General features: G+C 38.4%; 5 protein-coding genes across 7 annotated transcripts; 3 read left to right on the forward strand and 2 right to left on the reverse strand.

The window, feature by feature from the left end:
- Nucleotides 1–30,899: 30,899 nt before the first annotated feature.
- fgf8a (fibroblast growth factor 8a) lies at nt 30,900–35,307 on the forward strand. Its single transcript, XM_067385280.1, has 5 exons — nt 30,900–30,931; nt 31,023–31,059; nt 31,701–31,881; nt 33,524–33,630; nt 34,982–35,307. The coding sequence occupies exons 1-5, from the start codon at nt 30,900–30,902 to the stop codon at nt 35,255–35,257; spliced, it is 633 nt and encodes a 210-aa protein (XP_067241381.1). The 3' UTR covers nt 35,258–35,307.
- A 7,970-nt stretch (nt 35,308–43,277) lies between these two features.
- On the forward strand, nt 43,278–71,757 carry fbxw4 (F-box and WD repeat domain containing 4). The gene is made up of 9 exons (XM_067386359.1): nt 43,278–43,715; nt 44,849–44,944; nt 45,399–45,584; nt 46,156–46,288; nt 47,239–47,333; nt 60,271–60,336; nt 68,164–68,304; nt 71,022–71,163; nt 71,249–71,757. Exons 1-9 carry the CDS (start codon nt 43,531–43,533, stop codon nt 71,381–71,383), a joined length of 1,179 nt encoding a protein of 392 aa, XP_067242460.1. The 5' UTR covers nt 43,278–43,530; the 3' UTR covers nt 71,384–71,757.
- Nucleotides 71,758–78,802: 7,045 nt separating this feature from the next.
- wbp1la (WW domain binding protein 1-like a) lies at nt 78,803–90,660 on the forward strand. 3 transcript variants are annotated; one of them, XM_067386360.1, is made up of 4 exons: nt 78,803–78,999; nt 83,024–83,126; nt 84,614–84,775; nt 87,187–90,660. In XM_067386360.1, the coding sequence occupies exons 1-4, from the start codon at nt 78,850–78,852 to the stop codon at nt 87,921–87,923; spliced, it is 1,152 nt and encodes a 383-aa protein (XP_067242461.1). In that variant the 5' UTR covers nt 78,803–78,849; the 3' UTR covers nt 87,924–90,660. The 3 variants fall into 3 exon arrangements, with proteins under 3 accessions (XP_067242461.1, XP_067242462.1, XP_067242463.1); XM_067386361.1 differs by lacking the exon at nt 78,803–78,999 and adding an exon at nt 81,722–82,565; XM_067386362.1 differs by lacking the exons at nt 78,803–78,999; nt 83,024–83,126 and adding an exon at nt 83,133–84,421.
- Nucleotides 90,661–92,581: 1,921 nt separating this feature from the next.
- On the reverse strand, nt 92,582–97,771 carry cyp17a1 (cytochrome P450, family 17, subfamily A, polypeptide 1). The gene is made up of 8 exons (XM_067385281.1): nt 97,439–97,771; nt 97,221–97,359; nt 96,907–97,136; nt 94,212–94,298; nt 93,769–93,978; nt 93,509–93,678; nt 93,133–93,236; nt 92,582–93,057 (listed from the first exon to the last, which is right to left on the reverse strand). The coding sequence occupies exons 1-8, from the start codon at nt 97,769–97,771 to the stop codon at nt 92,774–92,776; spliced, it is 1,557 nt and encodes a 518-aa protein (XP_067241382.1). The 3' UTR covers nt 92,582–92,773.
- Nucleotides 97,772–108,810: 11,039 nt separating this feature from the next.
- LOC137020081 (steroid 17-alpha-hydroxylase/17,20 lyase-like) lies at nt 108,811–112,704 on the reverse strand. The gene is made up of 8 exons (XM_067385282.1): nt 112,372–112,704; nt 112,154–112,292; nt 111,840–112,069; nt 110,604–110,690; nt 110,161–110,370; nt 109,904–110,070; nt 109,556–109,659; nt 108,811–109,480 (listed from the first exon to the last, which is right to left on the reverse strand). Exons 1-8 carry the CDS (start codon nt 112,702–112,704, stop codon nt 109,197–109,199), a joined length of 1,554 nt encoding a protein of 517 aa, XP_067241383.1. The 3' UTR covers nt 108,811–109,196.
- Nucleotides 112,705–113,064: the final 360 nt, after the last annotated feature.

The raw sequence follows: 113,064 nt of genomic DNA on the forward strand, positions 1-113,064 counted from the left end.
CAGATTAAATAAAATTTACCTTGATATTCTAATTCAAAAGTTTTCACCCCCCGACTCTTAATGCATCGTGTTTCCTTCTGGAGCATCAGTGAATGTTTGAACCTTTTTTAATAGTTGAGTTTGAGTCCCTCAGTTGTCCTCAGAGTGAAAAGACGGATCTCAAAATCATTCAGTCACCGCTGGAAAGGGTTCAAATATGCAGAGGATGCTGGAAAACTGATGAATCTGCAGGAGCTGGAGGAATTTTCTGAAGAACAGAGCTCAGTTTAACTGCTCAGGACAAACAAGGGACTCATGAACAACCATCACAAAACACAAAAACAGTCATAGATCATCCAGGTAACCACACACAGTATTAAGTATCAATGGTTCACAAATTTTTGAATGGGGTTATTTTAATAAATTCAGCTAATTTTGTCTTGTGGATTATATGTAAACATCTTTTATGTAAAATATCTTACTCAGGACAGTACTAAATAAAAAATGACATGCATTTTCTATGATCTCTCTTATTTTATTAAAATTGTTCACTTTCCACAGATTCTGCAAGTGGTTCACTTACTTTTTCTTGCAACTGTATGTATGTATGTGTGTATGTGTATATATATATATATATATATATATATATATATATATATATATATATATATATATATATATATATATATATATATATATATATATATATATATTAGTACAACTGAAACAAAAATTTTATATCCGATTAATCTCTGATATCTGTCTGTCGTTCAATCATCAATCTGTCTATCTGTCTGTCATTCAGTTGTCCATCTGTCGTTCAATTGTCTGTCTATCAGTCTGTCTGTCGTTCAATCATCTGTCTGTCTATCTATCTATCTATCATCTATCTATTTGTCTGTCTGTCGTTCAATCATCTATCATCTATTTGTCAGTCGTTCAATCATCTGTCTGGCTGTCTTTCAATCTATCATCGATCTATTTGTCTGTCTGTCGTTCAATCATCTTTGTCTATCTGTCTGTTGTTCAATCATCTGTCTGTCGTTCTATCTATCTGTCTGTCTGTCAAAGTGGGACAAGCTCATGATTGGGTGGTCTGTGCCCACCATGGCTCTGTTTGTCCAGATCTGTTTTATTTCCCACTAGGCAGAACTTCAATATTTTCTGTGGATAAGACTTTGAAGAACCTGCACCAACAACTGCAGGTAGCGCTGACATTTTGGCTTTTATACACTGATTTTCACTGATTGGAGAGAGGGAACACCGATAATAATGCCCGCTGAATCTAATTTTGTAGAATAAAGTCACTCTTAAATCGTCACCCACCCAGCACAGCTCTAAATACGGCAGCTCATATTTCACTGTGAATTGACTCCCCTGATGGAATGAGTGTCTGTGTCCTGTAGGTCAGCAGGAGGAGAGGATGCTGGTCTAATTAGCAGCAGAGGAATCTACTGTCGGCCCAACACCTGTCACCACAGGCTCAACTCTGCCCCCTGCTGTCCGGAAGAGGAAGACAATCAAGGTGTCTACAGCAAGTGAATGTGAAGGTATGCAGTATTTATAGGCACATGATCCTCTACATATATTAGACATTAAACCATATATTTAGTCGCAAAATGCACCAATATGCATGCGCCGTATGAATCTGTCAAGATGTGATAGCAGAATACCCACTATCGAGCGAGACATTTTGTCATAATGACAATGGCAGGAAGCGGGAGAATATTTCAACACTCCCACTCCCACTGTCACCTCATAAAGAAACAAACACACACAGTACCCTCACACAGAAGACCTGCTGCTCGCTCCAACATTTTAATTAATGACAACAGATTTTCTTCTCATAAGTGCTTTAATGTGGCTTATTGCTGTAGCAGTCCCCTTGGCCGTGGAAATATTATGTTGACGGATGTGCTGTGTCGCTGGGACTCCCTGGATGGAGGCAGCTGTCAAGCCCGAGATGATAACATTAAGGCGAGGGAAAGTGATGACAAATGCCTGTTATCAGCGAACGAGGCCAGTGACAAATCGAATTGCGGCTCCCAAGAACCCCCATTACACCGTAATAAAAAAAGATTGATGGTCCTCTCTGTCAGGACCTCTGTTAATGCGATTTCGACTGGTCTCTCCGGCTTCCAATTAAGATGGCGAGGAGAAGGAGGGAGAGAGAAGCGACTACACACAACCGACTAATTGGATCTGAGAAGCCAAAGGCGTTCTCTCGTTCTTTTACTCTTTCTTTCCTCTCTCTCTCTTCAGCTGCTACGCATTCTTTCTCTCTCACTCGTGGCAGCGCAGTCTGGAGCGAATGCTCTTGCATTCCGTTATTTCAGGATTTATGGCTGGAAGATGGGGATGCAGACTGCGCTGCTGGTGATGGGGAGCGCTGTCTCACTGCCAGCTCCTGCATACAGACGGGCACAGATGGGAGCAGAGACGCAAACCCAGCCAGTGATGAAACGTCCTGACAAACAGTGGGACAGACAGAGAGACAAATAGCTCCATGTGAGCTGCTTGCCATGCAATTAAGTAAATAAGGATTGACTGTGTGTCAGTGGTGGGCTCCGAGTGCGTCATTCTTCACTGATGTCTGTGTGCCCACTGATTTCATTACCACTGAATGCTTGTTATGCTCCTAAAGGACTTTTTGAAGATTAGGTGGTGAACGACACTATAGTGGTTAAGCAAAGAGTTTCACTCACCTTATAAAAAGATGCTCCTGATCGTTTTGCGATCACATTAGATTGACCTCAGAATTGAAAGGCCTATATTTGATTGTGGCTGATTTGAACATTTGTAACTAGGTCACGTTCGCGCCAGTGACAATATCAAATCTGGAAGCCTGTGTGGCTGCATCTGAAAATTGTAGACTGACCTATAAAAGAAGGTACTGTCCATCAACTCATCCTCCAGAGAGGCGTCCATGGCTCCTCTGTGACCTGAGGATTCATTGAATGATATAGGAGGTTTTATTGTGCCAAGCTTGTAGTTTTCGTCTGAGCTGTGCAGCCAGAGGGGAGCCATTTTGTCATTTTGACAGAACCTTCAAATCTTACTGACATGAAAAGCAGGATGTAACCAACCAATATTTTCACCTCCGTTTTACTTGAAGTAGTTGACTTTATTGTATAAAACCGAGCATTTCGTTGTGATTGACGAATGACAGACAAGTGATTGTCTCAAACCTTGTCTTTTTAATGTTTTTTTATTTTTTTTATTTATTGTTTTATACTGTATATATTTTTTATTTAAGAGTAGTGTCAAATTGGAGTTGGGTTATTAAATTAAAATATTTCAGTATATATTTTTACCAAAATAGGACATTTGTGGTTCAAACTATTTTTAACCTTTTTATTTTTTATTTAATTTTTTAAAATTTATTCAGTATTCTTATTATATTGTTTACAACTACTGTCAAATTTGTGCATTTATTAAACCAATTTAATTATTAAATCAAACATATTGGTGATCCAAAAAAGACTTTGGTTGTGATTTAATCAAATTTCGTCTTTTTTTTAAATACAGTACATATAAAATAGTTGCTATTTATTTACTTAAATTAGAGTTTCATTACTACAAAAACAAAAGAAGAAGTTTTGAAGATGATTCATTTAGCATTTTGGTTTGAAAAATTGCTGTAAAGCTGCAATTGGCAACTATTTTAATGTAAAGCAACATACAGTGAATTTACTGTGAATGCATGCACTTTATATACATATATAGTGCATGCATCCCCTGAGAATCAACCCATGACCTTGGCGTTGCAAGCACTTGCTCTACCAGCCATTTAGCAAAGCTACAGGAAACCACTGAAATGCTCTATGTGATCATTGAGCCTCTCTTCTGTATGCTTGAGTATGTTTGTCAAATATTCCTGCACAAGAGTATTTTGCACGCAAATGTTTATCAGGAAATGCTTGTTTGTGATTCATTCTGTGTCGAGAGAATGAATTTCGCTGAGCAACGTGTGCTCGTTTGTTGAATCTGGCCTGTTGAGTTTATGATGATCTAATAAGCTCATTTTGTAGCTTAGCTTTCATCACTTGGGCCCTGCTCAGAGCAGAGCTGTGAATCCAGGGCTAGGGAGGTGTGTGATGGATGGCCACAGTCTGGCCCCTACCTCGCCCCCGTCCGGCTGGAGCTCCCGACAGCCAGGCCGAGGTTAGGGAGACAGAGGAAAGAGATCAATTCTTTGAGCACAGGGAGAAATTAGGCATGAAATTAAAGCGAGCTACTGCTGACCGCCGCCTGATCCTTACTGCAGTTAAGCCTTTATCTCACTCTCTCTATATGATGGCCACAAAAGCAGGGGGCCACTCATGTCCATTTGGCAATGCCCGGGGTAGAGGCTACACCGAGAAATGGAGACAAAAGCAACAGACGAGCCCTGCCTAAGATGGCTGCCAGTTTCAGTGCTGATGACCCACCATTACTTATACTGCTTGAGACCAAGTGCAAGGTCAGTTCAATCTAGCCCCACCATAAATCAATGCACTAGTGGAGAAGCCAAGGTTACAGGCCCTGACAGCCATCACTGAAGAGAGGGTATTTATAGACAAGGAGCGAGAAGGGCTGTGTGTGCGTTTCTTTATCTGTCTGCATGTTTTCTCGAATCGGTGTGTCTAAATGTGTTCGTGTCCCCACACCTGACTTGTGTGTTTGTTGGTTTATCATTCACTTAGGAATAAAAAATGGGAGAAAACTGATTGAAATGTAGAAGGATTTCTTTGTTAGATTTTCTACAAAGTCAATAGTTACTGCTGCCTGAATGTTTCAAAACTAATAAGGAAGTACAATGTGTTGCAAATGTGCATTCATATACATATACACTCTCAGAAGAAAAGGTACAAAGCTGTCACTGGGGCAGGAATGTTTCAAAAGGTACACCTTTGTGCCTAAAGAGTACCTAAAGGCTACTTATTAGTACCTTAATAGTACATATTCGAACCTTTTCGACAGCTTTTTTCTGAGAGTGAGCAAAACAAGAGTACACTTGCAATGCAGCTCTTAATTGCAGTACCAGAAAAAGTGTAGAAATCTTTTGGGGGGGAAACTGAACACAAAGGCTGTCTGGTGTGCCACCTAGAGTCTGCTGTCAATGACAGCACCTAGGTGTTATTACTTTGGTTTCTGCACTAAAGACGACACCTAGAGCTACTGTTTTGTCCTATAGACATGTAGAACAATAAATTAATTTTAAACCGATAACAGCCTTAGAAAACTATAAGTTTTAAAAACTATAAATATATATATATATATAATATTGATGCATCACTAATGACTGTTATTCTCTCATCCCCGGTTTCACGGACAAGGCTTAAGAGAGTCCCAGATTAAAATGCATGTTTGAGCTGTTTTAACTGAAAGTAACTTGCACTGACTTATATGCCAGTTTGTTTCAAAATGCACACCAGTAAGTTTTTTTTTTTTCTGGTGTACATTTATTAAAGCCACTATACCCTAATTGAACTAAGGCCTAATCCTGGCTTAGTCTAAGCCCTGTCTGTGAAACCGTGCCTCAGTACTTTAGGCATGAACTAAAGCAACTTGGGCATTGTTGGTTAAAATTAAGGACAAACCTACTGAATTTCAAACATTATTTTATTTAAGCCTACAAGTTAAATTGGTATTGCATTATTAAACATATGAATGGAAGATAGAAAGAATCATCTTTATTGCCAAGTACCGTGTTTACATGTACAAGGAATTTGTCTTGGTGTACTGGTGCTTAGGAATGACAGTAAAATATGAAAAATAAAATAATAGTTATAAGAAATTACATTGTAGGTAAGATAAGAAAGTGAAAGAGAGAAAGTTATGAAATGAGAAGCATGAATTTAAAGAAACTAAGCTTTGAAAACTATGAGCATTAAAAGTGCCCTAGAACTTTTTTTAAAAAGATGTAATATAAGTCTATGGTGTCCCCTAAATGTGTCTGTGAAGTTTCAGCTCAAAATACCCCATAGATTTTTTTTAAATTAATTTTTTTAACTGCCTATTTTGGGGCATAATTAGAAACGAGCCGATTTCAGGTTGTGGCCCCTTTAAATCGTGCGCTCTCCGCCCCCAGAGCTCGCGCTTGCCTTAAACAGTGCATAAACAAAGTTTACACAGCTAATATAACCCTCAAAATGGATCTTTACAAAGTGTTCGTCATGCACACTGAATGCATGCGTGAGATTATGTGAGTATTGTATTTATTTGGGTGTTTACATTTGATATTGAATGAGTTTGAGGCTATGCTCCGTGGCTAACTGGCTAACACTACACTGTTGGAGAGATTTATAAAGAATGAAGTTGTGTTTATGAATTATACAGACTGCAAGTGTTTAATAATGAAAATAACGACGGCTCTTGTCTCCGTGAATACAGTGAGAAACAATGGTAACTTTAACCACATTTAACAGTACATTAGCAACATGCTAACGAAACATTTAGAAAGACCGTTTACATATATCACTAAAAATATCATGCTATCATTGATCATGTCAGTTATTATCACTCCATCTGCCATTTTTCGCTGTTTTCCTTGCTTGCTTACCTAGTCTGATTATTCAGCTCTGCACATCCAGACGTTCTGCCCTTGTGTAATGCTTTGAACATGGGCTGGCATATGCAAATATTGGGGGCGTACATCCCGACTGTTACTTAACAGTCGGTGTTATGTTGAGATTCACCTGTTTTCCGGTCTTTTAAACAAATGAGATTTATATAAGGAGGAGGAAACAATGGAGTTTGAAACTCAGCGTATGTCTTTTCCATGTACTGAACTCTTGTTATTTAACTATGCCAATATAAATTCAATTTTTAATTCTAGGGCACCTTTAATATAGAAATATATTAACAATTTATGAAAAAATAAAAATAGAGACATTAACTGTACATTAGTGCAAGATGTGCAAAAGTAGGCTAGTACAAAAGCTCAGTTTGAAAAAAAAAAAGAAGAGAAGTTGGAGTATAGCAGTCTAAGTTGTGTGCATTAATGTAATGCATATGAAACAACGAGGGGTGTGTTTTTTTTTTTGTTTTTTTTTTTTGTTAATGTAATGTGTAATGTCCATGGAGGCAGATAAAAGACCATGGTGGGTCCTGAGTATTGCTGACGAGGCCTGTTGCGGATGAAAAGAAGCTGTTTTTGTGGCTTTAGTCTTGATGGGCCGAAGCATCCTGCCGGATGGGAGTGCCTCAAAAAGTTTGTGTCCAGGGTAAGAGGGGTCAGCCACAGTCTTAACTGCCCGCTCAGGGTCCTGGAAGTGTACAGGTCCTGATGAGGTGGCAGATTGCAGCCAATCACCTTCTCAGCAGAGTGAATGACACACTGTAGTCTGCTTTTGTCTTTGGCAGTGGCAGCAGTGTACCAGATGGTGATCGAGGAGGTGGACTTGATGATGGAAGTGTAGAAGTGCAACAACATCGTCTTTGGTAGGTTGAACTTCAGCTGCCACAGGAAGTACATCCCCTGGTGTGAATATTGGGGTGGGTTTTTTTCTCCAAAACGAAGACAAATGGCTGTGATTTGCTCAAACTTTATCTTTTTGAAGTCTTGAGTATTTGCCTTACAAATATACCAGACACAATTGTTTCTTACTTACTTATTTAGAAAACTATAATATTCATAATATTAATTTTTATATCGCTGCAAATTGACTATTAAATATTTGCAATACTTATTGCAAGGACAAACATATCAAAGATCTTAAAGCAAGGACAAACATATCAAAGATCTGATTGTTTCAAATCAAACCTCTTATTTATGATTCGATTTATAACCAACTGTGAATAACAAAAAAACAATTAAATATGAATTCTGCCTGAAAACTGCCTTGCGCATAGCTAGATTTTTACATTTTCTAAAGAAAATGCGACTACTGCTTGTCCTCTTTGTCACAATCATTCCTCCTCCATTGTAAATCTATGTTACACATAAAATTATGCTGTTTTAAAAAGTACAGTTTGCAATGTGATTCATGTCTGTAGCTCAACAAAGCAGAATGAGTTAACCAATGAATTTTAATGCTTAAGATTGGTGTGTTTAAAACACTAAAATCAAGTATGCACAAATAGTAATGGTGATGAATGTGTAACTATTAATGAATGTGTAAAATTACGCTCAAAACTACATGAACATCCACACAGAGACTGTCACGTCTCTCTCATTCATTTGCATGTTTTAAAACTCAATCCTCCACCATTCTTTTTGTCAACGTGCCAGCAGATAGCTGTCAAAAATGACACGTTCCTGCTACTTTGCTGCTAAGTCTCTTACACAACTCACTGACAACTCTCAAATCAGTGTGAGGCACGCCAGGTCTTTAACCCAGACACCAAGATACATCATTTCTTGTTCACCTTTGTGTATTTCTACTAGATTGTTTCAAAGCAGGAATGCATATGCATATGCTTCTTGATGTAAATATACATTTAAGTCTGGTTTCCTGCAGATATGTTCGAAAGATAATTTGAATATACATTTGCGACTGGTTTCAGAGAGATGTTTCTTTCCCCTTTTTTATCTGAGAAAGCTTTGCCTTTGTTTTTTCATCCTGTAGTGATCCAGATCTAAAGATATAAACCGGTTTCTTTGGTGTTTGGTCGTCTGTTGTGTATTGGAACTTATTAGCAATGCAATCAGTCACATTTTAGAAGCATCAACATTTCAACATTCAACATTTAATTTCACAGTTTTCATTTCAAAGGATTTGCAAAGAGGAACATGTCTGTTTTAATTTGCTTTATATGTATGTATATGTAGCGTTATTAGCTTACTGATCACATACTGAGCAAAATCCCACTTGTTGCTTTTAACAAAGAATCTAAATCCAAAGTTAAAAACTGTGAAATGTGTCGCACATTTCAGATTAGGAGAAAAGAGCTTTACACTTCATTCAATCTGTTTGTTTTTTGTGTCTGAGTTTGCTGGTCTATTAATGGATGTGTTAATGTCTCTTTGTGACTAGGGAGACAGTGGTCTGAAATTGCAATAATGCTAGCAGATGCTGCTAAATAGTAACATTTTATTCTTATAGATCTGTCTTATTGTGAATATGACCTTTACTTGTGGTGCCATATCCAGTTGGACACTAGAGGGAGCTGAGGATACACTCTTGAAACTAGGAGGTCAAAGGTCAAATGTTTCTCACTGAAATTCCATGGCTATGTTTGAAATGGAATTCTAATGTACTTAATAATATGCAGTATATGATATATTGTTGTCACATGATCTGATCACATTGTATTGCAGAGTGCTGTGCAGTTATCATTTCAGAAATAATCTTTTATTTTTGGATAATCATTTCCAAAAACAACTATTTTGGATTTTAATCTAACTGTCTAAAACCTTCTTAACTCTTGGTGGTATGAGCAAACAATGAATCAAGGGCAGATATTACTTCCATTCTGTTAATTTGCATTGGAAATGGGAGATCAAGTCAATTGCATTGTATATCACATTATTTCATATATTTTTTCATATACTTTTTGTAGTACTCTGTTGTATTTGTATTCTGGACACTGGCAAATGTAGTAGATAAGAGCGTTTTCTTACTGTAAATTCAGGGCATGTAGGGCAGATTCTGGGTCTTAGTGCTTGTTTATGTTAAACATTTTGTAAGCTTTATTCTAATCGCTCATTATTCAGCCTGAGGGTGGTGCTCTAATATTGATTGACAGGCTTTAAGTAGCTACACGCATAGAATGCTATCTTACGATTACCTCATAATATCATATCATATATCATATCATAATACATGCCTGCCGAAGCCATACATTAAATTTTTTTAAATATCCTGCTCATTTTACGACTTAAAGTAGTATAGAAGATATGAAAAATATTTTTTGCAAAATGCTAAAGCGATTCACAATTGATTATTATTCAGTTTATATAGAGGTCTTTGTTTTGGAAGAATATTTTGGTGGGGCACTGCCCCACTTGCTCTTACAGACGAGCCGTGGCCGGTAGTCAGAATAGCATACTACCATACTAATCTTACTATTTATATTATATTGGCTGCATTTAACGCCACCTTTAGACATATACTCGCGATCTTCCCTAAGCACTTCCCCTCAGGGGAATCCCGTCGCCATTTTGAAATGCGTTCAACTGCGTCAATTGGATGAAATTTATTTGGACAGACCCTCGACCCAGGGGATGGCGATTTAGCGGTAATCAGGGAACCGGCTTTACTGACGAAATGCGCGTGGCAAAAGCATTCAATATATCGCCCAGCCCTAGGTGTCACCAGTAGTGGGCACTCGTGCAACGTAAGCAATGATGTACATATGAGTGAATGAGACAGAGGGAAGTTAACGAGGGACGGGCATAAAAAAGTTGACTTGAACGCAGCCATCTTTGTATGTTAGAATTAGTTGTATGCTAGCATGCTGTTGCTAATTCAGCCACTCATAAAATTTTGCATATTGCATACTATATAGCTTACATATATAAAATAAGTATAGGTATTAAGCTATTCTGAACATAACTTATAGAAAAAATGGGGAAAAAAGCTCAAACTTATCAGTAATTTTTACTCTCTTCTTACAAGTTTAACAACAGTTGTCGAATCTGCTGTTTGCTGTTTTTATTTTTAAGAACTAGACTTCTTGACTTTTCTGGGAAATGTTACAATTACAAAAATTCTCGTGAAGCTTTAGATTTCTCTGAGGGATCATGAAAAAAAAAAAAACAGTGATGCCCAACCTTTATTCATTCACAAATGCCGGAAGACATTTTACTGTCCTAATTTACAACGTCAAAACAATAAGCCAATACACAGCTAGAATACGCAAGGTACAAGTGTCTGAGTACAGTCTTCTCTTTTATACGGCTCTAAAGGGAGTTTACCTAGAAACCTATTTGAAGTCATTGTACTTCCATTCTTTTTGTGTAGTGGGCCTAAATTTCAACAAGTGGTGATAGGTCGCAACTACCTGTAATGGCGGAGAATAGCCAAAGAAAAAAGAGCCTTGAATGTCTGCCCTCTACGAATGACAATAAGCACAATTTCCCAGTTTGCATTGTGGCCTGTAGTCAGCGAGTGTGAGCTGGATTCTTTCTCAATCAGACAGGGAATTTCTTTCACCCCTTAGGTGGCACTTTACAGCTCTTTAAAGTGAAAACAATGAGAAGCTGTAATCAGCCAGGAGTTATTAAGTGTTTTTGAAGGCTAGTGCTTTAACCTTTAACGGTCCGGGTCATCTGCCCAACATCAGCAAAAAAACGCATTTGTGTAAGACTTTCCAACACACCTGAAGAGCCATGTTGGTATTAAAGGGACAGTTTACCCAAAAATGAAAAGCATTTACTCACCCTTCATTCCAAACCTGTATGGCTTTTTTTTCTTCTTTTTTCTTTTTGCCCATACAATGAAAGTCAATGGGGTCCAACACAAAGTTGCATGGACAAAAAACACAGAATGTTGTCTGTTGATTTAATGCATTAATTTAACTTAAAATAACTTGTTAAAATGATTTAACGCATTTAACACACACGCCCTCCCCTAGACCTATTGTAGTTCATCTACATTTAATACAGTTGATTGGTGACAGATATTATGCATGGCAAAAACAGTATGTAGAATGTAGTTAGAATTCCATTAAAATTCAAGAAAATTCAATATTATATCAGGTGACATAGTTAAGTAATATCACACAAGTGCTGTTTTTGTCCCAAATAGGATGAATATAAATTGTGATATTGATTTTATGCAACAGTTCAATAAATAAGTAGTTAATGTTATGTTATTTTAAACATAATAATGTCTGATTTTGCCTAATTTTTGACAACGAAAATATTACCTGTAAAGGAAGAGCATAACTGTGCGTCTGTGTTTCGTTTCTGAATGAATCTGCATTTTGAGCGAATTCATAAAGAGAGCCATTTACTTAATTCCTGAACAAATCAGCCGTTTGAATAAATTGAATGAATGACTCAGTATTTTACTCATCTAAACATTTACTGCCACCGAATGGCCGTTTTAGTTTCTTATTTAGAGTATTAAAAAAATAATTTCATATTTTGGGAATAGTTTGCCCAAAAATAAAAAATTGTTTATTCACATTTACTCACCTTCATGTAGTTTCAAACCTGTAAGACTGTCTTTCCTTTGCGGAACATAAAAGAAGATATTTTTAAGAATGTTGGCAACCAAACTGTTTTGTTCTGTAAATATATACAAAGTTCTAGCATGGAACTCTAGATGGCGCTGGCTGATAGGTCCTTAACTCATTTGGTAGCGATCACATCATTATCTACATAGCACAGCTGATTGGTTGCTGTGGTATCAGCGGCCAATGAGCTTGCTGCTCAATCATTCAAATACTTGGTATTGTTTACTGTTAGCAGTCTGCAGTGCGCTTTCAGAAACCCTCCACCTTCCCTAGCTCCACCTGTATAGATCTGCTACAGGGTTTATTTCATGTCTGTTAAATGTGCAGCAGCAGCATGTCTTACATGCTCACAGCAATGTCTGTGAATGTATTGGTAATAGTACGTCTCTGTACTTGCTTTTCAGCAGCAGTAGCAGCGTAGGAGATCTATTTTGCCAAGAAGACCAAATACATTACATTGCCATATCCATTACAATGCCAATCTCTCAGAGAGTTGTCATGACAGAAATCTAAACACCAATTCAGATGCAGTTTCTGAAAAAAAATCATGCCCATTGTAGCTTAAAAGTTTAAGAGTGGTAATAAATTCAATGTTGAATCAAATCAAATATGTCTTTCTTTCTAAAGCAACTTTTTAAAATGTCTATTTGATGCTTTTCTCATTTAACACAATAATGACTTATTAAAAAAATTATCTTTTGGGGGTAATTTTATGATTATCATGTAATTAATTTGATTAACATATTTTATCGCTTGGCAGTCCTGTGTTCCACATAAAAAATTAATTCACACAGGTTTGGAACAACATGAGGGTGAGTAAATGATGAGAGAATTTTCATTTTAAGACATCATTGTTTTGGGCCAATCGAGAAGTCCACTGCGATTGTTTCCCTCCTGAGGTATTAGATGCATGATCACACGTAAGTGGCAGTGATAAGTGGTTGCGCCATGGTGGTTAGGATTGCATCTCTGAACATGTTCTCAGAGAGGAGCAGTGAAGTCTGGCTGTAATTAACACAGGCAAACTGGCATTCCCACTGCAGCAGGTGCTAAAAAATGCCCTAATTGTGTGACGATGAATGGCTTGTGTCAAAAGGGACATCATCTGCTGGATAAGTATGTGTGTGTTTGTGGGTGTATGTGTCATAGTGAACACTTCTCACTACATAGCACATTATAGGATGACTTTTTTGGGAATTGAGTGGATGGCTGGGAAAGCTGTTGCTGTTCTGTTCACCACCCAGACTGCTTTTTAGTCCCCAGAAAGTGACTGTATTAACAGAAACATACACTTAGCTAGACTTACAAACATCTCTGTAAATCAGTCCCACACATAGAGTAATATGCACCGCAGGGAGCCGTGCCTAAGAAAAAAGTAGTTAAGTATTTGTGAAAAATTCATTTTCACATGCACAACTTCCACCTGGTAAGCTTGGCAGCTGCTCAACTTGTTTAACGTCCCACCATATAGATCTTTATACTTGTAGAGCATAAAAATAATAAAGTGTGTAAAACTTGTTTGATATGAGTGCCGGCTACAGCATGCTGAAGTCACACTTCCGTAAGCCATAAAGGGGTGTGGAGGAAGCATATTTTTGGCCTTGTGTTCCAGATGTTTGTCATCCTCAACATGTCAGAGGAACCTCCGAACAATTTGTCAAATACCTCTTTTTTGGACATTCAACACTTGAAAGGCATGAGGCAGGTTGTTTTTAGGACAGTTGTGACAGTGGCTTTCATGTTGAGATAATATCCACCGTTCTACATCTGGAGCAAGCTGGGAATGCAATCCCACAATAAAAAAAGACCACAGAATTGTCGGTTTTCCTCCTTTCGCTCATCTAAATCATTTTAATCGTTCCAGGTTTGGACACAGCTGACAAAGGCAGATGAACACAGAGAAACAAACCCTCATGTTCTGTTGAGATTGACTGTTTAACTGCTTGGGCTTCCAGTGAGCTATGAATTATGTATAAAAACAATATTGTAATTTAAAAATGAAGCTCTTATTTTTCCTACAAATTCTTTTTAATACATTTTTTTTTTTTCTGACCAAATCAAAACCAAGTATATGCAGATATATATTTTTTAAACTGTACCCTTTGTTTTACCATGGAGTAGACATAAGCTTTTCAGAAATGTAACTGGTATCTATTCTAGTAACGTTGTTTGTCATGTAGCAAAAACATATATACTACCACTCAAAAACTTCATATTGTAGTGTATAGCGGATTAATACAATAAAATAAATCAAGAACATATCTTTATGATGTATACTCCAGTCTTTCTATATATAAAGCATTCATTTTAATCAGAAAATAAGACCCCAAACTTTTAACATGTTTCATGGAGGTTATTTGAAGCATGTTATTAAACTGAAATTTTGTTTAAGATCAGTTCTCGTACATTTAGGATCAACCTGTTACTACTTTTTGAACTATTAAAATGGCCCTTGGGCTCTCTCAGACCCCAAACCGCAAATGAGGGTTGAGTTTCACACTGATTTCTCTGTTCTGCAAGTGAAAACAACCCAGTAGTAGATAGAAAACATTATTTCCCCCATATTTGTACTAAACAATCTACCAAATTATCACTTCTTTCCTCTCCTTAATTTAATGATCTGTCCCCATTGTGTGGCCGAGGACATGTCCCCAATGAATATATAGTCTCATTGTAATACTCCCAGTTGTCTTTTTCAAAGTCAGGCTAATAACATGTCTTTATACCCAGCGGGAGCCTTTTCATGTTGTATTTATGAGCTAGCTGCACTTTACATATTCATTCTGCTGGTGTTAAACAATTGCCGGCGGGCTGCCGGGACTCTCTGTCCCTAAAGCTTTTCCAAAGCCACCTACCATTCTGGTTCACAGCTGTGGGACCGGACCCTCGCATCTTTCACGTAGAGCAAGAGAACCAGCTAGAAATACGCAGTTGGACTTTCTTCATACTTACTCCAATGAATCAAGTGGAATTTGGTTCGTACATACCAATACATCAACATGTCTCACCCCACTTCACAACAGCACTCCACTGGAGAGGCTAAACTTAGTGCAGTGAACCGCCGCGTTGACAGTGCAGACATCAGATGTTTTGCTCAGCCCTACCGAGTCAGAAAGAGACTCTGAAGTGACATGAGAGTGACATACACAAACACGGGAGAGCGGAGGCCAGGACTCGCTCTATTACGCCTTACCCGGCTGCAGAAAGAAGTGTGGGAGCTGGGGAGGGGGTGGCGGGGTTACTGTAACAGCACAACCCTCGACTCTACAGGCCTCGTTCAACACAAACAGGGCATCCCCAGGCTCCGGGAGACAGGCAGGCCAGATAGAAGGCCAGTGATTGATTAGCCTCCCCTGCCAGCACATTGACAGCTCGTGTCGAGGATCCAGTGAGTCCCGTATCAAATGTATCAACTGCTCGCCAAAACAGTTCTTATTTCAGTCGGCCCCCCCTTCCCTCCCAGTTCCCTCCTCCTTCTTGCCACTGCCAATACATCAACTTAAAAGAGTCTCATTCAGTGATGCTTCCAGGTATAATCCACATCAATTTCCTCTCAATCAAGTGTCTTTTTTTATTCATTTTGACCATGTAATTAGAGCCGTTTTAATGGTTTGCTTTAATATTTCACACACTGAAAGCAGCCAAACAACAATGCAAAATTTCATCAACTACTATTGTCTAAATCACAATTATTGATTTTTTTTTTATATATATATATATATATATATATATATATATATATATATATATATATATATATATATATATATATATAATTTGTGGCGACAACACGGTCCTGTTTCTCAGAGGTGGTCACAAAGTAAGTGGCAGCAAAGATTCTCATTGACCCCTGGTGTCTATTTCTGGGGGCTTTGATAAGGAGGTCTCAGAGTGTTTTGGTTGGGGGTGGAGGTGGCAAAGGGGAGAAAGCTTTGAGATCTAGAGACAGGGCAGTGTGAGAGAGAAAAGGAGAGAAGGACATGGAGGTCCTGCACGGGGTTATCAGGACGTCAAAATATCTGGGTCCCTCTGTCAGCAGAGCTGGGTGATTAACACATCGACGGCCACGAACGGGAAAGCAGGCAGGCAGAGGGGTGAGACCAGGGAGATAACAAGGCTGATTGACATATGAAGGGTGAGAGAGAGAGAGGGAATGCTTGAGGAATGCCGTGTTGTTAGCCCTCCTGTCCTTCCAATGTCTTGCATTTTCCCCCTTTCTAGTTGCATTTCTGATGGTAGGCAACTAAATATTGCTGGGTTTACATAGGTTGTATAGTATTTATTTGTATAGAATTTTGCGCAACTAGAATAATGTGGATTTCACATTAATTATAAAAAAAATTCAAGATATATATATATATAATATTATTTTTTTATTATTTATTTTTAATCAAGCTTGTATGTTTAGGTTCAGTAATTCCACTTTAATGTCAATGAAAATGACCTATTATTGGCCATTAAAGTGAAATAACTGAACAAACACACAAGCTTGATAAGCACTTAGAGGCTTTTGAATCTGAAGTCTCATATATATATATATATATCACACACACACACACACACACACACACACACACACACACACACACAGTCAAACCAAAATTTATTCAGACACCTTGAACATTTCATTCATTAATACAGTTTATTCACTATAGTTTAAAAAAATGGTAATAAAATATGACAAGATCTCAGAGTGTCATCTTAAATATATCAGATAACACTTAAGCAAAACATGGTCAGGTCAAAGTGTCTGAATAATTTTGGTTCCAATTTTTTATCAGTTTTACTGGTAGTCCACTGTATGAAGAATTTTTTTATATAATATGTCACAGTTTACTTTATTTTGCTATCCTCACTTACATAAATGAACTATAGAGTCCTGCACCCACTAGTAAAAAATATATCAAAAATGTCTGAATAATTTTTGGTTTGACTGTGTGTGTGTGTGTGTGTGTGGGTGTGTGTGTATAGTGACGCAATAATGTTATACATTTAATAAATGTTTAAAAATAATAATATATATATTTAAAAAAATCCCCATTTACTTTACTGATTGGATAAATGCTGATAAATGATTACATGGATAAATAACAAAATAAAGGTATAATAACATTTTATTTATAAAAAAAATGTCTTTAAAATAAATGTATAAAGAAAAACGTAATTAAAAAAATAAATAAAAGTCTCTTAAAGCCTTTTAAATGAAAAAAAAAAACTATTTTGATGGCATACATAATATTTATTACTTTTTATCATTTATTTGTGTACATGCATGAGCAAACATACAGACCCCTATATGCAATAACTAATCCAGATTAGCAGCCAGATTTAAACAAATACTTCAGTGAAAACAGGACACAAAGGTACTGAAGCATAAAGTAGCCGTTGTCATTCATCTACGGTCATGTTGACACATTTAACAAGTCCTTGTTGAATTTAACAAGCCCTCTGTTCAGTAGGCAATCCAGCAGCACTTGATCTCCGGCCTCCATGAATGAGTTAGTTAGGCATATCACTTAATTGGGCCTAATGGAACACGCATCATATCCAGCTTTATCACACACAGTATGGCTGCTCAGGAGATAAGAGCTCTTTGGTGATCACTGACTATTTAGTGCCTGTAATCTGCTGTTAGAGACCCCTTCCACGCTTTTACTCGTTTATTCAGATCTCATTGTGCTGTATGAACAAGAGTGCAACCAGCTGACTGCTGTAGGGAGTCCACTTAAAGACCATTTGTCACAAAGCACAGCAAATAACAACAACAACAGGCTATAATAATAAGTACAATAACAGTCACAGTAGTCATTATTTGCTGCATTGTTCTAGTTAGACATTCTACAATTTGCATGGGAGTTTGTATGGTCTTATTTAGATATTCTTGAAAGTAGGCAGCTACTCTGTTGAGTCTGTGTTGAGTATATCTCAGCCAGCTCAAAGCAAGATCTCATATTATTTTAGCGCTTAAGGCAGAGTCCAGTGGATTTATTCTGAGCAAAGCCTGCACAGCGTCTAATTGGTTCCCCAGGTTGTCTGTATAGGTAACATCTTGTTTCCATGCTAATGATGCTGTAGTGTGGTTTTACAGCTGCAGAGGGACAGCAGAGGTTACGGGGTCAAGGAAGGCGTGAGGGTGGCAGGGGATCCCCGTGCTTGTGTGAGACTGACCCCAGAACAGTGTATATACACCGGAGGTTTTACAGCCGAAACATTTGGGTTATCTGGTGTTAGTTGCACGTGGTGTTATGTTAACCTGACTTATGACTTGAAATGACATGAGAGAATTTGGCCATTCTCTCATCTGAGCACACTTTTGCAGACCCAAGCGCAGTCGCTTTATGATTATTTCTAGATTTTAGCTCCAGATGCAAAAGCATATATATATATATAATATATATATATATAATATAAATTCTCATGGCTACTAGATGGACATATGTCAGTGGCCACAAATGTGTTCTTTTATACATACTGTGAATTACACTGCATCAAGTGAGCACCAGGCACACTGAATCGCTCACAAACAATTCAAATGTGCATATGGACCTGACATACTTTGTATGGAAAAATAATTACGCCATCCTTTGAAGAGGACTATATAAACACAAGCACTCTCTACATGCCATTTTGTCCTTTCAACTTTGCCTTTCCTTAAAATTCCAGCAAGATTTGCACCTTCTCTGCTTTTTCAATCTGTTCATTCTTTGAGTCTGCCCTCACTATGCTTCCCTCTCTTTCTGTCCTTCTTGCTTATGGCCAAACTCTGCTGGATGCTTTCTTTTAGCTTCTTTCTTTTATTTTAGTGGCCTAATCTGGAGTCCTAATCCCCTTGTCTTTCTTTTCGTTTTTGACAGAAACATCTATGGTGTTGCCTTGTGAATATGTATTCACATTTAAATGTATCCACTGCAAACATGTCTGCATATAATTTGCTATCTTGTCATAAGTATTATTATAAATGTTTAATTTTTGATTTGAATGCTTGTAGACATAGTTAGAATCAGGAAAGTCACCATCTAGCCAAAAACATACTAATTTTCCTAATTTGAATATATGTTTTATTTAAAAAATGATTGATATTAATTATAAAAAACTATTATATATTATAACTATTATAGTTAACTATTTTTAATTATCTTAATAGTGATTACATATATGATTTTGACAATGATTATATCTTTAAATATTCTAAAATTAATAATAATTTTACATTCTAAATTGTGTATAATTGTATCATATATATATATATATATATAATATTTATAAAAAAATATATATATATAAATAAAAATATATATATATAATATAATATGTGTGTGTGTGTGTGTGTGTGTGTGTATCATGCTAAAATGTAACCAAAAACTTGTAAATAATATTTATATTATCTTTGATTAAAAGAAAAAAAAGAAAACAGTCTACACTCTGTAGTGAACATATGTAGAGTAAATGTCATCATTTTGGCTTATTTGCAATTTTAAACAATTTAGTGTTAGAATTTCCCCCGGTGTCCCCTACTGTAGGTGTTTTGGCCTCATAAAGCTTTCAAGAATTTCGAAAAGATCTGACACGGTGAGATCTTGGATCTTTTATCGACCTTGGTGTTTATAGTCTTAAGAAAACACGGCAGTATCTCTTCTTGTATCTTGAGGTTTGTGTATTGTGAACGGTCTGTATTTCTCAGCCTTTATCTGTGCATGTTAGACTTTCCAGATATGAGCTGAAGAGTGTGTCAGACAAGACACTATGAGAAGAGGCCTCCAGCGGAAACATGATCCAGCATAAGGGAATCTCTCTCTCACTCTGTCATCCTGGCTGGAGAAGATTGAGAGACGAGTCAGATTCCCTGTGGGCCACTGAAATCTCTTTCTTCTTTGCCCCTGCCTTTTCCCTCTCTTTCTCAATTCTGCAGTAGTCACCCTCACCCTAACCCTGTCCCCACTTAAAAAGACAAGATTTTTTAATAGCCCAGCAGAACGGCTGTTAAATGCATTGATGTATGACAGGGAGAGAAAAAGAGAAAGAGACGGACAAACAGAGGGATAGAGGAACAGAACAACAGAGAGCAGCTAACTAGGGAGAGATTAAATGGGTGTTTTAAAAAAGATAAAGAATCTAAGATTATTGGATTGTGAGGAGGGAGGGCGAGAAAAGAGTAAAGAGCAAGTGAAATGAGATTGCCTTTTTTTGTGTGTGAGGGAACACATCCAAATAATAAAAATGGTATCCGTGTTGTCTGATTTCAAATTAGACAAAATATTTCATAAACGCAAGAGAGAACTTTGTGAATGACGAACGTTCCGGTTCTGCTAAAATCTGTGGAGGTCGTGTGGGCCCGCTTATGTGTTTACAAGACTGTAAATCACGTTTTGCTCAAGAGATAGTGGCCATGTAACAGTTCAAAGACAAGAGAGCCGAGAGGACAATAAATACCATTCTTCCATGGTCTTGTGTTCAGATGTTCTCAAGGACATGTCATTTTTTTTCAATGCATAGTCTTACCATTTGTTGAAGGTGTATAGAATTATAGAGAAAACGCTGGATTCTTAGAGCCAGAGAAAAGCAGAGTAGTTACATGCCATTGCAACTCATTTTACCCATAAGTCAAACCACAACACAACTTTGGCATCATGTATTACCTCTGATTTTAATTGAAGTATAGCCTACTTATACTGTCTATTTGTGTGGTGTTTGGCAAAAACAAACATAATAATATGTAAGGAATATTTTCCATTTTTGTTAAAATAGTTATCCCAGTAAAACCTTAAACAAATTACCTTCATTTTTTGAAAATGAACCATCCAGGATCACGTGATCATACATGTTAAAAATTACTTACTCGAAGTAACCATCCGAGATATCCATTCACTATTCATGTATGAAAAGCCTTTCTTAAAGTAATTTGATTGCTCATTTGCGTCTGGGATGACCTTTTGAGTTGCATTAATTTCCAACAGTGATCCTAAAGAGCACAGACATAAAGTTCGGATTTTGTGCCAAGTCACCATTGGTGAAAGTCGTTAGAACTTGTCTTTGACAAACGACATTAGATTGTTTTCTGCGACTCAGCCATGAGCCGTGATGTCCAATTTGCCAAACAAATGACTCTTATGAACCGGTTCTTTTTGATTTGGTCAAAAAGATTCACTTAAACTTCCTTTACGAGTTAGTGGTTTGAATTAGACTCAATCGGCAAGTGAATCGTTGAGTTCACAGAGTTCCCAACCGACTCCCTCAGTGAACCGTTTGTCATTTTCAGACCATTTCTAAATGAACTGGAAGCCTTTACTGTTGTTTATTCTTTTTAAAATATTTCACAAATAATGTTATTGGCCATTGTTTATCATAGTGATGTGCAGTTGTGACGTTGAATTGACTGTAAGGTAAACTTTGTAGTAATATTTGAAGTAGGCTATTACAGAAATATTGTTACAAAACAGACTGACATAGAACACACAAATATAATCCAAATCACTAAAACAATCATTGGTAATTTTCCAACTGAAAAAGTAATTTGGCTACTGAATGTTTAATTTTAGGAGTCAATGGTTCCCTAGTCAGTTTTAGTATGGAGCCCTGTTCATTAAATACTGAAGAAAAAGAAGAATGTGTGCAGGAAAAAAAAAGTTACTAAGGTTTGTCCATTTCTCTCTTTCTGCATTCTTTGATGCTGTTTTATTTGTTGGATTTTACCAAGAATCCTGTTCGTGGTCGACAACTGTTTCCTGATCCAACAACACTCTGTAGCTGTCCTCTGGAGTCAAAACCCGGAAAAAGCTACGGAACTAAAAATCCCAAACATCATGACCACATTTCCTTCCGGACATCAGTCCGACAGTCGTCGGTCCCATCGCCGGATCTTTCAGACAAACTTGGCAAACCACACAGGCAGGCCGCATGGTCATTGTGCATTCAAAACTTACACGGTTCCTCTGTTTTATTGTGCTGAACTTTATGCTGTGGTAGGTAGTGGCAGCTTTAACAATACGGCAACAACACTGATTTAGTCTACACTCAAAAGTCAAAAGTCTATAGTCAAAACGTCTGCTCTACACTTTAATGTTAGGGTCCAAACATATTTCTAACCAGGTTTCTAACCAGACATGTAGAAAAGTCACAGAGCAAGTGATTAACTGAAACATTTGTGAATTTAATCAAAGAAATATGCAGCACTACCTCATATTGAAGACCTGTGCTGGCCTAAAATACATTTGGAAAAGTGAAAAACTTCCGTCACTCTGTGGCTTTAAACCCACGCAAGGCTCTGCAATGGCATTTGCCAGCCAGCCAGGAACAATTTCCCACGCTTTTACCCCTCTTCGCCGACAGAAAAAGTGGCCGTCGGCTTTGCCTGAACAGCCTTCCTGAATCCTTGCTCTCCTGCGACAGCGTGTCGTTTTATGTCTAGCTTAAGCCTGCAGTTATGCCGCCGTAAATTTAGCCATTTCAGACATTCAGTCACTTCTCTCAGCTATCGAGCAGCGGTGACCCGCCAGTGCTTTTACAGCCTCTTTGCTGTGTGTGTGTGTGTGTGTGTGTGTGTGTGTGCTGATCATGTATTGTAATAGCAGAACAAAGATGTAAAAAGCAGTCCGTGAGGAGGGCAGGGAGAATAGATGGTAGATGGAGAACATGAATGTGCTGTGAGCGGGGCAATGCTTGGAATGAGGCCAAGGTAACTTTCTCACAAATGGAGGCCAGACACCAGCACAAGGCGTGTGAAAAATAATGAAATGGTAACATGGGAAGCACGGCTTTATTCTGTAAAGCTGCGTTCAAAGTAGCAGAATCAATTAGGTTATGAAAGCAGTAGAGCCTTGTTCGGTAACTATCTTAAACTGTCAAAAACTAATTTTGAGAACAGGTTTGGTTGATGTCTGTTTTATAAACAGAACTGCAGTCGATGTCGTTAACTGTTTCCATCCAAGTTGTGATAATGGAAACGATGAACAGTCAGGCTATTGCAAAACCCATTTGCAATTGGTTTCGATCCCATGTGTTCAAGAGAATGAGCAGAGCAACATTTATGTGATGGTATTGGTCCGATGATATTGTTTTGATGTGCATCTAGGAATTTATTTGGTAAATATAGAAATATATTAGATTTTTTTTTTTTTTTTACCTATATTTCACTTTTGTTCAAATAAATGCAGCCTTGATGACCGTAAGAACCAATAAAATGCTTACTGACCCTAAACTTTTGAACAGTAGTTTTTATAGAACATACTTATGACATGAGTGTGTAATGCAAAAATACCACATACAGCAGAGAATTTAATTCTTGGTAAATCATATCTAAATCATAAAGTCTAAATGTTCAGTATGTGTTCGTCTATTCCTATCCAGGGCGTAAAATGTGTAACAGCTTTTCTACGGTTGTGATCTGGGAGTCCAGTCTGCATGTGTGTGGTGTGCTCAGTGACAACCTAAACCTGGTTTTTGGATGACTGTTGACCTTCACCTCTCTACCAACCCAGGCTCTTAAACAGGGCGTGACGTGGCTCTTTAAGTTACCACCCAGGAACCAATGCTGCCTGCAGCTCAGCCTGGCTGATGGATCTGAGAGCGGCCGCCAACCTCCAATCACCCCAGACACGAGCCCCAGGACCCCACACCACCCCAAGGTACAGCACTGTCTCACACACACACACACACAACATTTAAAGTGACATGCAAAGGAAAAGAAGTAGAAGTCTGTGAAATGCAACTAATAAGATGTTACTGTACTCAGTCCATGCAGCGGATCAGACCTGATGGCCTCAATACAAACAGCTGGCACACGATCAGTATGAGTGGGCAGAGTGCTAGATGTTTATACCATATTGTTCAGCATGTTCATATGGCATATATATTACTAACATATGTTCAATGAGAAAAAAAGTATATCAGGTCAAACCCAATGGGACTGTGAAACAACCACAGGCTGTAAGTATGGAAATAAACTGCTGTAGTATCTGCAGGTAGAGATTTTTCATAAGCAGATGCCAGTAAAATACCTTCCTCCATATGGATATATATTTGTTAAACAAACTCTGTACATGTGGGGGGAAAATACCCCCCAAAAAACCTTGATGAATGCACACGGGGGGTCAAAATGATCATACTGGATTCAGTGTTTTTTTTTTACAAAGAAAATAGAATGATTTCTGAAGAATCATGTGACATTGAAGACTAAAACTTTGCCATGACAGGAATAAATTACATTTTAAATAATATTACAATAGAAAACCATTGTTTTAATTTGTAATAATATCTTACAGTATTATTGTTTTACTGCATTTTGATCAAATAAATGCAGTCTTAAAAGACAAAAACATTTACAGACCATAAACTGTTGAACCGTATAGTGTTTATATTTAATATAACTATAATATCTCTGTTTATGGGCAATTTTTTTAATACGCTGCCGACTATTACACTTTTTTTTTTTTTTTTCTTGCAGACATGTCCAGCAAGTCTCTCACAAAATGTTTTCCCCTTTGTCTTTTTTATTTTTTATTTTTTTTGCTGATTTACCTCACTTCCTTTTGAGAGAATGAGAACAGTACCCGTCAACTTTGGATCTGCTTACGCGTTGTCGTCTTTTGGATCCGAAGAAACAGTTATTCAGGTGTGTCCAAACCTTTGGTTGGTAGTGTATGAAAGAAAAATAGCCTAACAAGTGAAGAAAGCACTCTTTAAACATAGTATAAGAATAAACATAGTAAGGATAATTATATATTTTTTAAAAAAAAAACTATTATTATTGATAAATATATCATTTTGACCCCAATATGAAGACTTGAGGGGTCGTGATGCAATAATGTCATTCAATAAATAATGACATTGCTGAGGTTCAAAAATGAGGAATACATGCAATATCAGGGAATTAAATGCTTTTGTTTAAAGAATATTCCAAAAATCACACCCAGTCGGGTCAGTTTGACCCTTTTCATGCATTTTAGTGGTGGGCAACTTTGGTCGCATTCTCAAAAGCATGCAGTTTTTGGTGCATTCGACAGGTTTGCGATCTCAATAAAATAGTTGCACTAATTTGACATTATTCATGATTTGTTTTTGCATCAATCATAACACATATTGTATACTTCTCCTCCCTTTTCAGCAGGACTGTTTAAAGAGCCTCCATGGTGGTATGATAAGATAATGAGGCATTTATATATGCCGGGGGGGTCGATTGCGTATTTGCGCTTTAACCCACCTTGTGCAGTTCGAGCCCGCCGACACAAATGCAAACATATGTGACGGTCTGTGTCGAATGCGGTCACTTTGACATTAGTCTTTGGAGATCATTAGCTGGTGTTGGGCCAATTACATTCTTTGCATACTGAACTAATCTGTAGCTCTGCTGTCGAGGTTCCTCACCATTAGTGTGTTTGCTTATCCATTTCCTTCCCTCCCTCCAATTAACATGTCCCTCACTCTGGGTTTGTTCTGCCGGTGTGTGTTGCTGTGACGCCTGTCCATCACCCTGAGTCCCTCTGAAAGGACACTTTAAAAGTGAGAACAATGCTGCCACCTCTCAATCACCGCTGAGTGGTATTGGTACTCAAATGAGTGTTCTTCCCTGGGGTGTGTTTTGTCTTGCTGGGTTTCTTAGCCTGCTCTGTGATGAATCTTAACTGTAAGCGGGGCTGTCGCATGTTACCGTGGCGAATGGTAAGGCGAGACAGGCATCCGGCGTCATCGATGACGCGGTTGAAAGCAAGGCAGATTGACAAGTGCTGGGTTCCAGTACGGGGAGTCTCTCATCCACCGCTCTGCCCCTCCTGCGCTCTTCTCTGGACCCTCTGGAAGAGCCATCAGGCCCCAGAGGCTCCCAGCAGGTAGCCCACTCCCTGCAGCCAGGCACAGGGCCTGCCTGCCCTCCTCTTAACCCCAGGAGCATCGACAGCCATCCCAACCACCGCAGGGGTCCTGTGGCCCAGCCCCCTGCTCTTCTCTCTCTCTTCTCTGCTTTTTCTTTTCCTCCTTCTTTGACTTTTTATCATTTTTTCCTTCTGTCTTAACTAAAGCTCTGTCACTTGTTCTTTGACTCTTAGACCCCCAGCGCTCTCATTTTTTTCCCTTTCATTCTCTTCTCCTGTAAAGCCACTTGGGATTCTAGCCACTGTATATTACAAATAAGTTATGGAAAACATAAATGCACTTTTTTTTTTTTTTTTGCAAAAAAACCCAGATCAAGTTGTGTATAATGCAAAAATAAATCTCACCTAAAATGTATTTAATCAAAAGCACTTAATTACAAATCCATAAATATATTTTTTTATTATTATTTTAATTTTACAATGAAAAAAAAATGTAAAATGCTATGTAAAAAAAAATGTTTTTAGCACAACCTTAAAGGATTATTTCACTTCAGAATTAAAATTTTCCTGATAATTTACTTACCCCCATGTCATCCAAGATGTTCATGTCTTTCTTTCTTCAGTCGAAAAGAAATTCATGTTTTTGAGGAAAACATTCCAGGATTTTTCTCCATATAGTGGATTTCACTGGGGTACAATGGTTTGAAGGTCCAAAATGCAGTTTCAGTGCAGCTTCAAAGGACTCTACATGATCCCAGCCGAGGAATACGGGTCTTGTCTAGCGAAACAATCGTTCATTTTCTTTAAAAAAAAATATAAAAATGTATATACTTTTTATCCACAAATGCTTGTCTTGCGATGCACCCCGCATTACGTAATCACATTGGAAAGTTCACACATGACGTAGACGGAAGTACCGCGGTAGGGCAAAAAAGTCCATCTCATTTTCTCCTCCAATTTCAAAATCGCCAACATCTTTGTTGTACCTTTTTTATTTTTTTATAATTTTTTTATTTTTATTTTTTTTATTTTGTTTGACTTTGTCTTTGCACTTTCGCTTTATAGACACTGGATCGGTACTTTCACCTACATCACGCCTGAACTTTCCAACGTGATTACGTAATGTGTGGCGCAGAGCAGTGCAAGACGAGCATTTGTGGTTAAAAAGTATATACACTTTTTTTTTTTTAGAAAATGACCAATCGTTTCGCTAGACAAGACCCTTATTCCTCATCTGGGATCGTGTAGAGCCCTTTGAAGCTGCAATTTGGACCTTCAACCAGTTGATCCCCTTTGAAGTCCACTATATGGAGAAAAATCCTGGAATGTTACCATAATTTCTTTTCGACTGAAAAAAGAAAGACATAAACATCTTGGATGACATGGGGGTGAGTAAATCATCAGGAAATTTTAATTCTGAAGTGAACTAAACGAATAGTTCACCCAAAAAATGCAAATTCTCCAATCATTTACTCACAATAGTTTTTGTGTCCATTGACTTCCATTGTATAGACAAAAAAAAAAAGCTGAAATTTTTCAAAATATCTTCTTTAATATTGCACAGAAGGAATAAAATCATACATGTTTGGAACAATATGAGGGTGAGTAAATTATGACATAGCTCTTTATGCGTGGGCATGAGCGATTTATTTATTTATTTTTTTGACTATCCCTTTAAGCTATATTTGTCTTTTTACCTCTTTTTCTCATTTTTAAAAAAAATACTTTGGAAATGCACAAGTAACAGTGACAAAAAAAATGTACAACTGCCATCAAGTCTAAAAAAAATTTCAGTTATTCCAGTAATTCCACTCTGGCACCTTGCCCACATCAGACATGGTTGTCAACACTTCAGGAGAGCTATGTGCTTTCCAGGAGTGCCATTCAACCCTCCACATATCTCCCTCTCTCTCTTTTCTCTCTGTCTCTCTCTCTTTACAGATCCAACCCATCAAAAGAGATACATTTTTAAGATCCGAATCATTTTTAGAAAGGTTTGGTTATATAACACTAATCAAAAGTGCCATTTTCCAGTGAATATTTAATACAAGAAGATAGCTATCGACCAAATTTGTTGGCAGAGGCCTTGCATTGGGGACATTTAAAATTCAATTTAGAATGAATTAGCATCCTCCTGTGCTGGTTTAATAATGATTACTGCATTGAAAAGTCTCAAATGAAATCCATGCTACTCTTAAGAGGGATATTATGAGATATTTATTATAAATCCTTCTGCAAAAGTGCATCATTTTTCTTTTAGCTCTGTGCTTGTACATTTAGGTGTTTTTAGCAGGTTGACAGCAGCCCATCCTCAGATTAGTCATCCTGCGTTTGATTAGGCAATGAGCAACAGACAGTTAGACACGAAGTTAACCAGGAGCCCAGCTCTGCCTCAGGCCATGCTGAAGTACTCAGCCATGGAATGAGATGGTTGACTTTTCAATGCTCCATTAATATCGGTCCACTTAAACACCAAGCCTAATGTATACAAAAAAGAAAGAAAGACAGAAAGAAAACATGTCATGTCCCAAGACAAGAATGCATGAGGAAGTGTCTCCAGTAACGGCAGATATATGAGTCTTACTGCACAGATCAATTGCTCTCATTTCCACAAATTAGCATGAAAACATAACTACAGAGAAGTGTTGATGCATAACGGACATACACTTATGATATAAGGCTGTTTTCTAACACTTTTCAGCCATTAAAAAGAGACATTATAGAGCTTATCAATAAAATACATCTTTATGGAACAACATTTTGTCTTTGTCTCGATGCATGTGCAAGATTCATATTAGAATCCTTTATGGAACATTATTCATATAGAATAGGGGAGAGCAGGGTGTGTTGTAACATATTTTTGTTTCCATGTCTGTAACACAAACGTTCATATAATATTCCCGTATTTGTCTGCATCAAATGAAAGTAGTTTAGAAATCTACATACCATGCATCTCTAAACTCTGTAAATTACAGTCAGATACAAAGAGTGCTTTTGTTACATCTATTTCACTACTTGTAAAACTGACAGAAAGCATTTTCTGCATTAATTGATTGTGGTAAATAAATTTACTAATTCAAAATAGTTACCACACTGGAAACATTGCATATAATAATAATAATAATAAAACATACCTAAAATACATCAAAAAAAAATAGCATAACAATCCTAAAACGTAACAAAAAGCATGTGTGAATGTTAGTTCACAATTGTTAGTTAATTTATAAAATATAGGCTATATTTAGAATGTTTCTCACACCTGCAACAGTTTTGAGTGGCGCCCTCCTGTGGTACAAAACACTATTGCATGGAATATTTCACAGCTAATATATTCCTCAAATTAGTGCTTAGTTGAGAGTTAAGCATTTAGTATTCACATAGAGTGGTGACAGCGCACACAAAACTAAATATTATGAGCCCTCTAATATCATGCCATTTGTTGGTGACATTTAATTAATCGTTGATTAAGTTTCACTTATAGTTATTCATGCTTTCATCTTCAACGTTCAATTTGACGGGCGTGGGCTATAAAGTAACCCTTTAAAAAACACCCGCGAATAAGGGGGGGACCTCTTTTGAGTGATGGCGGGCCATCAGAATTTACTCAGATGTAGGTTTTTGAAAAGTAACATAATGGAGGGTGGGGTTGACTTATTTTGACGTTTAATTAGTCCAGATTAGAAATAGATTGATCGACTTAATCTGTTTCTTTGCTTGACTAAATGCCCTTTCTGAAGCCTATATGTTCGCACTTCTCAAACTGACAGACATTTTTAAGCATTTTAGGAATAAAATACATTTACATTGCATTTAAACTAAGTATGTGCGTGATTTAGTAGCTACTATAACATAAAATAGCCTAACATATCAGAGGCATACAGACTTTTATGTGAGTTTAAAGAGCGTTGTCAGTGCATGACAAGAAATGGGACACTTCACACCTGTGTTATCCTTCTGATGTTTTAAGGATTTTTCTTTGGAGAAAAAAACCGCTAATCGTCTGTAATCCTTTTAATATGTCTCACACTTTCTTTTTGCAATACACAAGTCAGCAGCAAACCAGTTCTGCAGTCTGCTGCATTGCACAATAGCCTCGGTTTCAGTTTTGAAATCAGAATCAGAACACATTTTAGCTTGATTATTGAAGATTTGGATGTTAGATTATATTTTTATTTGTAATTAGACCTATTATAATTATTTTAAATTATGTCCTGCTCAATGCTGATTATAAATAACCTAATTTGGCTACTCACTAAAATTATGAATGTCCTCTAAACTCCTCAAGAGTGCGTATGGACTCAGGTGAAGCAGGCATATTTAAAAAATGGTTTGGGGTGGGTGTTTGGGTGAGACCCCCCTGCTTTTGTTCTATTGAAAAGGGGGCTTGTTCCTCCAGGACCAACCCTACCATTTTAACCAGGGGTGTCAGCGCGAGCGGGGTTGACATTGGAGACTGACTGGCAATGGTAGAAGAGGAGGGGATAAGAGAGTCCACAGCACTGCTTCTTGAAGAAAGCTCATCAGATGCACTGTCCTGCCTCCTCTGACTGACATTCACTGGATCAAACGTCAAAGGATCTATTTCTGCTGCGCTCCTCACCTTCATGGACAGCACGAGACTTGAGTCTGTATGATTAGGTGCATCACAATCTCTTTCGCTAAAACTTGAAAAGTAAATCGTTTACATGCTGTGAGTTTTGCGTTAAGTGCACTTATTTGTTATTCTCGTTCTTATGAAGGAAATCCAATTAGTGCTTTTACTTGTCAGTGGTCACAGTCTGAAAAAGAAAAAAAAAATATCCTGGACATTTATTTTTTTTTTTTTCCTGCTTCTGAGCAGCAGATCTCGTAATTTGCCAGTTGATCTGTTCATCATATGTTGCGAGTCACAGTTTGGATACTAGCGCAGGACTTTACACATTTTAACTGGAAAACCTGAAAAGAAAAAAAAAAAATTAAAAGCCTGCAAATTACGCAGAATTTTTCCCGAGGCCCTTCCCGTCCATCAACATGAGACTCATTCCATCACGATTGAGTTATCTGTAAGTATATTTGCTTTATTATTTATTTGTTGTCACGCATTAACGGCTTTGCTTTCCCAAGACTAATGTGAGATTTTCTTCTCTTTTGCAGATTCCTTCACCTCTTTGCGTTTTGCTACTATGCTCAGGTATGTGCAACATCTTTAAATATGCTTATTTACTGTCATTTTATTTGATGCTTGAAGCTTTATTATTATTATTTATCGTTAGAGAAACTGTAAAGCATATACTCTCATATATCGATACTTTAATATAGCTAGCTATATAATGCATCCGCACGCGCTCCTAAATTAAGATTTTATATTGTTTAAGCTATATATACAGTTGTTTTGCAAAAACATGCAAGTATAGCCGTTAAATTAAAAGACACTAAAGAGAGGATGTTCTTATCAGATGGGTATCACAGTGGGCGCTGTAACCTGGCAGGTAACACTAACATACTGGCACATGCGCGTGGGCATGAGCGCGTGAAGCAGCCTATGCCAGCCTCGAGACAGTGATGAAACATGTCGTGGGGACATAACAACATAAAGGGCTCAACTTAAGCGTTTAGGGCAATTTGGCTTAAAATGTAATTTATTTTAAGCCACAAATGACACTCAGCGCATTTTAAAATGAAAAGGTTACAGATACATTTTCTCATTGCAAGTGTAGCATATTATTTAAATGATTAGCCTATATGGAGGGGAGTATAATTTATAGGCCCGTATGAACGAATGATGAAGCAATTTGTGCAGGTATTGATTATATGGTATTTAATTTCTGACAGGTAACCATTCAGTCCCCGCCTAATTTTACACAGCATGTGAGTGAGCAAAGTAAGGTGACGGACCGGGTCAGCCGTAGACTAATCCGGACCTACCAGCTTTACAGTCGAACCAGTGGCAAGCACGTGCAAGTTCTGGCTAACAAGAAAATCAACGCCATGGCCGAAGATGGTGACGCGCACGGTAAGAGCATTCTTCTTATTTATCTCACACAAAATCATTAAACTATTTGTGATTCTTTGGAATGATTTTAAATACGTTTTCCGTGTAAATACTTGGCTTATTCAAGAAAAATACGTTGAAGAACACGTTTAATAAGGTTCTTCAGTTGTCCTTTTCAGCTGTATAGGGGGTTAAGTTGACTGTATGGTTCTTTGTAGGTCATAATATTTCATTGTAGGTTTCAAAGCCCCAATATTTAGGATTTCTGAAGAGCTAGAGAATAAAAAGTTCTTTGTGAAACCAGGCTGAAAATGTCCTTTTTGGTTCTAACTGGAACTATATTTGTGTTCCTTTATTTTGTGGATCTTTATGATACACTGCACTTGAATTGTTGGGCATCTGGTCAGTTGGTGAAGTTAAAAAAGCAGTGGAGCGCAAAAAATGTTAAATGGATTCTAGATTGTTGAAGGTGAGTCTCTAGAGAGTCGCACGGGTCTGGAAGAGCCATTAGAACTCATCTTACTTCAACCTTCTGAACATTTCCTGAAGAACGTTCCCCTCCTCTCCCGACCAGCTCAGGATGAAAATATGTCTAGCCGAATTCTGACCCTCGCATTTGCTTTCTACGGTCATTCGGTCCTGTTGACAGATCTAAATAGAGCCTAAATAAAGTATTTCTAGAATCTATAATTAACACGTGTCTTTGGTTTTATAAAATAATACATCAGTGATTACGTCTTATATGAGTTTAATATGACAATTTTTTACAATGATAAGGTTAGTTAAAATAGTCCTCGCAAAAATATCAGATACACTACACACAATTTGTTTCTGTTACATATTTAATTTGTTACTTCACCTAAATCAGATCTCTTTTATTTGTAGCCCTCGTTTATGTGGTTTCGCCACATAAAAACCCAATAATTACCAGCTCTGTTGTGGTATTTTTGGAAGGCTGGCTCTAGCCCTGCATGGTTTTGGTGACATCCATGTCACCTGAGCATGTTGTAGAGACAGCAGGGCTGTTAGTTCGGGCCAGTGCCTGGCTCCGGCTCTGGGCTTGTGGTTAGGCTCTTCACCAGCAGGTTATCTGACCCCCTCCATTTGAACCATAACTCTTTACGATCACTCAGAGTACGGGGGCTGAATCTGAGAATGGCTGCAAGTGCTAATTCTTGGCATGGGGAATATAGATCATGGAAAGACAATGTCCCAGCAAATTGTGATTATGATCTTATAACTGTCATTATACTTTTCATGATTAATAAAAAAAAACCTTTACTTTTTCAAAATGGTGCATTTAACTCAATATTTCACATTTCTTTGTTGTTTATTTGTTGGTACATGGATGACATGATAACAATTCACATATTGTTTATGTACTTGCATAAAAGGTAAAAAGTTGAAAGTCCTGCCAGGAAGTCTTTGGTTCCTTCCAGAAGAATTGAAGTGCACATGTTTTTATCATTCTGCTAGAATTTAAGCTTACATAAATCCTAAAGAGTAGTCCCTTTGGATTTCACATATTTATGCTCGTATGTGTATCTCTATGTGCACGTGTGTTTACTCATGAAGTCTTCCTATTGAAATTTAATTTAGACTTTTTCAAGACACATCATCTAATAAAAAAACCTTTTTTCTTCTTCTTTTTTTTTTTTTACAGCCAAGCTCATAGTGGAGACGGACACATTTGGGAGTCGAGTTCGAATTAAAGGAGCTGAAACAGGCTTTTACATCTGTATGAACAGGAGGGGGAAACTGATTGGCAAGGTATGAGAAAAAGTCATAATAATTATGTCAGTTATGGTCAGTTTACATAATGTATTATAAACTCACACAGCATATGTTTCAGTCATTTTTCTGTTCAGATTGCAAGATTTTGAATGAATGAAAATTAGAAGAACTCATACCTAGGGAGATAAAGACCAGATAAATTCAGAAATTCCACTCATATAGTCATGTAGTAATTTTTAGTGTTCGATTGCTTATAGACATCCCCAAATGTATCATTATCAAGGAGATCGTTTAGAAAATCAAACAAGAGTTTTATATTTTTATTTGTTAGTGGGCACGAGACGTTTCCTGGTTGCAGTAGGTAAAATCGAGTGTGAAGAATGGGATCTTTCTTCCTTTTTTTAGCTGGCTACTCTTGTTCCAATGTGGATTTGTGCCTTCTCCTTGCTGTGAATGGTAATAAAGTGGGATGGAGGTTCGGCCCCCACCTCCCAGCACCCTGCCAGGTGGACCATCTGCTTGGCACCCCTGATCTTATGCTATCTGACATATTGGCCGCCCAACGACAGCCTGCATGAGAGAGGGTTTTTTTCTGTTGTTGTTTTTTATTGGTTGATATGGAAGTGTTTTTTTCTGTTTTGGACTCGACATTTTTAACAGGCCATTTTGTTAAGAGGCTGGGGAAAGGTTTGGACTCCTGGTTTGGCTCCTTACCCCATTTACATTTACTGGCCAGATAATGTTTAAAGGTCCTGATGTTATGAACGTAAAATGATGCGACGCCTATACTAGAAGCCATCTATACCATATACGGTCTTAAAAATAAACATTCTAAAAGGCTTTTTTTTTTTTTTTTGTAGTGATGCCTTAGAAGAACCATTTTGGGTCCCTCAAAGAACCTTTCAATAAACAGTTCTTAAAATAACCATATTGCGAAGAACATTTTAATAACCTTTATCCACTATGAAAGTACCTTTTATGCAGTGGAAGTGTTCTTTATGGAACCACAGATGCCTATAAAGTACATTTACATCTTTTTTTAGAGTGGTTCATCTATTTTTCTAATGTCCTGGAGAAAGTAAAATATTACCGTAACGTTCTGGACTCAACATAATAAGGTTTTATGCCTTTATAATGAACATTAGAAGAACTATTTTTCTCAGAGGATGAATCCGCACTGGTGTTTACTGAAAGGGGAAAGTCATTGGTTTTTGCTGTCATTTCTCTCTCTTGATCTTGGATCGTAATGACTTAAGCATATGCTGTGTGTGCGTATGGGGAAACCCTATGTAAACTGGAGCAGACATTTTCCAAAATACTTTTCGATAAGCTTCATATTTCCCATCAATCAGGAGCTAAAAATTTTGTCTTTGTCTTGTCCTCACAGAAAAACGGTCAGGGGAAAGACTGCATTTTCACAGAGATAGTCCTGGAGAACAACTATACAGCTCTACAGAATGTGAAGTACGAAGGCTGGTACATGGCCTTCACACGCAAAGGCAGACCCCGCAAGGGCTCCAAAACCAGGCAACACCAGCGGGAAGTCCACTTCATGAAGAGGCTGCCCAAGGGACACCAAATCGCAGAGCACAGACCCTTTGATTTCATCAACTACCCTTTCAACAGACGGACTAAACGCACCCGCTACTCAGGAGAGCGTTGAAGAGTGAAGCCGGAGAAAAGGAGAGGACAGAGAGCGAGAGACTTTCTCAAACAATGAACAGACTCCTCTTGTGGACTCCTAAAACATTTTTTTGTACTGAGCAACAATATACCTAACCTTTAGTTTTTTATGAATTTTCTAAAATAACAAAAAATAAGGAAAAAAAAAAACATCTCAAGAAAAAAAAAGAGATCTATTTTTGTACCCCTGACTTTTAGTACTGATGTGTAAGAGTATAGAAAAGCGAAGCACGGGACGAATAAGTGCTGACATTTTAGTAGTGCGTGGACTTCATCCGTCTTTCCGCTCTTGTTCTGCTTTGGTTTCATTTGATTTCGATGGTTTTAGAGTAATTTATAACTCTTCGTATTGCTGCTCAAGGGGACTTGAAGGGCCTGAGAGAATGCACTGACAACACAAGGCTGTATTCGGTTACACAGGCAGCCGGGGCACCTCTCGACCACCCAGCGATAAGATACCCAGCTCATCTCTCAGTAACCTCTCTGGTTCTTGATTCTGGAACTCTCTGGAGATAAACACGGTTAAAGCAAACAGAGCTTTAAATGCATATTTAAATGTGGCAGCTACATTTTGATTATCGCAGGTTTCCAACCGTGGTTTAAACTGTAAATTCCAAGGTGTATAAATGCATTGTATGGACTGTAGGAAAAGCTTTTGTTCTTTGTTGCATTTTGTTTGTCTGTTTTTTTTATACAAATATAAATATATTTTTATTTGAGGATGTGTAAAATAATTTTAATGATGGAAATATTTATTTAAAAACCTGTAATAAATTTACCTTAGGATACTGACGTCTCTTGCATTTTTGTTTTAATGCGCTATTCAAAATTTGTTTGCAAAATTGTCTTTCCCTACCCTTCTTTAGTCTGTGAAACACAAAAGATATTCTGAAAAATGTTTGAACGCTTTTGTTTATACAATGAGAGTCAATGGGGTCCAAAATGCCACTGGACTCCAATGACTTTATTAATATTTAAAAAAAAAAACAGAAAAAAAGACATTTTTCAAATATGTTCTTTTTGTTTTCATACAGAACATGAACAACATGAGGGTAAATAAATTGACAGAATTTTCTTTTTTTTAAGGTGAACTATTCCTTTAAATAACTTGTGAAATATGTGTGTAAAAGGCATCGATTTGAAATCGCCAAAAGGTCTGTTCTCCAAGCGTTCTGGACGTTTCAATGGCCTCATCCAGAATTAGGCCAGTGCGGTCTTTGTATGAAACAACTCGTCATTATGCAATTGCATCATAATAAATACCACCATTGTTTGCATAACCCTTCTGGTTAGAGACCGGTACAGAGTGAGATGGAGATACTGGGTCTCTCCCCCCAGAATGTTTGGAATGGCAGAGCTCAGGTCAACAGCTCAGTAGGACTGTCTCTCCAGGGGGGCTACACTGTTTGGTCTCTCCTCTGGTTGAACCGGACACACTACGGCTCCCTGGCCCCGTCTCCTCACCGTCGCTCAGGTGTTTTTGTTTAATCTCAGGCCTTTAACTCCCTGTAGCTTAATCTGATTGGAGGGTATCTGTTTTGTCCGAGCAGGGGTGCTCTGTGTTTGCAGACGGGGTTCCAAGGAGCCGAAAGCCAAGATCAGAGGGCAGCATATAGTGAGAAAATGAGAACCGGGGATTTGTGGTGTGAGATCACTATCACGATCTTGTCTGTGATGAGGAAGATTATTAATGACTCCTCTCTGCCTCTCTGAGATATGCATTACTGCAGTTATAATGCTATGTAAATTATGACCAGAGAGGAAGAAAAAAACACATTTCCCAATCCCTTTTTAATCAAATTAATTGCATCATAAAATTCTAAACGATTCAGCCAAAAATGGTCCTCTAATTAGTTTTGGCTTGACACATCTCATGCATCACTGAAAAATGTGTAATGCAGGTACATTAGCGAAGGCTGGCATTGTTTTTATGGGGCAATATGCCATGTGTTCTGCCTCATGTTATGCTAGTAGCTCAGCCGGGGTGCAGAGGTCAAACTCCTAGAAAGGCCAGAGCCACAGAACGTTTCTTTGACTTTGTAGTATGCTGGTTTAGTTCCTTTCAGCAACAATGTAATCCAATTCAATGAATGGTAATCAATTAAGGAAAATGCTTCTTGACATTTCTGAATAAACTATATTTAGGAGACAAAACCTACACATTTTAAATCTAAAACTGACAAACTAAGGGCAGACTAAAGATGCAAATCTTCATTTAAATAGATTTATATTTTAGAAAGATAAGTAACCAGTCAAACTTTTTTATATTTTTGTGGTCCAGGTGTGATTTTAATTCAAGATTTTTGAAAAGGGATTTGGAAAACAACAAATCACACAAGCAAGCAACCATTTTAAAATATGTACATACACATTTGCAAATGTTACATGGTGGTTAACATTCTTCAGATTATAAAAATGTTCTTTACATTACAAAAATAATGGTTCTTTTAAGCACTGATCACTGAAAGGTTTTTTGGGGAACCAGAAATGGTTCTTCTGTGGCATCACTGCGAAAAACCCCTTTTGGAACCTTTATTTTTAAGAGGGAAATGTGATTAAAAATGATGAAAAACTAAAAAAAAAAATAAAAATGGTGACCAGTATCTGGATCTAAAATACATTCTTTTCCAGTAGATTTCAAAATCTTTGTTAAATGAAAAAAAAAAAAAAAAAGTTAATGCACATTTTTGTTCCCCAAAATACTACTAATAAAGCACTTAAAAGGGTTTTAGTTGGTGATCAAATAAAAGAACCACCGGAACCACCAATTGACTCCCTGTGTTTTCACATTGATGACGTCTGCTATTGATTAACAGACCTTGATGATTCGCCATGGTTATTCTGCATTATCAGTCCTCAGTTTCCCCTGAAATTTGTCTCCATGACCATAAAGTTGTAAGAAACCCAGGGGATCCAGCAGGTTGTGGGAAAAATCGCACCTTCTGTGCAGCTTGTGATGCCATGCAAATGAAGAGCAATTCCACTGAGAAAGAGGGGACGCAAAACTGCTTTCATCCATTTTATTGAGCTGCAACCGTCATCCTTAACCCCTGATAAACAAACAGGGCTACCTTCTTAATTTGCTTAGGGAGCAATTTAGACTTGTACAAGCCCCCCTGCTGAACTGGCAGAATGGCAGGGGTGAGAGAATGGGATGACCCAGACCTCTAAGCTGCCTTTACTTCACATTCTGCCTAACCCTGGTCATAAAACCCTTCCTGCAAATTGGAGCTCAATGGAGGAAACATGGGTTGAAATGATGGAGATAAGTCCATCTCGAGTGCTCTTTCTAGCACCCATTTGAGATCTGTAGTGTTCACAATGACTAAGCCATTAAAAGTCTAAACTTTTTATGGTAATTATGCTGAGTAATTTACACACTGAAAGAGAGTAACAGATCAGTATGGTTTTACTGAAGCAAATATGCATGACATACAAATTTAGGTTCATGTCAAAAAATAGCAACACTATATTAGCACTATTCCTAAGCGCACAATTCAACAGCCATTCACAAAGTTATAATTAACATGCAAACACTGTTCAAAGAGAAGATGGGACACGACAGTTTGACTGTTTGTATATGAGACATATGGAGGAACTGTTGACTTTTCCAATTGGAGCTGTAATCTTTTGTTTGCCCATGCATTTCTAAGGCTGATTGTCTGAATGATCTGAACAATTACAGGCTAAATGTGTTTGCCAGCCACACAGAGCACCCTGCACCCCTCTAAAAAGATCAAAAGGGAAGATTCCCCCTCCTTCTCCTTTCAGTCATGACAATTCAGCTGGAAAGCCAACCATAAATGATTTTTTTTTTTTTTTAATTTAGAATTTCCAGTATCTGGGGCACAGTTAATCAGAGTACCTGAAATTCAAAGGTTAATTAATTGAGGAACGCCATGTTTCATCTGCAGGAACTGTTCATCCAAATATGAAAATTATGTCATTATTATTCACTTTTATGTGTAGCATTTTTATGTATCAAGTATATGTTACACAAAACAGAATCCTAAAAGAGAGAGAGAAAAAAAAAACATCAATACAGGAGTCCGCCTGACAACTTTACCACATTCCAAATATCCTGAAGTCATATGATAGTTTTGTTTGAGAAAAAGACCGAAATGTAAGTCATTATTAACTGATAATCTTCCCCTCCAGTGAGCTGTTAACTTGAGAAACGCTGTGAGTTGGACTCAAGAACCGGATCGGTCCACGTTGTGAATGACTCACTCAGGATCAGTGATTCATTGAAAAGATCCAACTCAAAAGACTGAATCTCTCTCATGATCTCTGAATGTGCTAAGGAGAGCTTGTCTGTGAATATGACTTAAATCTTGTTCTGTTCTGTTTGTAATATAGCATGTTGAGTGTTAGAATTACATTAGAATGAAAAAATAATGACAGAATTTTAATTTATGGGTGAACTGTCCCTTTAAGGAATGATATGAACTATTTTTAAAAGGATTTGAAAGAAATTAATCTTCTATTTCAAATAAATACTGTTCTTTAGAATTTTTTATTCATTATAGAATCCTAAAAAAAATGTTATCACAGTTTCCACAAAAATATTAATCAGAACAAATGTTAAAATTTATGAAAAATGTTTCTTGATATGCAAATCAGCATATTAGAATCAGAGTTGCCAAGTCTGCGGTTTTCCGGCAGATTTGGGCTCCTTTAACACTTTTGCTGCGAGTTGTTTTTAATGTCCGAGGGTTGAAGCGCCCCCAAATAACATGTATTTGGAATGTAAATTTTACCAGGGGAACCCCGCCAAAAACACGGATTTTACCCCCCGGAATGCCAATACGTGTAACGCGATTGGGCTGGTTTTGGGCTAGTTTTGAGTAGCAATTGGGTGGGTTTTGTTGAATGATTTCTGAAGGATCATATGACACTGAAGACTGCAGTAATGATGCTGAAAATTCAGCTTTGCCTTCACAGGAGTAAAATACATTTTAAAATGTATTAAATTTAAATAACATTTTAAAATAACTGTTTCTATTTCATAATATTAATATTTGACTGTATTTTTGATCAAATAAATGCAGACTTGCTAAACAGATGTCTTTCAAAAAAACATTTTAAAAATTTCACCGGCTTCAAACCGCAATAAAGCAATACTTTACAATGTACATTGACTAACTATCAGGTCCACTGGACTCCCTAAACAGCAAAAAAAAAAAAAAAAAAAAAAAAAAAAAAATGGTATTTCCTTCATTTCCATTTCCATCTTGATGTTTTAAACAGCCTAACAATACACTAACAATATTTGTCACCAGTGTCTTGTGAAACATTGTAAGGGTTTTTAACAAACTCCAATTATTGCCAAAAAAAAGAGTTGGTGAAGGCTAAAAGTTAAGAATTAAGTTTGTAAACCATGATTTCTATAGCAACGGAGAGAGAGAGAGGATGTGGCTGTTAAAGAGGTAATATCTGTGACAGTGTATTGAACTAAACTCGGCTCAGTAAAGGAGATAGAGAAAAGTAAAAGGATACAGAGGCCTGTGTAACTTGGTCACCGCATTGAATGGGCTGAGGTCAGGCCACCACTTTGGTTCAAACAAAGGCAGCCACCAAGTAGTCGCATTACTGACAATCACATACCATAACCTAGGATCAAATGGCCCCATTGTGGCACTAATATAAAAAACATGTTGTAGAATGACAAGCCATGAATGCTTACATGAGATGGGGTCCTCTGTCAATTACAAGACACTCACCATACAAAAAGAAGAGGAAAAAGAAGAAAAAACATCAAGGCAATTGAATGTGCCATAGAGTGAGGGGTGGACAAGCTGAGTGATTGGAGGACAGGCCGAGGAAGAAAAGAACAAAATTGCATTCCACAAGCAACTGAGCATATCTTCAGAGAAATAACATCTATAGAGGCACAAGAGATGAGAGGAGAAGACAAATAATTACAAACCTCAATTCTGTGTCTGGACTGTGAAATGCTTCTTTTATGACCTGTCTTTTAGTTGACCTGATAAACAGTTTCACAAATCTATAAGATTTGTAAAAAGTTACATTCAAGTCAGTTTTTAATAAAGCCTAAAACATGGTAATAGCCATTTTATTTTTTATTGTTATTTTCGCCGTGTATAAGCTCAAAATGAATGTAAATTACCATTAACTAAATGGAAATGCATCTAAATGATCTAACTATTTCTGATGAACAGACTTTGTGGCATTATACACAATTTTTATTATACAAATGAATTTTTAAAGGGGTGGTTTATTATGATTCCACTTTTTTAACTTTAGTTAGTGTGTAATGTTGCTGTTAGTGCACAAACAACATCTGCAAAGTTACGATGCTCAAGGTTCAAAGGAAAGGGAGATATTTTCTTTTAAAGAATTCTCTGTTTAAGGACTACAACAAAATTTAAAACCTTAAAATTAACATAAACCCTGCCCCAGGAACACGCAACAAAGGGGTGAGGCCATGTTATTGCAATACAGTACATGCAATAGCATGTCATAAAAGCAAGATGCCAACAAAAGTTATAACCGTAATTAAACTGTTCTATCTTCATGCAGCATATATTCTCTGGCTCTGTAGGCATTTTACAACACTTCCCACATGAGTGATTTATAGATTATCATGACAGAATATGCTAATCAATGACTTTAAGATATCCCACATTAGCTACATTAATTAAGCAACTAACCATTCAAAAACATCCTGTTGCATTCTACATGTTGTCACTTCTTGGAGTCTCTCCATCCGACTCCGGTTTGAACATAAAAGGCTGAACAGTTTCTGACATTTTCAGTGAGTCTTCGTGAGGTAATCGGCACTGCTAACACTATGTGTTAACACGAATTGAAAGTAGCTAAAACTGGCAGCTAAATGATGGCAAATTCATTGATCTATATAAATATGAATAGAAATTAGGGGGCAAAATAAGAATCTAAATAAGGTTTGTCCAAGAAGTTGCAAGATTTGTCTCTAAACTTTTGAAAAAAGACTGTGGGGAAGTCACTAAATTTAGTGACAAAATCCCTAAATTGGCAACACTGAACAGGAGCTCTTGAAACCCTCTGCTTAGGAGCAGCAGCTCATTTGCATTTAAAGGGACACACACAAAAACAGAGCGTTTTTGCTCACCCTCAAAAAGTGACAAATTTAACATGCTTTAAAAAGTTTTTTGGGGGTTAAACTTCACATACACACTCTAGGGACATCAGAGACTTATTTTACATCTTGTAAAAATGGCATTATACCACCCCTTTAATAGTCTTTTTTTCTGTACATGTAGCTTATTACGAAGAGGTTTGTAAGAGTTTTAATAACTAATCTGACTGTATTTGGCTATTTTGAGATGTTTTAATTTTGCCCCATTTTTAAAACTGATTTTATTGCAGCAATCTAGTGAGTTAGAAATACCACATTGCATTGGAACCAGGCATTTACTATTTTTTCAACATAATGCACTTTGGGACTAAGGGAAATAGGAAGGTTTAACAAAAACCACACTGCTCAACTATTAGCCATAATATCTCATAGCATTATCCTCATCACTGGTAAATTCATTTTGAGTTGTGTCTGAAAGATGTTGCTCTTAAATACACAGAAGTGAGATGATGGAGTATATTGTGAACTTCTAAATTTTGCATAGCAAATACTATATTCACAAACAAAAATTTGAAAAGGGTATACCAAAATTTTGCTTTTTTTTTTTTTTTTTTTTAAACTAGAACTTGAGTCGAAATTATTGCCCTTTATGTTATTAACAAAAAATTAAACAATTAACTTTTATGTAGAATTTTTTTTTCTTTCCTTCCTTCTTCTTCCTTAGTATATTAAGTAAGTAATCGTTACTTTATATTATCATTAACCACCTGATTCATTCTCAAGTACATTTCAATTGATTCCATATTGGGGGGGGGAATCATCTTCATCAACAACAACAAAAACAGAGGAAAAAAATCACAGATGCTCCAGCAACTAGTCATACAAACAGTAGAGCGAATGAAAAGTAGACTACCACAGCAAACAGTATTAATTTGAGTCACTGGCTCTGGTCAGTCACTACACTGCACGCACTGCGTGGATCACGTGATTTTACTGGTTGTGATGGCTTCCTTCGCTTACTGTGACTACACGCTTTGAGAAAAACATGGGCTTCTGCGCATTTCTACGTCAAACCGACGAATGTCCTCTCAATAAAGGCCTTCATATCATTGGAGGCAGACACAGCGTGACAAAGAAAAGAGAAGAGGCGCTGATCTGGAGAAGGAGCCGCGATGTTTCTGTTTCAGTTACCCGAGGATGTGCTGTTCCTCGTCCTGTCCTACCTGGATCCCAGATCGCTCTGCCGCCTCTCTCAAGCGTGCAAGAGAAGCTACCAGTTCATCTCCAGAGACGTTGTTTGGAGGAAAATAGCTAAAGACATTATTAATACTGGCTTGACACGACAAGGAATAGATTTGTAAGGATTTTGAGATTGACTAGCTGTGTTGCTAGCTAATATTTCTCGGCCTACGCATAGAATAACAGAACTACGTAGACTGCGTAAACAACGCGCATTCGTAGCCGTCGTGACGTAATATAAACAGCGTATCTTGTGATTCAGTACATTTTTTACGCTGTTAGTCATGTGGGTTTTGTTTACATGTGCAACCCTGTATGTGAAAGGGACCTCAAGACGAAAAACTGTACTAAGTATAAGTAGATTAATTGGAGATTGGATAAAATAACCTGTTTTTGTTTGTATAATTGTTTAGATTAGACCAAAGTGAAGTAGCCCCTCAGTCACTTTCCACGAATACGAATTTTGATGTGCCATAACATTTTTAAAGCATTTGACCCAAACTGTGGTGACAGGGTTGCAAAGATTTCAAACCCCACAGAGACTGAATAGAAAATATGTTTAGTTTGACTCCTTGAGGTTTTTGGTCCGTATTTTCTGAAGGTTAAGCAACTCCTTTTACTGATCGTTTGTTGAAAAGTTTAAAAAATGTACAAGTTCCAGGCATTATCCTATTTGTGGAAAGTGCCAAGTCATAAAAATGTGCTCTATAATCTCACCTACACCAGACAAAGTTATTTACTAGCCTGTATTGCACATCCTGATTTTGCTGAGTTAGATGCATTCCTGGATCAACATATTTTGTTGATCCTGGAACAACATTCCAGTCTGAAAATTTAGTCTAACCCTATTCCTACACCTAAACCTAACCCTACCCATAAGTTATCCCAAAAATCAGAGGGAAATGATAGATGAATAACACTGATGTAGAAGCACCAATTCATGATTTTAAACCTAAACAAAAATGTTGACCCAGGAACATTTTGAACTCAGCAAAAGCAGGTTATGCAGCCTATATTTTGCATACTGTATTGTAATCACACATAGCACATAACAAATAGGTTTGCAGCTCCGTCTTCACCGTATGCTAGAAAGAAATTATAAAGAAGCAGTATGTCAGAATCCTCTCAGTCTGCTTTCAAAGGGGAGAGCATGAAGACATTAATTGCTTTATTTAGCAAGTTATCTAAACTAAGATCAAATAATGTCAACCATCAATCCCCTAAGCATCCTCCATTTTTTTCTTTTTTCAGATGTCCTTCCATTCCTCTTAAGGACAGAGTGAGGGTGTCCCACAACTGGATCAATGGAGTCTGTCGTAAAGAAATACTTTTAAAATGGAAAATTAAGTGAGTTGTTATTTTTTATTATAAAAGTCCTTTTAACTCCAGTCAAGTACATATTGCATTTTATTTACAAAAATTTCATCAAAATGCATAAATAACTTGAATTGTATGTATAAAATAACTCGGCATATACAGATGCAGAAATACAATTGCTCAAACTAGTGGAATAAAATGGCTATAATGTGACCCACCCCGTACTTCGAAAGGGAGAAGGGGAAAAAAGGAATTCAAAAATAAGTTGGAAGATGTCATACTTTCATTGTCCAACCCCAAAATACATATTTTTTCAGACATTTATCCTCTGACTTAGGGTGTGTAGTTGACCTTGCCAATATGGACAAGACATTATTGTGTTTTTTTATTAGCCTCCTCGTCACCTTAAGCCCCAAGATACAGATTGAACTACAGAAAAAACATGCGTAGGAGTAATTTCCATTCCTTGATTGTTCGCCCACAGCTTGTTGCCGTGGATACAGCTGGACTGTGATGTGCTGTATCTCTCTCAGGCAGCAAACATCAGTGCGTACCATCTGAGAGCTGGGGGGGGGAAGTTTCAGAACAAACGCGTGGCCCTGTTCTCGGGACACCGAGAGGACGTGTGCAGATTCACTCTGACAGACACACACCTTATCAGTGCAGGAGGGTAAATCCATGGTCATTCAGTTATTTTATTTTATTGTATTTAATTTGAATAATCAATTCAGCAACTGAATGAACAGATTTGATGAGGAATCACTTGCTCATCTAGTCTTATCATATGGTTGTTGCTGACTTGATTATTATTATAATCTGTCAATTTATTTTTTTTAAAAATGAGAAATTTATGTGATTTCCATTGTCACACATGCAATGAAGGTTTAGTTTGATATCCAGACCTTCAAAAAAAAATGTCTCACAGCCACCAGTATTCTTCAGTTGAAAGGTGAAATAGGAATGTGCTTTTTTCCCTCTTTTTTGTTATTGTGCCACAAGGTATTTCCTAAATTTAAACACAGTAAAATATTAACTATAGTAGTTCAGCCATTCAGTGAGTCCACACTTTGTAGTTCGATTGTTTGGGATAGCTTGTGGTTTTAAACACATAATCCTGAACAGAAAAGCTTTTTGTTTTTTTTTGTTATTTTTTTCATTGATGTTTATTTGCTCTAATGCTCTTCTTCTATGTAGAATTATTCATACGAATGTTTACTCTTTGTCTATTTTTTTCTTTTCAGAGATGGTAAAATAATTGTTCATGACAAAGGAAGTGATTACTCTGTGGAGTATTACGGTCACAATCAGGAGGTGAACTGCATTGACTGTAAAGGGGGTGTGATAGTCAGTGGCTCCAGAGACAAGACCTCAAAGGTTAGTGAATGTGTGTGTTCTTGCTTTCATTTAAGTAAAAATGAAAAATCATAGCTGTGTCCATGACTAGGTGTCTTGCATTGGATTCTGTTCACTTAATCTGTGGCTTTCAATTGATTTTGAAGGTTACGTGAGCAGTATAGAGAAGAATTTAGTTACGGTAGAGTTTTATTATGCAATTAATAAATCTTTAAATCAATTCCAGTAACTCAATGTAAATTAAAGTTATGTGTGTTAAAGCTGTTATGTAGAGCAACCCTGTGCTACTCCTGATGGGTCTATTTAGTATGATGTCAAAGTATCAGTCCATCATCCTAGTGATGCTACAGCTTATATTTAAGAAACACCTTGGAAAGACATTAGGAATTCATACTTCCTGGAAAAGCAAAGGCTCTAAACATTTACACTCATTGCTGTACAACATATATTATCATTCAAAAGTTTGGGGTCGGTAAGATTTTTTGTTAACACTTCAATATGTGGAACAATTCTCACTTTTAACTAGTGGCTTATTAGCTGGCTGTTTATTAGTACTTATAAAGCACATATTAATGCCTCATCTCTTCTCACACAATTTCTATTTTTGAAAGAAGTCTCTTATGCTCAACAAGGCTGCATTTATGTGACCAAAAAACAGTAATATTGTGAAATATTACCACAATTTAAAATATAACTTTTGTGTTATATATTTTAAATTGTAGTTTATTCTTGTGATGGCAAAGATTTATTTAAAAAATATATATATTTTATTATTATCAATGTTGAAAACAGTTGGGCTGCTTAATATTTTTTGTGGAAACCGTGATACATTTCCTACACGATTTTTTTGATGAAAAGAAAGATGAAAAAAAAAATAGATTTTGTTTATAACATTTTAAAAATCCTTACTGTCAATTTTGATCAATTTAATGCATCCTTGCTAATTTCTTTAAAAAAAAATGTCATTTTAGATTTGGGCTCTGACTCCAGATCGATTTGGACAGTGCTTACATACAATCCCCATGTATGACAGAGTGTGGTCGGTGGCCATCAGTCCATCTCTATGGTAAGCCTGTACTCATGATTTATTTGTGCAATGAGATTTGTCTGGTCTTTGTGGTTAATAGTCTAACCACAAATCTAACATACAAAGCTAACATATACTCTACCAAAGACTTTTGTTCCAGTGTTTGATGAATTTGATGCTGTCAGTCCTTGATTTTTAAAGAATAAAAGATATTTGATAAAGTCATTCCAAGACTGACTTTCTTCTGTGGAACACAAAAGATGATATTTTGAAGAATTTTCTCAAAATATCTTCTTTTATGTTCCACAAAAGAAAGTCATATATGTTTGGAAAGACGATGATGACAGAATGTTCATTTTTGGGTGAACTTTCCTTTTAAAAGTAAAATTTTTAATACTATGTTATAGGGCTGGGCGATGTATCGAATGCTTTTGTCACGCGCATTTCTTCAGTAAAGCCGGTTCCCTGATTGCCGCTAAATCGCCATCACCTGCTTTCAAATGAAGCGGCATTTAATAGACAGAGCCGTAGTTCACTGATAAGACACGCAATATCGCGTTCAATATCGACGGCGATACATATCGATATTGAACGCGATATTGCGTGTCTTATCAGTGAACTACGGCTCTGTCTATTAAATGCCGCTTCATTTGAAAGCAGGTGATGGCGATTTAGCGGTAATCAGGGAACCGGCTTTACTGAAGAAATGCGCGTGACAAAAGCATTCGATACATCGCCCAGCCCTACTATGTTACTATGTATGGCAGCAAAAAAAGCCTGAGACGGCATTGAAAGTCAGGTATTCAAAATCTAATTTAAACCTGGAAATGAACAGAAATTTGTATAATTTCAAACAAGAAACATTATGAGGAAAATTAAAACATTTATGCTTCAGAACAATTTATAGGTCACTGTATAAGCAAATTTATACATTTGTGACAGTGATCATGCCAACTTTTTTGAATAAAAGCCAAGATGCTCAAAATGCAAGAAGTTTAAATGCAAAAATATTTCAATTCAACTTTACACTCAAATTGTTATGCAAAATAAAAGCATTTTGACTAGTGGCCTCAAGCTTTTGGACAGTGCATTTCCCTCTGCTGTATCCATGATGCTCTTCCAGCTTCAGGCTGTCTCACTCATTAGACATTATGTGTTTGATTCTGCTGCATACTTCATACTCACTGGTTTCCTCTGTTCTTCTCACCATATGAATCACCAACAGACCTGAACATCAACCTTTGCTTTCATCAAAGAGAATTTGAGATCTTTCAAATAATGAATGTATCATTGGGTTTAAAAGAGTAGGGTGGGGGTGGCGGCATCGTTACGGCTCGTGAGGTGAAGTGGTCATAGACAGGGCAACCCAAAGCAGGTGGCCAGACCCTTTTTTAATACATACTCTTCAATTTATTGCCATGCCATTGCTTTGAAGTCAATTAGCTCACACCTCTGAAATGCAGATGCAGAAGAATGTGATCCCGGCCCCTAAAGCCTTAGAAAGCAGAATTTTGCCCTCTCATAGTGTGGAAAAAGACCCTTTTTTATGGTCTTAAAATGCTCGAATGTACCCTACGCTGTTTTCCCCGCTTCTTAACTCTCACTAGGAGAGTGGCGATACATCATTGAATGTTTCTTTGTGTTTCTTGACTTTTTAAACACAGAAATGTGTTGAACCTTCCAGCTGATAAATCGTTACAGACTTTTGAACTTTAGAGAGCTGTTTCAGTCTACAACTGGTTAACCGTTTCTCCCCCAATACATCTGGGAAGTTTCCCAATGTGATGAGCTGTTTAAACAAGTGTGGGATGGAGTGAGGCAGGCGAAGAGGGAAAGAGAAAAAAACATGCAGGATATTATGGCGAAGCGGGGTTGCCTTTGCTCCTGCTGCCTTTGATTGCTCGGCCATGTATACTCCCACACACTTAATGACACGCAGGCACATGAAGCTGTAACACTAGCGCAGAGCCTTCACCTGCCACTGATCCGTCAAACGCACCTTCACAGCACAGCTGAAGGAATGGAAACACTGTGTGCTGGGAGACACCAAAGGACACTGACCGGCTCGGCCACGCTCTCATCTTTTGTCACGTGGCCAGCGTGTAGCGGAAGAAAGCCACTGCTACTTGAGCAGATGCAATGGTTCAACGCAGTTTTAGTCACTCAGCCGAGTTATTAATCCCTGCTGCCCCGTCTCCACAGCCAAGAATTTAGATTTCAAAATAAGAGACGATTATACACATCATTAATTCTCCAATTTGATGGCTGAAATAGCAGGCCTCCAAAGCAGACTGCTGGACCCAGATAATGGACCACACTTCTTTACATGTATTGACGGTGGGAGAAGTTGATGAAATTGACTTGAAATAAAGGCGTCAACTAAACCTGGGGTTTTCAAACTTTTTAATGCCTCTTCACCGAATCCATTCCTAAAATATATAGATTGCTATATATTTTCATGTATAAAGATCTGTTTATGCTGTTGATCAGTAGTGATGGTAAAGACATTTATAATGTTACAAAAGCCTTCTATTTTAAATAAATGCTGTTTCTTTCTATTCATCAAAGAATCCTTAATTTTATTGAGTGGGGTTTCCGCAAAAATATTAAGCAGCACAACCATTTTCAACATTAATATTAATAATAATAAGAAGAAATGTTTCTTGAGCACCAAATCAGCCTATTAGAATGATTTCTGAAGGATCATGTGACACTAAATACTGTAGTAATGATGCTGAAAATTCAGCTTTCCCATCACGGGAATAAATTACATTTTAAAATATATTAAAATAGAAAACCGTTATTTTGAATGTTAATAATATTTCACAATATTACAGGTTTTACTGTATTTTTAATCAAATAATTGCAACTATGATGAGCAAAGATTATTTCAAAACATTAAAAAATCTTACCGAACCCAAACTTTTGAACTGTAGTGTAACTGTGTGTACTGTCAATATAATTAAATTAATTGTGATTAATATCCTGATGTATGACCAGTGTTTAGAAAGCAGAATCAAACCATAAAATCATAATAATGTTTATTACTATTTGTATTATTACTTGTATTAATATTAATACAATATTTATTTATTTTTTGCTTTTTTTTGCATTATTTTATGCTTTTATTATTATTACATTTATTTATTCTGAACTTTTTGGGAGACCCCCAAAGACCTCTCTGCATCTGTTTGAAAACCCCTGAACTAAACTATTAAAACTATTACTTTTAAAATATTTCTTTGGTTCGCTGGTCAAGTGGAAGAAAAGGATAGCACATAAGAAAAAAGAATTTTGACTTCCATTATTTGATTTTAAATAACATACTATGGCTGGTATTTTTAGGACTACTTAGTTTTTGTTAAAAAGTATCTTTTCCTCACAAGATGATCTGTTTCCTATGTGTGAGCTCCACCAATTAGAAAGAGCAACAGATGTCCTCTAATTGAGAGTATGTTCTGCTTTCACTCCTACAACAGTCAGAAGCTGAAACTGTAGATGCAGAGGGTTTCAAAATAGTGATTGCACAGTGTGTTTTAATTTGGAAACCTGAAGGACTAGATGGGAAGCCCTTGTGTTGCAAATGTAATTGTTCCAGCTTCACGCTTGAGGTATCTAAAGGACAAGGAGCAAGAGAGGAGACGCTGCAGTGAGCAACGGGTCCGAGGGAAGGGGTGAGGGACAAAGAAGAGAGAAAGAACAGAGAAGAAAGATGTCGAAAGAGTGTGCATATGGTCGCCTCTGACACTCAGGTGTTAGGGGCTGTATTGTTCCAACCCAATGCAGAATCACACTTGTGTATAAAACAAAAGAACCACGTAAGAAAATATAGCCCTTCTCTCTTTTTCCCGGCACCATTTGCTCAGGCTCTGATTTGTATTTCTTTCTTTTTAACCTCCCTCCTCGCCTGTTCCGTTACCCTCCCTCCTTTTTTGCCGTCGTTTTTTCCAAGGAACCTTATCTCAAGGTCTGTTAGTGGGATATTCCGGCTGGAGCGAAATGCCAAGGCTGACTGTCGTCTATCTTTTTGTAGTCACTGATCCTAACCATAGCCAGTAGCTCTTGTCCTATTTCTGAGATTGCTTTTTACAATTTTAGGTGCCTCGGTTTTTCACTGCATTTTTTTTTTTATATTGGACCCTCTTCTCAGGTTTTTCAGTGGTTATATCAAAGCGTAATGTGGGTGAACGATGGGCAGGACAGGTCCTGTGCAGACTTGAAGAACTCCACGGTGACTGCATGACTTTCACAGCTGATGTTGCAATGTGAACGCTAGCTCTGAAATTCCCTAAATGGTGTCATATGGCTAGCGGTCCCAGCCTTAACTATGAGACCACTCCAAAAAAACTGCCCCTCTCCCATTGCGAAGGTAATGGGCACTCTGGCTCCCTGCATTGTTCTCATTTCACTCCAGTGGGTTGCTCTTCTGTTCTGAATTCCATTTACAATCTCATATCAAAGAGACAGCAGAGACAGCATGTTGAAAAAAAAAAAAAGCCATTCACAGCAGCCCAAATGATTCCTGATTCTTGATCTGTAACCCGTGAGCTTGACTGGTTCATCCCCCCTCCAGCCCCCCACCCCCATCTCAGTCTAGTCTTTGTCTGCCATGTCAGACTTCAGACTCTCACCCTAAATGTTGATTCATCTGCTCCTGTGCGAGGAAAGGCCCTGATTGCTACTAATGGCCTCTGATTAGCATACATTTTATCTTGAGGACACTGTTTTAGGACCTGGAATGACTCGTTCAGTTGGTAATGTGGCTCTCAGAGGAGAAAGCTACTCTTTCAAGTCTTTCAGTTGCTCTTTGGAGATAAAATTGGTTGACAGTTTACATGGCAATTAACCTGTATACTCACTTCCATAACCACAGCATATAGACTTCCTAGCAAACCATGCGATTAAGGAATAAGCAAGGGCTACCGAAGATCTGTGTTATAGATTATTACAAAATTAATGTTTAAAATAAAATGAAGTGTTTTAATTTCTTATTCCATATGTTTATGTTAATATTTAGATATCAAATCTGGAAGAAATGTTTGAAGGCAATGCAATGTCAAACAAATTACTTTTCCCCCCAAATTTAATTTTAATTGGGAAACATTCAACTAAAGAAATTATTATACACTATTTAAAAGTTTAGGGTTGGTAAGGTTGAAAGAAATGAACACTTTTATTCAGCAAGGATGCAGGAAATTGATCAAATGTGACAGTAAATGCATTTATAATGTTTCAAATTATTTCTATTTCAAATATAATAATCAAATAATCCTGAATATTTGTATCATACTTTCCACAAAAATATCAACTGTTTTCAACATTGATGATAATAAGAAATGTTTCATGAGCACTGAATCAACATATTAGACATATTAGAAACATATTAACATATTAGAATGATTTCTGTAGGATCATGTGACACTAATGACTGAAGTAATGATGCTGAAAAATCGACTTTGCATCACAGGAATAAATTACGTTGTAAAAAATAGTTATTTTAAATTGTACTCATATTTCTAATAATAAACTAATAATATTCTAAGTTTCAACCCCAAACTTTTGAATGGTAGTGTATATTTTTAAATATTACTGTTTATCATTATATTTGTCTATGTTATATTAATTTATACAGCTTTAATGGATTGTAATTGTAGCAGGCACTTGGTATTGGACATCTCCTGATTTCCTTTGGACATTCCATCCTTCACTGCTTTATTTCTGTCTGACCCATCACATTTAAAATTCTCTGTCGTTCCCTTTTTACCAGTAGATGCAGAATTAGTAGGGAGCGCTTCTTGTGATAAATAGTTTCCTCTAGTGTCAGACATGACAGATTTTAACCGACAAGATGGGACTTGTTGAGTCTGGAAGAATCCATCCAGACCTAGGTAACTCTAGCCAGAGTGTGTGTAAGGTACATCGGCCACTCTTCCTCTTGAATATATCCCACACACATGCACCACAGAGCCTGTCAGCTAGTTCATTAAGTGGGGTTTGGGTTTTTTTCTGTTTTTAGTTTAATGTCAGCACTTCACTTGCAGCGAAAGTATGAAAGACTTTATTAGCCTGATATGTGTAATTTGGTCTTGTTAATACCACATGCACATCTCAGATCTTGAGAGAATTAGGTTCGTTTAGCTTTTCAGACATTGTTTAATTATAGTTTAGATGAAGAGGCCTCACTTGGAAGATCAAATGCGCTTGTCCTCATTGGCCGATGCAAATTGTGCATGAATTTGTCTCTGTTCATCATCCAGGCAGTTTTAAACATGGCTTATCAATGTCTTATACAGAGAATGTAAACACAGATAGCAAATATTGATAATTTTGTGCTTCTTGCATGTTGTGATGGGATAGGCCACACCACTATGGACAGAAGCGTTCCGTCTATCTGCTTGCCTCAAAGAGCGCAGTACACACTACCTCAGTAGTTGCAATGAGCCCGCAGCGACTAGGCAGGGGGGATGAAAAGAAACAGGGCGCGAGTGTCAAAAAGAGAAGCAACCCCAAGGAGAAGCGAGAAAGGCTTCTTTTTGGGGAGGCCTGTTTTGTTTAGAGTTGGTCAAGCACAACTACAAAGATGTTGCAGGGGTACTGCCTTTGAAATTTTCCAAAGAAAATGATTGTTGGATAAACCGCCCCCAAAACGCCACTCTCTGGCAAACGGAGGGAGCGTGACCTATGACCCTTAGTATGAAAGTACAGCGAGACGTACCCCTCTTTACCACCCTAAGCTCACCCGCCCCAATTTCACCCCCTTTGCTCCACCTCATTCAAGCAAAAAGAGAGAGAGAGAGGGGAAAAAAGAGTGAAATTCATGTCATTCATTTTGCTTCTCATCTCTCTCTCTCTCTCTCTTATAAGGCTGGGAGGGTGAGCCGTGTCTTAGGAGTCAAGAATTCAATTAGTTAAAAAAGGGGAAAAAACAAGAAAGAAAGCAAGAAAAGAAAGAGTCTGCAACAATAAAGCGATAACGGACAGAATGTGCGTTCCCACACGTTAAATACAGGGCGCTTACTACTGAAAGCACAGCATGGGAGCTATAGCCTCTGACTGCAGGTGGTGTCCTGAATAATTGCAGTCAATATGCAGGCTTTGCACAAGCAGATCATTACACACATGCCACATACAGGTGTTCCCCAGGCGCATTTGAGATGGAAACTTTTGTTATTCCCTAAAAAGCATTTTTGCTCAGAAGTTAGCTGTGGAGTTAACTCTGTGGCTGTGGTGTTATGCATGACTGTCTGTGCTTTTCTTAGACAGATAGTTAGACTTGACTTAAAATGAAACAACTAAGTTCAGACACATTGTAACAATACTAAAAGAGACTTAAAATATCCTTTTTGAACAGTGACCATTTTAAATCTACTTCATTTTGCTAAGCAACCTGCTGCTCCGAATGGGAAGAAAGGTTTTCCAGATGGAAATAACAGTAGCACAAGCGACACAGATCCAGGCCATCATAAACGGGGCTCCAGACTGTGACTAAAATGGTCAGAAATGTGACCAAAAAAAACGTGACAATAATTGAAAATCTAGTCGAAAAGAAAGTCAAGTAAGCAAAGCATCCATATGCAGTTTGGTCAGATATCTCGTTAAAGCGTGCACCAGTGATTCTTGTATGGAGAATCAAACACAGCATGATGTCTGATTCATGAACAAATTACTTTTTTTAATGAGTCAGTCACAAAAATTCACTGTCTCAAACTCAAGTTTGCAATTTGAATCAGACCATTAAAGAGTTCACAAGTTGATTCTCATGATTCCCAGCAAGTCATTTTTCAGTTGTGTCCAGTTCTAATTAAATGTGAATCATTACTTGTGATTAAAGATACATTGTCACAACAAAATATTGGTCCTTGTTTAGCATAGTGATTCTAAATTGTGATTTTGAATCTTTGCTTTACAGTAAAGACCTGTTTACACCAAGAATAAAGAAACTATATAAAATTATAATGATAACTAGATTAGTGTCCACACCAATGACCAATAACATTCAGTTTTTTATAAGTGCACACTGCAGTTTTGTTGTCTGTCACTTTAAATACTCAAGTTCTTTAAAGCCAGGTGGATTCTGATTGGCTAGAAATGTTTTTATAATTTATCAGCTGGAAAAAATGGGTGATTCCAAGTAGGGCTGCAACGATTAATCGCGATTAATCGTTTGCAAAATAAAAGTCTCAGTTTACGTAATATATATATGTGTGTGTGTTCTGTGTATAATAATTATGTATATATAAATACACACACATACAGGTATAAAGTTTAGAAATATATGCATGAATTATAAATGTATATATTTATATATATTTTATATTACATATAAACATAACTATTTTATATATAATTATTAGATTTTTCTTAAATATATACATGAATGTGTGTGTATTTATGTATGCATAATTATTATACACAGAACACACACATATATATTAGATGTAAACACTTTTATTTTGCAAACGATGAATCGCGATTAATCGTTGCAGCCCTATTCCAAGGATATCAAGTTTCTTTGTTGCTATTGTTATAGCTGTAGTGTGGACTTCTTCATTCTTATAAAATTAGAATGATTATTAAAACTCTAAAGTTATCATTATAGTTATCATCCTTGGTGTCAACATGCCCTAAAACTGTAAGGTAAATGACATGTTGGAGCCATACATCAGTTGTGTCATGTTTAAGCTAACTATTTTGAAATTTGGCTCCTAAATGTTTAATTTTAAAAGCCCTTTTAAGACTACCTATTCATTTTGTTAATCTGAAGCACTGATAGATGTGCTTGTCATTTATTTAGTGGTAGGTAAGTGTTAAGATGAGATCTGCGTATACTGGCTGCTGACTTTCTCATGGATTTTTGTTTTTTTGTATTTTTGGTCTAAATTGATGCAGTCCTGTTCCACTCCGCTAAGCAAAAGGTGGTGTATGGAATGTTCCTCTGACCTCAGATGCAGGGCACATGAACAGAAAGCCAAAAGGTCTGTGAACTCGGGTGTGAGCTGAACAGGGGGGCAGGAGGGGGGCTTGGGGGAGCTGGGCTGGAAGACGGGGCAGGAGGGTTGACACAGAGAGGGAAAGAGAAAGACCCTGTCTATTGTGTTCCTCCAGCCAATATAAATACATCATAACCCTTTTCAATTCAAACATATTTAGGGACTAAGATGAAAGCACTCTAACATCCCCTTGAACAAAGCCAGGGGTCAGCTATAACAAATGAACAACATCCACTGCAAGGCTGATGCACGGGGGGTTAAACTCCCTTTGAACCCTGTCTTTACCCATGGGCCTTTAGGACAGAGAGATGCATTTGAGTTCAATAAATTTATTTCTCTGTGTTTAAAATATTTTCCTCATTTATTATAGTCTTTACACAATTAATGATAATTTAAGTGTCATTTTTCATTTTTGATTATTTGATTCTATTGTAATTTATCTTTAGATAAATATAGAGTTGAAATATTTCATCACCGTTTCTCATTTTTATGTTATCCTTTTTTGGCTTAAATATGGCTGGTTAGTCTGTGTTTGTCTTTTGCAATTCTGATTTCAGTTGTAGTCATGTTTTGTGCTCTTTTGTTGGGAGATAATGGGGGAATAGCTAGTTTTGAATCAAAAACATTGTGATAAAAGGCAGTATTTAACTAAATATTCAAAAAGTAACTTTATCTGATCAAGTTTGAATGAAATGAACCAATTGATTTAAAATAACCTAAAATGGCAACATCTAAATTAACTGGTTTTATTCAAGTCAGTAGTATTTAACATCACTGAATCAATCTAAATACATTAATATGAACAAAACATTTTTATGGGTTCAGTTGGGTATAAATAGCTCTTTCTTTCTTTTTTCTTTCTTTTTGTTGTTGATACAAACTGTTGTAGGTGGTTGACCTACCAGCTGGTTGTTTAAGCTGGTCAGAGCTGGTAGACCACCATGGACCAGCTACTATGTTTTAAAAAAACAGCTTGACTACTTGACCTGTTTTTTCTAGAAGCTTTGTCACATTTTGCTCAGTTGTAAAGCTGTGTACACAATATAATGTGATATAGAAAGCTATATAGCATTTTATAGCTTGAGAAACATTTAGTGACCTGTCATACTACTGAAAAATATAACCAAGTTAGTAGCATCTCTATTTTTAATTCATTTATTCTTAAAACTATCAATGTTTTTACTATTGTTATTGTCATTTTTTTTGTTTATATACTACCGTTCAAAGGTTTATCTTATAACAGTAATATTGTGAAATATTATTTCAATTTAAAATAAATGTTTTCTATTTTAATATATTTTAAAATGTAATTTATTCCTTTGATTGCAATGCTGAATTTTCAGCAGCTATTACTCCAGTCTTCAGTGTCACATGATCCATCAGAAATCATTCTGATGTGCTGAAGCTCAGGAAAGTATAATATCTTTCAAAACAAATAAAAAAAGCCTCAAACGTTTGAACAAAATTGTATATTTTAGTTTGCATTCCACATACAATTATACCAACAACAATATGTAAAACGGAAAAATATGTAACATTTTTTTTGTTGTTGTATATTTTAAAAACAGCCCATCATATCTCTGAGGTACACTCAGCACATTTTCAGTGATGTGTGCAGTTTGGTACGAAAAGCGCTTGCGGTGGTCTTGACCCAATATGTGTGGTTGCTTGTGTTGGTTTGGCCCTAACAATGTTGTTACTGTGGAGTTCCTCTCCCAGCAGGGGCTGAATTAAAGTTTGTGTGACCCCAGCACTAATTTCATGCTGCACAGTTCCTCGAATAATGATGTCAGCTGATTAGGTTACCAAAATGGTTGTGTTGGCAGTGAACCCCTGACATGTTCTAATGATCCTGAGGCGTGCTGGGTTTTTTGGGGCAGAGGAGTTGGGGTTCGGGGTGGGCAGCGTGGGCCGGGGGCTTTGGAGGGAGATTGTCTGTGCTCTTCGGTTTGGGGGGGGGGGGGTAAGGTCGAGGGAAGGTGGAGGCACATTAGGCGAGAGAGAGGCTTTGACCTTTTACAGCTATAATATCACTAGGAGTCCCTTTCAGATCAATCAGAACTTGTCTGGGAGACAAAAATGTATTTAATTGTGGTGTTCTATTTTTCTCCTTTTCTCTCCCTCCCTTGTGTTTTTTCACAATCGGACTCACTGAGGGATAAGTAATTGAAGTAATAGAGAGTAATAAGGGCTGGGAAGAGAGAGCTTTGGCCTTGCCCCTATTGTATCTTGTGTCACACGGGTTCAAAGGTCAGGCAGCCTGCATATTCTATTAGGGCGCACGGCCTTCATTGGGGCAAATGAGTTTACCCAACAGTAATTAAAATGCCAGCACTGGCCAGGCGAGCTGAATATGGTTGATGGGCCACCGCTAACTGGGTTGACAGCTGCCATGGCTGTCTTTGCCAATATGCTTGGGTCCTCAATGAACAAACCAACTGAATCCATCACAGACAAGAACGCATGTTCCCTCAACTTTACTCGCGCTCTGTCTATCTTTCTTTCTGCCTTTTTCACACCAAAAATGGCATCGCATTTTGCTTATGTGTCTCATTTTCTCGACGCCTCCATGTTATATCTTCAAAGACTTGTTGGGCTGTTGTTTGGTACTACTTATCATGTTTTTACCTCATCACATGTTAAACTTCAAGCACACCTTTTCATTCAAGCCTAACCAACTGTCCCTGTGTGTGTGTGTGTGTGTGTGTGTGTGTGTGTGTGTGTGTGTGTGTGTGTGTGTGTGTGTGTGTGTGTGTGTGTGTGTGTGTGTGTGTGTGTGTGTGTGTGTGTGTGTGTGTGTGTGTGTGTGTGTGTGTGTGTGTGTGTGTGTGTGTGTGTGTGTGTGTGTGTGATTGAAATGAAGGGTCACTGTCCCTCTCTGTTTTTGTGCCGAGGGTTTAGAGTTGGACACCAGGCGCTACAGAGCTTATTCACACAGGCTGGTTGTTAATTTGAGGCCACACTGGTATTCCATTGTGAAGCCCATTTCTTTGGTTGATGTTAGTGGGAGGGCAAAGAGCCCCCTGCTCTTTCTCTGGGTTTTCTCTAGAGGTATGAAAGTATGTGAGAGCGGGAGATGCTTTGTGATTTGCGTAGTTTTACGTGCCTCTCGCGTGGTGCGTCAGTAAGCATTCGCTGCAAGGCACGTTGTCGCCGCACACACATTACATAGTTGGCACAGAGACTGAGAAAGCATTCTGTCAATGAAAGAGACCATCCCAGCAGGGCATTTTAGGAATACCTGAGTGCTAAAACAGGCACATTCCTGTGTGTTCACTAGTGTGAGGGCCCTATTGTTCAGCTCACCTCTGAACACAATGCAGGGAGCAGGAGAGCCTTGAGCCTCACCCGCCAATCCCAGCTGTCCAGGAGGGCTCTAATCCCTGACTATCACGCAGGTCAAAACTACTGCGGTCACACACCCGCCCACCCGTACCTGCTCAACTAATTTGAACCTGTCACCCAACTAAAAAGGGGGCATCCGAATGTTTTTGTTTCTTTTTCTTTTTTCACAGTGTTCCTCCTTTTTCCCCCTAGATATCTCGTGAACGAAAACACATCTGTGAACAAATCCGCTGTCTCAACATACCCTTCAGCCACTCTTTACACCTCGCTACGCTCCATTCACTTTTCAAAATTTGTTTTTAATGCTCTGTGTGTATTCTCTCCAGGAGCCAAAATATTACTCCGCTATTACGTCACCTGCTCAGTATTTAAATGCTAAAAACATTAAATGCTGGAACAAAGATTAAGCAAATGTTCTGAAAACTCTTAATCACAGATTTTTATGGCTTTCATAAAGGTTTATTTACAGTATAATAATAATTACTATTGCTGCTACTACTACTACTACAAATGATAATAATGATAATAATTAATTATTATATGCCTATTAAATGCTGACATTAGCTAGGTTAAAAAAGTATCTTTTAAAAATGAATGCATCTATTTTGCAATTGTTACTAAAGACCTTTATATCTTTGCAGCACCTTTGTGACAGGAACAGCCTGCTGTGAGAATTTTGCTCCTCTTCGAATCTGGGACACAGAAAGGTACATTTTTTTGCTATGGTTTCTGATTTCCATTAATGTTTATATTTTTATAGGACTCATTTATACAGCAATCTGGCCTACAGCAATTTATTTTACCACTGAGTTTATTAGTCTGTAACAGGGGCAGTTCACACAAAACATCTGCTTTATTTTTAACATTTGATGTTATATTGCATCTTTCTGTTTAGTATAATGCACAAAGAGTTTCACATCATTTAAGACCCTGCGCAAAGTTTAAAAATATTAATATTATTATTGTTGTTATTTTACATTTATTGAAATTGCATGTTAAGTTGATAGCCCTAGAATTGTTTAGTGTTTTCTACTACCTATCGGAAATTACTATTCAGTTTTAACTATGTTAGGTCTTAATTATGTTAGGAAACACTTAAGATAAGGGAACATGCTTATTAGCATGCATATTACTAGCATATTAGCTGTTTATTAGTACTTATAGAGTACATATTAATGCCTTATTATGCATGACCATATTCTACATCCCTTAATCCTACCCCATACCTGAACATATACACTACAACTACCTTACTAACTATCAATAAGCAGTAATTAGGAATTTATTGAGGGGAAACTCCTAGTTAATAGTGAATATGTGTTACCTTATGATTTAATGTGTTTCTTAGCAACATTCTATATGTTTTCTATATGTTTAAATCTCAAAACATTAATGTGTTCAGATAAATTACTATTTGAAACTGTTAATTTCTCATAAAGTGAAAGTAGAACCTTATCATGATGATAGAAGCTGCCCCATTATCCCTTCAGCTCAGTCTTTTCTCTTGGGGAAGTTCAAAGCTGACTTAAAAATTCCTGTCATGAAAGGCCAGGCTTAAACCTGATACAACCTGACTGGTTTTCATAATTCCCCAGCTTTACCTGCTGAATTCAGCCTTCTTGCATGTTGTCAGTCTAAAGGAAAGTAAAAGAGGAGGAGGTGTGTGTGTGGGGGGGGGCCATGAGTTCCGGCACCAAATGACAAGGAAATTTGAGATGGGAAAAATTGCGGAGAAGGAGTAGAGGCGATTCCAGACAGATTTCCATGGGAATCACATGTTCTATAGAACACCGGAACACAAAAGTTGAGCCAAGATTAATGTGACCCACCGATGCGCCTGCCATTTGATCTGTGAGGCGCGGGTAGCCAGTGTCAGCTTGATGGACACGTGGGCTGGCCGGCTATCAGAATGCAGATGCACGCACAGGTAAACAGGCCATTGAATCAAGTTAGACTCACTACAAATCTGTTAAACTAAGAACCAGTTAAGGTTACAAAGAGGTGTGACAGTCAGTGAACAGCCAACAGTCTGCCTGCATTTGAAACCTTGTTGCTTTAATGTTACACACACACACAGCAGTTTTTCTTATATATAAATAGTTTGGGGTCAGTAAGATTGATCACCAAGAATGCATTTATTTGATCAAAAATGCAGTTAAAAAAATGAAAATACTGTGAAATATTATTTCAATATAAAATAACTGTTTTCTATTTGAATATAGTCACACTTTTAAATTAGTTTTCACTGTTAACTAACTATTAACTACAAGTTATACCTCAAAAAACTCCTAATTACTGCTTATTAATAGTTAATTAGTTGTTAAGTTTAGGTATTGGGAAGGATTAAGAGATGTAGAATATGGTCATGCAGAATAAGGCATCAATATGTGCTTTATAAGTGCTAATAAATACTAATATGCATGCTTATAAGCAACAAGTTAACAGTGAGAATATGACCCTAAACTAAAGTGTTACCAAATATATTTTAAAAGGCAACTAATTCCTGTGATCAGTACTCCAAATCATTGTAATATGCTGATTTGGTGATCAAGTAACATTTCTTATTGTTATAAATGTTGAAAACAGTTGTGCTGCTTTATATTTTTGTGGAAACTGTGAACTTTTTTTTTTTTCAGGATAGTTTGATGAATAGAAAGTTCAAAAGAACAGAATTTTCTTTTGTTACATTATAAATGCCTTTACTGTCGTTTTTGATCAAATTAATGTATCCTTACTGAAAAAAAGTGTTAATTATTCTAAAAAAAAATCTTAAATATATATATTTTTTAAAAACATTTTCACACACGCATACATATATAGGTTTTAGTGTACATACATATTTATTAGTCATCAGCCCATCCCCCTTGATAGTTATTAATATTAGCTTCAGATAATATTTTATCACCTTTTATTATACTTGCTCAAGGAAGGTGGTTTCAGATGATTTTTGTAACACTCATTATTGGATTAGTTTTATGTGCAAAACAGGTGCGTTTTAACACCGAGAGCATTACCTGAGTGTTAAGTGTCTCAGGAGCGTTCTGTCCTGAGACCTGTCCTGGAGTAAGTCGTGTTGTCTTTCCTCCTGTCTTTGTGTGGCTGCACTAGGGTCAGTTGTATCCTGCCATAATGTGTTCCCGTCTAGTAATCAGGTGCACCTTGTGTGAGGAGCACAAAGCCACCAGTCACAGGGGGCTGAGAAACCGACTGATGAGTGGAGGGAATGGGGGCTGTGTGGATGTGTGTGTGTTCCTATGTCTCGCTTTTTAACTTTTCCCAGACAGGCCACCAGCATAACCCTTAGACGACCAGCACAAACATGAGACATATTAAAGAGGTTACATTTACCACGATCGTAGACGACACTAGCACAAACATCCAGCCTTTTTGCCAAAACAAATATGCCTGTAGCTCTGTAAGTTTGTTTGTTTGTTTGTTTGTTTTTTGTCTTTGAGTAAAGATTGGCCTAGTTTTATGTTCAGCACAAAACTACTTGTGTTTTCAGTTGTAATAGTTCCCAGTACTACTTTAGGAATCAGCCAGACTCAATTGTTTTTATATAGAGTGTTTAAATGTTTGGGGTCGGTACAAAGTCTCTTATGCCCACCAAGGTTGCATATATTTTATCAAAAATACAGTAAAAACAGTAATATTGTGAAATACTATCACAATTTAAAATTTTGTTTTTTATTTTAAATATATTTTAAAATATAATTTATTCCTGCGATAGCAAAGGTGAACTTTCAGCATCAATTCTCCAGTCTTCAGAGTCACATGATCCTTCAGAAATCATTCTAATATGCTGATTTGGTGCTCAAGTAACATTTGTTATTATTTTCAAAGCTGAAAAATGGTTGTGCTGCTTAATGTTTTTGTGTACACAGTGATATATTTGATACATTTGATATTCAACAGTGCTTTGATCTGCCTGCATTGACATTATTCTTTAAGAGCTGCTGTGTAGCCAAAATAATGTATCTGTTATCAATGTAAAGCTGATTTGACACAATCTACATTGTAAAAAGTGCTATATAAAGGTGACTTGATATATTTGTTTTCAGCTTTACACTTTGTAACATTATAAATGTCTTTATTTCATCCTTGATGAATAATTATTAATAATGAATGAGTATTAATTTCTTACTGACCCCAAACTTTTGAATGGTAGTGCAGTTCTTATATATCTATGAGTGTCTGTAAATAACTATTTTATAGCTTTTTTTTTTATATAGTACACAGTGCCTCCACTCTGACATGGCTGTAGTAAATTTAGATACATTGGCTATGACAAAACCAAAAGCATTTGATATGTTTTCTGAAACAGGCTACTGCTGATGTAAACACCAAAGTAACAATTCTGATGCCTTTATTTTATTTTGATGCCACAGGCATTTCAGATTCTCTTTCTGCATGAAATGCTCAGCATATTAACCACCAACAGTTTTAAAGATAAAATGAAATTATATTTCCATTACTTCATTTCCACCATAAAGAAATTCACAGGATAGTGGAGGATCTTCATAAACACCAGATCACCTAAGAGGGAGAGATAATTCCTGATGTTTAGCCGGCTACTTCAAGTGCAACTGGCGAGAGACGCTTTTTTTTTTTTTTTTTTATACATGTTCTTGAAAGATCAGAGTATATTTTCAGCAGGGCCTGTTGACTGTGTGGAGGAATAATAGAGAGGACATGTACAGGCCAAGATCACTCAGACCCTCATGTCTCAGAGTACCAGCTGACCGCTGCTTGAACTAATTACGGCACTATGAGGGAAGTAAAGAAAAGCGTTTGAGTATGAGGGACATCGAGATTTTGCTACTGTTAGCCAACACATTAGTAGCATGTTATTTTCTATAGTGTCTTTTAAGTCAAGCGCTTGAAAAAGATACTTGATAATGATCAAGCTGAAGACAGACAATGGCCAGACACCAAACAAGAATGTTTTTTATTGCTCTGTCAATATGGACATGAATATTGCCTTAATGTAAATGTATTACCCAATAATATTATTAATATTTACTTGAAAGCACTTAAGTTAATTTTGGACCCAGAGTATGCATTAAGTTTTATTAAACTTTCATTATAAAAAAAACATTTCTGACTTTAGTATTTCTGACTCTGACCTGGACATGGAAATTACGTTGTTTCTTTAATGTCTTTCTCCTCTTTAAAGTGAAAAAGTCTATGATCAGCCTTAGTCAGGGACACACAAGTGGTGCTTTAAAAGGACCCCTAACTTTTCATGGGGCTCTTGCCATCAAAGAATCTCACAATTGCCTAGAAATTCTTGACATTTTTTCTCTCAAAGAAAAGGGTTAAATTCCTGGATCCTACCAAGAGCTGTTTTATACAAATTGCAATCTCATTGTTTTTAAGAGAACGCGTGTGACATTTAAAAGTCTCCATTGTCCTGGTCCATGGCATTCTTTTTTCTTTTTTTTCTCTTAGCTGGTGGTTATTTCGACTGTGGGCTAAATTGGCTGACATGCAGACGGCGCAATGCGATTTCTGTTTGTTTTAGGCCCTGAAAACCTCAGCAGGGCTCTTTATGTACCTGTCTCACATCCTTTCAGGGCACTGACTGTTTCCCATAGCTTCCCTGTGCCAGTTTACCCTCTACACTTAACCTTACAAGAGCGTTAGCTCAAAATGACCTTTTCCTGTAGATCTAACACCCAAAGAAATGTCCTCAGCATTGCCCTTTTTCAAAATCCATCAATTCATTAAAGTTCCCTTTCATAAAGTGTGTGTGTGTGTGGCCCAAATGGTCAAACGGAGACAGAGGACTGTTAGGGAGGCCAGCCCCACCATTTTTTGATGGCCCTGAGACCATAACTCAACAACTAATTACGAACACATGCCATTCTTTATAGTGCAGAATAAGGATTTTTTTTAAAAAGGACATAAAACATTAAAAAGGAGGACATTTATTCTCAACTTTCTTTAGGGGTGTTAGAAAGTTTGTTAGTTTTTTACAAATATGAAGACTTAACTATGTGATTTAGGTAGTCAGTGGCAAGAAGGCAGTTTAAAAGTATATTATGTATGAAACCACAATTGCAGAAGACCATAGATGTACAATGTGTGTATATATTTTTTTCTTTATATTCACATGAGTATATATGTATATAAATATATTTTTAATATAAATAATAATTTTGAAAAAATTATAATTTTTATATATAATATATATATATTACACACATGCGCACACATTAAATGTTATTAAATTTATTAAATATTATTTAATTATGCCTTTAACTCTCAATAAGAGTGTGTTACTCTTAAATCCATTTAAATATTCTGCAGCTTTCCTAGTAAAATCAGTGCTGGAAAAAAATCTGTCCCAAAAAAAAAAACCCTACAAATTCTGTCTGTGTGTGTGGGTAAGTATTGTAAGTACTGAGTGCTGCTTTTGCTTGAGCTTAAACATATTCAGGGGTCAAAGAGGATTAGGTTGAGGTCATTTGCTCTTTGAGGAGCGCTTTAAAAGGATGTAGAAAATAAAGCTTTTCCCCTCTAGTTTGTCTGTCTATATTTGGTGGCTACATTGTTCATGTGATCACTTTAGCAGATTGCAAATATCACAGTTGCCCCCAACATGTCTGTTAGTGACCTCTCAGCTTCCACATGTCTGAACATTAGACATCTCCTTCGGCAGGAGCTGCGAAAAAAGCCACGATAGGGCCTCACTTATTGTTATGTAATTTCTAGTTTTGCTTGCTTAAAGGAGGAGAAGGCAAACCAAACTTTCTTTGGCGGCAGTTGAACACACATTCGAGAGGGAACGCTGGCGGATGCACTGTATATGTATTACTCCACTGGGACAGTCGCTCTCGTGTCTTAATTAATCTGTCCATTTCACCTTCTGACCTTAATAAAACATGTGCTGTCACTCTGCTAAATGACTCCTGTACTCTGAGTTTAAATCGAAGATCAATTTTTCCTCAGCAGCTCTTTAACCCTTTTCCCCTCAATCTAAATCTCTCGTCGAACAAGCCGTGATCAGACAGCCTTTGGAGAAGGGACAGTCTCGCCACACGTTCCCAAACAGATCAGACGCTGGAAGAACAAGGTCGCCTGCCATGCAGATGCAGTAATTTAAAAGATTATATGGTTATCCTCCATCCTGTAATCTTCACAGGTTCTCTCTAAAACGGGACAAAAAACATGGGACGCATAAAAAACCGGTGACCTAACAATTTAAGAATCCTGGGTGTTTGCTGTTGTACTTGGAACAGTGCTATTACTGGCTTTAAAATTAGAGCACAGATGCGAGGACTTCTTTTACGATGCTTGTTTTTCTCACTTCGCGCTTTGACATTTGCAAAGTCTCGGGGCAGAAGCCGGATGTTCTCTCTCTCTTTCTCTCCCGACCTGAGTTTACACAATTTCCTAAAGCACTTAGAAAGAAATATCTGATGCAAATTGCATGTTTTGCAAACAAATGTTTTGCATCATTTAATTGATTGTCCCCATTGTTAAGCACTGCCATCAGTTCAAGTTGTTGCCAGCGTGTTATTTTAGCAGCAAGGGGTAAATGATGGGTATGCAGATGCCCGAGGGGCTACAAGAGAGGTTGTCTTTAGGCCCACCAGGGTCTTGGCCTTTGGTTCTGCGGGACTATCTGTTAAAGAGCCTGTGTCTAAGAAAGACCCCCCTTGTCTCCCCCAGAGCGAAGGTTGGGGATTACCAGTCTGCCCTCGGTGAACAAGCTCACAGGAGACCTCGAACGTGGGGGGTGGTCGCTATGGCCATTGGGCTCCCCTAAATGGTTGCTAGGGACCAGGTATCAAAGGTCCACAAGTCGCACACAGTCACGGTCATGGAGGGAATTAAATAGCAACAAAGAAATTGTGATTCTACAATAATCTGGCCTCTGCGGCGCGGGTGGGGGCGGAGGGCGCCGCAGACCCGTTGGGTCTGTGATCATAGGAGCGTGGTGCTAGGCCCGACACCCCCTTTCTACCCTCGATCTCCTTTCTTCCACTCCTCACGGTTCTCTTGCGTATCTGGGAATGTACCTTACGACCAAACTAAGCTGCTTTAGCAGCCCATTCAAACTCCGAAAGGTGTTTACTTTTTATCTCCTCATCCTAAGACTTAATTTAGCTTTTGTGTGGTCCGTGGACATTGGAAATGCAGGAGTATAGTGGGACTTAATGGTAATAAGAGATTAAGTGAGCAAATGAAGGCATTTTGGTTTGAAATTAGATCTTTATTGACTCAGAGTTGTGAAGACTGGGAGACGTTCCAATCTCAACAACAAGTAAACATGACCTGTTTTATGAGCCTGCCAGTCACCGAATTGCTTTGATAAAAGTGATACTCAGACGACGAGATGCAGGTGACCTCACTTGTCCAGTCGCTTTCAACTCGCGCTCTGGAATGATCGGCCTCCAGCAAGTTTACGTAATTCTCTCAGCTGCTTTTAAAGTTGCTGTCTGTGTTTTTATTAATGTGTTAATCTTCTTCAATGAGGTTTGACAAGGTATAATCTGCAAGCTTCTTCTGTTATCTCCTTCTCCCAGGTGTCACCTGGTGTCGTGTCTTGGTACAGAGTTCCGCCGCGGAGCAGGTGTGTTGGACATCATCTACGAGTCTCCCTTCCAGCTCCTCACCTGCGGTTACGACACATTCATCCGCTACTGGGATTTGCGCATCTGCTCCAGGTACTGTGGAATATTGGCTTGGAACCTTCAGCACATTGCCGTTACGATTCGTGTTGAATTAGGCTTAGCGCTTACATTGACCTGTGCTGTCAGCAGATTTGGCCTTGTCTACGGAGACTAATAAAGTTAGCCGGTACGTCTCTGAGAGCCTGTGAGGAAGATTAGTGTTCTCTGTTAATCTAATAAGCCCTCCCGTGCATAGAGTACCGTTTAGATAAAAAAGAAACCAGACTTGAGCCTCCTCTTGGGTCTGTGGACACAATTGTTCCTCTGAGAGATTGAAAAGGACCCCCTTGTCGAGAGAGGCTCTTGCGCCGGGACTCTCACCCACCCAAGTCCACACCGGTTGGTGGCCATATTGATGTGGTGCGCCGCGTCTCCAGGGCAACAGGGCGGGTGCTGGGGATCAGCGAGCTGCTTGTGGGGTGGACTGGGGCTCTATGTAGGGCTTTGAGGAGGGGGGACCCTCACAATCGCATATGGGCAGTCAAGTAACACAAATCAGAGGTGATTGAAAGAGGGCCCTGGAGAGTTTGGGGAGGGGCAAATGTCCCCTCTTAAGATATCAATAATTCACAGTAAGACCAGTCAGGACTCAATATGTGGTACGTCTTGATTCAAAGCGGTTAGTCATCTGAAAGTCGTCATCGTCTATAAAAAGAGGGCACTTTAATTCAGTCGTAGAGTAAACTGATCATGATGGTTAAGTGTGTGAAACTAATTTTTTGATTAATTGTGAATAATTGAGGAGGATTTGTGCCGGTCTTTTCATTTGATTTTGATTGCTCAGAAGCTCTGTTGTTGCATATATAAAAGGTTAAAAATGTGAGGCGAGAGACGGATTAGTTTAACCATAAACTTTTGAATTTTGGAAAAAGAATAACTGATCAATATGTCTTCTTGAAAATAAAATTAGCTATAATTTGCAAGAAAACATGTTTGAAATATGAAGAAACACCAGGAAGATTGTATACAACTTTTTATGTTGGAAGTAAGTTAGCATTTGGGAACATGCCAGATGTGGTAACAGCATTTCAAAATGATTTAAAATTCACCCCCATTTTCACTTATTTGTGATAAAAGAGTACTGTTATTTTAATATTTATTCTAGTGTAAACACTGCAACAATTGTACCTTTAGGGGTGCAACAGTTTATCACTGAGACAGTACCCTCAAAGGGACATCTTTTTATCTTATCTATCCTAAAAGGTTTATAGTAGTATTTTAAGGGAACAGATTACTACTCTAAGGTACTAAGGTACTCCCCAGTGACAAGCTGTTGTACCCCTAAAAGTCACAATTTCACACTTTTTTTCTGACAAAAACTACGTAAGAGGAATGAACCAGCCCATGTTTAATGTTTTGTTTCTCAGTGTGAGTGCATGTGTGTACACATATGCAGCACAGTAAGATGCAATCCAGACATCTCCCGCACGCTCCTGCTGCCCTGCTGTCTGCAACACGGCCCAGCCACACTCCCTCTCCATGATTTATTCAGCACACCATTAATGGAGAATTGATCTCTATTGGCTCAGCACATGCACAGACACTTGCCCTGTCCTTCCCTTTTTTTTTTTTCCCCGACCTGCTCTAAAACAAGAAAGCCCCTTTCCGTAAACAAGGGATGAGGTTTCACCCTTGTGGCTTGACAGCACAAATAAGACACTCGCCCTTAAGCCACGCAGCGAGAGCTAGCCATGGTGGCTTTGGCCCTCTGCTTTAAGACCGGTCTAATACAATGTGACAATGGCTGGAGTTGTGGAATAACTATAACTTCTGGACTATGCATGTTTGGATGCAGAATGTGTCCAAATGCGCACAGCTGTGCATTATATATTCATTTCAGTTCATAATTTGATTGATTTTTTTTTTTTTGTGATGTGCATTAAAATAATTCAAGTTATAAGGGAAAATTAATAACCCACTGTTCTTTAAAAGGACAGTTCACCCAAAAAAATTATAATTTCATGTCATTCCAAACCTGCATGTCTTTCTTTTTCTTCCAAATTTATTATAGTTAACTAAAACTAAAACCATTTTAAAAAAGATTTTTGTTACTTAAATAACAAAATTAAATAAAAAATAATGAAATAAATATTAACTGAAATAAAATTTAATAATCAATTTTATTTTAGTCAGTTGCCAAGTTTAACTTACTAAATTAACATATTAAAACTATAACAAAATAAAATATAAAATAAAAATGAATATAACTACATATTTAAAAAAAAAAATAAATAAATAAAAATAATGAAAATGGCAAAAACGCACAACAAAACAACTAAAATAAAATCTAATTCAAAATATTAGTAAAAACTATAAGAGTATCACAATGATACTAAAATAACACTGCTTTCATCTGTGGAACACAAAATATTTTACACAGATATTTTGAAGAATGTCATGCTGCTCTTTTCCATACACTGAAAGTACATAGTGACCAGGGGCTGTCAAGCTCCAAAAAAGTCAATAAAAACATACTAATGGGAGTCTATACAACTCGTGTATTATATTTCAAGTCTTTGGAGTCATAAGACAGCTTTGTGTGAAGAACAGACCACAATTTAATTCATTTCTACCAGTAAATGTTCCCCGTCTGTAGATCTTAAATCACATTTGCATTTGTGCATATTGAATAATTTTGCATACTTGATCATTTTAAGTGAACTGCCCTATAAAATAGCATTTTTGTAGCATTAAATTTCCCTTTCTAACAGGAAGTGTGTGATGGAGTGGGAGGAGCCTCATGACAGCGCCCTTTACTGTATAAAGACAGACAAGAATCACATGATTGCCAGTGGCTCATCATACTATGGAGTAGTGCGTCTTTGGGACAAACGGCAAACTCGCTGTTTACAGGTAACTGTGAGCATGCATGTTTCAGTACCTTTTAGTATTTTACATGACTGTAGTGAAGTTCATGTTTGCAATATTCGGTTGACAGATGTTCCAGCTGGCGCCCACCACCAGCAGCCCAGTGTACAGCCTGTGCTTCAACAGCACTCACCTCTATGCTGCCCTGGCCTCCGTCCTCTACTCCCTTGACTTCAGAACTGCAGGGTCCCAGTCCTGGAAATAACAATCCATTAATGTTACTTGAGACTCGTCCTTCATCTCCTCCAAGCCCTTAGTGATGGTCTCAGACCTCAGATGGGCAAGTAGCCATCATGCCTTTTGGATAATCAGTGCCGCTAATGATACAGTTATGGCCTGGTGAATATTTCCCCTGTCACAGGCTCCTGAAAGCAAGCAGGGTTCACGACCTTCTGTGGTCCGAGTCTTAACGGACTTAACACATTGCCAGCGACCTCTGGGATGTCTAAAACAAACACTGCTCAGAGCTGCCAACACACACTGAGGGGATTTATGCTAAACCACAGCACATATGATAATAGATATATTGAAGCTGAAAGTATATTTTTCCAACAATGAGCCAATTAAACATGTTTTGTTTTCTTTGTGCGTTGTCTTTTTTGTTCTAAGTTTGCTGAGGCTTACACTGAATTTCTAGGTCGGTTGCTGTTTATATTGATTCCATCACACCTCAGTAATGCCTCGCTCACACATACAAAATTTTATCGCTTGTAATTTGTCACTAGTGGGTGTTCCTGCTCTGGATGCCCTAAATATTATCGTAACTGGCCTTAGCTTTAGAAAATCTGATCACCAATGGGTTGTCATTCTATCATGACAAGGAATCACTTTTCTTACTATTACAAATGAACAGCCTGGAGGGGAAAGTGTTTGTATATAAATTACATTTGTGCATAATGTATCATCATTATCAAAGCATGAATCAAACATACGTTTTTTTAATTATTATGATCAAAAGCACATTTTAGCACTTTATCTTACTGACACGTCACTTCAGTATCTCAGAAGAGACAGATCACATGAGCACCACTGTCTTCACCCCTATTGGTAGTTGTTGCATTGTTCATTTACATAAGGAGCCTAGTTTTGTCAAATTGACTGTCATTGAAAATAAGTTACCTTTGGTTGTTTTATAGATCTTTATTGCCCGGTTTCACAGACTAAAATAGATGTTTGAGCCGTTTTAACTGAAAGCAACTTGCTCTGACATTTCTTAAAATATGTCCGTGCCATTGTTTTGTCTCAAAATGCACAACAGTAATGGTTTGTTTTTTTCTAAGGCACATTTATAAAAGCTACTTAAATGTCCTAATTTATCTATGGCCTACTCCTGGCTTAAACTAATCGTTGTCTGTGAAACCGGGCTGAGAAATCATAACTGTTTCTGTTACATGTGTTTTAATAATTTCTCTGGTGTTCCTAAAGAGGCCAGAAAGATGTTTGGTGACCCTGTAAGTGTTTTCGCCTAGTGTTATACACCTCAAAGTGAGAAATCCAAGGTCAAAGGTTAGACTTTAAAAGCTATGGGTGGCTGCTGGGTCTGTGCAGGAGCAGACATCTGCAAAGAGGTAACGGAACAACCAAAGAAGGAAGCCACACACCTCTTCTTTCCCTAGTCCTCAAAGCGGTGACTTGCAGCATAGAAGCAGCTGAGCGCATTAGCATCCAGAGCTAGCGGAGGCCTGCGTTGACATGGATAATCCATGCCATCCCAAACAAATACCTCATGCTTCTGATGTTAAAGCCCCCTTGGATTTGGTGCAGTCACAGGATGACAATGCAAAGGTATTGTCCTATCACACTCCAGGCAGGTTTCTTTTTCTTTGGGATTCTTCTGTGGTAACTCATAGGAATTTAGCCATGTTATCTTAAACATCTCAGCTGTGTCAACAAAAATTACTAAATGGGAATTAATGAAAATGTTATATTTATTTATTTACCCTTACATCATTTAAGAATATCCTGGCCATTTTTTCTTTATAATGTAAGAGAATGAGGAATGAGGCTGTCATGCTTCAAAATGGCATAAAAAAGGTCTGTATGACTTGTGCGTTTATGCGCTATATTCCAAATCTTCTGAAGCCATGTCATAACATATGAGAGACGTTATTCAGCATGAATAAATGCTGACAGAATTTCCATTTCTGTGCAAACTATCCATTTAAATGAATATATGCACATCTAACATAACTATACTTGTTATTAAACAACAGAAGAAACATTTAACAACCCCAGACAATGTACAGTACAGTTGCTGCTCAGTGTGATTCTTAAAAGGTGGGGCTCATGTTGGGCTTAATGTGATTTACGGTCAATCACAGAATAAATTAGATCATATGCAATGTGGGGCAATCCATTAGCTGATTTTGTCATTGAGGATAAAAGGAATGCCTACACCTCCGTGCAGATATTGTACAATCATGCAGGAAATATGGCCTCACGGGACTTAAAGACGTGGTCACTTTAATAAATATTAATACATAGGTTTGGAGCTCAGCAGGAAATGGGCACTCACTCATATTGAGGATGACATTGTGGATATTCCTAAAATGAAGGCAGTGAATTTTACACTGTGTAGCTTCTGTAAAAGCATGTAAAATTAGGTAATTGCCATCTATCTATCTGTCTGTCTGACGTTCTATCTATCTATCTAATCTATTTTAGGGTTAGGTTTAGGAGTTCAACAGATCTGGACTGCAGGTAAGCCAGTCAAGCACATCCACTCTACGGTGTATAATGTCTAAGAAACCACTCTTGCAGAATGAGGCCGGGCACGTCAATGGTACCTTCACATATATGCAAGTCACCCATGCCGTCTGCACTGATACACCCTCATACCATGACAGATGTTTCCAAAAGACAGTGGAAATGTGTGCTGTGGTCAAATGAGTCCACATTTCAGTGTGTTTTTGGAAAAAGTCGAATTCACAAAGACGAAAGGGACCATCCAGATTTTCATCAGCGACAGGTGCAAACCTGATCTCGATGTCCGTTTTTTCCAAAAACACAGAAACATGGACTCATCTGACCACAGCACACATTTCCACTGTCTTTTGGACCATCTAAGATGACCTCGGGTCCAGAGAACTCAGCACCATCTCTGAATAGAATCAATGTATAGCTTTCTCCTTGCGTAACAGTGATTCAAGTTGCATTTCTTGATGCAGCGGCAGACTGCGTTAAGTGACAACATGTACTCCCAAGCCCATGTGGCCATTTTTAACACAGCAGCATGATGGTTTCTCATGCAGTGCCATCTGAGGGCTCGAAGGTCACGCACAAGAGGTTTCCTGCCTTGCCCTACACGGATTGAGATTTCTCTGGATTCCTTCTCTGGAGTCTTTTCACAATATTATGTATGGTAGATGGGGAAAGACATAAATACTTTGCAAACATGGATTTAGAAATGTGATTTTTGAATTGTTTGACAATTTTTTCTCATGAAATTTGGCACAAAGTGGTGAGCCATGACCTTTTATACCCAAACCTATACCCTAACCTATTACCAATTCACTTGCTATCTATCTATCTATCTATCTATCTATCTATCTATCTATCTATCTATCTATCTATCTATCTATCTATCTATCTATCTATCTATCTATCTATCTATCTATCTATCTATCTATCTATCTATCTATCTATCTATCTATCTATCTATCTATCTATCTATCTATTCTAATCTAATCTAATCTTATCTATCTATCTATCTATCTATCTATCTATTCTAATCTTATCTATCTATCTATCTATCTATCTATCTATCTATCTAGAGCAAGGTCATTATCAAAAGCCCCTTGAGGAACTGTGGGTGAGCCACAAGCTCTCTGTTTCTGACAAAGGTAATGAAGACCTTCCGAGTTCAGAGGATGTGAGGAGGGGTTGGAGGCGCCTTATGGGAAGGGGATTTGAGGATTACGTTTTCGGAACCTACAGCACACAAAGGAACACACACAAACATTGTCCACAGACCAAGCAATGTCACGTCTGGCATAACACGATTATTTACACTTTATCTTTACACTTGCCTGTGCACGCAGGTCACATTGGAAATGCTGGTATATAAAAAGGCAATGATTACAAAGACATGGGATTAAAACCACTTTACACACTTTGCACCTGCACAAATCACTGTATAATCATACTGGCAATTTGAGGACAAAAGGTCTACTTTCCTGTATTATCTACCAGTATTACACAACAAATATGTTTACACCATTAGAGCACATTCCTGCTTTGATCTCAGAAGAAACATCTGGATGGGAAGAAGCACTCACGAGAGACCGCTAATGACATTTTTGAAAGCATTATGATCTAATTTGTTTTAATTCATAGCTCCAGTTGTTTTGTTTGTTTGTACAGCATCTATTCCCATGCTGGACACATGCTCTAGCATCTCAACAGCGTTCAGAGTAAAGAGTGCAAACCACCGAAAGAGACCTGAGCAAAGACCGCTTCATAAATTTAGCTTTCAAAAGACAGGCCGAACACAGTAATGATGCATCTGGTGAGCTTTCTGGCATGCCTTTTTAAAGCCTCAATTACACCGTGATTCTCCCGGCAGATGTTGAAAGAATAGCGGGAAGCCAAGCTATTTGGCTGGAAGAGCAAAGTGTTTAGCAGGTGAAACAGTATCTGTCATGTTACCTTAGACTTTAGGAGGGTGAGAGCATGTCTTTAGTCATTCAACTCTTATCATGTTTTATATTTTGTAGATACATGAACAAGAACTTTTACATTCTCCATTCACACTTCTAAGGGTTGTCTTGACTTTTATTAATATGAGAATGACTATTTTGCCTCAAAATGACATAGTAGGTTCAGGTGAATTTCACACATTATTCACTTGCACAACAATCCACAAGCGTTCTCTTTATTTAGGGACCGGATTGGAAAAGTAATGTGAGAAGAAGTTAAGAGTCACATCGTGTTTTGCTTGGCCAAGTTCACTGGACTTAAATGGAATCAAGGACTTCCTTTTCAGTGCAGGTGACCCTTGTTTCCTAGGACGATGCCTTTCCCAAGCTGCATTAGCTTGTGGTTAAGTATCAAGTGTCACAGTGGCTAATCACACAGCCAGGAATAGGCTTCAACCCACACAGACATCATTGATGATTCCGGGGTAATTTTACACCAATAGTGCCATCTAAAGGTTGAAAGGAAGACACATCTACTGCATTATATTCTGACACACTTAAAGCACAGGTAATATTATTTCACGGCCCAAAATGATGAACATTTGAACCATTATATAATATTATAATATTTGATCATATCTGAATAATATTTAGATAAGAAATTATTTTTAAAAAGTATATTTTTAAATTAATGCAATATGTAATTTAAAATTTGGCCAAAACAACTGTGAAAAATCAATATAGAAAATTCCTTCATATTAGCACAGTACATTTGGCCCTTTTCATGGACCTTTATTAGATCAAGAGAGAGAGAGAGAGAGAGATGTAATAATATATAAATGTAATAATTAATTTTGATTTAATTCAATTAATTTATACATGTTGATATATGTTTTTGTGAGGATGGTACACTCTCCATGATGGTTCCATGAAGAACCTTTAACATTCATGAAACATTTGCTTTATATTAGAAAATGGTTCTTTAGATTTTTTAAATGGTTTAGATTATTAAAAATGTCACTTTTAAGAACTGTTCGTTGAAATGTTCTTTGAGGAACACTAAATGGTTCTACTATGGCATCACTGTGAAAACCCTCTTTTGGAACCTCTTTTTTTCCCCGGGAGAAAAAAGCCAGTTTTCGAGGTTTTATATGTATCATTGTAAAAAATAAATAAATAAATTATATATATATATATATATATATATATATATATATATATATATATATATATATATATGAATGAGCAAAAACTGCCCAAAACATTAATCTCATTAAGTGTTACAGAAGAAAAAAACAAAAAACGTGGCATGGCTGCAAACAAATGAAAAGAACAGGCAGCATATCTCACATTAACCTCATCATTAGATCTTGTTGATCTGCTACATGTATCCTCAGTGGAATCTGATCCATCTGTCAAACACTTTTTAAAGGCATTAGAGTTCGAATCATAAAGGGGTTGACAGAGGGTAAAGGGGTGGAGGGGTTGCCCAGGCAAATGGTGCGTCCCCACCTCTCAGCCTCTGCTGTGGGAGAAGCCCAGGACCTGTGTGCTGGAAGCGAAGAATACATGCCTTTCATGCGGACCTCCAGCATCTGTCCTAAAGGAATCCCACCAGCAGTTAATGAAAGGCACCTTTTCCCTAGAGGAGGGAAAAAAAGCTAATTTGAAGAAACTCGACCCTACTTTGCAAATCAGTCAGTAGATATCTGATTGTCACTCCAAGAGCTGGGGTCTAATCCTATTGTTTTTTCTATAGGATTACTTGTGCTGGGTACCTCTCCCCCTTTGGCACTGCACGGGAGAATAGACAGATTAAGGGGATTAGCTTGTATCCTCCTAACTTGTCAAGCTGGGATGTAAGGATCCATTGACTTCACTGTTCTGAATGAGAGAAGTGCCTAAAAAAGAGAGAAATGAAAGCCAGTGAACAAGAAAAATTCCTGAAAGAACAATGTGATTTGTTTGCTTTTGTTCCTTTTAACTTGGCTCAGTTCAAAGAGTCTCACCTAAGAAGCTGCAGTCCCAAGTCGGAAAGATATGTCGCAGAAATAAAGCAAGTATGTAAGAGCCCTTGGCTGTCAAAATAACATTTAGCACAAAACAAACAAGTTTACTTGAGAGATTACATTGATTTTGCAGGAATCAGTCATTGTCACTTTCTTGATGATACTCTCGCTGTGTCCGAAACCTGAACCATGCTGCATTCTCGGGCAGAATCTGAAGGTAGGAAGGCATCAAGGCCTGTAGATATCCTAATATCCTAATAAAATGCCTTCATTTGGTGACATTTCTTTATAGATGTACCCTGCGTGTATGGATTGGCACTTGGTGGAGCAGTTGGGGGAAAAAAACGGAAATTCATAGGTTTAGGCTATTTTGCTTGCCTGAAATGTTGCCAGACTGGCTAGTAAGGCTTTTGTACACAGACATGCAAAGAGGATATTAAAATGAAAAGATTGACTTTAGAGAGACACTTAGGAACTAAAATCCAGCTATTTGTTTTTATGTTCCACCCTTTTATTAATTTATAAATTGTCCAGGGCTCTTTTTTTGTATTCTTAATATTTTATATGTAGGATTGTATCCTCCAAAAAAATATGTGGTTAAACTTCAGTCAGTATACTGAAATTAAATTATTAATATTAATACTCATATACATTTATTAATATAAGTATTAATAGATTAATTTAAAAGTATTAGCAAATTAATGTAACAGTCTATCTATCTGCTTGCTTTCTTTTTTGCATAGGGAAATATGTCATTTCCTGCCCCTTTAAATCAAAAGTCAGCTGATTTCTTGATCTCAGCTGGTAAAGAACAACAAAGTCACGCCCTACCGTCTGTTTAGTTCTTGTTAAACGACAGATTAATCAACCAATCGTTGCTACGTTTAACTGTCAAACCAGGAAGTGTTCGCTTAAACTGACCAACAGCAGAAGGGGGCGGGCCTTGAGGAGACTTTCGGAGTTTGTGAGAGAGTTGAAAGAAAGAAGAAAGAGACGTAACTGAAGCTAGCGCGCAGGCTAGCTGAATGTCCTGCCGTGTCGCAGATGTGTCGAAAGCCACGGGAAAGGGCGGAATGTGGGGGGTTGGATATATAAAACTGGGAATGGGGTTGTTTGTAAGTAACGCGGTTATTGGACCGGTCGGCTCGGTGTCAGTGGAGGCAGCGTTGACCGAGGTAAAGACACTATTAGCATCATTAGCCTAGCCGGTAGACTGTGGCTGCGTCTCAAAACCTAGCGAGCTGCCTAGTTAGACAGCATTGTGAGGTTCTTAAGTGCGTCAAATGTTGTAATGGTGCCCAGAATGCTGTCTAATTAGTCAGCTCATTAGGTTTTGCAGCACAGCCTGTGTGCTTGTGTTCACAGCGGTGACAGCAAAGATTACTTAGACTTTCGTGTCTGACATGACACAAACATATTTTACAAGGTTCATAATTGATCTTTTTCGTCCTTTTCTAAATGAAATGAATTAACGTTAGTTTTTATTAAACACAAAGGTTATGAAGTTGACTCCCTGGAGGTCTGATCTGAACAGCTTTAGCTATGTTCTTTATATGGCTTTGAAAGTTAACTTTACTGAATGTGGAGGAATACATATTCATTGTGATCTATGAACTGTAAGTGTCAAGTCATTAGACATCATGACTTTTAGATGTAAACTGTTTTGGTGTTAAATCCTGTAAAAAAAAAAAAAAAATCTAGATTGTGTATAGTAATATAAGATGTTATGAATTTTGGACCCACTGTATTTTAAGTGTTTTTAATATATTAAATGTCCGCTATACACCAATAATTTGATACAATGCACTTATTGTGTACATACATGTCTTTACAACATATTTATATTTAGAAAGTACCAGCATGTAATTACAACTAATTTCTCTAGTTATCTATAATTAAACCCTAAACCACCCTCAAACCTAACCATAACATGAAACCTGTCCTTAAACTTACACAAAGCTGTCCCTAAACAATAGGCACAAAAGTGTTTTGCAATACAACATGAACACCAGAAGTACATTTACCAAACAATTTTATGTATATAAATATTTTGACTGCAAAATTTTATTTCCCTAATCTCAAATTGGCGCCTGTTAAAGAAATGACAAAAAGGAAAGCATTTTAGTTGTTAGTGAATGGCCTTGTCTGCTTTTGAGTAAGTGATCAAGTTTTAAAAGTCTTTATTAAAGTCAACAATTTGCTACCTAATTACCTTCTTTTAGATTCCCATTTAGACAAATTCAAAAACATCTGTAAATAGGATAAAATACTAGGGACAGTTTGTTCCATTTCAATCTTGCTGAGATTACATGTAAATACACAGCCAGATGAATGATTCATAAAGCTTTGTCTAATGTTATTCTTTATGAGTGATGGGTAAATAATTAAAAAGGCTTGTCTATTATTACTGCTGCTGCTGAAGTAAGGTTGTACAATAGGGGATTTTTCAGGCAGGGCCAGGTTTTTTCTGTGTTAGGGTTGTGATCGCTCTGCAATAAACGAATTGTTTAATGACAGTTCGAATTGTACAGTCGACTGTGATTGACACTTTAATGTTGGCTGTCTGGAAAAAAAGCACATATTTAAAAGATTTCACTGGTGATGGGCTGAGGCTGTTTTGACTGTGTTCTCATTCTGGCCTTGACTGTGAAAGGCATGTATGTATGAAGATGCTCTTCTTCTCTCTGTTGTGACAGGTGGTAGATCAAGGTCAGGGAATGAACAAGCAGGGAGTGAGCTGTTTGCTCTCCACAGGTGTTATCTCTGAGGGAATGTAGGTGCCTGAAAGATAGGCTGATCTCAGATCTGCTAACATGACAGAAACCACATGCTTTATGCCTTGCCTGTGAAATGTGGTTTGCAACTTTTGTTGAGTGAAAATTTAGAGTGGGACTTGATTGATTGATATTGGACAATGAAAAGCAGTCTCTACATTGCAACCTTTTTTTTACAAGAGACCCCCATTTTAAATTACACGGTACTGTTCAAAATTTGGATCGGTACGATTTTTAATCTCTTAAGTCTCTTATGTTCACCAAGGCTGCATTTATTTGATCAAAAATACAATAAAAACAGTAATATTGTGAAATATTATTACAATTTAAAATAACGGTTTTATATTTCAGTTTATTTTAAAATGTAATTTATTCCTGTAATGGCAAAGATGAATTTTAGCAGCCATTACTCTCCAGTCTTCAATGTCACATGATATTTTCTTTTTCAGGATTCTTTGAATAGAATGTTCAAATAAACAGCTTTTATTTGAAATAGAAATCTTTTGTATCCTTTGTATTATAAATGTATTTAGTTGTCGTCCTTGCTCAATAAAAGTATTCGTTTCTACCCCACAAAAAAAAAAAAGTTTTGAACAGTTGTGTACATGTCAGGGATGGATAAAACACCAAACGTTAAAAGAGGATTGATTTAGCAGACGTGCATTTTGCACATTTTACACATTTATGAAAGATTATGAAAACGTATTTTTCCTGTGGAATAACATGCACAGTAGAGCACAAAAGTGACGTCCCACATTTTCAATGACATTGTTCCACATTTGTTTTCCCATTCATTTTCTACATAAGGATTTAAAAAAAAAAAAAAAAAAAGTCTAAAGATTGAACCATAAATTGGTAGAAAAGAAACATGAAGGGATACTTCACCCAAAAATGAAAATTGTCATAATTTACTCACCCTTATTTTGTTCCAAACATCTATGACTTTGTTTATTCTGCAAAACACAAAATTTATATATTGAGAAACTTCTGTTTTTGTATCCATGCAATGAAAGTCAGTGGTCACCAAAACGGTTTGGTTACCAACATTTTGCAAAATATCTTACAGGTTTAAATCAAGAAACTCTGTAAACATCATATGTGCCATAATGTGGATTAACCCATACAAACTCATCTCAAACATATGTGTGTCTGTAGAGCATTAGTGCTAACAACACCAAGGTTATGTATTTGATTCCCAGGGATCTTATATCTGGAATTGGATCTGCATTCAATGGAAGTGTCTGCATCAATTATGGTCCATTTGGTTGAAAGCTTTACAAATTATCACTAAAAAAAATAATGATGGTAATCTGGAACCATACCGTTGCTCTCTGTGAGATTATAAATGTGTAATAATTAACTCATTAACCTTCAGCTCAGCTGTTTGCTGACAGTTGCCATCTCCTTTTCTATAAACCTTTTGGCACTATGTCCGTCCTTGGCTTGCACAGGTTTGCAGCACTGAATACGCAGACTTTAGCTTTCTGCTGCTTGTTATTGTTAATCATTATCTCAACAGTGTCAATACCGATGGAATTTCTACACTTGAGTAAAGACTATTGTTCATTTCATTTTCACTATCATTTATTCCTACTGTAGCACAAAGCTTGAGACAACTGTCAGGCTAGCAGTTGTCATTAGTGTCTTTGTGTATGTGAGAGGGAGTGAGGCACAGACCACTTGTCTGTTCATCCTGTTTACTTGCATTCCCTGGCAGCTCTCTCTGGGTCTGAAATGCCATGAGGGAGGCTGTGTATGTATGTGTGTTTAAATCGAGACTCTCTGGCTAATAAAGGGGGCAGTTCATGTCGCACTGTACCATGTGTGGGCGGTGGGTGGCCCAAGCCCGACCTTCCCTCTGTCTCTCTCTTGATCTTTGCAGCCTTGTGTGTAACAAAACTCTGTCTCTGCTGTGTTGATTTTCCTATCAGACGCCTATCATGCCTTTTCTCCTGGGGTTTAGACAGGTAAAACGAGAACACAGGAATCAGCATTTTATTAATTAAATTAGCGAATGTAACTTGATTTGCCTTGCGTACAATATAGTCTGAACACTCAAGGGTTTGCATAGTGATCTGCCTCTCAATTGTATTTATGTGCATTTTATTTGTCTGTATGTAAAAACAGCCTGATGTCACTGTGTTGGGAACATTTATTTACTTATAACAGTGACGTCAGGCTGTCTTTACATACAGGTGATAATAAAAAGCACTTCAATACAATTCAGAGGCAGATCGCTATGCAAGATATGTTCAAAAGAATTAAGAACTGTAACATATTTTATTCTTTTAGCCATATTTTGCATTGAAATTTTTTTTGTTTTGTTTTATTCTTCATGTGCCATAAAAAAAAAAAAAAATGGTGCACAAAGCTCTTCTGATATTTGTGCTGATTACATGCTTATATTTTCTTTTTGTTTTTGCAGAACCGACTGGTTTGTCCAGGGGTGAACAACCAGAGCTACTTCTGTGATTCAGGCCACTGCTGTGGAGAATCTCAGTGTTGCAGCTATTACTACGAGGTGTGGTGTAAGTATCTGAGTCCCTGCTGCCTAAACATGCTCAGGTCAGTTCGCTATAGTGTCTGAAACATCCTCCAGTAGTATTTAGTTACTTCAGGTCTGTATGCAACACACTTATTGGCCTGGATATGGTCGCAATTCCATCACATAGTGTAACATAAAACAATATACATAAGAAGCATCATGCATTAAATATAAAACATAATGTGCATAATGTACATATTAAATATAATCTGCTACAGGCAGACACCTAAAAAAAAAAAAACAATGGCATAAAAACAATTACCATGTATAAGAATAAATAAATAAATAAATAAATGGTACTTTGAAATGATTCAGCATTGAAAACAGTTGTAATAGCATTTAGGGGTGTAACATGCCACCTGCATTTGTTCTCAAGTTGTTTGCAGTAAGCAGCCCAAGCTTATGATGCCAGCAATGGGTTGGACGAGAGGCTACATGCCTTGGGAAAAGACATCCAAGTTGTGGCTCATGTTTGACACCGTAATTGTTTTTGTTACTGTAAATAGAAATGAGATTTAGGTGTTCAATCACACAGCTTACTGGAACCACAGATCTGCAGTAAGTTCAAGCACAAATGTAATTGACCTTAGAGTACAATAGATATGCCAGCTTTTTTTGTCCTAAAGAAATCTTCTTAAGCATCTTTCTCAGTTTTTAATTATGGGTCTGATTTTGTGTCATTGGCTGGCCCTGATCTAGTTGTTGTTCTGCCCTATTCACGCCCGTTGGCAGTGTTCCTGTGTCATCAAATTACCCCTCTCCCTCTGGTGTACCATCTATTTTAATAACTGAGGACGAACCTCATCTCCACGGTAATTGCAGCACATCATCTGCTGAGTCAAGGGGCTGCACTTTGGGTTTTGTACATCATGCCAAATACATGCGACTCGGACAGACACAAATCTAGTGTAACCGGATCAGACCCGATCCTGTAAACAGCTGCCTTAAATTTCTCTATTAGGACAAGTAGACACCCCCCACCCCCTATCTACCAGAAAAGGTCTCTGCTTTATTTGGGGCAAATTTTTACACACTTGGATTTCACATGACATTGACCTGCACGACTCTTACCATTGGCTGATGAGCGTCCCACCCTAATGTCCAGTACATTCTTCTCCTGGGATCTGGTGCCAGATTGTTAGGTTGTTTTTGGAGAAATAAGAAATTTTTTTGTACCACTATGGTAGTATTTTATAGATTTTATAGACTTTCATTTGGCAAAGATGCTTAAAATTGATCAAAATGGACTTTCTATTCATCAGATAATCCTGAAAAAAAGTATTATGATTTCCACAAAAATATTAAAATTTCAACATTGATGATAATGTTTCTTGTCTTCTCAGGCAGCACTGTTGACAACAACTCAAATTAACATGGAAGAGTTGTTATTTATGGTGTGTAGTGCCTGGTTCGAACGTGATGTTCTCATCACTCATTAAAAGTACTGTATTATGTGTGTTCTTTCACCAGGGTTTTGGTTGGTCCTAACGCTCATCACCATGCTGGGCAGCTGTTGTGTGTGTCACCACCGTCGAGCCAAACACAGACTACAGCAACAGCAGCGGCAGCATGAGATCAACCTTATCGCTTACAGAGAAGCCCATAACTACACCTCTCTACCCTTCTACTTCAGTCAGTACCCGCTTCATTCCCCTGTCATTCTTACTCTAATCAATATAATACAATATGAAATCAAAAATAAATAAACCTGTAAAATAAACAGATTTAAACTTTAGATAGCAACTTATTGCTTCTCTAATGCTATTATAGTATTTTTCACAAAGAAAAAAACATGAATAAAGAGGAATTAAATACTGTAATCAACAGTGCACTGGTAAGACGATGCGCTCTATGAATCCTATTTTCTCAAATAAAGACCATTTAACACTTGTTTTACATACAGCACACAGTAAAATTACCAACTGGATATAGCACAGCATAGTTTAAAATCCATTTAAAGTTGCTTGTCCTGTCTGCATCTAAATCCAATGTTAATATTTGCTAGCTATATATGTGCGGGGTATTGAAATCGCTTTTGAATGTGCGCTTACTTTTCGCTTTCGAATTCACGATCACACATGCTTTTTTTATACACTAAAAAAAACTTTAAAAAACTTAAAAAATGTACACAGTAAAATACTTTTCTATTTAAACAGTAATATACCATAAAAACAATGCATTCTGAGTAATATTTGTCATTTTAAGAAAGGCTACTTTCTCAAAAATTACAAATAATATTTACCAGCATGCACTGTAATATACAGAAGTAATATACTGTAAAAACAATGCATTCTGGGTAATATTTGTTGTTTTTGCAAAAGCATCCTAAAGGTTACTTTCTGGAAAATGGTATTTTACTGTGTATTTTTTGTGTAGGGAGTGGAGATACTGACCACACATTTACAAAATAAAGTATTTGTCAATGATTCCCAGGGTCAGTTGCGCACCAAATTCATTTTTCAATAAAAAAGCAAAACAAACAGTGGGGGAGGAGCCACGGTGGCCAAGTAATGTATCGGTGTATGGCTGAACACCATGTAACACTGTTAAACAACTACCGAAGCAAGCCTAGCAGGGAGCCCTTAAAGGGTTAGTTCACCCAAAAATGAAAATGTCATTTATCACTCACCCTCATGCCGTTCCACACCCGTAAGACCTTCGTTCAACTTTTTTTTAAAAAGATGTAATATAAGTCTAAGGTGTCCCCTGAATGTGTCTGTGAAGTTTCAGCTCAAAATACCCCATAGATTTTTTTTAAATTAATTTTTTTAACTGCCACTTTTTAGGCATAGTTAGAAATGAGCCAATTCAGGGTTTGTGGCCCTTTAATTCTCGTGCTCCCCACCCCCGGAGCTCGCGCTTGCTTAAAACAACATAAAAAAGTTCAAACGGCTAATATAACCCTCAAAATGGATTTTCACAAAGTGTTCGTCATGCAGCATGTCTAATCGTGTAAGTACAGTGTTTATTTGGATGTTTACATTGATTCTGAATGAGTTTGAGGCTGTGCTCCATGGCTAACGGCTAATGCTACACTGTTGGAGAGATTTATAAAGAATGAAGTTGTTTATGAATTATACAGACTGCAAGTGTTTAAAAATGAAAATAACAACGGCTCTCTTGTCTCCGTGAATACAGTAATAAACGATGGCAACTTTAACCACATTTAACAGTACATTAGCAACATGCTAACGAAACATTTAGAAAGACAATTTACAAATATCACTAAAAATAATCACTAAAAATATCATGTTATAATGGATCATGTCAGTTATTATTGCGCCATCTGCCAATTTTTTCTATTGTCCTTGCTTGCTTACCTATTCTGATGATTCAGCTGTGCACAGATCCAGACGTTAATACTGGCTGCCCTTGTGTAATGCCTCGATTATGGGCTGGCATATGCAAATATTGGGGGCGTACACCCCGACTGTTATGTAACAGTCTGTGTTATGTTGAGATTCGCCTGTTCTTCGGAGGTCTTTTAAACAAATGAGATTTATATAAGAAGGAGGAAACAATGGAGTTTGAGACTCGCTGTATGTCATTTCCATGTACTGAACTCTTGTTGTTTAACTATGCCGACGTAAATTCAATTTTTGAATCTAGGGCACCTTTAATATTATAAAGTGACGAGAATATTTTTGGTGCGCCAAAAAAACAAAATAATGACTTATATAGTGATTGCCGATTTCAAAACACGTTATGATTCTTCTGTGTCGAATCAAACGCTTTGAAGCTTCCTGAAGCAGTGTTTTGAAATCGGCCATCACTAAATAAGTCGTTATTTTGTTTTTTTTGGCGCACCAAAAATATTTTCGTCACTTTCTAATCTTAATATTGAACCACTGTACTCACATGAACTGATTTAGATGAGTGAGTAATTAAAATTCATTTTTGGGTGAACTAACCTTTTAAATCTGAATCTGAACTGGGAAAATAATCAGTTTTATTATAGAATTAGTAGATCACTGAAAGAAATGTGTGCTTTAGTGGTCAGTCAACAAATGCCGCCAAAATCATCTTCTCTTCCTCTTCTCCAGGGTTCCTGCCTGGCTACCTCTTACCCGCATACGAGGAAGTCGAGAACAGACCTCCGACGCCCCCGCCTCCATACAGTGCCTCCCAGCCAGCCCAGTCCACCAGCACTGACCCCCTGTGCTCTGAACAACCAGATGAGCTCGGTCCTCCATTGCAGTCCAGCCCCGCTGCCCCATCAGCAACTGAGAACTGTTCCCCGGGACCCTGTGTAGAGCAGGCACATTCTCCCACCACACACCGCCCTGCCAGAAATGCCCACAAACCACAGTACCTCAGCCTAGAGGAGGACGGGCAGCTCCAGCAGGTGGCGTGCGCTACCTCACACAGCCCAGTCAAACAAGGCAGCTCCAGTGAGGACCTGACCGAACCTGGAGAAGACTGTTCTCCCGAAAGCAAAGACAAGTCTCCAGGGCGTCACCGGCGCTTTACAGGCGACTCTGGGATTGAGGTATGCGTGTGCAGCCAGGGACCTGGGGACGGAGAGGAAGAGGAGGAGATGAAAGAGCTTGTGGGGCTTATGGATGGAGGGGAGCTTGAGGAGCAGGACTTCTGTGATAGCTGCAATCCCCGTGGCAGCAGCCCTCCTCTGGGTCCCGGAGATGAGGAGCAGGGCCTGGCTGCCTCAGACGTGCCTCTGGAGCACAGAGAGCATCAGCGACCTCCAGTCTGCCTCCATCTGCACACTATCAATGAACAGGACGGTCCACATCATAGCAACAGCACAGACCCCCAGAGTTGAGCACAACCAGTTCCAGCAGAGACTTCCTTTAGACTGCTGTCTCCCTTTACTTTTTTGAGATACATCAGTTTGTACTGTCAGCTATGTCACTTTGTGTGTGTGTGTGCAAGTGAGAGAGAGTTTTAAAAGGGCGTTAATGTGTGAGTCCTCACGGTTTTATGGATTAATAGGGTAATCTATTAAAGACGTTAATGGGTCTGTTGCCTCACAGAGAGGTCACGATCAAAGCCACAGGGGAAATTCTCCAGTTGATAGCCTTATCGAGCTCTGGGTGACATGCCTGTAGATTTAAGGCTTTTTGTTGGCTTTTTGGGGGCTGATTGCCTCCTGATATGAAGCTGGCACTCAAGGTCGGGGAATATTGATTTGTGCCTGGTTTTGCTCCCGAATTCTTACTTTTAATATTCTTTTAAAATATTTAAAGGGATGGGTGACCCAAAAATGAAAGTTCACTCAACTTTGAAACAAATTAAGATGTTTTTAATGAAACCTTAAGAGATTTCACTTGCTCTTTTGAAAGTCCATTCCACCAAAGCTGTGACGCTTCAAAAAGTTAATTAAAAAATTGTAAAATAAATCCATATGCACATACATGGAGCACATCAAATATGGTAAACAGAAGCTGAAACGTACTTCCTTGATATGGGACAACCGATTAAGCTTCAGCAAGAACCAATGAGGTTGTCAAGCAAGTACGCTTGAACTTCTTGTACTGTATGTTAGTTGATCAGTGTTTATATCTGATTAAAAGCCTTAATTAAATCTGTTCATCTTATAAAGTGATTGTCTCTTCAGAAGACTTGGATTAACCGTTCGATTCATGTGGATTTATTTTGCGAGCTCAAAATTTAGGTGGAATGGAGGTGGAGATATTTTTCAGATTTCATTAAACATATCTTAATTTGTGTTTTAAAGGAAAACGAAAGTCTTCTGGGTTTTGACAGACACGAATATCATGTAATTGACAACCTCTTTTTTTTGTTTGGGTGAACTATTCTTTTAAGATTATATTGTGCACAAAAAAATGGAAAAGACAGCCACAGAGCAGTCTGCTAACACTTCAAAGCTTTAATATTTAGTTGTTATTTTTTTGTCTTTATTAAGTGTCCTTTTTTTTTATTTTATTATCTGGAGTATCTGCATGATGCTATTCAGAAAAATGAAGGAAAATTCTAATTGCTTTGTTGTCTTTTTGTATCAATAAGTGAACATGCACCTAGCAGGGTATGGCGGACATTTTGTTTCATCATTTAATGACACATTCGATATTTTGCATGATTATTTGCGGAAACTCAATAGATCCACAAGCATAAACTGAATACATCCACATGCTAGTAATACATTAAGTTCATTATGCAAAGACTCATCAAATGAAGGCTTAAAATACCTTTGTATATAGATCGAACCCAGCTTGTACATTTACAGTAGGTGCCTTTGTTGATTCGAGTAGTTTTCATATGCCTTAAAGAGAACAGTATGAGTGTGTCATAGAATTTCTACATAAAATAATTAAGGGCCAGTATGAGTGAACGTTTTGGTCAATGGTAATTGCTTGTTTGAAAAGTATCACTTGATAAGCCTTCCATATCATTTAAATATGTCTGTTTTTTGCCTTAATTTTTTCTTTCCCATAGTGCTTTTATATTGTTTTTGTATCTTAACACTGTAAGAGAACTCTTGCACCACTAACAGTAACTTATGTATAGGCCTTATTACATAAAATAATCTTTTAATGTGCATTTTATTGTAGCAGATCAGGTAAGGTTACTGTCATGCTAGTGTAGCACTTATGTCAAGTTCATGATGAGATTGAGATTTGTTTTTCTGTGGTGGTGAGACTGTCTAAAGCGGCTCCACTGCATTCCCTAGACTGTGTGTGTGTGTTTGTGTGAGAGAGAGAGAGTGTCATAGTGGATTCCTTTAAGTGGATCGTTCTTCAGACCACTGTGTTTGCTTGACCTTTGGTTTGGATTAGCAGCTAGGCATCCTTTAATAGAGTCTTAGCTTGGGCACAGATGGCTTTTCGGCCCTGTTGATCTCCAGATCAGAGTGTTCCTGTGTAAATGGAGGCTAATTTTCTTTCAAACGTGATGTGGCTGGTAAATTAGGTTCCTAGTGTGTTAGCTGGAAAAACTGGTTTTGGGAGGCAGATTCCAACACAGACATTATGCCTTTGAAAACATTTGTGTAGCAGTGCTGTTGGGCTAATCCAAATATTGAGCGTTCTGAACTATTTAGACCAGTTATATCAAAATATTTGACCGTTTAAGGGGAAACCTTGAAGTTATGAAGTCAGTGAGGAGTTTTAATCGTCTGTCTCGGCAATGATGCTCGTGTTCTTTCTGTAGCTGTAGCCTCCATGGTTTTCTATCCTCCTTTGATGTTTGAGACCAAAGGTATTGATTAAAAGTGGAAAGCTGAGTTACTATGTTGGGTAGCTCACTGTGAATGAGATGTTCATTTTGCCTAAATAAGTTGTCATTGCACTGTTTTGACACTGAGCGGTGAGTTTGTGAGTGCTTGAAGGTGACGAAGGCTTTGCAAGCCAATTGCTTTTTTTTTTCCTAAGCTTTGATTCAAGCCTGGTACTACGTTTTAGTTTTGTATCTGTAGTCACTTTCTTTTTATATAAAACTGTATTTTCTGCATTTTATAAGAAGACTCAACCAAATGAAAGAGTATCAAAGAATGTTCCATATGAATAAAAAAAAGCTGTTAAAGCCAATGAATTTCTGTGAGTGATTCAGTTATTCAGATAACTGTTTTTTTTAGTGGCCTTGGTTTCATAAGAACTTTTACCATTCATTTATCCCATAGGATTTTTTTTTTTTTTTTTTAAGTCTCTGTTAAAGAGTTCTAAACCATGAACCAAGCCAGCCAGCTAAAAGATGAATCACAACATTACAAAATTTGACTTAAAAGGTACAATTTGTGATATTTTTTCCGCTAGAAGCCTATTCAAAACAAAGGCGTAGTTTGATGACGTAAAGTTTTAGAGTGGAAACTTGGGACATGTGGTCTCCATCTCAACGGACGGTGCAAAAGAATAGGGATTGGAGTCTGGAAGAACTCATGTTCGTTTATGCGATTATTAACGTTACTGTAGTATGAAGCAGAGCAGGACCGAGTGTTGTGGGAGCTGAACGAGGAGCTGGAGCGATTGATCAACACACGCCTCACGAGCAGCGGGACTTTTATTATGACACAGTCGCCGGCGCCGCTTCCGCTTTTCCGGTCATTAGTTTACGGGAGCTGTCCTTGTCGACAGAACCAGCGGCAGATGGTAAACAGTAATTATGTTCCATAAATAAGTAACACAATCCACCATAAAACGTGCAATAAGTAAATACGGAACTGCTTGAAGCAAGCTAGTGGTTTGCTGGACGCTAGACTCTACTTACGCATTTGTCCACGGCACTGTTGTCATGTGGTTTCTACGTCAGTAAAGGCGGTAACAAAGGTAACTGCGTCATTGACAGGCGACTGCACTGCCCCGTGTCACTGTTTAGAATGGGAATTTTCTCATGATTTACAAGTAGTTGAAAACATTAGAGATATTGTTAGTAATCAGCTGGCCAAAATATATAACACTAGCCTAGTGGTTTTTGGATATTTTACTGCAAAAATTTTACAAATTGTACCTTTAATTCAAAGAGTATTTGAAAATTGGACAAAAAAAACAAAAGGAACAAGACTCGCTATTTCACTTTAATGAGGGAAAGAATAAACAAACATAATTAAATTAAAAATGGTGGATAAATATAAAATGTTGATGTTTATAGAGACAATGTATATATGTTATATATACGATAATGTAGATTGATTGGCTTGAACGAAAAACATACATTATACCATTGATTAAAGGGTTAGTTCACCCAAAAATTTAAATTCTGTCATTTATTGCTTACCCTCATGCCGTTCCACACCCATAAGACCTTTGTTAATCTTCAGAACACAAATTAAGATATTTTAGTTGAAATCCAATGGCTCCGTGAGGCCTCCATAGGGAGCAATGACACTTCCTCTCTCAAGATCCATAATGGTACTAAAAACATATTTAAATCGGTTCATGTGAGTACAGTGGTTCAAGATTAATATTATAAAGCGACGAGAATATTTCTGGAGCGCCAAAAAAAAACAAAATAATGACATATTTAGTGATAGCCGATTTCAAAACACTGCTTCAGGAAGATTCGGAGCACAAATGAATCGGTGTATCGAATCTGCTGTTCGGAGCGCCAAAGTCACGTGATTTCAGCCGTTGGCGGTTTGACACGCGATCTGAATCATGATTCGATACACGGATTCATTTGTGCTCCGAATCTTCCTGAAGCAGTGTTTTGAAATCGGCCATTACTATGTAAGTTGTTATTTATTTTGTTTTTTTGCTGCACCAAAAATATTCTCGTCACTTTATAATATTAATATTGAACCACTGTACTTACATGAACTGATTTAAATATGTTTTTAGTACCTTTATGGATCTTGAGAGAGGAAGTGTCATTGCTCCCTATGGAGGCCTCACGCAGCCATCGGATTTCAACAAAAATATCTTAATTTGTGTTCCGAAGATGAACGAAGGTCTTACGGGTGTGGAATGGCATGAGGGTGAGTAATAAATGACAGAATTTTAATTTTTGGGTGAACAAACCCTTTAACAACCTCGTAAATCAGTTCCCCTTTGGAGAAAATCGATCGGATTTTTACTTCCAGAACCCATCTGCTACACTTTATTCAATAATGTTGAAGATGGATCTATATATTTTTAGTCATGTTTGATTTGTGATATTTGATAGTAGGCTTCATAAAAAATGTTTACAAATATCAGAGTAGAAAAGACATACATTTATTTAGCAGTGCTGCCTTAGTGGGAATTTTTCCCAGTCTGCTCTTAGTTTAGCAATGACCTTGTATCTCTCAGGTTGAAGAACCACACCAAACTTGCCCTGTAAGTTGGGCAGAGGCTGGCCAGCGGGCATCTCTAGGGTGAACCTTTGCAAAATCCATGACAGGAAGAGGAAGAGTTCCATCTTTGCCAGGGCCTCACCGAGACAAACACGTACCCCTGCGCCGAATGGCAGGTAGCTGGAGGATGAGCAGCACAAACCATCGCCCTCCTCATTCAGAAATCGTCCTGTCAGAAGATTAAGAAGATTTTGGTAACTTTCAAAGACATACACGACTTGTAGATGTCATTGCAGATTCTCACCTGGGTCAAACAGCTCAGGATTCTTCCATTCCTTCTCATCATGATGTAAAGACCACAGATTAATAATGACTCGGGTCCCTTTCTGCACAGTGTATTCTCCCACACTGTACATGAGAGAAGAGAAGACATCAGGACTCTACTCCAGTCTTCAGTGTCACATGATCCTTTAGAAATCATTCTAATACACTTATTTGGTGCTCAGGAAACATTATTATCAATGTTGGAAAATGTAATAATTCATTCCTCAGGATTCTTTTGAACTTTTTATTCATCAAAAGTTTTATTTGATATAGAAATATTTTGTAACAGGGCTTTACTGTTACTTTTAATCAATTTAATGCATCCTTGCTAAATTATTAAATCTTACTGTTAATACCTGGAGTCTTGGAGTGCCACATGAGGGATGAGGAGCGGGGAGACCGGTCGGATCCTCAGGACTTCTCTTATAGTGGCCTCTAGGTAAGGCAAATTCCCTCTATCACCGAGCTGAGGTTGTCTGTCTTTTCCAATCTTATTGTCTAGCTCCTCCTGAATCTTTTTCTGCACCTAATGTCAAATGCAATGTTTCATTACAAGAAAATATTAACTGATTCAGTACAAGCCAGCTCAGCTGTGTCTGTGAGCAGCTTTACTTACCTGTGGATTATGGATAAGGTAAGCTATTGACCATTTCAGTACAGTGGTCGTGGTTTCCACCCCTGCTCCGAAGATGTCCCCCACAGTCATGAGCAGGTGGTCTTCAGTTAAACCAACATCTTGAGTGCTGGAGTTGTTATTCTCTGAACTGCGTTTGGCCCTCAGAAGCGCATCCAAGAGGTCCCGCTGGGCGTTATCACTGTAATCCACCTGTAGAGGGAGACAAATCCGAGGGAATTAAGCGAGGCTTTCTCTCTAAATGGACTTGAATTAAAACTGCTGTTTGTCGAGTCTGCACTAATTACAAACACGAGGAGTTGACATATCCTGGTGTCACATGCATCTAAAACGGTTTCATAATTATTATTCAAGCAGCTTTTATGATCTCATGTTAGTTACAGACTACACTGAATATTTACTTTTCTTCTGTATTTTATGTTTACCTTGTGTTCCTCGTATTTCTTTTGAAGCAGTTTGTCTCTGATGGAAACACACTGTCTTAAGATTCTGAGGTCTTTATTTGGGAATATCTTGGAGGAAGGAATACATAGTTATTAGAATTCAAAACATAACACAAAATTATTTTTTAATAAGTCTCAGTTAACAAATCAGTTACGACATAGGACAGTGTCATAACTGGCATTGATGGTTCCATGAAGAACCTTTAACACCCATGGAACATTCCCATTCCACAAAAGGTTCTTTATAGTATAATATGTATAATATTTTTTGTGCAACAATAAATAAATAAATAAATAACGACTTTCGGAGCGCCAAAGTCACATGATTTCAGCAGCTTGGCGGTTTGACGCGCGAACCGAATCATGATAGGCCAATTGACCTTTCGCCGGGAGTTTGATTGACAAGCGATCTAACCAATCAGAACGCCGCATCCGCCATTTTGTCCGTCAAAGCAGCCAGTAGTTAAAAGATTAACCTCGGTGGAGTAAAACTTGAAAAATGGTGTATATTGACGTCTTTCCGTGTTTGAAACAACATTCATTCTCATGTTCATGGACTAATAGGAAGAGATGATCGTTTTTTACGAGCGGTTGAGCTGAGGATCTACAGCAATCTGTCACGACCATGGTCACGACACATTAAAGAGCAACAAAACGGTTTTTATTGTTTGAAATTATTTAATAACTACACGGTTTGAAAGCTGGGACTTTGTTTAATATCATAAGTAACCTACTCTGTCTTGTCTGTCGATGTGTGTTCAGTATCCTCTTTGTTCCGCGATGTATTTTTCACTGCGTGTGGAGTGACAGCGCCACGGCTTGTCGGACAAAGCAACAGTAACTAAGGGGGGCGGGGCTCGGCGAAAGGCTAATTTCACACTTCTGGGTTTTTGGCTTCCGGAACGATCCACGCAGTGTAAAAGTTTTTCCGGTTACAGTGATAGAGATAGCCTCGATCAGAACCAGCTCGGGAATCAAAGTCGTTTTACGAATTAAATGTCATGAAAATGTTTGAACTTTCTTGGTGAATTATTGGTGAGACTACAGAGCTCTCATTAAGAGCTAAATTTAATTAATAATTTGAAGTGATGGCGGTTAAACTGGTTATATTCTTCGTGCCTGTTTGGCGCGGCTGTGCATTATCGCGCTCCATGTGCTGTACAGACGGTGCCTGCGTCTCAAAGTGCTAACTGTGTGTAATAAAATAGTAAATAGTAGTCTATGTGTAATATTCAGTGCTATTTAGGGTGGATAGTATGCACTTTGGGAGTAAAGAGTGCTTTTAGCGACGTGCTGGGGAAATTATCAGCTGGAAGCTCCCTTATCACGCAAGATGATTCATGAAAGAGGACCACTCGCACCCTGATATTCCTGGATATAAACCTTACAGTCTATGATATAAACACTTCAGTCTCTCACTCATTTTCCAGTCGTCATCTTAAAGTGTGTATTATGCGCAGTATTATTGTGCTGTTGCAACATTAATGCAAAGACTGATAGTTGTACAATGTGGTGTTGGAAATTAATTATGTCTTAGTTTAATCATTTTAATCGATCAGGATTAGTTATAACATATGCTTGAATGTGGGATGATGCCATATGATATCACATGCTATATATTTTTAAAACATATTAAACTCACGACAATATGTATCTCGATTTTATATCCCCCATTAAAGTATATATTGGGAGTTATTTTTTTAATTAATAAATTATATAAATAATGTTCGTCGTAGGTAATACTATTGGGGGAATTGCTGAATGAGCTGCGTAGCCTTTACTGTATGACAGCTGGTAATATAAATCCACCTGCCGGTAAAATCGAGCAACGGTCTTAGCGGCCGTACAAGCTACAAACCAGTAGAAAATAATTTCTTTGTAGATTATACAAAAGCGACTTGGAAAACAGACAAAACAGAAAAGGTAAGAAGCGATATTTGAGAAAAGAGCATATCAATCTAATAGCCGTAGAAGCATAGCGGAACTAACTTTACCCTGCGTCACGTGATTTCCGATTCTTGTGAAAAAGGCATATTCTACACGCTGATTCCTAAGGCTCCGAAGCTTCATGAAGCAGTGTTTTGAAATCGGCCATCACTACAAGTCGTTATTTTGTTTTTTTGGCGCACCAAAAATATTCTCGTCACTTTAATATTATTATTGAACCACTGTACTCACATGAACTGATTTAAATATGTTTTTAGTACATTAATGGATCTTGAGAGAGGAAATGGCATTGCTGGCTATGCAGGCCTCACTGAGCCATCGGATTTCAACAAAAATATCTTAATTTCCGAAGATGAACGTCTTATGGGTGTGGAACGAGATGAGGGTGAGTAATACGTGACATTATTTTCATTTTTGGGTGAATTAACCCTTTAAGAACTGTTGTTTGGGGAACGGTTTTCAATGGCATTGCAAGTAATTGCAGCAGATCAGCATATTAGAATGATTTCTGAAGGATCATGTGACACTGAAGACTGGAGTAATGATGCTAAAAATTCAGCCTTGCCATAACAGGAGTAAATTATATATTAAATATTAAAACAGAAAACAATTATTTTACATTGTAATAATACTTGCAGCCTTGGTGAGACTTCTTTCAAAAACTTTACCGACCCCAAACTTTTGAACTGTAGTGTAAATCTAACATTCTTTTAGCTATAATAAATCTCACCTGCATCCATGGGAAAATATCCACCAAGCTGTCCTTAGCGACTGTATCTACGATGCCCTGGCTGTACTGGAGCATGGACTCAAACTCAGCATCCCCACGTTTGTATGAGGAGTTGAAACACAAAGCACACACCACGTTTGTGACGGCACGCGTCAGCTCCGGTGCCAGATCCACAGCTCTGTTCTGGGTTTCAGTCAACACATCACACATAGAGCTTACCTCCCTGCAAACTTTAGGTAAAGAAGAAGCAGAATTGAGTAGCAGGTTCTGTGTAATCTACCTTCTTTACATATTTGTGTTGCGGTGATACTCACTTATCTTCTCAATAGAAACTGAACCTTCACCAAACATGCAAAGAGCTCCATGCACCAATTTCCGATGGAACTTCCATGTGGGACTGTAGTCAGCAAATGCTATATCTTTCCCATCTCGAGTTAACAAGTCTGTTGTAACCTGAAGACAATTATAAAAAGCCTCATTAAGAAACACTTCTTATTAGTGAAATTCAGTTCTGGTGAAAGTGATTACTTACAGTTCGTGGCCTCCCTGCAAATATTTTTCCTTTTTTGATCAGGACCTCTTTTGCATGATGGTGGTTGTTCACGATAAGGATTTTGTGGGAGCCCATCATGAGGGAATAAAGATCTCCGTATTTCTTCTGCAGTTGTTGAAAGAAGATGTGTGGAGGAAGGTCGCTCACTAGGCTGAGGAGACTCCCAATGATGGGCAATGAGGGGAGGCTTGGAGGAGATCTGTCGCCTGGCACAAGTCCATTCATCTTCCTTTTGAAATACAGCGCAGCCAGAGTTAGTGCAGATAACAGACATGAACAGAGAAGCCATGACAGGATGAGTGGTTCAGACATTGTCAGCTACATTCAAAAGTGTCCAGCAGCTCTTAAAAAACCCAGCTCCAAAACAGCACTGCCCGTATGAGCAAGCTGACAGGAGACTTTTATGCAAAATCTTCAATGCCACCTCCTTGACTCTGAAATAGTTTAGCTTCAACTATCTAAGTATCAAGGCTGTTTTCAACAAAGATGTTGATTGGTTCGCCATATTCAAAGATGCATAAAAGTGTGAGCACAGCTGATATTTTACTCTTTAATGGGTTATTATTTTCCTACTATTTAACCTTTCTCTTCAACTTTTAGCTTAACTTTGTAGGTTTGCAGAAATAGCATTTGATTGCAATTATTTCTGCATTATTTAATATTGTGGATTTGATAAATGTGAAGGGATGGATTCTGGAATCCACTGCCCCTTCAATACATGCAAACCCGATTCCAAAAAAGTTGGGACACTGTACAAATTGTGAATAAAAACAGAATGCAATGATGTGGAAGTTTCAAATATTTTATTCAGAATACAACATAGATGACATATCAAATGTTTAAACTGAGAACATTTTAAAGAATCATTTTAAGGGAAAAATAAGTTGATTTTAAATTTCATGGCATCAACACATCTCAAAAAAGTTTACCACTGTGTGGCATCCCGTTTTCTTTTTATAACAGTCTGCAAATGTCTGGGGACTGTTGTCCCATTCATGTCTAATACAGGCTTCTAGTTGCTCAACTGTCTTAGGTCTTCTTTGTCACATCTTCCTCTTTATGATGCGCCAAATGTTTTCTATGGCTGAAAGATCTGGACTGCAGGCTGGCCATTTCAGTAGCCGTATCCTTCTACGCAGACATGATGTTGTAATTGATGCAGTAGGTGGTCTGGCATTGTCATGTTGGAAAATGCAAGGTCTTCCCTGAAAGAGACAACATCTGGATGGGAGCATATGTTGTTCTAGAACTTGGACCTTTCAGCATTGATGGTGCCTTTCCAGATGTGTAAGCTGCCCATGTCACACGCACTCATGCAACCCCATACCATCAGAGATGCAGGCTTCTGAACTGAGCACTGATAACAACTTGGGTTGTCCTTGTCCTCTTTAGTCCGGATGACATGGCATCCCAGTTTTCCAAAAAGAACTTCATTTCATCTGACCACAGAACAGTTTTCCACTTTGCCACATTTTAAATGAGTTTTGGCCCAGAGAAAACGCCTGCGCTTCTGGATCATGGTTAGATATGGCTTCTTTTTTGACCTATAGAGTTTTAGCCAGCAACGGCGAACGGCACGGTGGATTGTGTTTACCGGCAATGTTTTCTGGAAGTATTCCTGAGCCCATATTGTGATTTCCATTACAGTAGCATTCCTGTATGTGATGCAGTGCCGTCTAAGGGCCCGAAGATCACGGGCATCCAGTATAGTTTTCCGGCCTTGACCCTTACGCACAGAGATTGTTCCAGATTCTCTGAATCTTTGGATGATATTTGTGGCGAGGGGGGCGTGGTTCAGCGAGGTCTGCGGCGGGAGAGAGCATCGGGAGATCTTTGGTGAGTGAGCGAGTTAAATGTAAATCACGAACACCTGTTTCTCATTTCAGTAATTGGCGCGGAGACAGGTTAAAACGCCGCGAGAAGCAGGAGTCGGGGAGAGAGAGGGGAACTGCTGACTGAGCAGCTGGTGCACGACTAACTGGAGTGAAGCCCATTGTGGATTGTACAGCCGTGACCAGGAGTGAAGCCCTTTGTGGATTGTAGATGCCGTGACTGGAGTGAAGCCCTTTGTGGATTATTTTATTTGCTGTTGTGCCTTGCACAGTTTTTGTTGGACGTTTCTAATTCTTGTAATAAAGCTCAGTCAGCAGTTGAACGCCGACCCTGTCCCCTTCCTTCCTACACATAAGAGCGTTAGTTATATTACACTGGTGCCGAAACCCGGGAAGGAAGCTGGGTGGCCGCTGCCATGCAATCTTCGTCCTCCCCATCGACATTTGCGGAAGTCATCGCGTCCCTCGCGGTCCTGCATCAGGAACAACATCGAGCCCTGCTGGACCTGCGCACCGACCAAGAACGTCGCTTCCAAGCCATCGTGCAGGCCCAGCAGGAGGACCGCGAGAGGTTCCGGAGCTGGATTGACCGGGAGGTTCACCAGGAGACCATCGGGCAGCCGGCTGCGCCTACCCACCTGCCATTGAACAAAATGGGGCCGTCGGACGACCCCGAGGCCTTCCTCGACTTATTTGAGCGGTCAGCCGAGGCAAGTGGCTGGCCGCGGGACCAATGGGCCATGAGGCTGGTCCCCCTCCTCTCGGGGGAATCGCAGGTGGCGGCGCAGCAGCTGCCAGCAGAGAACCTCCTGGTCTTTGACGACCTTCGGCGGGCCATCGTTCAGCGGGTCGGCCGGACCCCAGAGCAACATCGTCAACGCTTCCGCTCCCTGGACCTGGGTGAGTCCGGCCGGCCCTTCGTGTTGGCCCAACAGCTCCGGGACTCGTGCCGCAAATGGCTACTGGCTGAGGGAAGCGACGTGGACCGGATTATCGATCGCGTGGTACTGGAGCAGTTTATCACTCGGCTCCCCAAGAAAACAGCCGAGTGGGTCCAGTGCCACCGCCCCACGTCGCTGGACTCAGCCATCGAACTGGCGGAGGACCACATGGTGGCGTGCCAAGGGGTCGGCGAACCCCTACCTTCCGCCTCTCTCTCTCCTTCTTTTAATTCCCCCTCTCTCTCTAAACCTGTCCCTCTACCCAGGTCTCGTCCGCCCGGCCCACCACGTGTTCCGCCCCGGGGCGGGGCGGAACGGAACAGGGCCCGTATTATGGACCAAGAGCCCTGCCCAGGGGGCGGGACTCCCTGCTGCCGGGCCGGACTCCGCTCCTGCTTCTCCCCTCTCTCCGCGTCAACCATTTAACCCGCTCCCTGCCACAAGAGCGGCGGGCAGGTCTGGGCCGGCCTGTTGGCGTTGCGGGGACCCGGAGCACTTTGTGGACAGGTGTCCAGTGATGGAGGTTGGGACGTTGATCCGGGTCCCGGACGATCCGCAGGCTGCCCCCGGTCAAGCTGGCGAGTACCAAATACCTGTGAGTGTCAAGGGGGGTACCTATCAGGCTTTGGTGGACTCAGGATGTAACCAAACCTCGGTGCATCAAAGCCTGATTTCGTCCGGGGCATTGGATACAGGCCGCTTGGTTAAGGTGAGGTGTGTGCACGGGGATGTGGTGAAATATCCGTTAGTGCCCGTCGTTATTCAATTTAGGGGTCAAAAGCATAGGGTGGAGGTGGCAGTTAATCCGCACCTCCGGCATCCGATAATTTTGGGGACGAATTGGCCTGCATTTAATAAATTATTGGGGTGTTTATGCTCGGATGCCTCTTGGGGGAAAAAATCGCGGGATAAGGAGGTGCGAGTGCAGGCGGGAGAGACTGATCAGGGACCGGTGAGTTCAGCTTCAGGGGAACAGAGCGAAATTGGAAGACTTATTCTTTCGGATCGCGATGACTTTCCCCTGGAGCAGTCTCACGATGAGACGCTAAAAACGCGTTTGAAAAGGTCAGCACCATCGATGGTCAGCCTCTCCAGCCTGGGCGTCCACTTTCTTATCCGTATTTTGCGATCATAAAAGATAGGTTGTATCGAGTGACCCAAGACACTCAGACAAAAGAAGATACGACCCAATTATTAGTTCCAAGGAGCCGCAGGGAAATGCTTTTCCACGCGGCTCATTCTAATCCGATGGCTGGGCATTTAGGACAAACGGCAACACTAAATCGTCTCATGACCCGATTCTTTTGGCCGGGCATTCACGAGAATGTGCGCAGGTGGTGCGCGTCTTGTCGGGAATGTCAGTTGGTTAACCCACCGGCCACCCCAAAAGCGCCGTTGCGCCCCCTCCCATTAATGCAGGTCCCCTTCGAAAGAATTGGTATGGACCTCATCGGGCCATTAGAGCGGTCAGCAAGAGGGCATCGCTTTGCATTAGTCATTGTGGATTATGCAACGCGATATCCTGAAGCAGTGCCACTCCGCAACATTTCTGCTAAGAGTGTTGCGGATGCACTGTTTAGTTTAATCTCCCGAGTGGGGGTTCCGAAAGAAATCCTCACTGATCAAGGCACGGCGTTTATGTCACGCACGTTACGCGAACTTTACGAATTGTTGGGCATTAAATCCGTGCGTACCAGCGTCTTTCACCCACAAACGGACGGCCTGGTCGAACGGTTTAATCGCACGCTTAAATCCATGATTCGTAAATTCGTTCAAGAAGACGCCAAAAATTGGGATAAGTGGTTAGAACCTCTGTTATTTGCAGTGCGAGAGGTCCCGCAAGCCTCCACGGGGTTTTCCCCCTTCGAGCTTCTCTTTGGACGCCAGCCCCGGGGGTATTAGACGTCCTAAGAGAGACTTGGGAGGACGGACCATCTCAGGCCAAAAATGAAATTCAGTATGTGCTGGACTTGAGAGCAAAACTCCACACGTTGGGGCGGCTGTCTATGGAGAATTTGTTACAAGCCCAGCACAGACAGAGCCAGCTGTATAACAGGGGAGCTAACTTGCGCAAATTTTCACCGGGAGATAAAGTACTTGTATTGCTTCCCACTTCAAGCTCGAAATTACTTGCAAAGTGGCAAGGACCGTTTGTGGTGACACGGCAAGTCGGTGAGCTCGATTATGAGGTTGTGCGTTCCGATAGGAGAGGAGCACGTCAGATTTACCACCTCAATCTCCTTAAAAAATGGAATGAGGCGGAATCAGTGATGCTGGCGACGGTGATTAGCGGAGAGGATGATCTCGGGCCAGAGGCGAATGTCAAAAAACAGTCCCTCGCTCTGGCCCCAGGGGGAGATCACCTCTCGCCCTCACAGCTCACTGATTTATCCAAGTTACAAGCAGAGTTTGCAGACGTGTTTTCTCCCCTACCGGGCCGTACAAACCTCATTCAGCACCACATCGAGACAGAGCCGGGCGTGGTGGTTCGCAGCCGGCCGTATAGATTGCCTGAACACAAGAAAAATGTAGTGCAGGCAGAATTAGAAGCTATGCTTGAAATGGGAGTAATAGAAGAGTCCAGCAGTAACTGGGCGAGCCCGATAGTTTTGGTTCCCAAGACGGACGGTTCAGTTCGGTTCTGTGTGGACTATCGCAAGGTGAACGCAGTGTCGAAATTCGACGCGTATCCAATGCCTCGGATGGACGAGTTGCTTGACCGGCTAGGTACGGCTCGATTTTATTCGACACTGGACTTAACGAAAGGGTATTGGCAGATCCCCTTGTCGCCATTATCCAAAGAAAAGACGGCTTTCACGACGCCGTTTGGATTACACCAATTCGTCACCCTTCCGTTCGGGTTGTTCGGGGCACCGGCTACCTTTCAGCGTCTCATGGATAAAATTTTGCGGCCCCATGGTGCATATGCTGCTGCCTATCTGGACGATATTATTATCTTCAGTAATGACTGGCAGCGGCATATGCAGCATTTGAGGGCCGTCCTGAGATCGCTGAGGGGGCCGGGCTCACGGCCAACCCGAAGAAGTGTGCGATTGGGCGCGTGGAAGTAAGGTATCTGGGCTTCCACTTGGGGCATGGACAGGTGCGTCCCCAAATTGATAAGACGGCAGCGATTGCGACCTGTCCGCGCCCCAAGACCAAAAAGGAGGTTAGACAGTTCCTCGGGCTGGCGGGATATTATAGGAGGTTTGTTCCTAATTATTCGGCCCTCACCAGCTCGTTGACTGATCTAACCAAAAAGGATGCGCCAGATACGGTCCAGTGGACGGAGCTGTGCCAGCAGGCCTTCACCCAGGTGAAGGCTGCTCTATGTGGCGGGCCATTGCTTCACTCTCCTGATTTTTCTCTCCCTTTTCTGTTGCAGACTGACGCGTCGGACAGGGGGCTGGGTGCTGTCCTGTCCCAGGAGATAGAGGGTGAGGAACGGCCGGTGCTGTACATTAGCCGTAAGCTCTCAAAGAGAGAAGCTAAGTACAGCACCGTTGAGAAAGAGTGTTTGGCTATTAGATGGGCCGTCCTCACCCTCCGCTATTATCTCCTGGGGCGGGAATTCACTCTCTGTTCGGACCACGCTCCCCTGCAGTGGCTCCACCGCATGAAGGATACCAATGCGCGGATCACTCGTTGGTATCTGGCATTACAGCCTTTTAAGTTCAAGGTGGTCCACAGGCCGGGTGTTCAGATGGCTGTGGCCGATTTCCTCTCCAGAAATGGGGGGGGGGGGCTGCAGGCCGGACGGCTCCCCGGCCTGAGTCGGGCGGTGGGGGTATGTGGCGAGGGGGGCGTGGTTCAGCGAGGTCTGCGGCGGGAGAGAGCATCGGGAGATCTTTGGTGAGTGAGCGAGTTAAATGTAAATCACGAACACCTGTTTCTCATTTCAGTAATTGGCGCGGAGACAGGTTAAAACGCCGCGAGAAGCAGGAGTCGGGGAGAGAGAGGGGAACTGCTGACTGAGCAGCTGGTGCACGACTAACTGGAGTGAAGCCCATTGTGGATTGTACAGCCGTGACCAGGAGTGAAGCCCTTTGTGGATTGTAGATGCCGTGACTGGAGTGAAGCCCTTTGTGGATTATTTTATTTGCTGTTGTGCCTTGCACAGTTTTTGTTGGACGTTTCTAATTCTTGTAATAAAGCTCAGTCAGCAGTTGAACGCCGACCCTGTCCCCTTCCTTCCTACACATAAGAGCGTTAGTTATATTACAATATTATGCACTGTAGATGATGATGATAACTTCAAACTCTTTGCAGTTTTTCTCGGAGAAACTCCTTTCTGATATTGCTCCACTATTTTTCGCCGCAGCATTGGGGGAATTGGTGATCCTCTGCCCATCTTGACTTCTGAAAGACACTGCCACTCTGAGAGGCTCTTTTTATACCCAACCATGTTGCCAATTGACCTAATAAGTTGCAAATTGGTCCTCCAGCTGTTCCTTATATGTACATTTAACTTTTCCGGCCTCTTATTGCTACCTGTCCCAACTTTTTTGGAATGTGTAGCTCTCATGAAATCCAAAATGAGCCAATATTTGGCATGACATTTCAAAATGTCTCACTTTCAACATTTGATATGTTATCTATATTCTATTGTGAATAAAGTATAACTTTATGAGATTTGTAAATTATTGCATTCCTTTTTATTCACAATTTGTACAGTGTCACAACTTTTTTGGAATCGGGTTTGTATCTTTTAAGTTATTAATCAACATTTATATTTCTGTTAAATAATTTGAATGACTTCTTCAATGTATGTTAAAGCATCTGTTTTCCTTTGTAACTTTCACTGAGAGAAAAGAACATGTTATCAGTATGATTTGTTAAAGTTTACTGCTCAGAGCAGAGCTCAGATCAACTTCAACCTTGAAGAAGCTGTGAATCATGTATCTGTGTATGTGCGCTGTTTTGTGCAGGTCCCTTTGTACTGGACAACTGGCATTCTGCTTAAGACCAGCAGATGCTATGTTATGACCCCAAAAGGACATCCGGTACCTAAATCCAGGGTCCTGACGAAGGGAGATATGCTTCTGACTATCTGTCCATGTGTGGAAGATTACCAAATTTGTCTATTTTTCTTAGCCAATCAGAATCATCCAACCTGAAGTAACGATGTAGTTAGATGACTCTGTTAGAGTATAATTGTTGTGGAAATGTGAATATACGCAGAGCGGCCTACGACCTCCTTGTGAGACTTGAAGCTGGCTTCTGCTGATGAAACTGCAAACTATTCTTCATCAAATTTTTCTTCAATTTATTAATTTTTTTAAACTTTGACTCCGGGTCTTTATTCAACATATCTGGTTTCAAGGGTCCTAAACTGTTTATCCCCAACAAATGCCACTTTCTACAATACAAAATTGGACTTGAACATTTTTTTTTAATTGACTTTTTTAATATATGGTCAGAGGAAGAGGTGCTTAACCTTAAAAAATGATGATCACTAACATAGATCAAACTAAACTTTAAATGAACTTGTCTTGAAGATGTCTTTTTTTCTGTTAATTGCGTAAGGGGTTTTCAGTTTTTACACATATTACATTTGTTTTGTGTGGTTTTTGCTATTTTCTAGAAATAATTACATAAAAACATTAGCCAATAACAATAAATAAACATTAAAATCACATACAAAATGAGTAACTATTTTAGTTAAAAACTAAAATAAATATTTAGTTAAAAACTAAAACAAAATAGATAAAATATATAATTGTTGGTTTATAAATCTAACATATGAATGAATAATTTGTATTTTTTTCTCACAATAACTCCAGTAAAATTAAATAGGCCTAATTTAAATATGTTTTTAGTACATTAATGGATCTTGAGAGAGGAAATGTCATTGCTGGCTATGGAGGCCTCACTGAGCCATCGGATTTCAAGGCATTTGATACCATTGATCACAATCAGCTGTTGGCTAAAGTAGAACGATATGGTATCAGCGGCATTGCTCATGATTGGTTGAGAGATTATCTTAGTGACAGAGATTAATACGTACATGTAAACAACTTTGATTCTGAAAGAACAAACATAACGCATGGAGTTCCACAGGGCTCTATACTGGGGCCAAAGCTGTTTATAATGTACATAAATGACATTCCGGAGGTCCTGAAAAAGTTAAATTGTATCTTGTTTGCAGATGATACTAGTCTCTATTGCTGTGGACAAAATTTAGAGTTCCTCTTTGAGATAGTGGAAAAAGAGCTGTCCAAATTAAAAACTTGGTTTGACCATAACAAATTATCAATGAATTTGAATAAAACTAAATATATTATTTTTGGTAATAGAAAAATTGAGGAACCAATCAAAATTTAAAATTAATCATATAGAAATCGAGAGAGTGTGTAACACAAAATTTCTGGGTATCTACAGGTGCTGGTCATATAATTACAATATCATCAAAAAGTTGATTTATTTCAGTAATTCCATTCAAAAACTGAAACTTGTATATTATATTCATTCATTACACACAGACTGATATATTTCAAATGTTTATTTCTTTTAATTTTGATTATTATAACTGACAACTAAAGAAAATCCCAAATTCAGAATCTCAGAAAATTAGAATATTGTGAAAAGGTTCAATATTGAAGACACCTGGTGCCACACTCTAATCAGCTAATAAACTCAAAACGGCCTTTAAATGGTCTCTCAGTCCAGTTCTGTGGGCTACACAATTATGGGGAAGACTGCTGACTTGACAGCTGTCCAAAAGACGACCACTGACACCTTGCACAAGGAGGGCAAGACACAAAAGGTCATTGCAAAAGAGGCTGGCTGTTCACAGAGCTCTGTGTCCAAGCACATTAATAGAGAGGCAAAGGGAAGGAAAATATGTGGTAGAAAAAAGTGTACAAGCAATAGGTATAACCGCAACCTGGAGAGGATTGTGAAACAAAACCCATTGAAAAATGTGGGGGAGATTGCAGCTGGAGTCAGTGCTTCAAGAACCACTACGCACAGACATATGCAAGACATGGGTTTCAGCTGTCGCATTCCTTGTGTCAAGCCACTCTTGGACAACAGACAGCGTCAGAAGCAGCTAAAGACAAAAAGGACTGGACTGCTGTTGAGTGGTCCAAAGTTATGTTCTCTGATGAAAGTAAATTTTGCATTTCCTTTGGAAATCAGGGTCCCAGAGACTGGAGGAAGAGAGGAGAGGCACACAATCCACGTTGCTTGAGGTCCAGTGTAAAGTTTGGTATGGGGTGCCATGTCATCTGCTGGTGTTGGTCCACTGTGTTTTTTGAGGTCCAAGGTCAACGCAGCCGTATACCAGGAAGCACTTCATGCTTCCTGCTGCTGACCAACTTTATGGAGATGCAGATTTCATTTTCCAACAGGACTTGGCACCTGCACAGTGCCAAAGCTACCAGTACCTGGTTTAAGGACCATGGTATCCCTGTTCTTAATTGGCCAGCAAACTCAACTGACCTTAACCGCATAGAAAATCTATGGGGTATTGTGAAGAGGAAGATGTGATATGCCAGACCCAACAATGCAAAAGAGCTGAAGGCCACTATCAGAGCAACCTGGGCTCTCATAACACCTGAGCAGTGCCACAGACTGATCGACTCCATGCCACGCCGCATTGCTGCAGTAATTCAGGCAAAAGGAGCCCCAACTTAGTATTGAGTGCTGTACATGCTCATACTTTTCAGTTGGCCAAGATTTCTAAAAATCCTTTCTTTGTATTGGTCTTAAGTAATATTCTAATTTTCTGAGATACTGAATTTGGGATTTTATAATCATCAAAATTAAAAGAAATAAACATTTGAAATATATCAGTCTGTGTGTAATGAATGAATAAAATATACAAGTTTCACTTTTTGAATGGAATTAGTAAAATAAATCAACTTTTTGATGATATTCTAATTATATTACCAGCACCTGTATATTGATGATAAACTCAACTGAAAATTACATATAAACTATCTAAAGACAAAAATTATTGGTATAATGTGTAAAATTAAATCATGTATAAATCAAAATTCACTATATTTATTATATAATTCGCTCATTATTCCGTACCTAAATTATTGTGTGAAAATATGGGGAAATAATTATAAATCTATTATCAAACCTATCTTTTGTATTGCAGAAGAAAGCTATTAGAATTGTTAACAGGGTTGATTATTACGCCCCAACTAACCCATTGTTTATTAAAATAAATGCGTTGAAATTACAGGATTTAGTTGATCTTAGCACAGCTGTAATGATGTATAAGGTTCACAATCTCAAGCTCCCAGTCTGTATTCAGGAGGGGTTCAAGCCCAGAGAGACTCTGCATTTTATAAGACGACTCAACAAAATGAAAGAGTATCAAAGAATGTTCCATATGAATAAAAAAAGCTGTTAAAGCCAATGAATTTCTGTGATTTTTTTTAGTGGCCTTGGTTCCATAAGTATTTTTACCATTCATTTATAGGAATGAAAAAAATTAAATAAAAATAAACCATGAACCAAGCCAGCCAGCTACAAGGTGAATCACAACATTATAAAATTTGATTTATTGCAAAGAGTATTTGAAAATTGGACAAAAAGACAAAAGGAACAAGACTCGCTATTTCACTTTAATGAGGGAAAGAATAAACAAACATAATTAAATTAAAAATGGTGGATAAATATAAAATGTTGATGTTTATAGAAAAAATGTATATATGTTAATGTAGATTGATTGGCTTGAACGAAAAACATACATTATACCATTGATTAACAACCTCATAACTCGCAGCAGGTCTGTCTGTAAAGGTTTATAAGTGTGTGTTAAAAATCAGTTCCCCTGTGGAGAAAACTGATCGGATTTTTACTTCCAGAACCCATCTGCTACATTTTATTCAATACTGTTGAAGATGGATCTATATATTTTAAGTCATGTTTGATTTGTGATATTTGATAGTAGGCTTCATCAAAAATGTTTACAAATATCACAGAGTAGAAAAGACATACATTTATTTAGCAGTGCTGCCTTAGTGGGAATTTTTCCCAGTCTGCTCTTAGTTTAGCAACGACCTTGTATCTCTCAGGTTGAAGAACCACACCAAACTTGCCCTGTAAGTTGGGCAGAGGCTGGCCAGCGGGCATCTCTAGGGTGAACCTTTGCAAAATCCATGACAGGAAGAGGAAGAGTTCCATCTTTGCCAGGGCCTCACCGAGACAAACACGTACCCCTGCGCCGAATGGCAGGTAGCTGGAGGATGAGCAGCACAAACCATCGCCCTCCTCATTCAGAAATCGTCCTGTCAGAAGATTAAGAAGATTTTGGTAACTTTCAAAGACATACACGACTTGTAGATGTCATTGCAGATTCTCACCTGGGTCAAACAGCTCAGGATTCTTCCATTCCTTCTCATCATGATGTAAAGACCACAGATTAATAATGACTCGGGTCCCTTTCTGCACAGTGTATTCTCCCACACTGTACATGAGAGAAGAGAAGACATCAGGACTCTACTCCAGTCTTCAGTGTCACATGATCCTTTAGAAATCATTCTAATACACTTATTTGGTGCTCAGGAAACATTATTATCAATGTTGGAAAATGTAATAATTCATTCCTCAGGATTCTTTTGAACTTTTTATTCATGAAAAGTTTTATTTGATATAGAAATATTTTGTACCATTGTCACTTTTGATCAATTTAATGAATCCTTGCTGAATACCTGGAGTCTTGGAGTGCCACATGAGGGATGAGGGGCGTGACGGGTCGGATCCTCATGACTTCTCTTATAGTGGCCTCTACGTGAGGCAAATTCCCTCTATCACCGAGCTGAGGTTGTCTGTCTTTTCCAATCTTATTGTCTAGCTCCTCCTGAATCTTTTTCTGCACCTAATGTCAAATGCAATGTTTCATTACAAGAAAATATTAACTGATTCAGTACAAGCCAGCTCAGCTGTGTCTGTGAGCAGCTTTACTTACCTGTGGATTATGGATAAGGTAAGCTATTGACCATTTCAGTACAGTGGTCGTGGTTTCCACCCCTGCTCCGAAGATGTCCCCCACAGTCATGAGCAGGTGGTCTTCAGTTAAACCAACATCTTGAGTGCAGGTGTTGTTATTCTCTGAACTGCGTTTGGCCCTCAGAAGCGCATCCAAGAGGTCCCGCTGGGCGTTATCACTGTAATCCACCTGTAGAGGGAGACACATCCGAGGGAATTAAGCGAGGCTTTCTCTCTAAATGGACTTGAATTAAAACTGCTGTTTGTCGAGTCTGCACTAATTACAAACACGAGGAGTTGACATATCCTGGTGTCACATGCATCTAAAACGGTTTCATAATTATTATTCATGCAGCTTTTATGATCTCATGTTAGTTACAGACTACACTGAATATTTACTTTTCTTCTGTATTTTATGTTTACCTTGTGTTCCTCGTATTTCTTTTGAAGCAGTTTGTCTCTGATGGAAACACACTGTCTTAAGATTCTGAGGTCTTTATTTGGGAATATCTTGGAGGAAGGAATACATAGTTATTAGAATTCAAAACATAACACAAAATTATTTTCAATAAGTCTCAGTTAACAAATCAGTTACGACATAGGACATCTTAGTGTCATAACTGGCATTGATGGTTCCATGAAGAACCTTTAACACCCATGGAATATTCCCATTCCACAAAAGGTTCTTTATAGTGGAAAGAGGTTCTTTATATTATTAAAATGTTCTTTACACTAAGAAAAACATTGTTATTTTAAAGAGTTAGTTCACCCAAAAATGAAAATAATGTCATTTATTGCTCACCCTCGTGTCGTTCCACACCCGTAAGACCTTTGTTCATCTTCGGAACGCAAATTAAGATATTTTGTTGAAATCCGATGGCTCAGTTTGAAATATTTTTTGTGCACCAAAACAAATAAAAAAACAAATAAATAAATAACGACTTTCGGAGCGCCAAAGTCACGTGATTTCAGCAGCCTGGCGGTTTGACACGCGATCCGAATCATGATTCTACACGCTGATTAATTTATGCTCTGAAGCTTCATGAAGCAGTGTTTTGAAATCGGCCATCACTACAAGTCATTATTTTGTTTTTTTGGCATCAAAAATATTCTTGTCGCTTTATAATATTAATATTGAACCACTGTACTCACATGAACCGATTTAAATATGTTTTTAGTACATTAATGGATCTTGAGAGAGGAAGTGTCATTGCTGGCTATGCAGGCCTCACTGAGCCATCGGATTTCAACAAAAATATCTTAATTTCCGAAGATGAAGGTCTTGTGAGTAATAAATGACATTATTTTCATTTTTGGGTGACCTAACCCTTTAAGAACTGTTGTTTGGGGAACGGTTTTCAATGGCATTGCTAGTAATTGCAGCAGATCAGCATATTAGAATGATTTCTGAAGGATCATGTGACACTGAAGACTGGAGTAATGATGATTTCCAATTCCAATTCCAATTTCTAATTGAAACAGAAAACAATTAATTTACATTGTAATAATACTTCATAATATTACTGTTTTATTGCATTTTTGATCAAATAAATGCAACCTTGGTGAGACTTCTTTCAAAAACCTCACTGACCCCAAACTTTTGAACTGTAGTGTAAATCATTCTTTTAGCTATAAGACACATATTGAGTTAAATCTCACCTGCATCCATGGGAAAATATCCACCAAGCTGTCCTTAGCGACTGTATCTACGATGCCCTGGCTGTACTGGAGCATGGACTCAAACTCAGCATCCCCACGTTTGTATGAGGAGTTGAAACACAAAGCACACACCACGTTTGTGACGGCACGCGTCAGCTCCGGTGCCAGATCCACAGCTCTGTTCTGGGTTTCAGTCAACACATCACACATAGAGCTTGCCTCCCTGCAAACTTTAGGTAAAGAAGAAGCAGAATTGAGTAGCAGGTTCTGTGTAATCTACCTTCTTTACATATTTGTGTTGCGGTGATACTCACTTATCTTCTCAATAGAAACTGAACCTTCACCAGACATGCAAAGAGCTCCATGCACCAATTTCCGTTGGAACTTCCATGTGGGACTGTAGTCAGCAAATGCTATATCTTTCCTATCTCGAGTTAACAAGTCTGTTGTAACCTGAAGACAATTATAAAAAGCCTCATTAAGAAACACTTCTTATTAGTGAAATTCAGTTCTGGTGAAAGTGATTACTTACAGTTCGTGGCCTCCCTGCAAATATTTTTCCTTTTTTGATCAGGACCTCTTTTGCATGATGGTGGTTGTTCACGATAAGGATTTTGTGGGAGCCCATCATGAGGGAATAAAGATCTCCGTATTTCTTCTGCAGTTGTTGAAAGAAGATGTGTGGAGGAAGGTCGCTCACTAGGCTGAGGAGACTCCCAATGATGGGCAATGAGGGGAGGCTTGGAGGAGATCTGTCGCCTGGCACAAATCCATACATCTTCCTTGTGAAATACAGCGCAGCCAGAGTTACTGCAGATAACAGAAATGAACAGAGAAGCCATGACAGGATGAGTGGTTCAGACATTGTCAGCTACATTCAAAAGTGTCCAGCAGCTCCAAAACAGCACTGACGGGAGACTTTTATACAAAATCTTCAATGCCAACTCCTTGATTCTAAAAATAGTTTTCCTTCAACTATCAAGGCTGTTTTCTACAAAAATGTTGATTTTAGACTTACAAGCAAGCAGCATGAGGGACAACCTGATTGTCACCGGTATCGCTGAATCACCCGCTGACGAACCCGAGAAAACAGTCAAGGATTATATGGTTAAGCAGCTCAAACTCCCAAAAGAAACTGTCAACAGCATCGCTTTTCACCGTGTTCACCGTTTAGGAAAAAAACTCCGTAACGCCACCCGACCCCGCTCAATCATTGTTAAATTTG

Source organism: Chanodichthys erythropterus, chromosome 5 (genome assembly GCF_024489055.1).
Source record: "Chanodichthys erythropterus isolate Z2021 chromosome 5, ASM2448905v1, whole genome shotgun sequence".
Taxonomy (NCBI): Eukaryota; Metazoa; Chordata; class Actinopteri; order Cypriniformes; family Xenocyprididae; genus Chanodichthys; species Chanodichthys erythropterus.

Bases quoted from the DNA above. Each gene is read 5' to 3' on its own strand.
- fgf8a (XM_067385280.1), top strand. From the start codon at position 30,900: ATGAGACTCATTCCATCACGATTGAGTTATCT. The intron at 31,060-31,700 runs GTATGTGCAACA...AATTTCTGACAG, and splicing joins CGTTTTGCTACTATGCTCAG to GTAACCATTCAGTCCCCGCC. The intron at 33,631-34,981 runs GTATGAGAAAAA...TTGTCCTCACAG, and splicing joins GGGGGAAACTGATTGGCAAG to AAAAACGGTCAGGGGAAAGA.
- fbxw4 (XM_067386359.1), top strand. From the start codon at position 43,531: ATGTTTCTGTTTCAGTTACCCGAGGATGTGCTGTTCCTCGTCCTGTCC. The intron at 68,305-71,021 runs GTACTGTGGAAT...CCTTTCTAACAG, and splicing joins GATTTGCGCATCTGCTCCAG to GAAGTGTGTGATGGAGTGGG. The intron at 71,164-71,248 runs GTAACTGTGAGC...TTCGGTTGACAG, and splicing joins GGCAAACTCGCTGTTTACAG to ATGTTCCAGCTGGCGCCCAC.
- wbp1la (XM_067386360.1), top strand. From the start codon at position 78,850: ATGTCCTGCCGTGTCGCAGATGTGTCGAAAGCCACGGGAAAGGGCGGA. The intron at 79,000-83,023 runs GTAAAGACACTA...TTGTTTTTGCAG, and splicing joins TGGAGGCAGCGTTGACCGAG to AACCGACTGGTTTGTCCAGG. The intron at 84,776-87,186 runs GTCAGTACCCGC...CCTCTTCTCCAG, and splicing joins CTCTCTACCCTTCTACTTCA to GGTTCCTGCCTGGCTACCTC.
- cyp17a1 (XM_067385281.1), bottom strand. From the start codon at position 97,771: ATGTCTGAACCACTCATCCTGTCATGGCTTCTCTGTTCATGTCTGTTA. The intron at 93,979-94,211 runs GTAAACATAAAA...CTCCCTCTACAG, and splicing joins AGAAATACGAGGAACACAAG to GTGGATTACAGTGATAACGC. The intron at 93,058-93,132 runs GTGAGAATCTGC...ATCTTCTGACAG, and splicing joins TCCTGAGCTGTTTGACCCAG to GACGATTTCTGAATGAGGAG.
- LOC137020081 (XM_067385282.1), bottom strand. From the start codon at position 112,704: ATGTCTGAACCACTCATCCTGTCATGGCTTCTCTGTTCATTTCTGTTA. The intron at 112,293-112,371 runs GTAAGTAATCAC...AATTGTCTTCAG, and splicing joins TTGCAGGGAGGCCACGAACT to GTTACAACAGACTTGTTAAC. The intron at 110,071-110,160 runs GTAAGTAAAGCT...ATTTGACATTAG, and splicing joins ACCTTATCCATAATCCACAG to GTGCAGAAAAAGATTCAGGA.